Source organism: Ostrinia nubilalis, chromosome 6, assembly GCF_963855985.1.
Source record: "Ostrinia nubilalis chromosome 6, ilOstNubi1.1, whole genome shotgun sequence".
In the NCBI taxonomy this organism is placed as follows: Eukaryota; Metazoa; Arthropoda; class Insecta; order Lepidoptera; family Crambidae; genus Ostrinia; species Ostrinia nubilalis.
In genome coordinates, this window is record NC_087093.1 from 14,326,468 (window position 1) to 14,470,646 (window position 144,179).

General features: G+C 36.6%; 1 protein-coding gene across 1 annotated transcript; it reads left to right on the top strand.

Annotated features, from left to right (window-relative positions):
- Positions 1-11,830: 11,830 nt before the first annotated feature.
- LOC135072676 (hemicentin-1-like) lies at positions 11,831-79,631 on the top strand. Its single transcript, XM_063966685.1, has 7 exons — positions 11,831-12,034; positions 57,980-58,081; positions 69,522-69,721; positions 74,967-75,177; positions 75,837-75,964; positions 77,782-77,950; positions 78,876-79,631. The coding sequence occupies exons 2-7, from the start codon at positions 58,009-58,011 to the stop codon at positions 79,007-79,009; spliced, it is 915 nt and encodes a 304-aa protein (XP_063822755.1). The 5' UTR covers positions 11,831-12,034; positions 57,980-58,008; the 3' UTR covers positions 79,010-79,631.
- The last annotated feature ends 64,548 nt before the right edge of the window (positions 79,632-144,179 follow it).

Consider the following 144,179-nt stretch of genomic DNA (forward strand, 5'->3'; position numbering starts at 1 on the left):
ATCACATCAAGTTTTATGTACAGTCACGGAATGAAAAGGTTCGTCAGTTTTCAAATTGATTCCTTCAACGAATCGCGAGCACATATTACCTTTTGAAACTATGTTACAGAATAATCTCGAGTTAGAGAAAATAATCTTTGACTGTTCGTCAGTAAAGTTCAAAATTATTCAGATCAAAGTTGTTTGACGTTTTAACTTGTCAAGAAGATAATAATGATTGATAAACTAAAACCTTCTTGTTGGTTCAACCTGCCATTATCTATTAAATAAAAAAACTACATTTTGTAACATTGCACTGATGAGATAGAAAAATAAACAAGCAAAACCTTATTCGTTAGCAAACGTCATATTTATTTAAATGTTTGCAGCACTGTTTCTTGCACGGTTATGTTGGCAGGTTTGACTCTTACAGTACCTACTGCAAGCGAAAACCGACACTAAGGTGACGAACCTTTTCATTCCGCGACTGTACACAAACAAATCTTCTTAAAAACAAATCCTTAGTAAGAAGTGTTGGTGATATGAGATAAAGTTTTTTTTAAATTTGAATTTTAGACCCATTGACAGTTCTATTACTAATCGTAGAGATGTGTGTATAAGTCATCACGTGTATTTTTGTATTCTCAGAAGATATTCTGATCACGCCAAAATCTAATTCGTAATACCAAGTAATCTTATTTCAAACTAGCGGCCGCCCGCGACTTCGTACGCGTGGATCCCGTTTTACCCTCTTCATTTATCTTACGCGGTTTAGATTTTTTCATACAAATGTTTTTTCCCGCTAACTCCCGTTCCCGTGGGAATTTTTCAATATCCTGTTGTAATTAAGCTTTAAGTTTAGGTACTAAGGTACCTGCATGCCAAATTTCAAGCGACAGACAGACAGACAGACAAAAATTTATTGATTGCATTTTTGGCATCAGTATCGATCACTTATCACCCCCTGATAGTTATTTTGAAAATATATTTCATGTACAGAATTGACCTCTCTACAGATTTATTATAAGTATAGATTATGATTGTGTTCTGTCATGCAATGAAGTAAGAGTTCCATTAAACTTTCGCTTTGAAAATACTGAGCGTTACATTTTGATAGTGTTAGCACCTTCACGACGAGTATTTTAAACACAGTAACTTATACCACAATGTAAACAAGAACAGAAGAACTGTTTCATAGCTATGTAACTTGAAACATGAAACTAATTTTCTTTACTAAGCACATAGTCCAGTCATTTGGTACAAAATAATGGCTTTACCTGGAAAATTTTCCGGCAGTAATGAAAATTGGTATTTATATAGATTTCAATGTGCTCTTTACGAATTTTAACTTTGCGACCTCGAATGGTTGCCGCTCGCGCCGCCATGTTGGAAAAATGCTGCGTAGTAGCAGCTTTTTTAAATATTTCCTTTCGGATTAATTTTATGATAAAACATGCTTAGAGAAACTAAAACTACAGAAAAAAATCCTGTATTTGATGTCTCCATAACCTTTTTGTGAAATAATTTCTCTATCTGTCTACCTAAAATTAATGTAAATGAAAACCATTTACAGAATATTCTGCCTGTCTCCCTTATGGCGTCAACGAGTATTTTAAGCTCAGTCGCTGAAACTCATATAAGTTTCCCAAAACTTGTTTCGTGTACTTTAGTCTATATACAATTTTCTCTTAAGATGTTTCGGTGGTTACGTTGAATTTTACTGCGTCTTAAGTTGTGAATGTTTCGTTTACATAATGACAATAAATGTGTAGGTACTATTTGCTTGAAGTGTGAGGCGTGCGTGGTAGCATGTTTTATCTGATTGTTTTTGGAATTACATTTAAGGACGAAGCACACTTATTAACCCAGAAATGGATCGTAACCGTGTCAAATCGAGGCGGTCAGTATTTTTTGTATGAAACTCCGTACTGCAACGCAGACTTGTCCGCACCGTAACGTAAACGCCTCGCCTCGCGGTTGACAGCGCGAATGTTGATCCCTTTCTGGGTCGATAAATGTGATATGGCCTTTAGTCATCACTACGAACTGAAGTTCGCATAATTAACAACTTTAGTACCCTTTCCTGCGACACAGTTTCAATTTAAGTAGGTTTCGAAGTAAATATACGCAAATTGTCTAACTTCGGAGCCTTGAAAACTTTACTAACATATTTTTATTGTGTTACGAACACCAACCCTTATTCTCTTCAAGGTAAAACCTATTTTTACCTCTGCATAAATAGAGTGTCAATTTACCCTAAGTGACATCAAATCGAAACGCTGTGTGACGCAGTTTTTCATAAGCTCTACTTTAAGTTGTGACCCTTGTCTCTCAGAACAGATGGCTCGCAAAATAGAGGCATTGTCCGAAAAATTGGCGACAACACTGGAGCTCTAGACGAAGCTTGGGAAATTTTCGCACAAAGTGATATATTGGTTACCGAACGTGTCCAATCTGGTTGATTTACAGTGCCAATAATCTGTGCCGTCACGCGACACCCGTCAGGTGTCAGGCGAGAGCGCTATTGTCACGTAGAATGCGTTGGAAACATACTGATGTGTATTGCAGACGGCGGACGCTGCGTTTATAATTAAGGAGAAGAGAATATTTATCTGAATAATGATTTTGGCAGTTATTTGCATTAATTTGTTCTGTTTCTTAAGTGGCGAATATAGAACCATACAGCAACGGTGACATACAGTCAAACATAGAACCGCCTTCTTTTTTGAAGTCGGTTTAACTTAAAAATATATAATATGATTTAGTGGGTACGATTTAGCTAATTTTTATAGCTATAAATAAAGTAAATGGTTTTATCTACTTTCGCTACAATAAACAGGATTCCGGGTGAAGCTCGTTTCCACCTTCAGCCTGATCGTCACTTACCATCAGGTGAGATACAGGCCAAGAGCTTCCTCGTTGTGGATAAAAAAAAATTGTGTTAACAGATCGGATATTCTGATACGGACGCTTTCCGTAGCAATACTCATTCATAGTAAACGTACTACGGCAGTCGTAGCGTATCTACGATATTACTCGTAGCTACGATGTAGACGCTGTGAAATCGATTCACACTGCATAAACAGAAACGCATCTCAAACATTAAACTAAAAACTTTTTCAGTTAGCTAATTATAAATGTTTTCTATAAAGCCAATAATTCATAAGTCCCGGCGTTGCCGCTCCAAATGTAGCCCGTATGTTTCCAACTAACGCTGCAAGCGAGCAGCAAAAAATGGCGGATTAAGGTCAGACACACAATGGCTCGAGCGACTGCCGCATGACGCCTGTTTTTCTTGGGCTCTTCTCAAACACTGCATTTAGGAAATGAAATATTTTTAGGAATTTAAACGCTTAATGGGCTTCTTTAGGCGACATTAAACTTTCGCGGTGAAAAATGCACAAGTTTTACAAGCTTTGTGGCTGGCAGTATAAAGTATGTCGTCTATGTTGTTCAGTTAGTTGTTTTTGAGACTGTGTTTTGGGAATGTTCTGTTTCAAATCTTTTACAAGCAGTGTCAGACTTCGTAGTCTTCCATATGTATTTAACACGGCTAATGGTAATGTCAAGTAAAGTGTAAAAGAAAATAATTCTTCAACTTTAACAAACGTCAAAAGTTTGTCAAACTCCATACAAAAAACGCCGATTATCATCATAGTTACGGTTTAAGTTAGGTGGTGCAACTCAGCCTAAAACTCACAATAAGACAATATTATCTTGTAGTTACTTATTTTACAGTTATGTCTTATTGCACGAGCTTGTATCTTCACGTACGAGTTGAACGCAATTATAATTTGTACCTCTTTCGAAGCGTGTACGTTTATCCAATAAACGAAGCAGGTAGCCCAATACAGTATACATTGTTCAAAACTTATTCGCCTGAACCGAATTTGCATATTTCGGATTTAAGCCCGTTTCCTATGCATAGGTCTCGACAGCTGAGCGTTATTATTTTATGCATATTTTCAAGGATTACTTAACTCCGAGGTATTTCACGACTGAGATACGTTTGTGGGGAGCAATTTATGAACATGAGCGCGCAGCTGGAAAATGTTTATAAGGACTTAGCTTTCAATTGTGCTTGTGAGATGTAGATAATGTTTGTTTCAATATACGCCTTTGTTGTTATAGAAGTAAAGATGTTTTAGTGTTGAATAAAAAGAATATGATTCTGGAAAAAAATTACATGTTCTTTAAATCATCAATTATGAACATTTGTACAAGTAACAGATTCTTAATAATTCTTGTCTTCTTTTGATGAACACATTTTTTTTATTTTTTTTTCTATTTTGTTTTCTTAAAACAAACATAATTTACTAACGACAGCACTTCAAATTAAACACTTTCGTATGTTTCACAATCATCAAGTCATTTGGTCCCTACTATAATTAGAAGTGCACGACGTGCACGTGCACAGCACGTCCCTATCCAATTGACCAGAGGCAAGTGGAGAATATGGCCTACACTCCCCAAATTGGCCAAAGAAGGTTGATGTCTTTTTGCTGATTTTGTACATAATATTTGTCTATTAGTCCTGAATTTTATTTGTCCCCAACGGGATTTGTCCAGTGCTTGAAACACCAGGCTATTCCAATTTCAGAGGTGGAATTGTGTAAAACAATCGTTATCATTTGACAGTTCATAACGTACGATTATTCTGTCAAACGCTTTGTTTAACTGACTTTATCGTACGTTATGAACTGTCAAATGATTACGATTGCTTTACACAATTCCACCTCAGTCCTTTGACTTCTCAATTGCAGTTATTCCGTAGTTTCAAATCTTCTCATATTTAACATTGGCTTACGGAACCGTACTCTCAGCATTGCCGCAACCGCCATCTACCGGCTCCGTTCGGACGTTATAAACACAATAAACCATTAGTTAGGCTTATCCCCAAGCAATTTATCAAGTAAACTGCCTAAGCACAGCCAGTACCGCAAACCTAAGACAATTAGTACGGAAGATTGAATAAATGCCATGGTGTGTGAACTATTTAAATAATAAATGCTTATTCAGTGGGTTCATTATAAAGAAATCGTTTTTAAACAGATCACTGTTTAAGTACACACGAAGCGGCTTTTGGCATAATCTTACAAATGTTATTGATCGAGTTTAACATGTAGTTTGTCTAAAAGATTGTACACAATTATTTAGAGAAGTTACTGCGGACTCTGACACAGTTTTTTATTATAGTTACCTGTCTACGCACGGACATTGCCCGCGGGCGGCGTGACCGGAGGAAGCAGCGAGCGGGCGATGAGCGTTCGGCGAACGAACGAGCAATGTTCGGTTCGCGAGCGAACATCCACGAAGACAACCCTGACGCAGGCTCTTCAACGACTTTGCACTAAACGGTTGCTATTGTAAATTTATATCGAATAGATTCTAATTTTATACAGTCCACACGTTATTTTATTTATCAACTTGCACTACACATAACTATCGAAGTAACACTACCCTACGGAGACGCTATAATAGAATACTAAAGGTAGGTACTTACAATAATTTAAAAGTGTTATCTTAATAATAAATAATAACGAGATCACAAATTGGGGTGTTGAAGTGAGAACCAATAGAGAGAGAGTTTTTAAGAGAGTAAATTATTATCCTTCTGATTCTTTCTATACTGTGAAAGTACGCAGTTTCTAATAGTGAGTTGGTGCAGAACGCTTACTCATCATAATTTATCAAAGGTGGGCAAGGGCCCACATAAGTAGGTAAGATTTTAAACTAATCTTGCGCTTATGGTTATTGTTTGTAATGTGTAATCTGGAGCAAATGAAGACAGGGCAATAGTGCATAAATTGCACAACTCAAAAATTATAAATGTAATTTTAAAACACGAGAGCGAAATGACTTCCACCACTGGATAAAATCTTCCCCCAAGGATTTCTACAATGATCGGTCCTGCGTTGCCTATTTCCGGGCCTCCTGCGACCTTCATCAGATCGTCGGTCTACCTAGTAAAAGCCCTGGCCACACTAAATCTTTCGGTCCGTGGTCGCCACTCAAAAATTGTTGTATTTCTATTGATTGTGTAACACGTGGCTAAAATGAGACTCAATTAAAATAACAGGCATCTGTAACGAGAATTTGTTCGTTCTAGTTACAGCTTGATCAATACGAACTGGTGCCTATTTTAAGAAAATCATTTCGATTATTATTTTTCCTGGCTTATGCCGAAGAATTTTAATTACGATCGCTTGAAATAATATACTTTTTTGTGAAATCGGCCCCAGGATCCGGATAGATTAAACAGCCTAATTTAACTTCTAATTTCACGAATAAAATATTCATTTTAATTGACAAGGTTGAAGGGAAGGGACCATGTAATGGAAAATGTCTCAAAGTCAGGAAATTATACTTCCTTAAAGACATTTTATTTCGGAATGCTTTGATTATCAAATTCAGTTTAATAAACTCAGATTCCAGGTAATCGTTTGGTATTTTTGAAAATTTACATATTTGATTATTACGGTAAAAACGAGGGCTGACCTTTGACTTGGTAATATTAATTACGTAATTTACATAGCGGATAAATAACAGGAATTAATACATAGCCTCACATTTTTGAGTATTTCTTCTTTCCTTGGCGAATCTCTTTGGAGCATAAATAATTAAAATTCACAGTATCATTAGCAGACTTACTAAGGGCCTCGTAATTTAAATTTGTTTTTGCTTTAAACAATCAAATTGTGTCGCTCATGCCATTTCCCTACAGTCTACCTACTTAGTTTTTCGTCTTTTTACTTGATTCATCATAAAACTTGAAACCATTATCCAAGTACCTAAATCCTCACCTGTCTATTGATAAAGATACAAAAGTTTAAGCTACAACCATAGCCTCAGGTGATCGGTGATAACACCGTTAAAATCGCACGCTTGAATGTATTTCGTGACAGTGAGAGGTATACCCGCCTATGTACGCCTTCGTATAGCGGCTAGAAGTGGCCTAGGGGCTTTGAGCGTAGTTAAACGGTTTGAAACAGGACTTTAATTTTTTTTTATCACAAAATCAGAACATCCCATTCCTTATGGTCGTTGGACATTTATTAACCAGGAAAGGGATCGTCACCGTATCAAGCAACTCCATAATTGAAAGGTCCACTTATCCGTACCGTAACATAAACGCCTCAACCTCGCGGCAGAACGCGATACGATGTTGATCCCTTTCCGGGTTGATAGGTGTACAGTGTGAGCTGAGAGTAGCAGCAAGTCAGTAAGGGAGGGCGGTTGCTGTTTTAAATTATGCTCTTTAAGCTTTTTCGATCTCAACTGGATTTGGCAGAATCTCCCCATATAAGCTGAGAAAAGATGAGCATATTGCACTGATAGCCAAGCAGACACTTGAAAAACTCCCTTTGTGCACTTAGGAATTAGTTCCTAACTTTTTATTTCGCTAAAATAAAGTGCAGTGTCGTCCGCATAAATAAATTCCTGTCGCGAGAGAGCGGGATTTCTGGAAAGACTAAAAACAGTGACGGGTCAAGTATGCTGCCCTGGGGAACACCATGGAAAAATTTCAAAGAATTGCTTCTAACGCCTATCTTTTCCAGCTTTGTTAGCAAGATGGGGATAGAGACCATGTCTTAGCTATGTCCAGAAATAATGTGATGTTCTTCATCTTTTCATTTAGATTCGTAGCAAATAGCAAAAGCACAGTGCACTGCTTCATTAATAAATCTTCCAGGCCGAAAACCAAACTGTAACGCTGAAAGATTATTGTTGGATTCCAGGGAGTTCATCGACGCTTATACATACAGACGTTTAAGAATTTTGGACATCGAGGGAAGGTCTGTAATTATCTCTGTCCTTTCCACTTTTGTGAATGGGTTTGATGATAGCTCTTTAAATGCATGTTTTTAAACTTTACTACAAAAATCTAACAACGAGTACTAATTTATAGTCGAGTTAACTGCATACCTCGGTTCGCACTTATCTACACACTTCCGCGAGTTCGCCTCGTCCCGTACCAAAGCGTCGTTGTGACGTCACGGCTGCCAGGTGACGGTTAACTCAACCGGGTTGTAGGATTCTTGATAATTATATATTAATGTATAATTGAGTACCCATCAATTTTGGTCTGCCCATTAAAAAAAAAATTCCGTTTCCAGATTGTCCCACCCTCTCTACATCCTCGACTTGAGCATTTCATATCGGAGGCGCGCACGCGTTGGCATTTCCCGAACCTCGAGGGAGGCGGGCCTCTTACGTGACGGCTTCCACTGCTGAAATATTTGTACTATTCATCGCCGCGGGCTGTATTAAAATGCGCGCAATGCGACCTCTTTTTATCACACTTTATTTTAGAGGTTTTTGCCATTTATCAATCATATTAGAACTTTAAGACCTTGAGATAAGAGTTACAGGCAATGGAATAATTTGTTTACTTCTCGCATAATTACAATGTGCGCAGTGCTACTTTTTTATCACACTATTTTTAGTTATTTATCAGTGGTGAGCTACTGGCTGGAAATAAATGTAATGTTTTCTTTAATACTCGTATTTATCAACATAATTATGCCAGAACAAAAGTACTAATTCAATTTATTTTAGAACATAGTCGATCAATCACTAAAGCATGTCATAATAATTATTGTCGACTGAAATTGTTATTTTCGAAGTTTAAAACACCTGTAAGACCAGGTATGGATGTACACGTAACTGCATGTACTTGTAGTACACCTGTAATATTTAACAGGTTTGTCTGGCATCTGTAAATTAATTATTATCTAAATTCGGAAATATTTCTGTTGTTTCTAGCTTAGAACGTACCTATTATGAACCAATATTGAAATTACAATCCCTAATCGTCTAATGTAAGTCGGAATTTTATCGGAATAAGTTCAATTTTGACTAGATTTGCGGAGTCATTGCTCCGATCTTCTTGGAATCTCTTAGTTCAACCTGTCTGTCATTTGTAAGTTACAAAGGCAATCATTGTCCAATCTCTCATTCGGATAATACAGCTAGCAGACTATTTTCGATCGATAAATAGATAATAATAGAGCTATTGTTCTGTACCGTGAGTGGTAATAATTTAATAAAGCCAGTTTTTATGAATGAAATAATAATTTGTAATGTTTCTAAAATAAGGCCATCATTTTAAAGAAATACAGTACCATGGGAGTATTTTGGGGAGATGTTCTATGAATACAATATCATAACTTAAAATTATTATTATTATGAACAAAAAGTTGAAGTGTGATCTTGTGACCGGGGGAAACCTTTGTCCAGCAATGGACGTCATTTGGCTGGAACGAACTAACAGAAGAACGATCTTGTGAATGATTAAGCTAGAAAAATTCAAATAAAAATTTTACACGTGTACGTTCTACACGAGGCGGCCTTTGCGAGTACGCTACAATCGCTATTTTATTACTAGATCAGTTTTACTTGTTTGAATGTGAATACATTCATTAATTAAAACTTTACACGAGTTCCTTACACGTGCTTGAATCTATTCTCAGAAGTATAACACAGAGCACTATCTTCCGATGTCTATTAAAATTTATACCCTCAGAGAGCCTGTCTTTCTTCCTGCCATAAAGTTGCAACATTGTATTTTTTTAAACAACAGGGTGAAAAATGCCTTAAGGAAAATTTCTAACCGTACGTTCTCGCTTGCTTGAAATTGTGAAGACACTTTATGGAACCATGAACCGTGAAATTTGCTGTGTTATCAGTTATCATTTTAGAAAGGCGGGTCGATGATCTCTAGAGGGCACAGAGTATATTGATGTCAGCGACCTTTGTTTGTTTTCCAATCGAGATGGATGGAAGTTTGAAACCAATACCATTTCTGGAATAGATTAATTAATTAATAGGTACTCGTAGTTTACATTTGTTTATAGAAATTTTTAGACAAGATATTTACTAGATGCGAGTAGTTAGAATTTACTGTAAAACGTAACGTTCTGCAGTTATATTGCAGTATATTTTCTATCAGGATGAGTTTGGTATAATACAAAATTACAAACAGTCACGGCCTGGTATGAACAAATGAAATTAATAAATAGCTTCTTTGTAATTTTAAACTGATTTATCTAAAGCATAATTTCACTAGGATAGTAGTCAGTAATACTGTACATGTAAATTAACTAAAGATAATAATATTATTTTATAAGTACTAAAGTTTATATCAAAATAACAAACAAACAATTCTGAACTGTTCAACACCACCGCTTTATTTGCGTTTTTATGAAAGATGTTTCGGTAAGTCGTAACCTTTTGCGGTAATCATGGCAACAATAAAAATGTTTTGTTATTGCATCCATTTATTGTTCGTAAATCAAGCCTCTCAGAGTTTTGCTAAGCCTATAACAGTTTGACAGTAAACTTTGCAAGTATTTTGTGGACTGTTACCGTTTTATGAAATACTCGTAGATATAAGTCTTTTCACGTGGCGTCACGTTCGTCACCGGAAAACGCAGCGTGGGACGTCCACCCACAAGGTGGACCGACGACATCATAAAGGTAGCAGGAAAGTGCTGGACGCAGGCCGCTACCAACCGGATAACATGGAAAGCATTGAGGGAGGCCTATGTTCAGCAGTGGACGTCCTATGGCTGAGATGATGATGATGATGGTCACTTTCGTAATTTGTTTATCATTTTTTTCTAGTCAAAACGGGATTGTCTACTCACGGACATTGCCCGCGGGCGGCGTGACCGGAGGGAGCGGCGAGCGTTCGGCGAACGAACGAGCAATGTTCGGTTCGCGAGCGAACATCTAAGAAGACGATCCTGACGCACTCTCTTCAACGACTTTGCACAAAACGGTCTCGATAACATTGTAAATTTATACCGAATAGACAATTATTTTAATACAGTCCACTCTTTTCATTTATAACTTCCACTACACTCACTATCGAAGTAACAGGGATTGTTTTCAACTCTGGTCCTCGACGCTGAACGATTGGATCGACAGTCGACAGCAGTTTGCAAACAGCTTGACTGCCAATAAAAACCCAAATAGTGAAGGCGTAGGGGAAAGTTGAACTGTAATTTGAGTCAGTAAAGAATAAGAGTATTAATATGTCACATTCAGTAACTGTGAAGCTCTACAAGGTCAAAATTGTTTAAGAGAGTAGTTTAAAAATCATCGTAATAAAATAGTCATCATTTCAGCCAAAGGACTGCTGAACGGTCTACGTTCAGAAACTCAAGAATAAGCCTTCATATTTTACCAGGGAATTGTTTTTTTTTGATCCGCGAAAATATTGAATTTCTGCCTCCCTTGATAAAGTTTACCACGAGTATGTAGGGAACAGATAATGGTTTGCATTTTAGTTACTATTGTTACATGATTTAACCCCAGCGTTTTAGAATAAGCTTGAGTGAGTCTTACAGTGAGAAATTATTAAATACCAAAATAAACAAATAAAATTAGCTGCACCGAAGTTCTGAGCTTCTGTAGCCAGCATATTCAAATGAAGTCTAATTATCTGACTATAACACAATCCGCGCCGCGAACGAACAAACTACTAAATTATACAGTAATCTGCGCTCAACCTGAAATTAAATTTCCCGGCGCCGACTCTATGTTAATTCACCCGATTATAAGATTAAGCTAAGTGTGAATTACGGTAAATAAGAAAAAACCGTGGCTCGTTACACCGCCTTGTTGTTCTGAGGTGATTACAGCCGATCCCTCTATTCTCAGACCGGCGGTTTTGCAATTTAGTTAGGACGGACATTGAGAAAAATTTGCGGGAACAACACCAACCATTGAACTCTCAACCTTACCCAAACGATATACAGTCTATTGTAGCTACGCTTCGTTTTATAGTTTGACGCGTGCGCGTTCCGATTCGTAGCAGGAGACGGCACGATGCCGCAGTCACAAGTATCATCGTACGGCAGAACCCGTGTTGTGCACAGAGGTCCCCGCCTCCCGCATGTCAAAATAAGTAATTAGTTCAAACCAACATTGGCCAAGTTGCCAAAACATTTCCATGAAGGAGCAGTGTGTACGGAACTTTGTTTTGACTCAGGTTGCCAGTGGGGGACTAGTTTGTTTGGACTGAAGGAGTTTTCGTTGCGGTGTATAGGTACGTCTTAAGTTTAGATGTCACTTACGTGTTCTTTAGGATTGAGATGTTTCGTTTTGTCACTTATTTATTAATTAATACAATTTATTTAGTTTACAATTAGAATTTAGAAGGCCAATATTTGACTTTTGAAGATTGTTGCTTACAAAATACAAAACTAAATCAAATAAAGCGCAAAAAACTTTCAAGAATATTAACCCATTATAGACTGAGTTTTCTTAAAGTGTCAGATTTTTGTTTTTTTGAAATATGTTCATAATTATGGTCTACATAATGCTATACAAGCATTAAAAAAATGATCCGACCTGGAATCTAGAAAAAAAACGCTGGTACCATATGGTACCGCTAGCCTCTTACCGTGTCAGTCGGCTAAAACATAACTTTATCATGGACTTTATAAAAATAGGGTAAATTATATATTTTATTATTATTATTATATGTATTAATATACAAGCAAATAATAGAAGTGATATTAAATGTAAAAAAAACTGTATATTGGGTAAGGAATATTAATTTTTATCTTTGAATATTCAAAAATTTGGAATGGAGCTTGGCTTTGCACGCTGCACTTAGCCCCACGTAACATTTCCTATACTCTAATATTGTTCGAGAATTGCAATTATCTCGAGTTCGTTCTATAAATATCTGCTTCGTCTTGGGACCTTCATCGTCCTCCAAAACTGCCAATGTTTCGTGTAAGTTACATCTAAAATAAACAAAAACCCATGGTTTTGTAAAGTATAGGAAACTATTTTACTTTATCTTCCTGTATACCTTATATACCATTGAATATATCACATACTTCCCAATAACTACAGTAAAAACTAAAAATAATAAAATAATGAAAAAGACACGGTAAGCGGCTAGCGGTACCGTACGGTACCAGTAATTTTGACATACAATATTTCCAATTATTATTACCTATCGACGTAATTTTACACCATTTCATAATTAGAGCACTTATGGAGAATACAAGATTGTAACAAAATCAGTATTTCACTATCACACAAAAAAAATATGATCACTTGCTTGAATGGCGCGTCAATTTTTAAGAGAAAATTTTAATGCGCTCACTTCAATCATTTATTACACACAACTGAAAAGAATAACTGTCAATTTTTATTCCTAGAAGCATAGACCATATCTATTGACTACGACTTGTATCAATCAGAGCACTGCATCTTTTCACCTGTTAATGTATAGAGCCAAATTAAAACACACAAAAAAGTGGTACCATATGGGACCGCTAGTCTATAATGGGTTAAATTATTTTTGACCATTTTCTTCGTAGAGTTTTAATGTTAAATCTCTAAATATTAGACTTTAATATCTTCATATTAGATGAGGATAAAATTTCAAAGAATCGCTTCAACTTTGTCTGTAATTAAAGACTTTAATATCATTACTTTTAAATGAAAAAGGCTACGTTTATTAACTTTTTTGATAACGCTTTTTTACAATATCGCTGAATTTCATCGCACGATATTTAAAAAGAGGTGGAAAATTATGATAAGGGTTTTTTGTGTATCAATTTAAAATACCCGGAAGCATTTTTTTCCGGCTTTCCTTATTGCCAATATTTTTTTGAAACATGTTACTTTATCAACTTGTTGTTATAAAATTCTAAATAAATCTGTATTTTTAAGCTGAGTTGCACCACCCTTTGACCGTAACTATAATGATAACCGGTGATTTTTGTATGGAGTTTGACAGTTTTATGACGTTTTTTACAGTCAAAGTAAGATGGTGCAACCCAGCCTTAAAGTTTTACTTTACGAATGTACGGTCAATAGCTCGTTAAGTATAACCCTATAGCTTCCGCTATACCTATTGTATATCCTATATCTTTAGTAGGTGCCACTACCTTCTTTGCCTGACTAATATAGGTACAAATAATCATACCAGGCAGTTATACAAAAACATTGTACGTAAATACAAACATAGATCATCATCATCATCATCATTTCAGCCACAGGACGTCCACCGCAGAACATAGGCCTCCCCAATGACTCATAAATAGATACATAACACCACACAAAACAGGACAATATGGACAAAAGAGAAGGCCCAGTTAAGGTGGTCTTATCACTATGAAGCGATCTCTTACAGACAACTTTTGTTAAAAACCTGAAAAAGGTAAGGCAGTAATAGGGAATACTCTCCAACCTTTTAATGGTGCCCAGAAGACTGGTCTAACCTCTGATTTAATCGAATGGCCACTTATACCCTTACTTTGGCTATGTAAGCTGGTTTTGGACACTATACGGACTAGTAAGGGTTTTAAGCCTACTCCAGGGCAATTTTCAGTCCAAAATTTTTAAAAAAATAATGCAAAGCAATTAGTGCCTGAGGTATGGAAGCGGCATGGGAGGGTGTTTGTATTTATATGCTTTGTCATGTCATAAAAATGACAATGACAATCCTATAACTCAGGCACGGCGCTAGATCTATTAGCAACGACTAATTTTATTTTATTGAAACCATAATTATACTAAATGTTTTATCCCTAGCATGTCTGGGAGAGGTCGCTTTTTACCGATAAAACCGCCTAATTTATCCGTTTTATTTTGTTATATTCATCTTTCCTTTTCTTTTGTTTTGTGTAGTGTACAATTAAATAAAGTGTACCTATATCCTTTTATCACTACCATACACTTTTATTTACTTCCTTTTTATTAACAAATAGGTACTAAAGCAGAATTCGTTATTTATTCACGGTCAATCTTGTAACAGAAGGGCGGCCTATCTAGGATACACGGCATCATTAATCTTGCTGGACTATTTTTCACTTCACTTCAATTTGTTAGATAAGCGAAAATAAAGTTTGGATACTACAAGACATTTTCTGTTATGTGTCGTCGGACAAGCTATTTTTCTTGATTTACTATAAACTATACTCAACATCAAATAAACCGCACCTTCCGCGACGCGAACTTTAACGATTTTCTTTTGACACAATCATGGTGCCCCAACAATATTAGTGTTATTTGAAAGCCCAATAAATATCCTTAAAGAAAAACACATTTAATTTCTTAATAAATGATTAACATATACCATAAATGTGACTTGAAAAAAGACCTCACTTTGGGCTCACCTCTGGGATCAATTAGACCAAATTTTATGGTTATAAAACCAAATAATGATCACACGTGTCCTCTTTAACAGAAGGATAGCGATTAATCCCAACTTAACAGTTTTATAGCCATAAAAGTTGGCTCTAGCGTAACTACCTATTTTTTGAAGAAGTGACTCTGGATCCTTCTAAAGACACATTTTTGGGGTAAAAACCTTTCCTTTAATGAAATGAAGGTTAGAACTAGGCTTTCAAATGGTGCCAATATTGGTGGGAAGTGGGGAAGCATACGTTTGAAAATGCTTGTCGCGGGAGGTGCGATTTATTTGATGTCGAGTGTATATTGTGTCACATTATTAACAGATAAGCTCTTGTAGCTTAAATTGAGGCGTTTAAAGGATACTTGCAAAATGTATGACTTTTAACATCCGTTGATAACAATTAGCTTTGAATAAAAACTATGAAACAATCTAGATCTACAATAGAAAGACATAACGCGACGTTTATTAATGAGTTACATTTATGTACTGACGGCTTGACGTTTCAGCTGCTATGCTGCAGACCCGTGTCTTTCTAATTTAGTTGAAATGGAACGCGAAAGTTTAAAATCTAGATCTAATTTCTTATCAAAAGGTGTGTTTTTTATTATCCGGAGTGAAGCAGGGAAATGAAAACTAGTAATAAGTTTTATGAGTTTTTATGACGGTTTCATGGACCGACTTGTTTCTCAAGACATTTGCAAAACCAGTGTGAGCATTTGTTTATTCAAACATTTCTCCTCTCCTCTTTGATGGAAACCGGATATAAAGGTATTTTTACATTGCGGGGAGTACGACATTCGTACGACAAAGACCGGTGCATATCCGAGCCTGAGGCTGTCGTACACAAATATCACAGGCATTGCAAAGCCACAAGCTATTTGAATAACCTTTACCAAGACGTAGGGGAGACCGAGTAGAGTTGTAACATAGCGACGATGAAGTGTCAATAAATAATAACTGACATTTTGGCGATTTATTTTATTGATTCATGCTCAAAATGGGATTATGCACTTGCAATGTTTCATCAAAACATTGAATACCATAACCTACGGAACCCGCTTATAATACATTAAAAAACAATTGATCAAAATTATTAGAATTACGAAATGAAACCTTCTGTAAAATTGACTTTTTGTAGATATTATTTATTGATACTTCTGTACTTCACCGTCGATAGGTGAGTTGTGACAACGCCGATCTCTACACCTATGATAGTTGATAAGGTGATAATGTCACGCAAAATGTAGAGTCTTAGCGACTGCGCACACTAGGTGCTTGTCATCGCGATAGAGGCAGTCATCGCGACAGTTAAAATATGAAATTGACAAGAATAGGCTTCTAGTCGCCACGACTGTCACCGAGTGTGCGCCTACACTAAAGAGCAACGAATTTGCGAAGATGATAGCTCGATAAATTCAGAGTTGTTGAGTTTGTTACAACTGTCCTCGGTCTTCCCTACGTGGCATCTAGAATATATTGGTATATAATTTAATAAATAGATGATCCAGACGGCTAGACTGCTTTTACATAATTCAACTTGACATAAATCTTCTTTGATAGAATACGAGTACATTAATGTTATTACTATTCAGTAAGTTTCAGTCGGTTTTATTGAAAGCAAAAGTAAATGATTAAATAGGCCTAATAGTAAAAAGATAGACGAAATAAATGCCCTTAAATAGGTAACCTTTTTAGCTTTTAAGATTATTTATATAGGTATTTAGCTCAGATGTCGTCTTCAATGTCAAGAAAGCTAACCTCAAATCCTTTCCAAATATAAAGACGAAATATGAGCCAATGCAGACAAATACACTGTCCGAATTTATTTAGTACAGTTTACCAAACTATTTTTGTTGCAAACTTGTCTCTATCACAAGAGTATAAGAGCCAATGTTAGCTTGACCTGCTGTCGTACCTAGGTACTAAATTCGGGATATCCATTAGCTCGGTCGGTGATTCAGCAGGTCGAATAAAGGTCATACCGTTTACGATCTGTCCCAGTGTCACTTTAATATGACAGATTGCGCGCCTCGTCTCGGTGCTAAGATTTTATTGACTGTAAACAGAAGGCAGAGTTCACATATAAAGATTCCGGCGATTTTCCAACTTCTTTACATACAATTATAAAGCCTAGAAACCGAGTACTAAGTGCAAAAAAGTAGGCAAATCAAACTAAATCACAACTAACGCCCGTTTTCACAAACATTACTATGAGGTCTTACAGTGCGCGTGGACCACAGGGTAACAGACGAACCAATCACAGAGCTTTATTCAACGCTGTGCGTTCGATTTGCTGCTTCACTTAAGCAAGCATCGTTTGTGAATACGGATGTGAATTGGTATTTCCATACGTTCTGACTATTGACAGAGTAAAACACTAGTGAAAACGTAAGTATGTAAGATGACATCGGATAGCCTGCTTTTAAACGAAGCGCTCGTATGAAGACGTTATCTAGGCGTTGTTAATATTAATCTTAGGTTAATTAGACAGATATTTCATTTAGAATTTTAGCGCTAGACAGGTTTGAAATTTAAATTGACGCTTAAACCTTGAGCTCAAGTACCTATAGATATAAGTCAGCGATTACTTGAATTAAATATTCAGAACAATCAGAAGTTTGATCTACTCTTGAATTTCAATAGACTTTAATCTTTGTTTATTACCTTTCTTAGGCTAAACACTTGAGATTACTTCTAATAATACTAGTAAGAGCCTCAATAAGTAAGTATATTTACATCATTATTTTGTTCTTCGAAGACAATGAAGATAATTTATTTTGTTCAAAACACAACCTTTAAGTGGACACTTGATCATAATGTATACTTTAGTCCATGGTCCTTTATGAATTCACTAGCTTTCCGTCCGCGGCTTCGCCCGCGTGGAAATTTGTTTCTCACAGAAAAACTTTATCGCGCGCGTCCCTGTTTCAAAAACCGGGTTAAAAACTATTCTATGTCTTTTCCCGGGACTCGAACTATCTCTGTGCCAAATTTCATCAAAATCGGTTCTGTTGTTTAGGCGTGAAAGCAAGACAGAAAGACAGACAGAGTTGCTTTCGCATTGATAATATTAGTATAGATATCGTTCATGACAGCTTTTATGGTGTTGTAGTCATGTGCAGTCATAATAAAACCATGACACAGTGAGACTAAACTTGTATCATGATTATATGTAATCTGTGTATTCTGTTAGCTTTTATAATGTTTGAATTATAAATAAAAAAATTATCAGCCTCAGATACTGACGCAGTATTACTAAACTGTGTATTGTAACACATTGTTCTATTTTTGGATTTTATTCCACTATCAACTGCTGTAGCTGACGCAAACGTACATACTTGATTCGAGAATAAACGAATAAACCAACGCAAGCGCAAGCATGACAATAGGAAGGTCATGTGTCGTAGTAAATATCCGCTTACTACAAACTTACTTACTACCGAATATAAAACAAAATTTCATTGGTTTCATTTAAGCTTCAACCACACCAACGCGTGCAGATCACCATCGCCGGCGCGATCAAAGGCCAATGACAGGTCGCGCGACCCATGACAGTTCACGCGACCTGTCATTTCCCTTTGATCGCGCCGTGATCGCGCCGGCGGTGGCGATCTGCACGCGTTGGTGTGGTTGAAGAATTAGTTGGTAATATTGGTTATAGTTATTCCAAAACTTTAAAATTCCTTAGCATTTAGAGTTGCGACTTAAACTAAATTTTAAATAACTTGAAAAAATCGTTCGAATTTTCAAGAGTAGGTATGCTACTTGTTTTACACACTTTTACTTTATTGAAAGTCAACCTTATTAGAATATCCCTTAAGTCGCTAAAACATAGCTGTTCCTTAATTACACAAAGTACTCCAAATCCTGTAAAACATCTACCTCAGAACATCTTCAAACCACGAAGCTAAGTAGATACTAGATACTCTAAGGCCCAGAACAGACGGTGAAACGCAACTGCAACGAAACTGCAACTGCTAGTTACTTTTGAGTTCTATTCTGGGCCTAAGGCCTAAGGCCCAGAACAGACGGTGAAACGCAACTGCTACGAAACTGCAACTTTCTGATGATTCTGATGAATGAAACTGAAACTGAAAGTTTCAAACTGGTCGCGTCATGTGTGGTCTCTCAACGGACGTTATGTCAGAAACTTAGATGCAACTCAAAAGTAACTAGCAGTTGCAGTTTCGTTGCAGTTGCATTTCACCGTCTGTTCTGGGCCTAAGACAAACGTCTTGACTCGACCAGTAACCCTTTGAGTTAAACTCAGTTTGGAGTGGATCCAACACAAACATTCTCTTCCTTTACCATTCAAATGAGTCGCTACAAATACTTAAATCTTAGTTAAAGTTAATGTATTCGCAAACGATTTTACTGTTTGCTCTTTGGATTTTAAATGATGATCGATCTTGTAATCATAGTAAATAAAGATAGAGAAAGTATTACTTAAGAATTAATACATTGAATTTGATTTAAAATATTTTCTGTTATTCATTTTGATTCAAAAGCATAGGTTTATCAAAATAAAAAATATGAAAGAAAGAAATAAATAAAGTATTCATTTGGTACTAAAAATAGAATGATACAATATGACCATTCCTTAATTTTATTCTCATAAGTCTGCAAAACAAAAACTATATTTTTTGTAATAAAACTTTAAGCAACTTTAACAGCCTACGTTCGTAAATTTAATTGGATTTTTGTAAAGTTACTTTTTGTTAACTTTAGCAGTTTACCTTTGTTCCTAAGTTTCCAGCTTCGTTACTAACTCTTAAAAGCTGGTGGCAGAAAAGAAATAAGGCCTGGAAGAATATTTTCAAGTTGTATAAGGTACACGAATTTGGAATAGATACCGATCTTGCACATTAATGCACATACACAAAAGCTTCATAAAAGCACTTGTTCACGATTAGTTTTTTGCCATAAAACATTACTTTATTATTAACTAGCTTTTTCCCGTGGCTTCACCTGCGTGAAATTTAGTTTGTCACAGATCGTCATAAATTATAGTCTATATGTTATTCTGGGTTATAAACAATTATACTGTAAAGTTTCATCAAAATCCGTTCAGTAGTTTTTGCGTGAAAGAGTAACAAACATCCAGACATCTACACAAACTTTCGCATTTAAACAAATACAAGTAAGATACTTTATCATAACGGTAGGCTATTATTCATATTTTAGTTTTTACATCAACAAAAATTTTAATATAATATTCATACTCAAGTTGTTGCAATGCCACGCCTTTCTGATTCAAACGAATTGTCACTGTTTCTTCCATTAACAAAATTAAATTCCTTGCTAAATATCAAACTCATTTGGCGCGGCACAATTAGTCATTCTGTCTTCGTTAATAAACTTTACCTCGTGTTTAATTAATTGCTATTTAATTAAAACTGCGGTTTCGATCGCTTCTCAACTCGGTGGCATAATTAAGGGCATATTAGGTTTGAGTTAAGTGAACATTTAGAGGAATGCCACAATTGAATTGTTTTACGAAATTCAAATTACAAATTATTGTCTAATTTAAACGATAAATATTTTGTTATTAAACAAAAAATATCGATATACTTAATCTTTAACTGTATTTCCTCTCAAAGGATGTCTAGAAGAGATCGCATTCTAGCGATAAGACCCGCTAAATTGTGCCTTTTCGGTGTCTGTTTTAATACTATATTGGTTATCGTGAACAGCTCAACATCTGAAAAATATTGCTAGTTTTTATTTACGAAGTTTTTTACAATTACGCATAAGATGCCTATGTTCAAAGAAATAAAATAGATTGTAATGGTGACAGATTTTTCAAATAGGTCCAGTAGTCTCGTAGATTATTCAATACAAACATACAAAATTACAAATCTTTTGTTTATAATATTAGTGTAAGTACATGCCTACATGCTTTTGATGCACTCAATTTTATCGACACGCAAACTATCGACACATGGAAACCACTAGCTAATACGCTTTCACTCGACAAAAACGTCGTTTCATCCTCACTGTCGCATCAATCAAACAAATCTCAAGTATAAATTGATGAGGTTTCTGGGTTATCTGGAGTGTGAGCTACTGAGTACCATCGACCTTTCAGAGGGTTTGAGGGGCTAACGTTTTTCGCCAAGATTAGTTTTGAACTTGGTAATGAGATTTCTTGGATTGAAACGTTCCTTACACTATTTAGATTTAGGGACTTAATGATTTTCGGTTGGCAAAAGGTTTAGGCGAGATAGTATTTTTAATGGGACTTGTCTTATTTCTTCGTTATTTAGATCGGCTATCTTAAACTTATTTTTTTTTTCATTGGCAGTTTATTAATTAAATGTCGAAATATAAGTTAGGTACACACTTGGTAAATAACGTCTGTAAAATTAAATGTTCGGTTGGACTTGAAAAATATTTAATAAAATAAATACATAATCTTATACGAGTATCTTTAAAAGCGCAAGGTCACTGATTGACTCACTCACTCACTCATAACGAAATCTCAGAAACTTTAACACCTACAAACTTGAAATTTCCTTAGGAAGTAGGTTCCTTATAGGGTGTAGACATCCGCTAAGAACCGATTTTACGAAACTCCATCCTAAGGGGGTAAAACGGGATCCACGCGTAGGGCCGCTAGTATTAACATAAATGTAAACAAACCTACTCTTTCGTGCGTAGATTTGAGCTCAAATCTCTTACTTATAACGGACTAGCTTTCCGCCCGCAGCTTCGCCCACGTGGAATTTTGTCTGTCACAGAAAAACTTTATCGCGCGCGTCCCTGTTTCTATCCTATGTCCTTTCCCGGGACTTAAACTATCTCTATGCCAAATTTCATCAAAATCGGTTCAGTGGTTTTGGCGTGAAAGAGAGACAGACAGACAGACAGACAGAGTTATTTTCGCATTTATAATATTAGTATAGACTAAGTTTTTAATAAGCCCCTTAAGCCATAGAAGACCATCATCTAAAAAAGGCTTTCTTAAAAAACGGATTTAAACATTTTTGGTAATAAATATCTACAGAATATCCTAAATGCTCTACATTTTGTATAGCAAGAAGATTATTTTGCCTACATTTCCCCGGAATCATGACTTTTGCATTGATAATGCTACGTACGTACCTGCATACTAGAACGCGAAACGATTCCCCAGTCTGCAAGAGAGATTGCTAGCTTAGAAAACTTGACCTAGCATTTATTTTCCTGTGTCAGCCCTAACGAATGGTCTAGATTTTTCTTTCAGATGCAAATCTCGAATTTACATTTGTTTAGAATAGTTTATTTCTAGGTTTATAGGATTTATGTTACCTTTATAGTCGATTTGGGAAAAGGTCAAAAGAGCAAATTTGTAAATTTGGTTCAAAACATAAAGTTAATATTCCTAGCAGAATAGAGCAACGAAGAACTGAGCGAGCGAGATGTCACTAGCAGCACTGTGTGATAAAAAGAGACGCGTGATGCCGCCGCCGTCACGTCAAACAGAACCGTTTTTTGAAACTATTTGACAGTTCAGAAGCACTTAGTGACTGAGTTTCTTGCGCTGCTTCTTCTCAGCACTGGCCCATTTATTGTCCCGAAGCAGTGGTAGGGTTAATATTGGGACGTGTAAAAGCGCTTTTTTAAAGTCTATTTGCAAAAATAAATGAATTTTATGAATTTTATTTTTATGGCACGCTGAAAATTTGAAATTTGAGATATTTTCAGATTTTACGTGAGTGAAATCGTGGATATTTATGAGAAATAGTGCTTCAAAAACGTGGTGACTGGTTCAGTGATTGATTTATTGTACAAAATAGTGAAATAATCCTGACACTGACACACAATATGATATCCAGTGTCATCCAAAATCGGTTTCGTTTGACAGCTCGTGGTTATTGCTCTATTCCGAAGGAATATTAACTTTAATGGTTAAACCCACATTGTAAGTAACAATGGACCGGTGATTCCAATAGAAGCACTTGTATCGTTTTGTAACCTTAGGCAAAGTTATGATTGACGGCTATTGACAAGTGGTAATAAGTTTTGTTATGGCAACAGTTCAACCTCAATTGTTAGTTATTAGACACGTGTGTTGAGTAGCCATATTTAATTATGATAACAACATTAATTTATAAATGATTTATTTGGCTCATCATCATCATTATTTCAGCCATATGACGTCAACTGCTGAACATAGGCCACCCCCAAGGATTTCCACAATGGCAGGTTGGTGCTTGCTACCTTTATGAGGTCGTCGGTCCACCTTGTGGGTGGGCGTCCTACGCTGCGAATTCGTCCGTCACTTATCGGGCTCAATGTCAATAAATAAAATCTTTGACGTTTTCTTTCTGTGTTTGAGAGTCAATATTTTAACGGCCTTTTATTAATTTCCCAGAAGGCTACTGGAGATCATTCATTTTCTTTTAATAATCTTATTTGTTAACAGATTTCATTGGACTTTTTTGGCTTTGATAAATAATTCACTGTGGGGCTTAATGCGTACAGTTCAATAATTGTAAGATATTAGCATTTTGTGTCAATATTTTCTATTGGATATAACTCGTATGTCTCAAAAAATATTAATACCACAATCTTACTGTAATAAAACTGTTTGCGCCTACTAAATATTTAAATCTAAAAAGTTTTATATGAACGTGCATTAAGTATGTTCAGAAATTCATGAATCTTTTCGTATCAGAGAATTAGATAATGATTTGTGTGCCAGACGTATGGTGAATACAGAAACTGGTGAATGTGTAACATTTGGTACAGAATTCTTTCGCAAAAGCAGAACTTAACATAATTTGTCATAAATATCTTCATTAACATTAATTTATTGTGTTTCACGATGTGCCACACGTGGTCTTATGTTCAATTGTCAAATTGGTTTCTTGAAGAACGTGATTTTAATTTTTTTAACTGATCGACAATCATCCACGATGTTACACACTTTTATCTCTGAACAGCTTGTCCAGCAGCAGGTATACATAGAAGCCCTTGTTCTAATAGCAATTGACCACGGTAGGTAAAAGTTTGACTATTTTATAAGAAGTCAGTGTATGTGCACTGCCTACTCCGCTCGAGTTAAGGTTCAGCCAAACCAATCCTACGATCCTACTGATTTCTACTGATCGCCATCGCCATCGCGAACGCATTCTGCACGCGTTGTTTGGCCGAACTAAGGTTCGGTAAGGTTCCACCTAAGGGTGGGTAGAGCTGGCTCCAAATAAAAAATAACGATAACTCTTTTTTTTGTATCTTGGGATGAATCAGAAAATCTGCTCGTGATTCCGTAGATCCGTGTGTATAATAACACCATCGTCTATTGTGGGGGTGTTGATCGTCAATGACTTGAGCAGATACCATACATTTATTCACATGAGTGTTATGACATTCCTATGGGAATATGAGACGCGATCAATATGTTAAGTATGTATTTGGAGTTATGCCAGATTTTGACAAGGGACGCCAAAAAAAAAAACGATCGCTAACACTTTTGTAACAGTTTTGTGGCATTTTGACTTTATTGTATTGAAAGGCAGAGAAAATCCGTAATATGTCACTTCATTGGGCGGGGCACATAGCTCGTAGAGATGATTGCGGGGAGGCTCGTAGGACGGCCGTTGGGGCAGGAAAGTTCTCGAGTGGCGACCACGGGCTGGAAGACGTAGCGTGGGCAGGCCTCCTACTAGGTGGACCGAGGATCTGGTAAAGGTCACGGGAAGAGCCTGGATACGGGCAGCGCAGGACCGTTCATTATGGAAAACTTTGGGGGAGGCCTTTGTCTGGCTGACAGTGGATGTCATTTGGCTGAAACGATGTCACTTTGTTGTTTATCATTCGGGTTTTCGTTTATGTAAAATATTGACTTGCAGTTGGGTTTATTTTTAAATGTCTAATTATACGCTCAAGCCAGCTCAGGCATGAGGTCGGTGCGATCAGCGATTAACGTGTGTAGGACACTACAAAATACACTCGATATCGATTATGGGTAGACACTCTACTATAGCTCTATAAAAGTTGGCCATGTATGGTTGATTGACTAACTCGTATACTATTCATTTACTATGTTTTTGAAATGATCATCATCCTCACTATTAGTTTTTCCTACCGAATACAAAAAGAGATTTTCTTACGAGTACATGGGACTAGGAATGCTAGCAGTATTTCTCATGAACAGCTATAGAGTATAGTTCATATCAAAATGAAGGCCATTACGCTAGATGCTATGACGAAGCGAGCTTAGTCTCTATCACCGCCCGTTACACGGTCAAAAACTTCAATTACGTTTTCTTTGAACTCGTATGTTTAGGTGATAGTTACGTAGTAACGTTGTTAGCCGACAATTTTATTCCGCCAGGTGGCGTGACGAAGCGGCAATTTGCTCGCATTCAGCCTGACTGGTGACTGTTGTTAATAATAGATAAAATGGTAACGACTGACCCATATAGACAAGGATATTATTAGATTGTAATCTTTTTTTATACGGTGGGGGTAATTGGCTTGATGACAGGCTTTGTGAGCTAGCAAAAGGGGTTTGATAATTACTCGATCCTACTTGACGTTTTCAATTTAACTTGAATTTACAATAGAAATTAAAATACTGATTTCTTTCTGTGCCCTGAATTTCTAAGAAAAAGAAAAGAGGTTGCTTGCTTAATCTTTTAACCTCTTACCTACGGGAGGCACCTACTGTTGCCAAGTCAAAAGTCACTTCTCAATACGGGTGGCATCTATTGTTGTTTGGCAAAGCCAATACTAAATCACGGTTTACGACAAAAAACAATAATATTGCAAATAAGGTGTAAAATGCGCTTGTAATTATGAAACTACATTTGTTGCAGAATATAATATTTCAAATTTAAATACCGTAAGTCTCATATTTTTTAAAATATCTTGATGTAAAGTGGAGCAAACAATTTGACAGGTTAAAATACCCCGTATTGAGAGACGACTTTGGTTTCCAAAGGCCTATAGGTAAAGGGCTAATTTCTGGATTAAAGAGGTCAAATATAACTTTAAGGCCGAGTTGCACCACCTTATTTTAACCGTGACAATAACCATAACCGTTGTTTTTGTATGGAGTTTGACAGACTTTTGACGTTTGTTTAAGTAAGATGGTGCAACCCAGCCTAAGCTTTGTTTTATTCCAATAACACAAGGAGACTCATTATACATACTTAAGTAACTTCTATTTTATTAAACATACAACCCACACGGTTGGACCTATTAATACCTAAGGATATTATTCTATTTATAGGCGTTATTTATCCTCTTATGTCTACGGAAATCGTGACAAATTACGACTAACAATTAAGATACTAAATGTTTGCTTTTAATAGCAAAGGTGGGAGATTCAACGGTCATGACGTCATGCCTCTTAAGTAAATTGGTAGCACCTACGCAAATGTCCAGAAGAATCCAATATAATTAGGATTAATCGTATTTTTCCAAGATATAAATAGATTTATTTATTTTATTTTACCGTGCTTTTCCGGCAGATTTGAAAGAACTACTCCCACTCGTCATGTGGATATCTTTCAAAGACAAAATGCCAACGTTTAGCCCGCGTGGGCTGTGTAGGAAAAATCTTAGACTGAGTTACACCATATAATTTTATCCGTAACTATAACGATAACCGGTGTTTCTTGTATGGTATTTGACAGATTTTTGACGGTTGTTAAAGTTAAAGTAAGATGGTGCAACCCAGCCTTAAATCTACCTCTGGTAAATTAAAGAGGGTCGTGCTCCTGCAGTTTGCTAAATGACCTGATGTTGACCATGATCATGATGGACAAAACTTCCAGATTATTTTCTTTCAAAGTTGTAAGCGTAGAAAACAATGATGGATTTTAAATGACTAAAATTCATCGAAAGCGTTCCTCTTCTATTAAGCGGGTTGACATCGCCGCCATTTTTCTTCCTCGTTCGAAATTGGTGACGTCACAATGTAACCCTCAAACGAAGCGGCCAACAAATTCGTCTCGTTACCAACAAAGTAGGTACTATTGTCGGTCATTTGTGAAGGGTTAACGGTGTCCGCCTGACATTCATTCTTTACGGAGAAATGATACAATGGTGGGCTCGTTGAGGCAATCAGACCAATCTATTTCAGTGGCTAAATAGCGTAGGAATGGTTTTCGACCTTGTTGCATTGGAATAAAGTACTCGTATGGGTATGTTAAGTAGGTAATCCGATGAAAATAATTGATTTCTCTGTTTGTGTTTTTTAACATGTATCAAGTTTTTTTTTTTTAATTTTTTTAACGTTAAGAGTCGCATCTCAACCTAATTAAATTTGAATTCCCGCCTTAGGCAGTTCGATTTTTTCAAGTTATTTATAATTTTCAAAGTATCAAGTTTATTTCGTCATTGCAAACATCGATTTTAAATGGCCACTCATATAAATATACAGTTTATCTTTATAAGGCTGAGGCGCTAAAATGATTTCTTACTTTTAATTTTGAGCTAAAAATGTGGAATTTGAGACCAATTTAAAAAAAAAAAAATTATTTTTCCCATCGTCACTAATTTTATGTTGTCATAAATTACAACGAATTAGTATAGATTTAGATAATACTACATTGTATTTCTGTCTAACAACTTACTGCTGTGGCGACCTACTAGCGACGTCCATTAGCACACAAAATGCTGATAAAGAATATTTACGATGTGCTGACCCGCGCAAGCGGAGGATCACACCTACTCTGTATTACACGCAATCCGAATAAAATTAGTCCTTGTACAGTCGACAGCAAAAGTTGATGGTCAAAATCAATTAATTACTACAGATCAAGCGCATAACACTGAGTCCTTAAGGTAAGCGGCACGAAAGAGAGTTTTGTGACGGTCAAACGTCAGCGAGACTTCAGATATATGCTTTGTCACGTCATATAATACCTATGTCAATGCCATGTCGCTCCATGTTGGCAGTTAAGCGCTATGCCTATATACGACACTTCCCACTAGGTGGACCGACGATCTGGTAACGATCGCGGGAAGTACCTGGATGCGGGCAGCGCAGGACCGGTCGTTATGGAAATCCATGGGAGGCTTTTAAATAAATAAATAAAAAATGTATTTATTGCCTTTTGTCCAGCAGTGGACGTCATTGGACTGAAACGAACGAATGAAGTTCGCGACCGAATTGTGTGGCATCTAGTAGCTACTATTAGATAATTATTTTACTTTAATATAACTTCAATGCATCAAAGTTCATTATTGTATTGAACTTCTGATTTTGATCATCGACTTTTGTTGTTGACTGTACTAGTAAGAACATTTTAATTAATCAAATTAAATTAAATGTATTTATTCAATTTAGTAGATTAAACGTTGAATGGCTTAAAATTTCTACTTAATTAAGTAAAATAAAGTTTTCAAACAATCTTTGTTCTATAGTGAAATAAATAAACGTCGTCTTCTTGTGAGACCGCGTGCCGTGTGCCGGTCTTTTGAAGCCCTGGCGTGTATAAAGACGCATCAGCGACTGCAACAGTTTGTACCCCCTGCCTTAGCGGAGGGCGGAATAAAAAATACTGTACACTCGTACTTAAAGCCATAGAGCTTTTGCATATTTCAAGCTTACATAACCTACCTAAAGCCAAAGGATTTAAATTTAAATGGCTTAAAACCACAACCACATTAACCGCATCATTTAGCTGACTTTTATGTAGTAGCAACATTATTTTCCTTTCAATTTGTTCAAAAGTATTCTCATATTTCTCATACGAATCAGTTTCAAAGTTTAGTAAATTCTCAACACCTAAGCATTACAAATTTCCATTTATTATACCGAATGTGAAACGGTAGATTTCAGTAACTAACGTTTCTATATCGTCTCTACATTCATACATCGTACTAACTAACGGTGCTATATTTAGGTACAGTCGAGAGCAGGGATATAATGGATAACCGTAACCGTTACCGTAACCGATTGAAAAGTTTCGGATAGTTTCGGATGTAGACAGCTTAAATTATTTTTTGTATAGCATTATATGTAAAGGCATAACAGCCTGATTTACCTTTATAATGCCATCTAGTATACATTTTTATTACTTTTTATTCGATGTAAAGTGTGCGTGAGGCCATGAGTGAACCGTGTTGGACAACTATTGCATTCTAAAGCACAGATAAAAAATATCCGTAACCGTAATTGAAACCGGTATATTATTTCTATATCCGTAACCGTATCCATAACCGAAACTACATATCCATTAACATACCTAGTCGAGAGCACATCAGACTATACACTTCTGTGGCAAAATCGCTCCTATTAACCTTCGGAAGGCAACAGGGGTGACCAGTCACCCCACTAGTTCAAAAAAGTCTTCATACGCTTAGTTGCAGTTGTTGTGTCTTTCTGTCGTTTGGTCTATTCTCTAATTGGAGGGAGAGCTATCAGTCGCAAGTGTTGCCTTTTAAGTATACTTTATTTTTTCGTGTTGCTAAAGTAAATGGTTGGTTTTGGAGTAAAAATGGCTTTGTTTTCGGATGATCAAATCGAAAAATACTTTCATGGACTTGCTGATGTCAATTCCTATGATAAACGCTGCTCAGATGATAATAAGATTTCTAAAATTGAAGACAATAATCTCAGTTCAGTCGGAGGAGGAATACTTTATTTCCAATAGCGAAAATTGTTACGACGATGACGTTTTACTAGCACAATTCAAACAAAATTTGCTACTATGTAAGAACAGACATTGGTAAAAATTTAATAACGTTATCTGGCAACCCAGAAGCGTTGTATGCTCTATGGCCCCTCTCTATGGTCTCTTTTTCCTACCATTCAAGTGTGTGCACATGGTTGTAAATTATCTTCTCAATAAATAGAATATCACTGAAGTTAAGTGTCTTTTGTACCTGCCGCATCACTCTGTTCATGGTCCTTCAGAGCTGGATGCAGAGAATCTGTACTTGAAGCAGTTTTTTTTTCGTGTTGTGTGCTGCCGGCCGGGGGTGACGTTAACGCATTGCATACCACTTATTGCGTGCTTTCAAAATGCCCCTAACCGGCGAGGATACCAGCAGTGATTTTGCTCATCAAGACAAGCAAAAATTGATAAATGTGAGAAGATACATCAAAGGCCGCATATCACTTGTGGAAAATGAGCTGGGGGACATTTCTACCGTAAAATCCACCGCCATGTTGGATGTTGCCGCCGAACGAATTAGCAGTCTTTTTACGAGATTGGAGGACGTCAATCTCAATTTGGAATCGATGGATACTTCAGAGACCGCTGAGGGATCGAAAATCGAGTCAAGGTGTCAAAGAATACTAACTGACATTCGTGAACGTCGTAAGGCGCTGAAGCATCATTGTAACTCATCGGCGAGTGACTCCGGATCGACGCAAGAGCACCAGCATAAACCGAATCTTCCCAAGATATCGTTGCCCAAGTTCAGTGGAAGTTATGGAGACTGGCTGTCGTTCAAGGACTTATACGTCACTATGGTACACGGAAATGAAGATTTAAGTCCCGTGCAGAAGTTCTATTACTTGAAGTCGTGTTTGGTCGGCGAAGCTGCCTCTTTGGTTACGACTTTGGAATGTACGAACGAAAACTACGTGAAGGCATGGTCTGCGATTACATCAAGATATGACAATAAGGTTCTTATAGCTAATTATCATTTGCAACACATTTTGTCTTTACATAAAGTCAATGGTAAATCTTATACACTAAGGCAATTAACAAATGATTTTATGCAGTATTATAACTCACTATTATCATTGAATATTTCAAACTTGCAAGATATTATTCTCATACATATTTTGTCAACAAAAATTGATTACAGTTCTTTGCGTGATTTTGAATTGCAAAGAGATTCCAGTGGTTTCCCTAGTTTGCAACAATTTCTTAACTTTATACAGCAGCGCTGCCAAGCATTAGATATGCTATGCCGTGTTGAAGCAGTGAGCACTACAAAGGTCGTGCCTCCGGCAAAGAGCACTAGTCACATGACTGTTGGCAGCGGCAGAAGTGCAAATGGTAAGTTATTTTCTTGTTTGTATTGCAACAAAAATCACTCAACTTACAAGTGTTTTAAATTCATTAAATTGAGTCCCAATGACAGACAGACATTTGTTAACAAAACTAATTTGTGTGTTGTTTGTTTATCAGATAAACATTGTACTAGCAATTGCACATCCAATATTTTCTGTAAAAAGTGTTTACAAAAGCATCATCACTTATTACATCTTGATTCGCAGACATGTAATGAGACTTCTGCCCGTAGCTCTACTTCAAATGATTCTCACATCAATTCCCCGAGTAATGTTGTAATGACATCTTCAATAGTTACACAAAATAGTACCTCTGTATGTCAAGTGTCCCTTCTGCCCACTGCATTAGTGAATGTGTGTGACAGTGATGGTAAGCGATATGACTGCACTGTGCTTTTGGACATAGGTAGCCAAAAGAATTATATTAGTTCTGCGTTTGCTAATAAATTGGACTGTGTTAATTTTGAAGATGCTAGTCAAACTGTGGCCGGGGTGGGAGGTCATACTTGTAAAATAAAGCATAAAGTTGCACTATCAGTTTATTCTAACTGTTCTGATTTTAAATATTGTTCAGAATTCGGTGTGTTAGATTTTATTACTGATCCTTTACCAATGGTCAATGTGTCTAAAGAGGCACTGCCGTCTCTCATGCATTTGCATTTAGCTGACCCTAATTTCAATGTGTCTAAGGACATTGATATGATTCTTGGTGTTTCATGTTTTGCAAAATGTCTTCGAGAAGGCAAGATCGATCTAGGTCCAAATATGCCCACATTAATAAATACTGAATTTGGTTGGGTATTTTGTGGTGAATTGTCTGTGGTAGGTCAACATGTTTCAGGTTTAAAAAGCCAATGTCATTTGTCTGTCCTACATAACGACATTAAAAAATTTTGGCAATTAGAAGAAATGCCTAATGATAATATGTTGTCATTTCAGGAGAAAAGGTGCGAACAGAGCTACCTTGATTCTGTGTCCAGGGATGAAGAAGGAAGGTATCATGTCGATTTGCCAATAAACAAAGAACTTCTACCAAAACTAGGTAATTCTTACAATGTTGCTTTTCGTTGTCTTATGTCATTGGAGAAAAAATTCCAAAATAATTCTGACTTTTTTAAGGCCTATAAAGCATTTATTGAGGAATTTCTTAAACTTGGCCATGCTCACTTTGTTCATATAAATCCACACAAAAGTGATGAAATTGAATATTACATGCCTCATCATGCTGTCTTGAAGGAAAGTTCCTCTACTACCAAGCTTAGGATTGTATTCAATGGTTCTCAACCCACTTCTACGGGCTTGAGCTTAAATGATGTACTTCTTGTGGGTCCTGTTGTTCAACCTGACATGTTTACCATACTTCTGAGATTTCGTACCTATGTTTATGTTTTTGTGTCTGATATAACTAAAATGTACAGGCAAATTCGAGTGAAACCTCAGTATCAAGCACTTCAGCGCATCCTGTGGAGAGATGATCCATCACATGATATACAGTGTCTTCAGCTGGATACTGTTACATATGGAACAGCATCAGCCAGTTACCTTGCTACACGGACATTGGTGAAATTGGTTGAGGATGAAGGTGATAATTTTCCATCTGCTTCTAAGGCATTACTTCAAAGTACCTTCGTTGATGACATTTTGCATGGCGAGAATGATCTTTCTTCTGCATTAAATACCATAAATGAGTTGCAAGAGTTGTTAGCTAAAGGAAGGTTTGAATTGCACAAATGGTACTCTAATAGCTCAATGTTAATGTCCCATTTTCGTCCTGAAAAACTTGAAAAATGTCATTTTTCCTTTGACAATAAAGAAGGTTCTTGTATTAAAACGCTAGGTTTGAAGTGGGAGCCAAACTCAGATAAATTTCAGGTCGAGGTACCTAAATATACTTCCACTAGTCATACCAAAAGAAATATTTTGTCTGATATTGCTAAGGTCTATGATCCCTTGGGTTTTATTGCTCCAGTTACAGTCTATGCTAAGTTGATAATGCAAGATATCTGGAAGGCAAACGTTAACTGGGATTCTGAGGTGCCTGACGCTATTTTATCTAAATGGAATTTTTTTTGTGCCAATCTTGAATGCTTGAATGTCATTTCAGTGCCTCGTCTCATGGTTAATACTGACGCAGAGAGGGTTGAGCTTCATGGCTTCGCAGATAGCTCCACGAAGGCGTATGGCTGCGTCGTGTACATCCGCTGCAGTTGTCCTGAAAAAACTACAGTCCACTTAGTATGTGCGAAGACAAGAGTTGCTACTCTCAAACCTGTCACTCTGCCTAAGTTAGAACTTTGCGCTGCACTGTTGCTTGCTAAGCTTATGAGCACTGTTTCCAAGACTTTAAATATTAGTTCTGAGAACTCATTCTATTGGACTGACTCCATGATTACCCTGTGTTGGATACAGAGTGATCCCGCTAGACGAGATGTTTTTGTATCGAATAGAGTTGGCCAAATACAAAATTTGTCTCCTAAAGACAATTGGTTTCATGTAAAGTCTTCAGAGAACCCTGCTGACATGGCTTCACGTGGTTTGGAACCACAGGATCTTTCCAATTGCAAATTATGGTTTAATGGACCTAACTGGCTTTTTCAAAGTGACTCACCTTGGCTTCATTCACCTCAAGTGTTTTCTCAGGATGACTCAGTGGGTGTTGACACTTGTAATGACATGCCAAGTGTAGCACTACCTACCTTTGAGGAGACTAAAAACGATTTTCTTGAATTATTTGAGAGATATTCGTCTTGGAGTCGATTGGTTAGAGTCATGGCTTATGTACGTCGATTTATTAACAATATGAAAAATGCTAAATCTAAAATCACTGAATTTCTCACAAGTAAGGAGCTTAATCAAGCATCAAGTTGTATCATCAAATGCGTGCAGCATGCTCATTTTCAAAAAAATGCTAATGGTAATGTTTCCTCGGAACTTGGTTCAGGTTCTAAGTCTTTGAAGTTTTTAAACATATTTTCAGATGGCGAAGGAATGTTGCGCGTGGGTGGTCGCTTACGTTATGCTGATATCCCTGTTGATCAAAAATTTCCATTGCTACTGCCAGCACGTTGTCATGTCACTGACTTGTTGATTAGGTATGAGCATGAGAGGTTGTTGCATGCTGGAACGCAGACGACTTTGTCCAGTTTACGAAGATTTGTGTGGCCGCTAAACGCTCGAAATTCTGTGCGTCATTTCATACACAAGTGTGTACGTTGTTACAGGTTTAAGGCAGAAACTGCTTCACAAATAATGGCTGACCTACCCAAATGTCGTATTACTCCTTCTCGACCCTTTCTGTTCACAGGCATAGATTTTGCTGGACCGCTGTCTGTCAAAGTTGCTCGTATAAGGAAACCTATTATAACTAAAGGTTATATTTGCCTTTTTGTGTGCTTGAGTACTAAAGCTATTCATATCGAACTAGTGTCGAATCTCACTACTAAGGAATTTCTAAATGCATTGCGTAGATTCATTTCTAGACGAGGTAAATGTGCTAAAATATTCAGTGATAATGGTACTACTTTTCATGGGGTAAAAAATGAGCTTCATGAGTTATTCAACATGTTTAACACTAGAGTACACGCGCGGACTACTATAGTAGACCAGGGTAACATTTTACGCTATAACTTTTTAAAAACTTGCGCCAGAGAGCTGGCATTCCAGGAAAGCCTCGTTTACTAAATTTGTCAGTAAGCCAGTAAAGCTTGGGTCCCTAGAGTCTGCGCACTTTTCTAAAATTGGCCGTCAAAACTGCGGGTCTAGTCAAAAGCCCGAAATCACTCGACAAAAAAATTATAAAAGACTTGTAACAAATGGATTTACACCGTGTACCAGGCAGTAGAAAGTCATGAATACTATGACAGATAAAAAACTAATCATATTTATTCAGTCAATTTTTTTTTGTTAACATTGGTCTCAAAGTGCAATTTTGGTCCAAAAAATTTACAACTTTTAAATCTGTTTATAATGTTTGATCCCAAATAGTTATATTAAAAAACTTTGATTATAAAATAACTATAATAAACACTCTTATCATTTACATAGTAATTCTATTCATAAATTGCTTATAAACTGATTTACAGTGTTTTTAAATTGGCTTACCAGAGTAGGCCGCGCGTGTATTCGTGTAAAAAAAGGGGCGCGTGTACTGCAGTGTTAAGAACGATTTTGAACAAGTTTCAAATTATGTAATTTCAGAAGGTATTGAATGGCGGTTTATAATTCCTCATTCAGCTCATTGGGGCGGGTTATGGGAAAGCTCTGTAAAACTTGTAAAGCATCATTTAAAGAGAGTGTTAGGACACACTGTACTTTGTTATGAACATTTGTATACTCTCTTAACTCAAATTGAAGCTATTGTAAACAGTCGACCAATAACTCCATTGAGAGACTTGGATGGTGATGAGCAGTGTCTCACGCCAGCACATTTTTTAATTGGGAGCAGTCTGACTTCGTTTCCGGAGGGTGATTTTGCAGAATTTCCTGATAATAGATTGGATGTATATCAACAAATATGTAAGCTACGGCAAACCTTCTGGAAGCGTTGGAAGACTGACTATTTAAATGCATTACAAATGAGGTATAAATGGTACAAAGAAAACCCAGATTTAATGTTAAATACTATTGTTTTATTAAAGGATGATAATCAGCCACCAATGTCTTGGCCATTGGGTCGTGTAGTTGAATTATATAAAGGTAAAGATAATCATATTCGAGCTGTTGTTGTAAAAACTAAAACTGGTTTGTATTCTCGACCTATTACAAAAATTGTCCCATTGCCTATTGAGCAAAATAATTAACTTAAGAACTGATAAATGTAATTTTATAATTACTGTCTAAAATGTAAAAGTTAAAAGATTAATTATGTATTTGTTTAACTTTCATTATTAAAAACATAGTTTGATTTGTTTCTACACTATGAGTGTATACTATCTTGTGTATTAAACTAAATATTGTATACATAATTACATGTTATATTTAAAGGATTTACAATAAGTAAAACTTGTTTACTACTAGTATGTAACTGGTAGGCTATTATAGCTCGTAGGACACCTTATGGTTGTGTACTTATGTATGATGCCAAGAGCTTGTACTTATGTATGACGCCAAGAGCGCTTAGGTTTGTTGAACTTACTTACCTTAATTGATCTCTTTCTTGTTAAGTGCATTTCTGTAGGTGTATTTCATTGCTAAAGTATATTGCAAAATGTAAGTTGTAATGTTAATAACTTTAACTTCTTTGTTTGAAGATTGAAATGTAATTTCAATGGGGCGGGTGTATGGTAAAAATTTAATAACGTTATCTGGCAACCCAGAAGCGTTGTATGCTCTATGGCCCCTCTCTATGGTCTCTTTTTCCTACCATTCAAGTGTGTGCACATGGTTGTAAATTATCTTCTCAATAAATAGAATATCACTGAAGTTAAGTGTCTTTTGTACCTGCCGCATCACTCTGTTCAGACATGTTTGGTCTTCTTGGTTTCATCACCTTGGAGTCAAACACCTCGACGAAATATAGTAACTCTTGCGAGAGATGCGAGAATTATAGAGCAATTACACATGGCATTCTAAATATGAACTAGGGACCTCCTGAGGGTGCACCTTCAGCAAAGTTATAGAAGCAGGCAAGGTGAGTGCTGTGTCAAAGAAAACTGAACAAAAACAGTTATGACATCTCGTTTAAAATGTCAACAACCCTCATGCCCTGAAAATCGAAAAGACATTTGCTTTAACTGTGCTTTATGTTAAAAATTAATTTATTAAAAATATATAAACTGTTAAATGAAAGCATTTTTAGTTTTATAATGAAACAAAGTAATAGATCTAATCATTAATAAGTTTTATTTTTCATTACAAAGCTATTTTATTTCAAATTACATTTGTGGGGTGACTGGTCACCCCTGTTGCCTTTTGCGTATACAAAAAAAGTGTTGCCTGCCGAAGGTTAAGGGAGAGTCCGGTAATTTGGACCAGTTTTTTTCAATCCCATTTTACACATTAGTTTTCTTTTGTTTTTGCTAATGTTCATGGTATATAATTAAAGAGATATAGAGATGGTATATAATTAAATTCAACTTACTATTTCATAGGTATTTATCAACATAATTGTTGTATATTTAGAACAAATCAACAAAATACGAGTTCAGAGATTCGGTCCAATTTAGCCAACCGGTTCGATAATTTGTACCACAGGGTTACTAAATTGGATTTCAATAAATTTCAAGCCTATAAAAAACCATGGCAAAATATTATACGATACATTCTTAACAAATTAGGTAACGAAAAGGAACAGTAGTTAATAACATAGACAATCAATATTGTTTTACACGTGATCATGATTTTGAGTAAAAGTTTTGTAATTCCAATTATCGTAACGCACACTTGTACCTAATCTACTTTGCCAGTCTTTTGCTTTCATTTATTGTTAGTCAAACATAACTACGCTATTATAACTTCAAAATTAGATTTACTAAAAAAAAAATTCAAAATCCTTTGGTAAAGTTCCATACAACTTGATGTGGTACAATTTATCCGACTAGGTGATAGTGTTTTTAAAAAATCGGTAAAAAATATAGCTTATAAATACCGAAAAATGTTTCAAATAATTGTAATCCACACTAATTTACGCTTCTAAATAATATATTCGAAACACCCTGTGATTAAATTTAACAAAATTACAAACTAAACATGCATTGTCAAAAGTTACTTGAAAACAATGAAAAAATACCTTTCAAAATAAAACACACGTGTTCGTTGTCACGGCAAAAACCACATGGCCGATATTAATTGAATTTAGTTGTGTATCGCTGAGTGTTGCAATTACAGACATTCAATAAATACTTTACGAAATATGAGGGTGGTACAATTTACCCGGCGGTACAATATACCGAACTCTCCCCTACTACTATACAGAGTGGAGCACTTTCAGGATCAGCAACAAATTTTTCGATATCTTGTATAGTTTACAAATAATCCAGTGAGATCACTTATCGTTTCCACCCTGTATAAGATGCCTCAGTGTAGAGTTTAACGTGCCATAGACGTACCTGTTTCTACATTCACCCTTCAGGGTCTCATATATCGCTCTATGTACAAGTATATCCCCCGAGCGTGTAATCGCTCAAAATTGCGGGGGCTGTTTGCTTTCTTACCAGCTTACACAAAATCCGTGGCGTGACAGGTGTTAAACTTTAAGTAAGACTACGTAAGTAAGTGTACTTACTGTAAGTAACTTTTGGACTTCATTATTTTGAAAAATTGTTGATCTTCAAATTCTTTGCTATCCTAGATTTTTAATTACATAGTAGGTATAAAACAAAGTCACTCTCGCTACCTGTACCGCTTAGACCTTCTAAAACTACGCAGAGGATTTTAATGCAGTACCTAGAGACCTAGAGATCAAGAGGAAGATTTTTAAGTAAAACAAGTAGATACAGTATGTATGTATAGTTAGCACCTATGCGAAGCCGGGGTAGGTGGCTACTATTTAATATACTTATTACCTGTCAGCCAAGTGCCAAATGAGAATAACTAACAAAATTATGGTGTAATTTTTTCTTTAAAAATATAGTGTAAACTTGTTGTTTTAGGTTTTAATCCAACTGTCCATTACAATGTATTTTGCGACAGAAACCTAAAAAATAAACTAACAACACCGTAAAGCCGTCAGCCTAAACCTGATTTTTAATTGAAATACATTTTTATCGTAGGGAAATTACACAGCCGAACACAGGTTTATCGAAATTGCCTTGATTGATGCCTGAATTTTTTGTCAGTTATAATTTATTAAAATAAATATGAAAACATTGGTTTGCAAAGTATTAAAAGGAGAATTTGTGAAAATGTTCCAAGCCCTGAGCTAAACAATAAAGGTGAATTTAGAGCATTTTCTTGAACATCTCTACTTATGTATGTAATAAAATATACAACGTTTGTTTCGTGAAGGCGCTGAATGCAGGCTGCTACCAACCGTGCAATGTAGAAGTCATTGGGAGAGGCCTATGTAAAGCAGTGGACGTCCTGTGGCTGAAATGATGATGATGATGATGATGATGAGGTTTCGTGAAAGGAACACTTGAACACTATCATAGGGCGGCTCGTTATCCTGTAAATGCTATAATCTATACTCACTTACTTACCTTAACGGAAACTTTTCCCCAAAGTAGTTTGTACAGTTCTTCATCGTCGTCGAAGTTCGAACAAAGACGGATCGACGATAGGGTTAATAAATAATCACATCCGTCGGTGTTTGATTCTGTAGCTACGATATGTTCATGAATTTTGAAAAATAAGAATAAATGTTATAAAGGAGCTACTTTACAGTAATTTAATGCCCGAAAACATATTTTGACGGATTAAGACATGCGACGTTATTCGACGACGATGAGTTGGCTCTCAATAGCAATTTATTCTTCTTCTTTTCGTGTCGACAACAAACCTACACAGTGTCAGCCCAAAACTTCGCCACGAGAGTGGCGTTGTCTTGTCAGTAGCACTCATCAAATCCTCCTGAGTGCAGTTGCTTGGGCACTCAGGGCACGACATCTTCTTTATTGCAATTTATTGTTAATTTAACATTAATGATCTAATTAAATAAACCAAGGTTACTTGACCAAATTCTACTCAAGTCTTATTATCCATTCAATTATGCAAAGCGTATATTAAGTGGGGGAATCGATTTTAGTTACAAACTGGGCGACGGGCAGCTTAGCCTCCTCTATTTATAGTGCCCAAACTTGTACTGTAACTTTGATGTTAATCGCCCCGTCGATTTGGGGTGGCTTAAAAACATAATTATTGAGAACCGCTGGACTGTTTACATAGAATTTTGTAATAATTAGCAAGCTAACAGAGTATTCGATTCATTAGACATGAAACAAATATGCGACAGAGTACCATCAGCAACAGTGTTAACTATCCATTGCCTGTCATGTCGTCTCGTTCTATCGCAAAGATCTATTTGATAAGAGCGAGAGCAAAAACGGAAATGGATAGTTAACAGTGTGGCCGTGTGTACACTAACATTAAAAAGTAGAAAAATGTATTGTTAGTATTTAATTGGCTCCAAAAGTACTGGACCGATTTGAGAAAATATTTCACCATTTAAAACCATAGGTTTGCCATAGGTTTTTAACTGCCTCTGTGGTCTAGTAAGTGGTAAGACCACCTGCTTCAGACGCAGAGGTCCCGGGTTCGATTCCCAGTGGGGGCAGATTTTTCTGTTCGGTTTGGTTGGTGGTAGGGCTTGTTTTAAGTTCGCCTGGCTAGCTACCACCATCTTACCTAAGTCTGTCGCCATAACAACAATGTTAACAGCATTATTGTGTTCCGGCAGTTAAGAGGTAAGATACCCAGTTCCTCCGTGGTTGAGGATTCCGGGTGAAGCTCGCTTCCACCTTCGGCCTGATCGTCACTTACCATCAGGTGAGATACAGGCCAAGACCTTCCTCGTTGTGGATAAAAAAAAGGTGTTACGAAGTTTTCTCGGGTCATATAGTCTTTCATAAAAAATGTACCTACCTAATTCAATGTCAAAGTAACTTATATGCTTTATGTTTCACTTTTGCAAATAAATATGATTTTTGAAACACACCACCACGCGTTAAACAGCCTACAATATTACTCATAGAATCACAAAATTATATCTATGCACATAATTAATATCTTACCATTCTTAAAAGCGCTCCTGCATACGACGCCACGTTTATACGCGCCGCGTGAACACCGCTGCCGGCGAAATTATGCTTTGAGGGCGCGGCGGCGGCGCGGCGGCGGTTTTACTCGGTGCGTATGAACAGTGTAGAGGCGCGGCGACGGCGCGGCGGCGGCGCGGTGGCGGCGTCGTGTGCAGGAGCGCTTACTTACTGTTGAAGGAAAAAATACTGATTGAATTATTTCCCAACTGCAAATTGAAACAGATAATCCCGCCCTTGCGAGGTCAAACTACCAATTAGCTAAGTGTTCCAGGGATACAAAACTTTATTTTCTTTTCATTATACCCTGTAATGCGTTTGCGGGTCAGTAAGCTCAGAATTTAATTACCCTTTATGAAAACACTCCCAAAGCATTTTAATTACCTGTAGGTCTATTAAAAACACCAGTTTTCAATAAAAACCGTCGGTTAATCATATCATCATTAGAATCCTCTAACTTTAATGCCAATTGCAGACCAAGAGCTAAGTTGATACGATACAGTTTTCCATAGTTGTGTGCTGCCTGCAAACTATCCAAACACTATAGAAAACTGCTTCAGCTATGCGAGCTAAGCAAAATATTATTTTTACGTTAATTCTAACAACGCAACGCTATCATGTTTTTTTATGATATTTGAATTTTGTGCAAAATAGTACAAAAATAACAACTGTCACACGAAAACCAACTGTTAAAATGCTTTGACGCCAAAACGGTTACCGCGTTACAAAAGTCCCAAGAGCACTACTATGAGTGCCATAGCCCAAATAGATCAACCATAAAAAATCAACCAAAATGAAGTGCGTTAGTCCGAAAAATAAATACATAGTTTAAAGGACGATCTGAGTCAGACGCTAATGGCCGGTCATTAAGCCTGACCGGGATTGTAACTTTAATGTTTACAATCAAAAGCGGGCCAAACACTATCCGCAATAATGTATGGCATCAATATTACTGTCATTCCTCCCAGTAGTAACGACATTCTAACGTCCGTATTCACAAACATTACTATGAGGTCTCACAGTGCGCGTGGACGCAGAGGGTGACACAAGAACCAATCACAGAGCTCTATTCAACGCTGTGCGTTCGATTTTCTGCTTCACTTATGCAAGCATCGTTTGTGAATACAGGCGTAAATCTAACCTCATCAATAGAATAATATAACCGTCATTGTTTGATTCCAGCCGATTGATAAAATGTCATCATCATCATCATCTCAGCCATAGGACGTCCACTGCTGAACATAACTAGGCCTCCCCCAATGCTTTTCATGTTGCCCGGTTGGTAGCGGCCTGCGTCCAGCGCTTTCCTGCTACCTTTATGATGTCGTCAGTCCACCTTGTGGGTGATTGATAAAATGTAGTTGATATAGAAATAGATTATTAATTTGAAGGTATTAATGATCTGATAAGCCTGTTCTAATTCGGCTGTGATCATATCTCTCAACCCAGAGCGTTCCAGATCCGGCCCGGACACCGCGTCCGGTTCGCCCGTTTACGGCCAGTTTCGTGTCAATTTCGGTGCTCGCCATCGTGTTTGCTGGAAAACTTACGTTTCAACGCACCATTGAGTTTATCAGGATTTCAGAGTTCCACTTTCAGTGGCCGGAATTGGCTTTCGGTGATATGAACTCGAGTGTTTGTTTAAGTGCAGTATGTTACTGTTAGTTCATATACTAGTTAAAGCTGTTGAGAGATTTTAAACTTAAATGCAGCATTGCTTTGTTTATTTGAAGAGTAAGCAGTTATTCAGGTAAACTCGTGTATGTATTCTAGTGAATTCATTACAGTAGAGACTTACTTACGCCCGTATTCACAAACGATGCTTGCTTAAGTAAAGCAGCAAATGGAACGCACAGCGTTGAATACAGCTCTTTGATGGATTCGTGTCACCCCATGTGTCCACGCGCACTGTGAGACCTCATAGTAACGTTTGTGAATACGGGCGTTGTTAGCGATGAAAATAGCCCGCTGTTTTCTCTTCAGTAATAAAGGAATGTATTTAAAGGCAAAGAAGAAGAATATTATTGTTATAAACAAGACAAAGTTTGCTCATAAACGCTGCATATGAATCGATTGAGCCTTGTTTTAATACAAACAAACTTTTGTCGTATAAGCGGTTCGCGGAAGAAAAGTTTCGAAGGAACATGTAAGAAACAAAAATTAATGATCTCAGCTACCTGGCAAAGGGAAAGTTTAGACGGTCGAGATATTTTATTCAATATTGGCTGTTGCCCGCGGCTTTGCATGGGCTCGTATCTTTTTACCTTTACGTATAAAACTATGGATTTTGTTACAAACTTTGAGCCAGCAATTTATATAGGTATGTTTATCTTTATCTTATTCGTAGTCTTCGTGAGTCTTTTTCACGCTTTATATTCAACTATAGCTAGTTGGCTAGCGCCCGGCGAAGTTCGTACCGCATGAAGTGTCAATTGCGGAATATGGCGGGGTAAAATACCTAATTTATTTAAAAACTAGCGGCCGCCCGCTACTTCGTACACTTAGATTACATTTTCGAAGTTTCCAGACTTCTTTATTACTTTTTTGAAAATATTCTATCAGTATGTTGATCAGGCATAATGAAGGATTCTAATGGTGAAAGAATTTTTCCAATCGGTCCAGTAATTTTGAAGCCTATTCAATGCAAAAAAACATATTTATTCTGTAAATAAACTAATACCTACTTTATGCGTGCAAAGCCCAAGTCCGCGTCACAACATGTTGTCAACATCAAATAACAACGAGGTCTAAGATGAAACCCTCTGTACTAAGTAAATTCTTTTCTATCTGGATAAAGCTATTCCAAAGCTAGCAAGTATGATGTTATGAAAGTTATGAAACATTCACGCGTTTTCTCATGATGTTTTTGCCCAATCATGAGCGTTACCGCGGCCATTTTTCATTTCTGGCGACAAACATAGGACAATAAGGGATACCATAAATCAAGAGATTCGTCGTGCAGCATCTAGACGTTTTTCCCAGTTTTCCTTCTATCTTCCCAGCGGTGGCTTAGTCTGGATTTGTTTGGAATTCATTAACTGTTTTTGTGCGTTGAAAATATCTGCTGGATTTTGGGCTCCGTGTGCTTTAGACTTAAGTCGGTTTTGGGACGGCTGGAATAGAGAATGTGTTTTTGTTTTGTATTTTAAATTAAAAATTATAATAGATAGTGAGAAACCTACATAGCAAAATTACATTACATTACGTTACAATAGCCTACACGGCTGGGTTGCACCATCTTACTTTAACTGAGATAAACGTCATATATCTGTCAAACTCCATACAAAAAACACCGGTTATCGTCATAGTTACGGTCAATTAATTTGGGTGGTGCAACTCAGCCTTAGGCTGGGTTGCCCATTTTACTTTGACTGTAACAAACGTCAAAAATCTGTCAAACTCCATACAAAGTACACTGGTTATTGTTGTGAGAGAAATTGTATTACTTCCTTGTTTGTTTTTGACACATTGATGGTAAGGAATAATAGCTCATATAAGCGACATAAGAATACGATTTTTAATATAGATATACGAGTATTCGTTAGAGGAGCTTTTAATAATTACCATCAATGTGTCAAAAACAAAGGCAAATATTGTACCTGCCTGTGTAAACGTTTCCATCTTTTTCGGACAGCCGTTTAACAAATTGTCAGAATGTCGCTGTCATTTTTATTAATTACCCTGACCACTGGCACATTATGATGGATGGTGATTAATACCTACTGAGATTTATGTATTATGATTTAAAAACACATTCACAGTGCCTTTATTGGTTTCTCGATGAAGATTCAGGTTCTGATTTTATGTTTTTGACTTTTCTTTTTAACTTTCTTCGTTTAATTTTGTATTGTAGTTAAAACTCATGAAATGATTAAGTTTTTGGGACAAAAGCATAAGTTCTTATTTAAAATTTTATGCATTGTCAACTGTTTATGAGCTCAAAAAATAAAATACGCTGAAACAAGTTAATTTTGATAAACCTGCTTAATATGAGTCTTTTAGGTTCATCATCATCATTTCAGTCATATGACGTCCACTTCTGAACATAGGCCTCCCCCAATGATTTCGACAATGGCCGGTTGGTGGCGGCCTGCATCCAGCATTATTTTAGGTTAACAGTTAGGTACTTATTTAAACATACCAAATCGTTAAATATTTGGGTCAGTTAAGTTATAAAAGAACAGTGACGTCAGAAAATTATTTCTTCATACATATTTTAAAGAAAACAATACCTAGTGAAACAATGTTTCGTCTTGATTTGATATACTTATAATAAATGTAGGTATTATAATCGATTGGTAAAGATAACATACCTACTATAAAGAGAGGAGAAAGTGGGTCGGATTAATTAAACTCCATTTGTATTTAAACAACTGTTTGTCTGAAGATGTTAATTGTATAAGTTAATTAATTTCCTTGTTTGTATTTGTGCGTTAGGCTTAACTTAGAAGACGGCCAAGGACGATTGACACTCGGAAATCAATACAGGAACTAAGGGACTGTAGGGAATAGATTTTATTGAGTCTATTTACAAGATGCCGAAACGTTGAAACGGGTTTTCAAAGGTAACTACACAAGAACTTTTTATACAGCGTGGAATTTTGTAATGCCACCTGGAGGGTTGAAATTTTACTCAAGGAAAACATTCCTTTATTTTTTAAAAGAAACAGAACTGCATTCAAAACATTTCCAAAAATATGCTTGCCAGACTCGAGAATCCAGCCAACTTAAATCTGTTAAAAATTACACCCTGTATTTTTATTGCATCAATCGTTAGGGTTAAGTATAAGGATGAAATCTCTCCAATAAACTTGATAAATCAAAAGAAAGGAAAACCATGAAATCTTAAATAATTGTAATGATTTACAGAAAATGGTATGGTATGGTATGGTGGTAAACTTTCGAAAAATTTTCGGAAATCTTTGAATGCAGTGCATTAAGAGTACTTTCCCTCCAGGTGGCATTACAAAATTCCACCATGTATACGCAAAAAGGAAGCTCTTGGACTACATGTGACCTAATGGCATGATCAGGCCTTAGATGGAATCGAGCTTCAACCGGAATCCTTAACTGCAGAGGAACTGGCTTTAAGTATTGGTAATAACTGATAGATAAAATATTATGCTAGGCCATTGAAAGAAACTGTTTACCTACTCTTAATATAATATGACAATCATCATCATCATCATCTCAGCCATAGGACGTCCACTGCTGAACATAGGCCTCCCCCAATGCTTTCCATGTTACCGTTTCCGTGTACGTTAATACGACAATAAGCCTCTCTAACAACAGATTGGATTATTCATCACAACATACTTCTGTCACAATAATTTTCCGCTCTCAAAAGTTATAACCGAATCATCCCAAAAATACAAAATCAGAAATCAAATATTTCGTCGAAAAAAACGAAGGTCGAACTTCGTTCAATAACACGCGATTCTTTGCCGAATAGGCGAAGAAGTTTTCGTGTAAATTGACTTTTATTCAATAGGGCACCGCGGGTCTCCGCTAGTGCTGTCAGAGGTGACAGAATATTGGGACGAACGCTTGTGTGCGGTTTATTTATTAACAAACGTCAATGATTCGACTGAAGCTTGGTAGAGTTGAATAAAGTTTGAAGGCAATCGAAGGTATTTTAGAAAATGAGGATGATTTGATTACGAAGGATGAAGCTTTACCTATTCGCCCACTTATGTTTCAATCCATGCCTTCCTACAAGGTGTCACAAGTATGCCATTACGTTAGCAATAAAACAGTGTAACTTTAACTTCTCTCAAGAAGTTCGCGTAAATTATCAAGAAAGTGCCTTAACTTTACTGTAACTTTATGGAAGCCGGGAAATATCATTTAATATTCAACGAATATCTATTTACGAGAGCGAATCAGAAATGAGGAGATCCGTAAACGAACTAACGATGGATTAGCAAGCTGAAATTGCAATGGGCAGGGCACATAGTACGCAGAACTGACAGCCGAGCTACTAGAGTGAAGGCAGGAAAACGAGGCGTGGGACGTCCACTCAAGGTGTACCGACGACACCTTAAAGGTAGAAACCGTTGGATGCAGGCTGCTACCAACCGGTAAACATGGAAATCATTGGGGGAGGCCTATGTTCAGCAGGGCACGTCCTATGGCTGAAATGATGATGATGAATATCTATTACATTATGCTCGAATAAACAAGCCGGGACGCATCAAGTACTTTAACAGCACTAGTTCCAACGGATCCCGGGACATGCAAATTCGAAGCAAGTTGAGTCTGATAGACGAAGTCATTATAGTCCCCAACTTTATCTTAAAGATCCGCAGTTCTTGTCCATATTATATCAGGTTACTTTTTGTTCTCTTGCTATAGATCGAGTTGATAGCTAAGGTATTGATATTGGGTTCTGAGTTGGTAGTTAATACTTCTGCTTGGTTGTCAAGTTTAGTCTTCTTGTAGTCTTGATTTCCCTTTACCTTCGCAGTTAAAGTTAATGAAACTGAATTTAATAAACCTTAGAGATCTGAAATTAGATCTCTTTGAGCTTAACGTTTAAATGACCAGCAGAATGAAAATTTTTGACAACCAAACTGATAAAAAACTATACGACATTTAACGTAACGTGTTAAAGTGAGACTACCAACCCAGTCTGAAAATATTTTTATAGCGAAAATGGGTACCTACCCATTACTTAACTATATAATCATCAGTGGGTGTACCTACCTAGTTATACCTACTGATGATGACATAGTTAAGTGTAGGTTACCGATGTAAGTCAAAAAATTAAGCCGAGAACAAAGTGTCTCAGCAATCAGAATCACAATCCAAACTTGTGTAGTTCCAGACGTGATCTTTGTGACTTTTAGAAAACTTTGAGACAAAAAGCGTGTTGAAATAAAAACTTCATGTAAGACAATAAATAAGTAACAGAACACACGTAGCGTCAAGGGATTCGTACTTTTGTTTTCGACGTGTTTCATATTCAAGCTTTTATACCTATTAGAAAGTTATATCGTTAGGCCGTAAGTACGTAACAATAACGCTTAAAAATATATTTGAACTCTTCCTTTCAGGTAAATGATACCTTATTGATACACATAGGTACTAGTTTACTTTTAATACATAATTCAGGCTTTATTAAATAGTTTAACTACGATCATTATTGCAAAACATTCACTTTACGAATACCTTTTCAAGGCGAGAGTGAATAGGCATTTACGGTGCAGATATGTACCATCCTGGACTTCTTCTTCGTTTCAGCCAAATGACGTCCACTGCTGGACAAAGGCCTCCCCCAAGGTTTTCCACAATGAACGGTCCTGCGCTGCCCGCATCCAGGCTCTTCCCGCGACCTTTACCATCATACATACATACATCATACATACATACATCATACATACATCCTGGACTACACCCCATTTAACATCAGTTGCGATTGTGGTCAAATACCTGCCTTGTTATGCATAAAAAAATCTGTTAAAAATCACGTCAACTAATTCTAATAAAAAATTTTTGTTTGGCATGAAAACACGATACTAGAGACCATAAAACCCAAGCGTATCTTTGTCACAAAAATAAAGTGCAAAACATCGTAACCAACCACTCAATTTGTCAGCAGCTGATTTGCGACTTATCGAACACCAATGCCATTATCCGGCTAAACATGTCACCGCGAATAAAACCTCAGGGCTCCGCGATAAAAAAATAATTGAACAAAAAGGCACGACACAAAAGCGTATACATATTATACAGCGGCTATAAGACAAGCTGTATACTCGTAAGCTGACATTCTGCGTTATGGCCGACGTAAAACATAGGTCTCGTCATTGAATTTAACGCGTCTCCGTAGCCTTTTACGTAAATCGGTGCCACACACGAAGCGATGCTAATACATTCCTTTTCGCGATGAATTTCTTCTAGCAACTGACAAATGTCCGAAACGTGACGACATAAATGAAAAAGTGGTACGTGTCAAATTGGCTAGTGTTACAACTGTAACCGTTCAGAAGCGCTCTCGGTTCTTGCCTACTTGAATTAGTTCTTGCGAAGAAAGAGGCGAAGAAAGATAGAGCATTATGGGTATCTCGGAAAAAACAATACATCAAGGTAATCACATAAAAAAGTGAAAAAATACAATTATAACCAAGTCAGATATTCAGAAGTGCAGTCTATGTGTAATTGAAGACCTTATTTGGGATAAAAATAAATATTATGAAAATGAAAATGAAAGAACGATTGACGGCTATATTTAATTTTATTCTTTTAACCCTCACGAAACATACGCTCTTCCGTTTGCCAAGTGATGTTGGTGATCAGCGTAAATAGAATGACTGACAGGTTAAATCTACGCAGCTGAGTGATCCGATCACTCGTGGATCCTACCTAAGTTTGATTTATTCCAGGAAAAAAATCATGTTTCGGAATTATTTTATTCACGTGCCGGCACGAAATTGTTCTAGGAATGCTCGTTTGAAGTAGCCTCGACATATCAAGCACACATTAACCTAGAAAGAAGCCTTTCCATGCGCTCGAACGAGCTCGCTCAAAGAGACCGATTAAAAATATATGAATTTTCCGTTTGATTTTGTTTGCTGATGTTTACTCGTATATTTGTACATATTTACCCTAAAACAGAGCTTTTATTTCTTCAGTATTTTTCAATGATTTGATAAGATGTTTTACCTAAGTTTATTAAGTGCTTAAATTAGTTACGTACAATAATTTTACCAGTCATTAAAAATAATGTATGGCATCATACTTATGATCTTTTACTAGCTTAAAACGTATATAACTTTACCTACGTTGTAAGATATGTATATTAGTAAGTTAGAACCAATTTACACGCATTAACTGCATTATTACTCTGCCTTGGTCCTTCGAGCCGGATTAGCCGGACGATTCGACAACTAGTTTACGGGCTAGTTGATCGATTTCTACCCTCGTCTCCCTTACTCCTTGGGTGTCAATTCGCAACTGTATGGTGGAACGAACCAATCAAATCAAACGGTTTCTACTTCGCTTCGTTTCTATCGTAGACGTTTGTATTTTGTTTCATATCGGCATTTTTTTCGCTAGATAAGACGGAAGCGCTTTACTGGGTCGAGGTTTTTTGGAACATCGTTTTGATCCGATTTTTCAATCGCCAGAAAATTCTGACAAAACAAAAACTTGTATTTAGTTGTAAGTAAATAAATTTATTAGTATCTAAGTAGGTCATATCTCTAAACTAATATCATTCTTGATTGAAATGTTGACTGGCGATACAGAAATTGGCCTGTATAACTGTATAGTCTGGTTAACAAACCACTGATAGACTATTTATATTTAGGATTTGAAAAGTCCGTCTAAATAATGCATTTTTAAACCTCTTTTAACTGACAATAAAATAAATTAATAGTACAATTTTGAATTCCAGTTCGCTAAAAGTTAAATCTTTGCAAATCTGAATGCATGCAGAATATTCCGCGTAGTTACACCGCAGATCCCAAGTGCTTAATCTTGGTGTTAAAGTCAAAGATTCTTAACTAGTCAGCGAAATAAGTTCTACTGCATTTTGAGTTACGTCCACAATAGAGAGGATTATGCAAGAAATTCCTGGAATTATGTGCTTAATTTAAGTTTTTGCAAAGATAATAGTTATTATTTTATTATAACTCATAATTGATCCTAAGAAACGTTAAAGTTCAAGTGTATGAAACGGTTCACTTAACTTCCTGGTGACGTGAGACGCTCAAAGCAAAACTGTGAAAAGTTAAGTGTGTGAATATTTATTATCTACTGACTAACAACAGATAGTCACGACTAAAAATCTAATGGTCTTGTATTAGTTGTATTACCTTTACCTATTTGGATCAATACACGTCAATCCTTTTGCTTAAGTTTCACTATAATGTAAAAACATGTTCCTCTATTATTACCATTAAAAATAATACACCATAGTTGTACATACCATACAATTCTCTCAAGCGTCATAGTTTATTTTATTCCTCCAAGAAAACAGAGCCGGCTTCGTTTACAAGACGATTCGGTTTATAGCCGGTGTAATAAAAGAAATGTCTTCACCACAACCATGCATAATGGCTACAGTATACGATTCCAGCGTAATATGGGGACATGAGTCGGCAAATTGAAGCTGAAAAATTTGAATTAGACATTATGGGTAAGGCAGTGAGACTGCGCCGGGTGTTTTGACTCACATCTTTATAAATTATACAGCGTACCATAATATAGTTTTTTTTTACTGTTTTGACAAATGGCAGTTTTTCACTTTTTGTAATTTGATGGCATGAAAAGTAGAATCAGCAAAAAAGTGATTAGGAAACTTAACATGGACCTTTTTTGAACACTTCAACGAGAAAGCTCTTGACATGTTAAGTGTGATGATTATGCCGGAATCGATCTTCAACCATTAATAAAAGAACTAACCATCTTACCCCCAACTGCCCAATTTCCAGTTAACTCAATGAGTTAGTGCAGGAAGCTGCGTTGCGTTAACGCAAGACATTTTGCTGAGTTATCCATGCCTCGTTTGAACTGCATAGCAGAACTTTCAACGTTCACCGAATAGATTTGATGCAAGACAAAATGATAATTGCATAATTTCTGCCGCAATTGACTAAGATTGAACGTTACTTAAATATCGATTTTCATTTTACTTCAATAGAGTTATGAAGTTCATAAGGTTGATATTAGGGTGCATTAACTATTCAGTGGCGAGTTTTGTTTGTTATTTAGGGACTACACGGCTAACCCGGGATTTCCCATGGGCCACATCAAAATGAAGAACTTCTATACAAACTTTCATCCACTATCGAACCTCTATGGGAATATGTTTTTTTCAGAAATCCCTTTTTAACATAATACGAGGAATATGGAAGGCAAATCGATTTAGATTGCTCGACTACGTAAAATGCTCCAATTTTTGAAGTAACATAAATTAATGATGAAAAATATCTAAATATTTAATTTATGTACTTGGTATAAGCAATTTCCGATCTGTCAATCTATTTGGGTCAATTCTTGAAGTCTATAGAAATCTAGATATCTACCGAGACAACTTATTATACTTAGTAATATGCATACTATCATCATCATGATCATTTCAGCCACAGGACGGCCACTGCTGAACATAGGCCTCCCCTAATGACTTCCACATCGCACGGTTGGTAGCGGCCTGCATCCAGCGCCTTCCTGCTACCTTTATCACCTTGTGGGTGGACGTCCCACGCTGCGTTTTCCGGTACGCTGCCTCCATTCCAGAACCTTGCTGCCCCATCGGCCGTCAGTTCTGCGTACTATGTGCCCTGCCCACTCATCTGCCACTTCAGCTTGCTAATCCGTCGGGCTATGTCAACGACTTTAGCTCGTTTACGGATTTCCTCATTTCTGATTCGATCTCGTAATGAAACACCGAGCATTGCCCTCTCCATAGCACGCTGTGCAACTTTGAGCTTCTGTATAAGGCCTATAGTGAGTATATGCATACAAACCCATAATTAATTAATCATTGACTTCTCAAAGTTCCCTTACTTTTTGAACAACCTCTAACATGTGAAAGGTAGTCCCACGTCAACCTATTAAACCCAAATCAAAGACAAATCAAATTAACTCTTGATTCCAGTACCTAATTGGAATTCCAATCCATGTCGCGTATTGGCTTTCCTTTTGTTTGGCCTAAATTATTGAAGGGTACAGAAAATGGAATTTGGAGGGTGGATTGAGATACATGTTACTTGACGTGAAGCAAACAGCTTTTTTATTCCTTTCTCACATTCATTTTCAGTGCTGGAAAATTTGATAATACCTATAGTCAAAGTCAAAGTCAAAATTTCTTTATTTGTTTAGACTAATAAATAGTTCTTACAAATCGTCATATGCTCTTAAGGAGCCTCTACATGTCTCATAATCTTTTTACCCTACCAGCGCTTCGAGACCAACATTTGGCAAGTGCTGAGAAGAAGCGCCGCAACAAACTCAGTCACCACTGTCTGCCGGTTAATATAAATAAATAGAAATAGTAGTAGTAGGTACATTCGATTCAGGAGCAGTTCACTGAATTTACCATGCATTCTTGTATGGTGTATCATAAGAATGGGTATACAAGATTGCGTGGTATATTAAACAAGGTAGTGACGTGCTAATATCTAGACTTACATATTAAGGTACTAGTAGAAATGACTCGCATACATAAATTTGAATAACTTGGATTGACCAGTCCCCGAAAGCAGCGCCTGTTCACAGACATGACGAGTGAACCAGCCATCGCTTCACTCGACCATATTAGAGGGAATGTAACGACCCGCCTCACTACGCCACCACCCCAGAGACATTTTAGTGAGAATGACAATGCCAAGTTATCTCTTTAAAAAAAAAAAAAAAAAAACTAATAATAAAGCTAAGTAACAGTCCAGATTGAGAAGCATGACACTATAACATTTGAGAAATTATTATTAGTTTATACAATATTACTTTTCATTTTAATTCTTTTTAGTGCGAGCATGAGAGGACCATAATCCTACTCCCAGGATGACTTATCATTAAGAAAATCTCGAGTTGTATAATAGGCTTTTTTAAGCATGTGATCTTTAACTATACCTTTAAATTTATTATACGGTAGCTCTTTATATTTATCAGGGACTTTGTTATAAAAATGGATACCTTGTCCCATAAAAGTGGCAAACACTTTATTAAGTCTAAAAGCGGGTATAGCCAATTTATTTTTATTTCTAGTGTTAATTTGGTGAATATCACTTTTCTTTTTGAATTCGTTAATATTTTGTTGAATAAATAGAATACAGTTTAAGATGTATTGTGAAGCGGCCGTGAGAATGCCAATTTCTTTAAACAATTCTCTAAGGGACGCTCTTGCTTTCATTTTATACAAGTATCTTATCGCACGTTTTTGCAAAATAAATATTGTTTCAAAATCTGCAGCTTTGCCCCATAGCATGATTCCATATGACATTAGGCTATGAAAGTAGCTAAAGTAGACTAAGCGAGCTGTTGAAACATCGGTTAATGCCCGTATCCTTTTTATTGCAAAAGCCGCTGAGCTGAGCTTTCCCGCCAGAGTTTCTATATGGGGGCCCCACTGGAGTTTTGAATCCAGGGTAATTCCCAGAAATACAGTAGAGTCTACCAGATCGATTGCATTATTATTAAGTTCTATTTGGGTACTAACTGTTTTTACGTTAGGCAAAGAGAATTTTATACATTTTGTTTTCTTTGCATTGAGTTGTAAATTATTTGTAGTGAACCAACTTAAAACTCTTGTTAGTGCATTATTTACATCGTCAAAGTTATTTTTACTTCTATCAATATTAAAAATCAAAGATGTGTCATCAGCAAATAACACGATTTCGCAAGAGTCCTTAACAAAATATGGTAGATCATTAATGTATATAAGAAACAAGAATGGACCCAGAATGGACCCCTGCGGAACTCCCATTTTCACAGGTGACCCAGAAGACAAAACACCATTTATGTCAACTTTTTGAACTCTAAAGTTTAAATAGGATTGTATTAAATCCAAAGCCGAGTCCTTCACCCCATAATAGTGCAGTTTGCGAATTAGCGTTTGATGTTCTACGCAGTCAAAAGCTTTTGAGAGATCACAGAAGACCCCTAGTGCATTTTGAGAATTCACCCAAGCCTCGAAGATATGTTTAAGTAGTGCAACCCCGGCATCGGTGGTGGAACGACCCTTGGTAAAACCATATTGTTCACTATGAAATAGTTTATTAGAGCCAAAGTGAATCATAAGTTGCTCCTGTATGATTTTTTCAAAAATCTTGCTTAGAGCGGGCAAGATAGAAATGGGTCTATAATTGCCAGGGTCGGTTTTGCTACCAGACTTAAATAATGGCATTAGTCTACTATGTTTCATGAGGTCGGGGAAGATGCCCTTCTCTATGCAATTATTGAATATTATCGCTAACTGTGGGGAAATTATATCAATAATGTGTTTGACTATCTTGACAGAGATGCCCCAGATATCAGTTGTACTCTTTACATTTAAAAGATTAAAAGTTTTAGTGATATCTAATGGAGTAATATGTTTAAAAGAGAAGTGCGAGTCACAGGGTGTCACGTGGGTTTTCAATATTTCTTCAGCCTCGGAGGGAGATGACTTTAAGTTGGCAGTTGTTGCTGAAGCTATATTACCAAAAAATTTGTCAAAAGCTTCCGCTACATCTTTATCTGCAGATATCAAATTATCGTGAACTTTGAGAGAAAAGTCATTATCTCTTGGTTTTAGTTTACCAGTCTCTCGGTTGATAACATTCCAAGTTTCTTTTATTTTATTACTGGCGTTCCCTATCTTGTCCCGAATATAAAAAGACTTAGCCATGAAGCAAACTTTCTTAAAAATTTTTGAATACTTTTTTACATGCTCAAGAAAAGATACACTATTATTATACTTTTTCATGCCATAAAGTTCATATAACGTATTTCGACTTTTGTATATTCCCTTAGTAGCCCAGTCACTAAACTTACATTTGGTATTTGGTTTTAATGGCTTTACCGTAAAAACTTTGTCATGTTCGGTTTTAATACATTCGAAAAGGTTATTATAAAGAGCATCTGGGTCTCCCTGCAAATGTAAACTGTCACTTTCAGTGCTATAGGTGTACCAGAATCTCATGGCAAATAGGGAAAATAAACTTTGTTGAGAGCAATACTGGGGAAATTGGATTAAACGATCTTGATACTGTTTAATTTTTTACTTTTATGACTTTAATATTAATGAACATGAAGTACGAATATACATTTTAGGTATGTGTATGAAGAATGTTGTTATACATCGGGTTTTTAACATAAGAAAATGTCTTGAAAAATAAGTAAATCGTATATTACTTTATGTAACTATTTTTATTATGTATCATCATACTTATAACTTATCACTTCATTCAGAACTAGAAAACGATTCTAAAGAACTCCACTTGCATTTCTTGTTCTTCAATAGATGATCAAGATAAAGCGGTATTGTAAATAAATTGCTCTTCCAGCATTTCAATGGATAAGTTTCCTGATGTTGAAAATATTATATTTCTCTAAATGGGATTAAAATATGGACCAAAACTATAAGACGGTGAAGATTTTTTTGAAATCCATCAGGAAATGGCTAAGAAATTAATTATTTAAAGTACCTACATATTTTCGCGTGGAACTTAAACATAGGCGGTGCCGTTCTTTTTTTATATGGCCAGTTCTGGGATTATTTAAAAAAGTTATAAAATTTTACTAAGAAAGAATCTTGAGTGAAAAGCTAAAAAATTAAAAACTACTTGATTTAAAAAAAATGGATCTGTCAACAGCACTGGACCAGGGGGGTGATTTACTGATTGTACTCCGAATGACTGTCGTGACTACACCGATCAAAATGGCGCAAATATTTGTTATGCGCAACTTTAGGGCCCTGTAACTTCTTTATTTGTAGAGATATTTTCATGATTCTTTCACAATTATTATTAGTTTTACTTATATTTTCAAGATTTATTAAAAGAAAAAAATTGAAACTTCTCCATTATTCAATCTTGCTTGATGAAATCTTTTTCAATTTTCTTTACATGGTCATAACATTTTCACCATTCCTCTGCACCAATATGTGAGATACACCTGAAAATCCCGCAATCCAGCAGCTATTAAGTAAGAATAATATAAAAAAAACACAACCCTCTTTCTGACGCAGTTGGGTAATAAACTAAATGTATCAAAACATTTCAGTCCAACTTACTGTCAACTCGACGACGTGCTTTAAAATCAAAGATTGACTTTGAATTATACCTTATTTTACAATTCACATTGAAAACATTAAGACTTGCTTGAGCTTTATCGATTTTTTTACAAAAATAATAAATAGTCAAGAAGAGATTACAAAATTTCTGCAGCAGCTGACAGATTTCATAATTTTCTTTGACAGGTGACAATAAAGCCATAGACAAATGCCATATGAAAAACACACTTTTCCAATATTTTTGTTTGCCATGAGATACTGGTAGACCTATACCTACTCACTATCTAGATACGAGTTATCGCGTCCATCTCCCTCACTCATAGCAAGATGCTCATGCAAGCGATAGAGACAGAAAACCCAAAAAGAAGGGTTAGTAGTAGTTTCGCACGATTTTCCTTCGCACGAATGTGCGAAACGTCCCCTTTCAATAATAATGTTTTTTTAGTAGGCGTTTCGCCCGGATATATTAAAAGTATAAAATCGCGTGCGAATCGACTCTTTTTTGAACTAGTAGTATGCGATTACTAGTTCTCCAAGGGGTCGATTCGCACCCGTTTTTAATAGTTTTGATAAATCCGGGCGAAACGCCTACTAAAAAAAATATTATTGAAAGGGGACGTTTCGCACATTCGTGCGAAGGAAAATCGTGCGAAACTACTACTAACCCAAAAAGAAAGGCAGCGTTGGTTTGCCTGTTTCTTTACAGGGTCAAAATTTAGTTTCTTATATTTCGTACGTTTCTTGTGAGTCGGTTATGACTCTATGCCTAATTTAATTTTCAACGTGGCCTTAACTCATTGATCTATTTATCGTTAACAATATTACCATTAATACTCTTATTAAAACCCAGAACGCGACTGAAGTAAACAACCGCCACAATAAGAGAACTAATGGAAAGCTTACCAATTAAAATCGAACATTTCACATTCAGTATCGAGCGCTCGTAATTATATCGCCTGAATTCGTTTTCATTGACACTGGAAATGGGAAACGGTCTTATTAATTTACGTTCGTTCATGTGCGGTTACCAACTCGAGTTTTTGTTTTAATTGAGATACTTTTTGTGAGGGTCTGGGAGCGAATTAATAAACGTGTATTGTGTATCAATTAATTTCTTTTCTCAGAACACATTTTCACTCTTTTTCATATTTCTATCGGACCAACACTATGACAGTGTGGTGGTTGGAATGAAGAAATGACGTTATAGAGCGACAAGGGTACTTGTATATCTTCTTAAAATGTCATTACCGAAGGAAGGAATATTGATTTCAATAATACATCAATTTGTCTGGTCCGCTATGCTTCCGATAGAGAATGTCATATAAATTTGGTCCACAACGCCTGTATAATACGAGCATTAATTTGACCTCAATTGCTATCGTCTGACATCTACAAAGTTTTAATCAAAATATTTCTAAAAGGATAATATTCTAATTAAATGTTGTTTGTTTCAGATACCCGCCGGGAATGCGGAGTGCTCAATATGGATCTCTCAGCGAGTGGTGCCAAAGCAATCCTGTTTATAGCTCTCTTGCATGGCTGTCTGTTTCTCATTGGTAAGTTTCCTTGAAATTAAAATTTAATTAAATAATGTAATTCTTTATTTTATTTAACAGATGGTTCATATTATAATATTTCACTAACATAGATGACCCAGTAAAAGGCCTGGGTCAGTTTTTAGACGAAACTTAAATTCATGTATGTTAGGACTTTAAAAGAACAAACTAGAACGTAGGTTGACTTCGCGCATAATTTTTAAGACGTGCGTATTTTTATCGGCCAAAATAACCATTTATTACACTACTAACATGAAAAATATAGACTTCCCCAAACAAAGCAAAAGAGAAAAGGAAAGAAGAAAAGAAAACAATCGTAAAAAATTTATGCATTGTATCCTTATAAACACACATCTGATACAAACAAACGTTTCCATTTAGAATCAATATACTCCTTCGTAATGAATCCTCGATACATTCCAACATCTCGGTATCTCTTCTACACGGATGCCTTTTTCCGAGTAAGAGCTTTTAATCGAAGGATTACAATAAAGGATGAGTAACTTTCACCCATTCCTGTGTTATTAAATTTTTCTGTTTACTGTGTTTTTGTTTGCTGCCTTTGTACAGTTACTTATCTAGTTAGCTTTGTGAAATTAAAACTAATATAAACTCTGTGATAATTAGCTTTTTGAAAAAAGAAGAATTTTCCTTTTCAAATTTCCTTAGATTTTGTCTTCTAATAATCTGTCTGACGGCTGACTGGATTATCAAAGTACGCATGAAGCTCGATTCACACATATCAGTGAAGCCACAGTTCCGTCACAGTGTCCGCTCAGTTCAGTATCAGTGCTACAGTGTCGCGTCAGTGAAATATTTTGAATATTTTAAAATGTCAGAGAGTTGTTTCAATATTCTTGTTCAGAAATTATGAAGTAAGTTATTTTGTTTTTGATGACGGCGTCATCTGTGATCCGACAAAAAATATCGTCGTCAACGAATAGTCTGTGATTGCCGGTGTCGGCACTGACACTGAGAGCACTGTGTCGTCACTGACACTGACAAGTGGGGATGCGTTCATAGAAACTGTATGAAAGAATATTTCGCACTGTGCCGGTACTGAGCCTGAACTGTGACTTCACTTATATGTGTGAGTCGGCCTTTATGCTATCTTTTTTGTGGTTGGAAAAAAATTGGACTGAAAAAAGTGGATTGAAAAAAAAATCTGTTGGACTAGATTCATATTAACTACTACATAGGTAAGTATCACAATCATAATCATCTAAGTAAAAAAAACTTCAGTTATAGATCGTTTCATCCACGAAGACGCGCCCCACTATTTTTCTGTTGGAGTTTGAGTGTTATCGGTATACTAATGACGCTCGGATTGCTCGGATCAAACTCTCCGCACCCCGCGCTTCCCTCGACCAAAAATTGGTGGGGTGCGTCTTCGTGGATGAAACGATCTGTTTTCCATACATTCCATCCCCATCTGTTTGCCAAAACCTCGGTCGAATCACGTCACTTTAAGTATAAAGACTGTGTAAAGACTTAGCAAGCATTATGTCTATTTTTGGACTATAATTTGAAGTAAACCGCACAGCAATCAGATTACATGTCACATAAAGCGAGTCCTACGCATCTGAATTTTAGTGATTTTATTTGTCATAGTGAGAAGGGTAAGACGTAATATAATTACGGAACCATTGTAAGATAATGTCAGTGTGAGGGATAATAGACATTGGTCCTACTTGATGGGTCTAAAAGATTAGTGAGCACTAAAGTTATGAGGAGTAATTTGTCTGAAGACTACGTTGTTACGAGTGTCAAGATTGTTCAGTGGGCGTAGTGTGAGTTTACGTCAAACGAATTCGATATCGACTGCGTAAAAAAGTGACATTAAATGTGTGATGGATTGTACAGCGCCCCTAGCGGAAACTTTCAAGAACTAAAGTCTTAATATATTTTTTTAACGCGCTCACTAGTGACGACGTTTGATGTAAATACTCACTAAGCCCTCTGTTTCATTTAAGAATAATAGATGTAAAGAAAACCTATTTTGAGGTTGTCTTTGGTTTATTTTTTCTTTAAGAGTAAAATGTCATGTCACACGAGCATGTCATGTGTCATGGAGATGTATTTTATAAATTACCGATAAAATGTTAATATTGTTTTAAATCGGTTAATGAAACGGAATAAGAGCTTTGAATGTTAATTCTGTTATTTATTTTCAGAAACGCATAAATGCTTTTATTTCGAACAATATCATTATAAATTAACATTTGCTGCAACTATTTCAAGAAAAATGGAGACGTTGAGATTTGACTTTATGGTGAAGCCAACGGCAGATGGAAAGTCAAACACCATTTGGATTGTATCAAAAATTTCAAACTAATGCAAGATGAGGAATTAAACATCATACAGGGCAACAATCGAAAACAAAGAGATGTAACTTGTATTGAAGAGGACTTAAGTAACAAAGACTACCAGCATAATGTTTGTTTAAATTCACAAAATGTCAAGATTCCTGATGTACTAGGTGACAAAAATGAAGAAAATTTACAAACTGGGGTATTAAAACCAGAAAACAGTTATGTAAATAAATGTGAAATAAATTTTAATGAACACATTGATGCTGAAAGATTTCTGTCAAGATTCCTGATGTACTAGGTGACAAAAATGAAGAAAATTTACAAACTGGGGTATTAAAACCAGAAAACAGTTATGTAAATAAATGTGAAATAAATTTTAATGAACACATTAATGCTGAAAGATTTCTGTCAAGATTCCTGATGTACTAGGTGACAAAAATGAAGAAAATTTTGGTTTACAAACTGGAGTATTAAAACCAGAAAACAGTTATATAAATAAATGTGAAATAAATTTTAATGAACACATTGATGCTGAAAGATTTGAGATATTTGTAAATCATCTTGACTTATACCAACAATCAGAAATTGATAGGAAGATAGCTCTGGAAAACACAATAAAATCTCACAATTATAATAAGAAGATATTCGACCAGCGTAGAGAAGACTATAAATTGGAAGAGGGAGATAGAGTCGACGTAGAGAACGGAAATCGATTGAATAGGAAGAAGATGGATGAATTGAGAATTGGTCCATACAAAATTTTGAAGAAGATATCAAATACAATCTATGAAGTAGATACCGGCCACCAGAAATCGGAATCAAATTTCTATCACATTACAAAACTATACCCAATGCATAATGAATGAACAATTACTTAAAATAATTGTTCTCTCCTAGGGGGGGAGATGTAAAGAAAACCTATTTTGAGGTTGTCTTTGGTTTATTTTTTCTTTAAGAGTAAAATGTCATGTCACACGAGCATGTCATGTGTCATGGAGATGTATTTTATAAATTACCGATAAAATGTTAATATTGTTTTAAATCGGTTAATGAAACGGAATAAGAGCTTTGAATGTTAATTCTGTTATTTATTTTCAGAAACGCATAAATGCTTTTATTTCGAACAATATCATTATATAGATTTAAATAACTCGTATGATTTCATTGAGTTATAATGTACTACGTACTAGAGAAGACATGTCAACGAGATTGTTTCTGGCACGCAAACGGGTCCGTGGACCGATCTTCAATTAGTATGTGCCCAGCGGTTGCTGTGACAACACGCTTGGGTGCAGTTTTGTTTTTTGAAAATATACCATCCTATACACGAAAATACTGTTCAAATAACTCCAGAAACATATTAAGTAAAAATCAAGGAATGACTTTTTACCATTATGTTGTACATTTATGCACTTTAAAACACTAATTTAATTTTAATTTGTCAATTACAAGGCGTCACCGCGGCGGCAGCCATTTTACGAAAATTTCAAAGATTAAAAATCGCAGACTTGACACTGACTCATAAATTACTATACGAAAGGAAGGTTAAATAAAGCAATAAAAATATTTTTTAACTATTATTAGCAATTTGTATTGCACAAATTACTAATAGTCCCGTCCAGCCCCTCGTGTTAAGCTAAATAAGCTTGGGTTACGAGTTGGGCTCACACAATAGTCGTGCGGCATCATGGATCAAACTTGTTCGAATCTCACTGCTGTTGTTCGTATGCGACTGGTTAGTTAGTAAATCACCCTAATTATTGACACCTAGCTCACGAGATAGGCTAAAATTAGAATAATTATACAGTGTGTCTGGTCACCAGTGTCCGACCCGTTAGGGCGCAGTAATATAATCAATTTTATCGACAAATCTACTGATAAAACATTTTATCCCTATATATATTTATTTCTGAGTCCGGATGGATTCTTTTATTTAGCAAAATCTACCGATGTACACGACCTATAAATATAAAAGTGAATTCGTTCGACAGCTGAAAAAGTAAGCAATACGTTGCCATCAAAAAGTTTACCAAAAGCTCACATTTAAATTTCTTAGGAACACTTGAACGTTAAAAAAAAATGATACTTCTTTTTAGATTTTAATACTCAATATGTTTATTGCTTCCATAATAGTAATATAGGATTTTTCAATGTTACAAAAAAAATTAGAAAGTGAACTTACCTTTTTTCTATGTTTAGATGCACTAAGTCATTACCTAAAAACTGATATAATACCTTGGCTTTAAATCAACTAATCTAGGTGCTAGCTACACAGGAGATGCAGCGGGGGAAAGGAGAGGTGGGAATAGTCCCGTAACTTCTACCTCACTTTGTATAGAATTGAGGTACAGCTATTATACGAGTACTCAACCGCTGAGGAGCTCAATAGTTAACAATAGTGGCAATAAAATAACTGAACGTCAGAAAGGTTCCGGAGTGGAGGCGTGGGTCATCCCTAGCTTTGTCCCTACCGTGACGAGTGGGAATTTTTCTAAAATCTCAAGATGGACTGACTAAAGATAGCAGGAAGACGCTGTGTGCAGGCCACTATCAACTGGGCGACGTGAAAATCATTGGAGGAGGCCTTTGTTCAGAAGTGGACGTCCAGTAGCTAAAGTGATGATGACGATGATTCCTTACAGTATCCAATTCAATAGGCAGAAACTAAACGTAAACGAAGTGTCGCCTCTGTAATGGTATCATTATCTATAACTCATAATATTTCGTGTGCTGTTGGATGACAGTTTTAAACTAGAGATGGGTCATTTTTTTATCGAATTAGAAAATACCAGTTAACGATTCTCAAGGCGATTATCGATTACATTAGATTTTAATCGGGAAGAAAAATTATTAAAGGCTTAAGCATCAGTATGAAGCCCATACGCACTTGTAGCACAAGTAACACGATTAGCCACAATCCCCTCAGTTGTGAATTCGGAATCGCCAGTTGTAATTTTAAATTCGCATCACAGAGTGAAGTAACTAACACCAAAAAACGGCAGAGCGAAGTGATTTCGTTTCAACTGCCACGTTTTGTCACTTGTCTAGGAGGGCTAATATTAGTCTAAGGGAGGGGCGCTTAGATTACATTACAGGAAACGCACAATATAATAAAAGAAAATAATGTAAGTAGCTGAACATTTTTGCTATTGAGCACCATGAAAATTATAAATAACACAATTTAGTCGATTTGTTTATTTTCACAATCGATTCAAAATGTCTATGATGAGGCGACCGCAGGAACGTCACTATTCGCGCAATCCTAGCAATGAAGTACGACATTTTCTGATGCAGATTTTATCGCCATAAATTATGAAACTTGATAGTCATGGATTTGACTGACAGCTGTCCGTCAAATTCCCGCCCCGCACCCCGCACTGCACATATTTTGTTCGCGATGTCTGTTCTATACGTAGTAATATTATAGCCTGACCAGTGGGTCTAGACAAAACGCACTTTTTGATCGAATCGAAAATCGAATCCGTCAAAACTCCATACAAAAAAGGGGCTTTTCGACCACTTTTCGACTGGTTTGCGATTATAATTTGCACTTTGTCTAGACCCACAGGAACATAAAAACCCTGTGGGTCTAGACAAAGTGCAAATTATAATCGCAAACCAGTCGAAAAGTGGTCGAAAAGCCCCTTTTTTGTATGGAGATTTGACGGATTCGATTTTCGATTCGATCAAAAAGTGCGTTTTGTCTAGGGGGGCTGGCATAGAGGCGCGTCAATTGCATTTGATAGTGCAACACTGAGTACAGTCGTACCTGTGTTAAATTAATAGGCTCACTTTATGTATCAGGATTCAGGATTACGGGCTAATTTGATATTTTCATAAATTAACGAAAAAATATTATTATAGGTAACCTGATTTAAATAAATTAAATAAAACCATCAATCGAGCTAGTAGATTTATTTTATTATTCATCAATAATCAAATTCAGAACTTGAATATTCAACTGCAATGTCTGCTCATGAACGCTTCAAACTCGGTACTTCTTTCCCAATCCCATAAAATTCAACACTTAGAAAGTGACAAAATTTTTAAAATAGGTAGTTGAAACAAACCACAGCTAATTTTCATAGTGGACTGTACTATACGATAAACATGTCAGTCAATTTGACAACCTTTGTCGGAAACATTATTCAATGAAAATATTGTCCGAAACCTTAGTATTTCTCTTCGAAAAATACTTTAACACATTGTGAACCACTTTTCTTTCACGACTATAAAAATATTTTAGCAATTTAATTCATAAAACCAATTGCGCACATTTAAAATAAAGTTTGTTTACACTTTGACAGCAATAGACTGACATGCAAGGTGACATGTCAATGAAGTTTTCAGTTACTGTTGCCATTAAAAGAAATTAGTACCATTAGTTTTCCGCAACATGGCGAGGGTTTTTATGTTCCTGGTCAGGCTATACTTCAATGTATGATTTAAATTATGTGCGCAGCGATAAAATCTTATATCGCGTTAAGTCGATAAAATTCTCTGATAGAAGTTTATCATGGCGCGCATTCTTGGCCTACTGGTCAGTAAATATTAATTTATTTCATGAAGTATTAGCGAATACAAGAAAAAATCAACGACAAAATGTATCATACTCTGTGCAAGTACGTACGTAATTGTTTATTTCATGAAACTGTTGTTGATACACTCCTCATCAATAATCCACCATTTTATTCCCCATTAAATATTACCTTCATCAGCGTTAAAATTCACCTGTCCCATCATAACTTCAATGGCAAACCCATAAAAACCCTATTCACGAACCCTAACAGCGGTCCAATAAAGCAAACAGTTTTGTATCGTCTAAGAAAACTATAAACTAGTGATGCAACGAATACGAATACGAATATTCGTATTCGCCGAATAGTAGACATGTACCGAATATTCGTATTCGGTGAAATAATTACGAATACGAATACCTACTTTTTTAAATTTTGTCACACACGTAAGTGTCTCCGAACACTATAGCCACAACGACACGACGGGAAAACCCCGGTCAGTATGTAACAAAGTAGTAAGTAAGTTTTCTTCCGGAATTTGACAGTCAATAGCAGGTCGATTGTACAAGTATTATTTTGTTTTGATTAGTTACAAAGTTAAGTGATACAATAACAAAAAATGCCATTTGTAAATTTCATTTACTAAAACATTAATCATAATAAAAAAAGTTAAATTTATGAGTATTTCATGACTATGTAGAGATATTCGTATTCGTATTCGTATTCGCCGAATAGTAGATTTCATATTCGTATTCGTAAAAGTAGTATTCGTTGCATCACTACTATAAACATAACTCCGTCTCTAAAAGTTTCATTACAATACCGCAATAAAAGAGACCAAATAAGCATGGTTACAATTTGCCACAGAAGACTGACGTCCCTCCGTAAATCATAGATCGCGTGGCTCTTTGTATCTTCTCGTTGTGTTTATACAGGGTGTCCCAGAATGGGTGAATCAAACTGATAGGGGAGGTAGCTCTACTAATGTACTATCCCCAAAAAAAAATGAAAAAAATAAATAAATAAAGCGCATAAGGACACAAAAAAAAATTATTTGAAAAAGTGAAAGTAAATCAGCTTTGCCTAAGTATCTGTCTATAGTTGCTGCGTTTGAAATTTATTTGTACTTTTTTCTTACTAATATTAATTGTACATGATCGCTTCGTTTATCTGTAAACAAACTTTTGAAAATAATGACTAGATTTCGAGTTTAGAGCACATTATTTAAAAAACAAATCCGAACTCAATTTTTTTTCATATTTTTTAGGGACAGTACATTAGTAGAGCTACCTCCCCTATCAGTATGATTCACCCATTCTAGGACACCCTGTATTTATTCCTTTCGTTGTGTTTATATTTATTCCTTTCGGTTGGCCGAGTCTGAATAGGGAGGTTATAAGATGGTCGTATGAATGAGAATATCCCGCATTCCTTTTGTCTCTTAAAAGGGACAGGAAGCAAATTATAAACGCGGCTGAAATTTTAGAGAGTATTTCATGTGAAACCGAGGGTCTTGAAAGTGGAAAATCTGGCCTGTTAGATATTTATTTATTTCGATTTGTATCTCCATTAAATATGTAAAATACATAACGGAACCTCGACGTGTTTATTTTGTTTTCTTCTTTGTAATATTAATACTCTATTTTGATAAAATCCCCATACAACCTATTTTTAAGTAGGTAAATAGAAAATTCTATCTCTAAGGGCTGGTTTTTTAACCGTCAGTTATCTTTTAACTGAAAAATAACCTTTTTATTTTGACATAATATTTCCCATACTAAGGCTGAGTTGCACCACCTAACTTTGACGGTAATTATGACGATAACCGGTGTTTTTTGTATGGAATTTGACAGATTTTTGACGTTTGACAAAGTTAAAGTAAGATGATGCAATCCACCCTAAAACTGTCAATGTGACAAACATAATCTTCAGTTATAGGTTATCCGACGATTGAAAAATCAGCCCTAAAATGACTAATTCTTATTTGAAAAATTGACTTTTTGAGAAAATATTATATCAATAGTAGAGCTACTAAGCAGAGTTTAATAACATTAAATACCCAAATACGGGAAAATCCTACGGAACCTTCCGTGAATCGCGTCACGCACATTCGGCCAATTCTCATAATGTTCGCGACAGATTTTTAGAACGTAAATGGGTATGTAATTCCGGTAATGGATGTCGAAAGTAATTCCAGATTATTTCGACAGAGTTTCATTTGCGTAATGTTCGCGTTGTTGCACACAATGGAGGTTTATATGACAGTGGGTTTAATTGTCTATTTCCTTCTAAAACTATCACGATTTTACAGTAATCTTCATGGTAGAGGCTTTTTTCACCATCGTAATCATCACTGTCAATATCTAGTCTCCACTGCTCATGCATGACCTCTCTTATACAGGGTGACTTTTTAATCCCTACTATACAGGGTGTTAGGTAAATGGGTATATGAGCCGACACTAGCCCATGTTAACATGGGCATATAAATGGTATGGTGAAGTCAGAAAATTGATATCTTCATTTTAATTATTTTAATTTTCATACAAATCGGATTTTATAAAATTTGTTTTGTATGAAAATAAAAAAAAATAAAATGATGATTTCGAATTTCTGACTTCACCATACCATTTATATGCCCATGTTAACATGGGCTAGTGTCGGCTCATATACCCATTTACCTAACACCCTGTATATATATATATATCCCAATCCCAACTAATATTATAAATGCGAAAGTAACTCTGTCTGTCTGTCTGTCTGTCTGTCTGTCTGTCTGTCTGTCTGTTACGCTTTCCCGCTTAAACCTCGCAACCGATTTTGATGAAATTTGGCATAGAGATAGTTTGAGTCCCGGGAAAGAACATAGGATAGTTTTTATCCCGGTTTTTGAAACAGGGACGCGCGCGATAAAGTTTTTCTGTGACAGACAAAATTCCACGCGGGCGAAGCCGCGGGCGGAAAGCTAGTCATTATATAAATTTTTTGCGACTCAGAATCAGTAACTTAATCGATTCACGTAAAGAAAACATTTTTTTTTTCATATTTAATAATTTTCATCCGCTGCGCGCGGGTCAAAATTGGCTCACGTGGATAATTTGCTTCGTTCATGGAAAAATAAAGTTAACTGCAAAGCTTAATAGACATAATGGTACGCGAAAATAAACCATAACCTTAAAAAAACAGATACGGGCATCCGCAAATTAGATTCTCAATATTTTTTTTTTCACGAAAAATACCACGATTAAAAATAAGACAAAGTTGTATTAGACATTGTTCTATAGAGCTTTAAAAAACTTTTGGATATTGCGATTACAAAATCAACCTGTATATCAGAGGCAAATGGAAGACTTGGTGTTCCATTAGCCAGATAGGTTGGGGTGGCCTGAAGTCTGTCGCCATAACAACAATGTTAACAGCATTGTTGTGTTCTGGCAGTTAGAGGTAAGATAGCCAGTTCTTCCGTGGTTGAGGATTCCGGGTAAAGTTCGCTTCCACATTCGGCCTGATCATCACTTGCCATCAGGTGAGATACAGGCCAATAGCGTCCTAGTTGTGGATAAAAAAAAGTTCCCTTAGTTCCCACGTCATTATTAAATGGCGTGTAGTGTTTGAGAATTGTAAATATTGATGTTAAAACTATCACCTAGTTAGTTTATTTACAAAGCATTGATAGAATGAATGATATCCGTATTAAATAGGTACATGTTCACGCACTGCAAAAACGATTCAATTTAAGTACGTAAGCGTCTTACAGCCGAGCCTGCTAAATCTACGTAAACTTTGATACAAAGAAGCATCGCTGTAATTTTAAGTCGGCTTTGTATTTGTTAAATGCTGATACATGTTTTCACAAATTTCAAGAGAATGCGAGCTGTCTAAAATTAGAAAAGGTTATGTTACGGCAACCAGCGTACCTAGTCTAACTAAAATAACATTGTTTTAGCTTATTACAACTTCAAAATGGGATTTTGGAACGAGTGATTCAGACCGAAATGAGAGTCGCCCAATCCTCTTTTTAAAATGGGCCTTATAAATCATGGTTTGAATTGGCCGGAAAAAAAATAGGAAATCGAGTTCTTATTGAAAGAAGATTAAGCTGTACACCGCGGTTCGATTTAATTACAAATACCTAATTCCTAGAGCAATTTCCACCACGAACAAAATACCTCGAAGTACGGACTAGACAATACGATTGATCAAGTCAAGTATCAATAGCCGAACAGTGAAGTGACTGGCTGACTCGTGATCTAAAGAACGCGCTTTCGCGGGTTCAAACCCCGCCGCTTGACTGTTGTGGTGAAATCACTCGTACCACAAGCAAAAAAAACTTACCCATGTATTGTATTGGACAATACAACTGTAAGTACTGTTACCAAATTCATAAAATTATAAAATGCTAGCGGCCTTCCGCAACTTCGTACGCGTGGATTCCGTTTTACCCTCTTAGGGCAGAGTTTCGTAAAATCCGTTCCTAGTTAGCAACTACGTTCTAAAAGAACCCCCTTGCAAAATTTGAGACTCCTGTCACTTGCTGTTTCTGAGATTTCGAGATGAGTGAGAGAGTAAATCAGTGACCTTTCGCTTTTACAAATATAGATATTTTTGTTCTAGCTGGCTCCGGCACCGAAGATCCTCTAGACAGTTCCACCATGGACATCTCGTCTCGGCGCTTCAGAGCTGAGTTCCTCCAGGAATACCAAATGTCTGCGGATGCTCCTTACTTCGATGGCAGCACTCCAAGGAACATTACTGGCCTGGTCGGGCATCCAGTACGGCTCCTTTGCAGGGTTAAGAATCTGCAGAATAGAACGGTGAGTTGACTTAAGAATACCTAATAGTTAAGTACTACATTGATTCATTTGAGCGCAGCGTAGGGCATCATAAAAGTAGCGGGAAGGCGCTGGATGCAGGCCGCCACCAACCGGCCATTGTGAAAATCTTTGGGGGAGGCCTATGTTCAACTGTGGACGTCCTATGGCTGAAATTGATTCATTTAGGCTAAGTTGCACCACCTAACTTTAACCGTGACTACAACGATAACCTGTGTATTTTGTATGGAGTTTGACAGACTTTTGACGTTTGTTAAAGTCAAAGTAAGATGGTGCAACTCAGCCTTAGTAAATGCATTGATAGACGACGTAGACGATAATTTTTACAATGTAAAAGATAAGAACTTACGTATTTCGAATAATAATGATAGATACAGGTGTTGGATTGGATTTTCTAGTATCACAAGGACAGCGTTCCTAGAGTGGAGCACGCATTTTTTAACTTTATAAAAAATCGTTACTTAAAATATATCTAACTCGAAATAATCTAAGGCCATGTAATGATATCCAAATACGACTCAATAAAAATAGTTAAAAAATACGAATGCTTCACTCATTGAAATACAACTAATTACAGACTTGAATCTATATGTCTTGAGTTAAACATTGTGAGTTTTTAGCGTCAATAAAATTCATAAAACTCAGTCTCTTAGTTCACACTGTCCTCATACTTACACGAGTTCCAAAAAATAAACACTTCGAATCGCTTTCTCATGTCAAGTAGAAATTAAATTCGCATTAACGTCAAGATCGTTCTGTCTTACCCATACCCGTGTAAGGTAAAATTCTGAAGTACAAAATATATCTCGTTAACGATAAACAACAAAATAAGAAGCGATGTAGGTAATCAGATATCGGAAAAACCCAAGAGAAAACTTTCCCAAAGAAATCCTACTAATATCCTACTAATATTATAAATGCGAAAGTTTGTATGGATGTCTGGATGTTTGTTACTCTTTCACGCAAAAACTACTGAACGGATTTTGTTGTAACTTTACAGTATTATTGTTTATAACCCAGATTAATTTATAGGCTATAATTTATGACGATATGTGACAAACTAAATTTTAATAAATAAATAAGACGTGGGTAAAAAGCGCCATCTATCTTCATTGATTAAAATCTACAGCTGAAAAAATTTGACGTTCGTAAATATTCCAACATCATTTAGTAATTAAACGAGGTCCACGCGTACGAAGTCGCGGGCGGTCGCTAGTAGGTAAAAAATATTAATTGCTAAAGCAAGCGTTAAGGTTGTATGGGACTGATCGCTGCGGACAGGCTTTGGCTAGACTTGAGAGAAATAGCGAAAAACTAGACTATGAGTAAGACCTGAAAATATATTGTTTCACGACTGAAATGATACTTTGGACCTTGGGTTGGGTTTCATATCTCATGTTTTTATAATATAAAGAGAATACATTTACTTTTAGTATTTATTTCGTTTGTTTGTTTTATGGCAAAATGAGAAACTTAATAGTCGTAAATAACTAAACTAGCAGAATATTATTCTAGTTACATTTCTTGCCAAATATTATTATGACATACGTAAATAAAATTACAAGAACGAGGTGAAGAAAATGGTTATTTATAAATTATAGAAAGTATAAAACTCCGACTTTGCTATACATACTTACTTATTATTATTATTTGGAAAAATAAAGATAAAAAATATGTGAATCCCACTAAATGCCTAATTAATTACCTACTTTTTTAATTTCCTTTGCCTCCGGTCGCATAAAAAATATCTGTAAGGGTTATCTAAACAAATTATTTTTACCAACATTATGTATAAATTATTTGCATTTTAGTGTACCTACTGTATTCCTAACCTTTCAACTACTATCAACTTCTGATTAATTTCGTTGCGGGCGAGGCAGTTTAGCTATCCCCTGGGACTGTCCAACTTTCCCTGTTTTGGTTTGATTAGCGGTCAAGCTGTAATACGTAGACTATGAAGAATTGCAGGAACGAATGGAAGGAATAATAGGAGCTTGGCTAAAAGGCTGAGCAAATGTTGAGACTTTTTGTTTCAAACAAGGGAGTCCATCATAGGCAACTAAGTAGTTTGTCTGGTGGAGGAAGAGTTGCAGAATAAATAAGGAGAATAATAGGAACATGGTTAAAAGGCTGCACTTTTTATTGAGGATACGGGTTACCATCACAGGCAACGGAGTCTTTGTGACTGGTAACGCCAACCATACGGCACATCGAATTGCTGTGTCAGTTAGCAGCATACTGCTTTGCGAATTGCAGTACAATTTTTACCGTGGACAAGTAGGTATGTGGCAAGTGCTTAAGTCTAAGCAACAGGACACAAAAAATGTCTACGTCTAGGTGGGAGAGTGGCTAATTTACAAATTATAGAAATAAATTAGACGGCGCAGCGAAAAATAAGCAAAGTTAGTTTTGACCTCTGACAATAAGAATCTTCCCTTAAGTATGCTCTGTTTTCTGTTACAAATTGATTACATGAAAATTATTTCCACTGTTGGTTTTATGTGACACAAAAGAGTCTCTAAATGTTCCTTTCTTTTAAAATCTTGTCGAATTCACCTGTGAGATTTTCACAGCTTAACAGATTAAGGCGGTTCGAAGACATTAATCCTTCAATGTCAATACCTCGGTGGGGATCATTAGTCTTACCATCTTTAGTGTCATGTTCTGGTTTCAGAGGCTTGCACTATTGTTTTTCATGATCTTGTTGGAGATTTATCTCAATTAAAAGTGTTTTGTTGTTGTGTAGTCTTGAGCATTTCTATAAATAAAATACAAAGTGTTTGCAAAGTGAGTTGAGTGGAAATCTAAATAATATAACTCAAAGGTGACTGACTGACTGACTGCCTGACTGACTGACATAGTGATCTATCAACGCACAGCCCAAACCACTGGACGGATCGGGCTGAAATTTGGCATGCAGGTAGATGTTATGACGTAGCAAAGGCATCCGCTAAGAAAGGATTTTACGAAACTCTACCCCTAAGGGGATAAAATAAAAAGTCGCGGGCGGCCGCTAGTCAATAATAAAGAATTAATTACCTAACGATATTTTGATACGGATGTTTATTTTAGTAACTCATTAAGTTCAAAATAGGTGACTCATAATTAGTGTATTTATTTGCCATTACTCAAAGTTTGATAGTTATGGATATTGGGAGGCCTTAGTCCAACAGTGGACGTCATTTGGCTAAAATGAACGAAATGATGAATGAACTCAAAGTAAACCGACCGAGTTAATAAAGTCGCCTAAATCCATTATAGTCGACAGCACGCAAAGTCAAAGTCAAAGTCAAAATTTCTTTATTTGTTTAGACTTTAGACTAATAAATATGTAGTTCTTACAAATCGCAGTTCGCAGAGATTTTAAACGTTTTTCTTATATAGTTTTCAAACAGATTTTTTCTATTTAACGTTTTATTTTATGTCAAATTACGCACCAATTTCCTGCCATGAGATGTCTTCACTCATTCCATACCTACCTACAAGAGTTCCCGCAGCTGTAACACAGTTTCACACTTTACTTTTATCGGGGAATGTTCATGGAGTTTCCCATTCTCCATCATTCTGTTATACAGGGTGTTTGATTTTTCCCCCTAAAAGATAACCTTACTTTATGAATCTGCTAAAATCTATGAAATGAATAGGTAACTCGGCAACTACGAAAATCAAGATGGGAACAAGATACTTTATCTCGTTTTTTGCAGTTTTTCAGTTAATTAATATAACTCAAAAGCTGCAAAAATCGAGATTCGAATGGGGTGGATTAGTTCTCGACACCAAAATAGATGTTTTTGTTTTGGACGTCATTAAACTTCTGACAGCCACCCTGTATAAATTCTAAATGATTATTAGAGATGAACATAAAATTGTACGGGGTTACGGCCAACGCGAGCTTATATTTATGATTAGCTTCCCTGATAGCTATCGTTCCACCTTCAAAGTGCGCACTTAAGCGTTCCATTGATAACACATACCCCAATAAAATGCCTCGACACGATCCATTATGGAGAATTCTAAACGAAACCTAAGGGTGAATCGGACGTATTTTTCTTTTTTACATCCTTTCATGGCCCTTTGCCAGGGTTCTGTATGATCTTTCACATTTTTCAACGTAATTTTAGTCTATTTTTTATGTGTAGTGCGTCGTATCGTTTTGGAGAACAGAATATTTTCTAGTAACCGGAGAACTTTATTGTTCAGCAAAAGGTCGTTTAGTAACCTGAGAACTTTTTTCTATTAGACTTATTTTGTTAGCTATTTATAATAATGCTTTGATATGGTAATGTGTAAAAATATTTAAGTACCTATCTCATTTGGTATTATGTTTTTGCCAAAGTTTTATGAAATAGTTTTTTTTTATCATTCTGGAAAGAAAAATAATGACTTTGTTAGTTTCTTTTTCTTTTGAATATCCTAATTTATGAAATGAATTACTTCACTGCTCTTCTTCGATTTTTGCGCCTTTCGTGTGGAGTCACTTTTTAACTCATTAGTCCAAGTCTAACATTGCAAAAGTACCTAGCTACTCCAGAACGAACTGAATAGTAGCAATGGGAAATAAATTACGGAACCCCAAAATAAAAGGTTTGTTTGTCCCTTCTAAAATATTCTTTGAAAACCTTTTACAGTATCTCCGAAACTGTTAGGAGAACACCACATCTTGCGGGACCGTTCTTGGAAGGACAAGTTTTAAGGTTTTTTCCACAAAATCAAAATGGGAGCAGATACAGCAAGATTTTCTTCGATAAACTTCTAGTGGGATATAGGGCTGTCGTAATAAGTACTCGGTTATTGACTGTCAAGTACTATTTACGTTATTTTATTCAGAATGACGACATTTCTTTTGGAAACATTTAGACAGTTATTGCTTGTTCGATAAATTAAAATTGTATTAAAACCTTCATTCATTCACTTTAAAATAAGGGGATTATTCCCACCTCTCGTGTGTTCACTAAATGAAACTACTGTGTTAGATTAAGCTTATGTATCTATGTAGTGTATGTCGTTTCGCGAACAATGAATGTAAATTAGTCGCATGCAGTGACGCAGTCACGCAGTTCGGGCGCTGTGCTAATAAACACATACCTAGCACAGTACATATACCTAGTAAAGTACTATTATTACCTACAACTCTCTTGTTTACGGCTGGAAGACATTCTGACGTGACTATAACAATTATGGTCGATTCTTCCCAGGGGCGTTACGAAACTGTCTTCTTATTTACCAGGTATCATGGGTCCGGCACCGGGACATCCACCTGCTGACGGTGGGGCGCTACACGTACACGTCGGACCAGCGCTTCGAGGCGCAGCACAAGCCGCGCTCCGAGGAGTGGGCGCTGCGCATCCGCAGCCCGCAGCGGCGCGACTCCGGCCAGTACGAGTGCCAGATCTCCACCACGCCGCCCATCGGCCACGCCGTGTTCCTCAACATAGTAGGTACGGCACACACAGAGCGACTAGCGAGCGTCACTCACTGGTACGGCAGTACAGTACGAGTGCCAGATCTCCATCTGTGTGCCTACCATGAGTTTACGTTAGGTGTGCTCGCTAGCGACTGCGTAAAAAAATTACATTTAAATGTATGACATATTGTGCAGCGCCCCTAGCGGCTACTTTCAAGAAATAAAATCTTCATATAATTTTTTGACGTATTCGCTAGCGAGCTCACCTAACGTAAACTCATGGTAGGCACACTGATTATATTAGGATATTACATAAAAGGCAATAAAAATCAGATCATTTTAGTTTTGCAATCCAATTTTCTCTGATAAAATTCTGTGGCTTTTTTTTCTAGTCAAGAGAACGAATATAGGTATCTCAAATACATAGATCCAGTTGATTCCGTAATCTTTTGTTGATATCGTTTAATAAAATTGTGAAGCACTTTCAGGATCAGTAACTAGTTTTTCGATATCTGTAAAGCTTAGAAATAATTGAGTGAGATCACTTATCCTCTCCATCCTGTATAACCTTTTAAAAGTAATTGATTAGCCCTCTGCTCCCGAACATACGGACTAATCCCAGCCAAATTGCCTCTACATATTTAACTGCGTGAACAAACGACTGTCTAACAAAACAAATGACGTTATTTTTAGAACCAGAGACAACGATATCGAGTGGTCCAGAGCTATTCATTCAGGCGGGGTCCACTATCAATCTGACGTGCACAGTCCGCCACACGCCCGAGCCGCCCTCATCAATAACCTGGACGCATGGTGAACAGGTAAATAATGGGATTATAGACATAATGACGGAGAAATACACTCCCACTCTGAAAGACACTGGCAAGCAAGAATATACACCACATACAACGAAAAAAGTTGGTTTTCAAAATATGAATCTAATATTTTTAAACACAACCATAATTTAGTTATGTACCTATACAACATTTTATTAATAGGGCTTTTGATTTTTTTTTATCCACAACGAGGAAGCTCTTGGCCTGTATCTTATCTGATGGTAAGTGACGATCACGCCGAAGGTGGAAGCGAGCTTCACCCGGAATCCTCAACCACGAAGGGACTGGCTATCTTACCTCTAACTGCCGGAACACAACAATGCTGCGCATTGTCGTTATGGCGACAGACTTAGGCAAGATGGTGGTAGCTAGCCAGGCGGACTTAGAACAAGCCTTACCACCATTGAATCTCGCATACTTTGTTAATTACTAACCTAAAATATTTTTAAGATAATAATTTATTTGAGAAAAAACACATGTGACAGATTTTTAAAATGGTTTTAGCTTTTGAGCCAAAGAAATCTTCGTAATGCTATAATCTGGATAGATATTATATCTCGCCTCTATCCGCTTTTTTAATATCGTGATGCGTGAGATATACGATAATACGAGTAGAGCTTATATTTTATAACCAACCATTTTGTGTAGTACCCATTCGCATACTTATCCCAGTCGTGCTACTTTATCATAACATCTTATCTCTTTTACGGAGAAAATTATTTCAACGATATGAAAAACCCTTATCGACACGCTAAGAACAAGGAAAAGGTTCTTCTAAACATAAAATGTTAATAAGATTTTGAATTGTTCTTTTTGGATTTACATTTGCTTGATAATAAACCAGTTCCAAATTCTCTCAAGTCCGCTGCAAACTCTCCCAAACTTTAACTGCAATGCTAATTTTCAATTTCAAATTTAAATCCCCGAGGAATAAGAGTTTCATTAAATTTAACATTACAAGCGGAATCCCTAATCTAATTGAGCCTCCCAAATAAGTTGCGAACAAAAATACTTAATCTGCTTTCAAATGACAAATCTTGCCGACTCGGAATTTGCATTCGATCAATTAGCTGAATTTACCTAATCGCAAGAAACGAGAAGTCTGGCGAATCGGATTATGGACATTAAATCCTGGAAGCCCTACCTTCCCGATTCAGTAATCGATTCGAGGTGTGAAGGACGGTAAATCGAGTTCCCATCCTGTTAATATTCAATCGATTGTCCGTTAAACCCGTCGTTGTTGCGGTCGCTTAGTTTCTCAGTTCTATTGGCGATTTGATTGCTTATTGGTTGGGGGCAGGTAAATTGGTAAGCTTCGTAGTACGAGTAGTTAACTAATCATTGGGGTAATAACTTATTCTATTTGCTATTCCTAGAATGCTGACCTAGGGTGTTCTAGGAATTGGAAATGTTATATTCTGCAGTACACTAACAAAGCATGTTAACTTAATAATACAATTATAGAGTAAATAATGTTAACTTTACCCCACTTATTACAATAAACTTAAACGCTAGTTTTAGTATTGAAATGTCATTTTAAAAGCAGGGCTCATCCCAGTTTTGATTTTTTTGTAATAAGGCCCCACAGGTTTAATAAATAAACCCTTTTTCATTTTTCTGTGATTTTCTAAAACTTTTTTAACTGATAGGTATTTTGCTGTTTGCCTTTTATTACACACACACGTACACAACCTTATTGACCCTCTTCGATATTATTATATTTAAAACACTATTTTGTTAGTAATGAAGTCTCTAATTCATTGACAATGAATCTACATTCGAGATCATTCTTCTGAAACCAGGTGATAAACTTCGACTCAGCTCGTGGTGGGATATCGCTGGTGACGGAGAAAGGCCTGAAGAGTACCAGCCGACTGCTGGTGCAGCGGGCAAGAGGCGCTGACGCGGGCTTGTACACCTGTGGGCCCAATAACGCTCCTCCTTCGTCCACTAGGGTGCATGTGCTATCAGGTGAGGATAAACTAAGACGAAATATGGAAGTCATGATAAATCAGGTGATATACTTCGACTCAGCTCGTGGTGGGATATCGCTGACTGAGAAAGGCCTGAAGAACACCAGCCGACTGCTGGTGCAGCGGGCAAGAGGCGCTGACGCAGGCTTGTACACATGTGGGCCCAACAACGCACCTCCTTCGTCCACCAGGGTGCATGTGCTATCAGGTAAGGATAAACTAAGAAGAAATATGGAAGTCATGGTAAATCAAGTGATAAACTTCGACTCATCTCGTGGTGGGATATCGCTGACTGAGAAAGGCCTGAAGAGCACTAGCCGACTGCTGTGGGCCCAATAACGCCCCTCCTTTGTCACTAGGGTGCATGTAAGAAGAAATATGGAAGACATGGTTGTTAGTTCTGCAGCGCAATCGAATATCGCACTAAGACTCATGATTGGGCCATTGTACCTACGCGATTTGTGGTTTATCTTCCTACTCCAACTACCCCAGATCCCCCAGAAAGCAAGCAGGCTATCTAGACCGCTACGGGCCTCCTACAGCGACGCTGGTGATTGGTGGAAGTCATGGTAATAAAAGCTCATAATTAAAATGTTAAGGAGTACACTTTTTTGTACAAAATAGACATTATATTTGTATCAACTCTAGAAAAGTGAATTTTTGCATCCGCTAAATTAGTTTTAGCCTTAAGAATCATTGGAACCATTTATTTTTTCATTATCCTTTGTGTCTTCAATCTTTTTTTCACGTGATTAAAACGATATACAATTTTCAAAGTCATTTCTGCAAATGAAGCTTTTAAAGTTTTAACCGTACGAACCGTAATTTTTAAAGGTTTTACCTATTAATTTTTCATTGAAAAATTTTTGTCGTGGCTAGGACTATCATTTAAATACAAAATAAAACTAATATTTATTTTTCAGGTGAGCACCCAGCTGCAATGCAGCAAGGCTGCGCAAAATCTTCCCTGGACAGAATAACATCGATATCATGTTGCTTACTAAGTGTATACCTATTGAGAAAACCATCTTTCAGCAATTTGCATTTCGGTACCTGAATAAAGATTGTACACAATGTGTACGAGCGAGATTTTTTACACAACTTTTGAAAGTTTTAAAAATAAGGTTTAGAATTGGATAGCGGAATAAATTTTAATCATTAAAAGTCAAAGACTCTATAAAACTCTTTCTAGATAACGATAGAAATATTATATTCTCGCACTTAAAGAGGTTCAATTATTTACTTGGATATTCTCAAAAACCTATCTATGTTGTGAATAATAATTAATTTTCATAAAATGTCTTAATTATCACTCATTTTTATTTAATTATATATTTTTTAATTCTATTGCACAAAAACAAACAGAAGTACAATATTATAAAATTTAGGGTAGAGTTACTCGTACTATTATTGTAAATAAAATATTAAAGTCTATGAAATGTTGTAAATATTAAGAATTTATGTAAATAAACCATAAAATTAAATATAATATGGATATTATATCATAAATGAAGTTTAAAATCAGTTGAATATCCGTTAATGTTAATTATAACATTTGATAATTTTTTAGGTATTGCTGTAAATAATTTACATTTAGTTGTATTCCAGTAAAATATTTAGACACGAATATTATTGTTATTTTAAGCAATTTGAGTCCAATAAAGTAACATTAAATGTAATTATTATATAAAATCATGTGGTCAAGATATTTGTAATTAAAACGAAGTCAACGAATAAACTTTGTTTATACAACAGTGTGTTTTTATTTTTATAGCTACATCTAATACTTAAAAATCCAAGAACCGCTCCCATTTGATAACGAATGCAAAACCAACACATTGCAACTTAATGCAAGACTTTGAATATAGACTGAACATCTAAAAACAATAATAAAATTTTATTATGCATGTGAGAGAGAGAGAGAGAAATTTTAAGAAGATACAAGATGGAGAAGAAAGAATTTGGTGGTTTTATTATTTGCTCTTTGTGTGGGTGTGTGTATGAGAGTGTAATAATATGTGCGCGAGAACGCGTAAATCTTAATTTAATTTTAAGTGGTTGTGCTCTCTTGGAGTTGGCACAGTAAAAGTGCGCATAGTAGGTAATAATTAGTGTGCAGCAATTGAAAGTAAAGTAATAAAAAGTCAACTGGTCCTTATTTAATCACAATTTAGCTAAATACTAGAGAGAGAGAGAGAGAGCAAATGCAACACTGTTTCAATCCGATTGTTATTAAGTAAATAATTAGTTTTGGAAGGACCAAAAGTTTTTGACGTTGTATTACTGTTACACTATTTTGTAACGCATCATTTAATTTTGCACATACAATATTTCTAAAAGCAAGAGCTGGTAAAACCAATGTTCAATTAGTTCTTGAACGGAGACTATTCGAAAGGCACACGCAGCTTGAAACACCTCATTATTGCGAGTTTTATTAAGGTTATTTTTAACTTTCATTATGATACTCGGAATCATTTGTCTGGAATAGACTTACCACATTAATTTATACTATGACACTAGGGCGTTGCTTCTTAAATTTTCAAATGCTATTAATTACGCACAGTTACGGCACAGAACGCCCGTTAATGAGGTCGTAGAATAATTTATTTTACAACGCAATTTGTGTGTATTGCTCGCCCTGTTCGGGATGCTGACGGCCATACTTTTGCATCTTTACAGCCTCGCAAAGATAAACGTCAGAACGTTGTTAATGGGTTGAACACTGGAACAATGGTTTTGTTACCTTATCAAGTTTCTGAAAACCAATTTGGAATTTTCCAGCCATTGTATAAATAATAGGGGATATAAATTAGATATTAAATTGTCCATACATTCGTTCATTAAGCGTGTGTGGGCACCTACTCGTTTCAAGTCAAGGGAAATCTTCCTTTCAGGGAATTTCAGGAATACTGTAGGAACATCTATAAAAATAGCTAAGAAGATATTTACTTAGTTATGGGTAGCAAAATAGGATAAAGAAAAAGCTTATTAGTTAGATATTTATGACTTTCGTAATGGCCTTTCATACTTATGTTAATCACAATAGTATCCACTGTGTGCTTATTATTAGTTGTATTTATTGACTGTCATAACTGAATGAATATGTATCAAAATTATGTACGAGTATTCCAAACAAATTATCCACAAATAAATTGATCGATTTCAATCTAACCCCGTACAGGAAACCGACTAAAGTTAAATGGATTTATAAAGATATCCTCTTACCAGATTCCAATATAAATATTGGAGCAATAGCTTCCAAATCCGGATGATCTTAATTAAAACAGATCAGGGGTACCCAAATAAATCGGACGAAACAAACGTAATGAAAAGTAACGGCATTGCCGATGGGCAATTCATTGAGACCAGCAAACCCTTTTGGGCTATCCAGCCACACATTAATTGTGCTAAGAGCTTGATGAAATTAATACAACCACAGTTGGGGCAAAACAGCTACATCTGTACTTTGTTTGGGAATTCATCGCTAGCACAGACATTTATTCAACCACCACAAGGTGGACACTGGACAGTCGTCCTCATAGAGGTAGCAGGAAGGCGCTGGATGCAGGCCGCTACCAACCGGTCAATATGGAAATGTATGGGGATGTCCTTTGGCTGATGATGATGATGTAGAGTTTACTCATTGACAATTAAGGGAGGTCTATAGCATACATTTTAATAGCATGCTTAGTTTTCGAAGATAACACGGATGATTTGAAATGTACTAAAAAGCGTGAATAACGCACTCGAAAAAACGTAGGTATCGTTATGCATGACTTTGATCTACGATGAATTTGAATGTGTAATTTTATCTTATTGCTTATTCATAAAAAATAAGAAGTAATTTTCACAGAACAGTACCCAAATGGATCACATTTTTGCAGCGTCTTTTCACAGATATCACAAATGTAAACTTATCTATTATTGCTTCACTCGTCATACTTATATAGGTACATCTTTGTGCAGATTAAAGAGTCTGATCTTGTCGATCTGTGCAACTTATCGGAGTGCAGTGAATCGTCTAGAAACGTTCTCAATTTAATTATGGCGAATATTTGAGTTGGCCAACTTTGTGTCGATCCTATGGTAATCACCGAGCAGTATTATAGATCTTACTAATTGGTCAGCTCCAATTGATTTTAGGGTCGGAACCTCACTTAACGTCAATGCTGAAGGCCGATACGAAGAATGTGAAAATTAAAAACGCCCATAATTCTGGCCTGATCTCAGCGATATTTCGACTGGAGTAATTAATTCGTCTTTTTAATTAAAGATTCCTGACGATTTGCATGATTTATTTGACTTATTAGAATATACATGAAGAATCGCTTCATCAATTCAAATTTAGTCGTTGAGTTTATTTACATAAAGTAACGAGTAAATTATCTGACGATGTCGTATTATCATGAGCTATTTTTTTATAGAGCGACTGTTTTACATTGTGATAAATAGGTCAAAATGGCACAGAATATTACATGTTAGCTTGATGTGCTATCGACGATCGTTGTTGTATGATTTATTACGAACAAAGGAAACAAGAAACGATCAACATGAGCGAGTGCTTGTCGCTTTCCTGAAAAAAAAAAAACAGTCTGTGCGCAACAGAATCGCTGCATCTAAATCTGCCGCCAATATAAATCGGAAGCCGTTTCGAAACTTTGACAAAGTGGACGGTGTAAATCGCCCTTGCACGTTTCCAGCCAATAGGCCAGAAATAGACGATTAACACGTTGGACGCCACGCTCATCTTTGAGCTTCGAAAAATATTTTGTTATGCATAACATGGCATTTAATTTTTTCCGCTATCGTACCTAGTCTTAACTGAGATGCAGTCTAGGATGGTACATATCTGCCCTGTTAATGCTTATTCACTCCTTCGTCTCAGCAGTCAACGACTTAATAAATGTAGCCGCACACCGTGCCACAATTTATTGTGGTTTATGTAACCAAATGGTCATAAAAACCACCACTGAAGTCTACCACGAAAAGGTGTCACTAAACGTGGGCATAACTGAAGTCTCCACAAAATGTAGCCATATGGTTGCTACTACGAGCTTAACAATTAAATAGTAATAATCATTCGAGCTGGAAAAGTAAGGTCATAATAAATAGGTGTACAAATTCTATAGTTAAAAAAATTGTTACCTAAGTACATTAAGAGCTAGCCCACAGGTACATTTTTTTTTTTCAAATACAATTTGTCCTGCCAGTATATCGCTTCTGGTAAGATGAGTCATCGTAAGACATCTAACTAAGTCTAGCTCCGTCATAAAATGAAGAAAAGACAATAGTCAAAGTATAACAAGTATAACGATTAGTTTTAGTCAGCACCAAAAAAATAAAGTTTAACGTTCTGGCTTAGTGTACGGTAGCTCTTAAGGCGTTATACAAATGAGAAAGCTAATTAATTTAACACATGTGTGGGAAAAAGACAAATAGTGCCACTAACCTCTACCCTTGTCGCGAGGAAGGGTTAAACTTAATGCTGTGTTAGTTTACTTGTAGTATTCAGATCGTTCATGAATTTCATTCATTGTTTTACACGAACTATCCGAATAGAATACGTAGAATGAAAAGGAATATTATCTTAGTTGAAGCTACAGTAATGTTAGCTACGAGTATATGGTTGATTTTTACATAAACATTCGATAAAAATAATTTGCATATAGGCAATAATTATAATGTATGTTGAATACGCTTCAATAATTTAGTAATATTACTTAATTGATTTAACACACTAAGACTGGGTTGCACCGTCTTACTTTAACTTTAACAAACGTCAAAAATACAAAATACACCGGTTATCGTTACGGTCAAAGTTAGGTAGTGCAACTCAACCTAAATTTACAAAAAGTAGATAAGAATAGGAACCACCACCTCTTCACCCACAGGACGACATACTGACTGATGTCCTTCCCAACGCATGAGGAATTTAGGCTACGTCCTCCTTATCCTTTGGTAAATTAGACAGGATCGTGCTCCAGAAGTGGAAACTAAATGACCTGATGATGTACATGAAAAAACATTTCCCGTAGAGCTGATACCAAAAATCTGGATTCTTAATGCGTAAAAACTATTTTTAGCTTGGGAAAACAAGGAAAACGAAAATATATTTTTTCCGGTGGAGCTAGCCTCATTGAACTGCGGATCACGTAGGTTCACTGTTGCTAGCAAGTTTTTTTGGTCGGCAGAATTAATTCAAGTCATCTAAACTCTAATGGACTTCAATTACTTGGAATAATTGGAGGTAATTTTGGCATAATTTTAGAATTGTCTACTGTTATGCTAATGAAATGAAAACATTTCTACTAATCAGACGCCTAAGCTTATAGCTTGTTATTTCAGCTAGCTCATTAAAATTGGATTGAGCAAATACTTGTATCACGCACTAAAAGGTTTTAAATTCTGTACTTAAACCCTAAATATTTTAAAAACTTGGTTACTGTGCCCTTACTTTGAATTAACGAATTAATTATGAAATGTTAACGCTAAAAAATGTTGAAAAATATTAAGAAATCTTTATTAGCTCTCCTCTTGTTCCCTAACTACAATTTTGCCGCGTAATCCAAAACTTATCCTTGTCTGACAAACTCCAAAAGACAAAAGTGGGTAAAAACTTGAGATTGCCACTTAATTATTTCGGCTGAAGCATTTTAGGGCCATCCCGAACAAAGTGCGGTAATAAAGAAATCTTCGCGAATATTCTGCGAAATATCATCTTGAAGTAAAATGTAGCTTTCAAGTGGATTACTTAGAGCAAGGCAGGTTGGAAGTTAAGTTGGCCTAACTCAATTTACGATACGAATTTCAACGCCACCATCACGCCCCACGTCTACCTCAAAAATCTCGTTAAAACTTCCAACCAACAAAACCATCGGCTTTGAAGCCGGCTAATCGGGATGTATAACAAATAAACAGGTGGTCGATACCACCCAATATTGATCGAGCAACTTTGTAAATATCCACATTGTTTTTGGAGAACAATGGGACTGCGATTTGAGTTAGAATTTAATTTACAGCTTCAACTGAAGACCTTGAAATAGAATCGCTACTCATTCACAAAGTTCATCGCGTAAATATTTTTAAAACAAAAAAAAAAGAATGCGATTTTTATTATGTCATTGCATTATGTATATGTTATATATATGTCAGTTTGGGGCTAGCGGCGCAGTGTAAAATGCAGGGTTCGAAAATATCCGATATCCGATAAATATTATTATTTTTTAAATCAAATTGTTAAGCCTCTGTCTCGAACGGCTGTTGTTATGATGACGTCACGTCGAACTCACGCCTGTCTTTGACAGAGGACAGAGTCCAAGTACCTACCTTATTTAAACGTCGATACTCGATATTATGGCAAGGAACTGAAGCAATGTTTTATGTAAATTATATTCCTAATCATAATTAAAAATAACATTAGGAGGTTTTCTTTAACCTGCCAATCTCAACATTGGTATCAGAATTAAGTAGAGATTAAGGAGGCTTCAAACTTTAGCTAAGGTTCAAAATAAACCTCAGTTTACAAAAGCGGCAGTTAAACTTCACGAGACATCACAGTGTCGTTACCCTACTTCGCACTCAGAGCAAAGTTTTAATCACTTTTCGATGATAATAGACTATTAACGCCACTCCTTGCCACCAAGGACGTTTCTTGTTTGTTTCCCAATATTCCACTTTCATAAAAGGTACATTCTTCTTTATTCCGTCACGCTACACGACTTTGACTCTTATTGACATCGACTGACGGAGAGACGAAGAATGTTGTTGACTGTCACTGGAATTTATTCGCATATAAAAATTGTGGTCGTGCGATGGACTATGTTATTTTATGAAGAAACTTTGTTGGGACACAATTTTGACAAAACAAAGGATAGGTAGGTAAGATAGGCATATTAATTCCGTTCCTCACAACAACCGCATCATTTGTTATGATGAAAAAAAGTTATTTAAATGAGACCCAGAATCAGAGTAAATACAAATGAGTAGGTCATCTTCATAGGAACGCACGGGCGCGGTTTGTATGTGAGCGCGCCAACACGTATGCGGCGCCCACGCACACACTGACAAAATTTAGCGGTGATTAGCGGTGAGGTGCGCCGAATTTTGTCAGTGTGTGCGTGCGCGCCGCATACCTATATTGACGCGCTCACATACAAACCGCGCTCGGTGCGTTTCTATGAAGATGACCTACTCATTTGTATTTACTCTGCCAGAATCTTAGCTCTACTACTATGGCCCGAATCGACAAAACTTTTATCCGAGAATAACTCCTGGTATAACTGGCACATTGACAGTTTCAGTATAGGAAATATGTCAAAACTGTCGATTTATTCTGAGATTAACATTTACTCTTGTTTGGTCGAACCCACCCTAAAATGGTTACTAAAATAAAATTGGTTAGTCCACTGCTATTGCCATTTTTATTCTTAACCGTACTTTTCTTCAAATATTCTGTTAAGAAGGAGTTTTTACTTGACCTGAATTTAAACGAAGAAGTAGATACAATCACGGGATTCTAATTTATATCCTGAAAAGATAAATAAATCGCAAGCCTTCAGATGCGAAGGGCAAGGGTCATTGGCGACCGCAGCATCGGCTGTCGGCAGTTAGTTAGGCAACTGTATCGCGAGTCGCGCCACTCGGTAGATTTATTGCTTTGTACATCGGCGATAGTGATGCGATATCGCAATAGATTGTCGATGAGATGGATAAACGGACGCGGAGCTAAGTAAAGTTATATTGGAGAGCGTAGTGCTGGAGACCTTTTAGTGATGTAGGGCGGTCCATAAATACCTACTTTCAGCAAGGATCTTATCATCATCATCATCATTTCAGCCTTAAGAATTCTATTGCTGAACATAGGCCTCCCACAATGGCCGGTTGGTAGCGGCCTGCATCCAGCGCCTTTCTGCTACCTTTATGAGGTTGTCGGTCCACCAAGAATCATAATACATATACATTAATTCAACAGGAGGTGTTTTGGATTCCCAAAATCTTCCTCCACTGTATTTGCACAAAGTGTAAATAGACACATTGAAAAAATAATAGGGGTATTTCCAGAATTTTTATCTGTAAATACAATTTATTCCCGGCGATTTCACATAAAGGTTTTATTTTTAATCATCGCTTTTCAACGAGGAAGGCTATAAATAGTATGCATACAAACAATCCAGATACGAGAATGGATGGAATACTTATTTTCGTCCTAATTGGCATTGTTCGAATTGCTACCTGATACTGGAAATATTACTTTGGGTTGGTAGCCTTTTGTACAATTTCGTAATTGTGTCAAGTCTTTTATATTAATTTGGGAAAGCTGGAAATAAGAGCCCATTTCAAAACAATATGTATCTACCTATCATATTTACCATGAATCAAAAGTCCAAGCCTTTTTAGGGTTCGGAACGGTTTATATTTATACCTAGTGATTTCACTAAACTAGACTATGATATCATGTGATGATGACCGTGATGCAAGTACTTAAATACTGAAAGACAATTTTCACAATCGTGCTCATCTTCTACTGAACTATGAACTTTTCTACTTAAGTATAAACTTTTTAAACATTAAAGTCATTAGAAAAACTATCGATACTTTTCTGATAACAACACTATTTTTCATCCTGCGACCGCCTTTGATCGGTGAAACGGAAGTCCAGAATTGAAAACTAGAGAAAAAGTAAAACCTTTATTCGCTGAATTTGTTAATAGAGAGATTTTTCCTTGACTTCAGTAGTTTGTTGATTCTTAGGAGAAATAGTTTTACTCATCATAATAACGATTATTATAATAATGGAACATGTAACATTACTGGGAATTAATCCTCGGTTTAGTTTATGGAATTAACCAACGCCCGTATTCACAAACATTACTATGAGGTCTCACAGTGCGCGTGGACGCACAGTGTGACACACGAACCAATCACAGAGCTCTATTCAACTCTGTGCGTTCGATTTGCTGCTTCACTTAAGCAAGCATCGTTTGTGAATACGGGCGTAACTTCTTCAGATAGTTTGGCTAGAAACTGTATTAAAATCAATCTTGCAATCAAAGGCGGTGAAGTCTTTTAAGTTTTCAACCGACTTCAAAAAAGGAGGAGGTTCTCAATTCGACCCGTATGTTTTTTTTTTTCTATGTTTGTTACGCGATAACTCCGCCAATTATGAACCGATTTGAACAAATCTTTTTTCTGCGTATAGGTAATACCTCAAGGGTGGTCCCATTTAAATTTAATAATAGAAAAAACAATCCCCAAGGGTGGAAAATTGGGGATGAACTTTTTTATACGCAATATCTCCGCCGATTATAAATCAATTTGAACGATTATTTTTTTGTTGAATAGGTATTATCAAAAGGGTGGTTTCATGCGAATTTGAAGAAAATATTTCACCCCCAAGGGTGGAAAATTGGGGATGAACTTTTTTATACGCAATATTTTCAATTTTTAGTTTTTTTTTGTGTTCACGCATTTGAAGTCGGTTTTATTTTTTTTAAAAGTTAATTATTATATTGTACTCAATCTTGTAGTAGGTATTAGTACGATAAGGTGGGTGACGTAAGCAGGGAATCCTACGCACTACCTGTGCTCATTTTAAAAGTGAAAAAGTCTACTAAATTCCGCAACATTAGTTCTTGATAGGTGTGAAGATACAAAATTGTGACGTTATTTCTACACCACATAATACGACAATATAGTTAGCGTGTTGCAACAAAATTTAAAAGCAAAGTTTGTTTGCAAATGTTTTTAAATCCAAAGATGTTTTCACGGGCTAACCTACTTTCAAAACAAAAGAAGTATATTAAAAATTCAAAGTCTTTAAACATCTAAGGTAGGCTTCCATTAGAAACTTTCCAAGGATAGAAGGAGAAGCAATCTATGGATATAAATACTGTTTTTAAAATATTTTTCTTGGATAAAGGCTTTTGATCGTGGCCAGTGAACCAAAAAAGGGTTAGGTAACGGGAAATTTTACCAGAAGTATGAAATTACCTTCCTGTTATTACTCGATTTCTATGAAAATGGTTTTCCGTATACAAGGGTATATCGATCTATTATTGCACGGAAACTGAGCCGATCCTTTCCATGTATATTATTAAAGATGTACTGCATTTAGGACATTTTAAGGGAAGGAACATCTTAAAGCAAAGGCCTATAAAATAGTTAAAGACTAGTAAAACTAAATTTGAGGAATTTAAGTGTGAAGCATGATTTAAAATAGTGGAACTGTGCAATGGCAGTAAGACCCTACTGAACTTAAAGTTATAAGCCCCCAATAACTAAGGTTAAAACAGTGCATATAGTCACCATATTTAATTTTATCAAACCATGCACACCTCCTCTTGCTACTAGATACATAACGCATAGCATAGCATCACATTATAGGACATCTGCATTTGCCAAGTCACGGTTCTCACTTAGCCTTTTATCAGTGGCTGAATTTACCACCATATTTACAGAAGAATAAAGTTCAAAATGTTTTTTTCTCTATCCAGGTCAAAGGGTTAGGAACACGTACGAGTATACCACGTTTCACGGCAAATGTGAAGCTCAATGCCATTCAGTTGGCTGATATCCTTTGGGTATTATAGATTTGCTAACTTTTGTTGTCTGTCTGACAACTTAGTATTAGTTCGATAGTAATTTAAGTAGACCTCTATAGGCAGCGAGTTAAAATCTATATACCTAGTAATTAATTACTTACTCTGAGGGCCTGAACTATATTGGCTTTAAAGATAAATATTGTTTTCTCCTCTGATGGATTTGATGCAATATTTGATTGTCCGAATTACTGTTTGAGATCATAATTTAAATTGGTCCGATTCCCAGTCCTGATCACAAGATTAATAAATTGAAAAATAAACACAATTAAAAAAAGGCTTAGTATTGCCATTCAGCGAGGAAATGCAGCCAGCATCCTCGCCTCTTTGCCTCACGGACACACTTTTATTTTTGAGTAAAATAAGTTATATTTTTATTTTGTTTAGAGTTAAGTTTGCCTTAGTTTAAAAAAAAATCTGTTTATTGTAAATAAAGATTCTATCAATTAAAAAAATCTTCTCATGTAAATACAAGAATTAATAACTTTGGAAATTCTTCAGTAATGTTAATTTCCTAAATACCTATCGTCAGTGGAAAGGAAAAAACGCTAAAGCGCCATTTTGTCCAAAATGAGTTATATACATTGTTGGATAGGATTTTTTTTTCTGCGTCGATCTATCTAGGTTTCTACTCAATCCGATGACTTTTTTGGCGCTTTAGCACTTTGAAAATTTTAAGTATTCCTAAAATCACCGCCCTTGTCGCTGCTAAAACGACGTGTTTTCAGGGTTTTTCAAACAAGTGTCGCGTAAGGTTTTTTTTGCTGGCAAAATATTTTTGCTTTCACAACATTAAGTATTTTTTTGTTATTTAAGAAGTCGATTGACCTGTTACTTTAGCAATTCGAGCTTTTTGAGTTTTATAGTTCATTGGTATATTAGTAGTTATTCATGGTTGTAGTTCAAAATAATATTTGGCGTGTAAGCATAAGTAAGTGAACAAGATTCGATTAATTTTGGCGCTCTAGCAAAAAGTAGTTTTTTTTTAATAAGCTTTAAAGTATTTTAGCGAAAATGAGAGCATTAATCAAAGCAAAAACTATAGTAGTTAAGTATTATTAACAAAGACATCTCAAACACACTTGTGACTATAAGCACACACTACGCACTCGGGTCACTCACAAGTACCTGCAAAGATGTAAGAATATTGCAACTATCCAAATAAATAATTTTCTCCCTGGGCATACATTTATGCCGGTGCCGCGGTGGATTCAATGCACTCAGTCATTGAAAAAAGTGTTCGTTCGTTTCAGCCCGAACGATATCCACTGCTGGATCCCCCAAGGCCAGGCCTCCCCCAAGGATTTTCACAAAGACCGGGCCTGCGCCGTTCGCATCCAGGCACCTCCTGCAACCACCACCTCCAGATCGTCGGTCCACCTAGTGGGAGGCCTGCCCACACCACGTCTTCCGGCTCGTGGTAGCCACTCTTTTTCCAGAAATTTTCTACCCCAGCAGCCATCAGCTCTGCAAGCTATGTGCCCCGCCCACTGTCACTAGATTTTAGCGATTCTGCGGGCTATGTCAGTCACTTAAGTTCCCCTGCGGATCTCCTCATTTCTGATTCGATTACGCAGGGAAACTCCGAGCATAGCACGCTCCATCGCCCTTTGGGTGACCTTGAGCCTTCTTATGAGGCCTATATAAGCGACCACGTCTCAGATCCACAAGCCAAGAAAAAAGGGTAACAAACACTATTGTATGGGCGCTGCGCCGGCTAATTGGCCTGCCTGCAGTATATGCTCTATCAAGAAAAGTTCCCAAACTAGTGGCAAGATAAGTCTTTCCCTGGCTTCTTGAAGATGAAGTGAGCCGTCTTCCATTGTTTGGGGAAATACGCTATAGATAGGCATTTGTTTGCAATTTCCATTAATATCTCCCTTTCGCTACGAATAGCTCTAGTACATCAATATCGGCGGGAAACCATCCGGTCCCGGGGCTTTCTTTGGGTTTTGCACGTTAAGCACGGCCTCCACTCCTGCCTCGGTAAAAGGGGGATCGTTTGCTGTTTGCTCTTCTAAAGTTTCGCTCTCTATCAGTTGGTGTGGTTTATCTACTGTCACGGAATCATCTGGATAGAAGGTCTTGGCTAGAAGGTCAGCCGATTGTTCTGGGCGCTCTGCCCAGTCTTGCCGTTAAAACCATTCAGGAGCATGTTCTCTTGTCGTCCTGGAGCTTTCCCGATGACTCCATAGATTCCATCCCACATGTTTTCTCTCTCGTGTGTCGAGCAGAACTCATTCCAACTCTTTGTTTGCACCTCGCTGGTCTTCTGTGCGTATTCTTGTTGCCGCACCCAGACAGAGAGAATAGGTTATGGCGTTGTGGTCTGAAGTGACTAGCGTTCTGTCCACTTTCTCTTTAATCCTACCCAGTAGTGGCTTACTGCACGCTGACACATCCATTATGCTTGTGCGCAATCTGCCCTGTCAATATTTTTTGAAAGAAGGAACTGTAAGCTTCACCTAAGCTTTCGGAAACGCTGCCCCACCATTGGTTCTAGGCGTTTACGTCTCCCCCTATAATGATGTTTTGGGTGTTTAGCTTTTTGCATACCGCTTTGTGCGTTATATCTAAACCTCAATTGGATTGTCTCCCTCATAATACACGGACACAATTCCTAGTTTTAGCCTGCCTGCCTCCAGTGTTACCGCGGCCTCCGTCTCCGTGACCAGTTGGGGGTCGTGAATGACTCAATCGGTCACCGAAGAACATAATTGCGGCTTTGACTGGTTTCTGCCGATTGAGGGTGCACTGAATGACTTTTGTGCCAGGTAATTGCTTAACCCTTCCACTGGATCCCATGTAGGGTTCTTACACGAGTGCTATGGTTATGTCCTTGTCCTCGGCTGCTTGCAGCAGTTCGGCAGTGGCTTGATTGGAGCGTCTCAGGTTAGCTTAGATGATGTTGAGCTTTCACAAATCAAATCAAATCTCCCAAAAGACCGTGTCCGTGGTCTTTTGGGAGATTTGATTTGATTTGAGATTTGAACTCTGCATGTTTAGGATGCTCTTAGCAGTATGCTGTTCTGGAAAGCGCTAAGTAGTCCTACTTTTGTTTTTCTGGGCATTCATCACTTTATCACTGAATGCCATGTGGTGGTGGATGTTGGATGTGTCAGTTCTCGCCCTCGCATTTTTTCCACGATAGTGGTGTGCCTTATTTTCAGGCTGGACAATTTAGCCATGAGTGAGTTCCTCCGCAGTTCCTCTTCCTCTTTGCATAGCGCTTTTGTATGTCCAAAACAGAGGCATTTGGCGCATTTCACTAATGGGGTCTTCTACCGGTCTTATCTCCAGACCTATGTGGACTGCCCTCGCCTCGAACAAGCGTTTGTAGAGAATGGGCAACACTTCCATCTATAGCATTGTAGCGGCACGTTCCTGGCCTGTAAGCCCCTCGAAGAGTTTCTTATTTTGGGCCTTTAGATTGTCATCCTTTTCCACCTTTAGACCTTTGATTTTGAAGTCAAAAGTGGTTTTGACGGTCTTATGACATTGTCGCCGGTTATGCTCGAGTCCGTCGATGAGACTATCAGTGTGTGGTTTGGCTTTTTTGGTGGGATGGACATGGTGGTGGCCGCGTAAGTCACCACCCACCATGTCCATCCCACCAGTCGTTAGTGGTGGAAGTGAAATTAAATTAAAATTGTTAAGTGTCCCTACGTTTGTTCACTATAATTCAAAATAAATTAATTACCTACCACTCCCGTACCCGGTTAAAAGTAATGACAATCAATTAATTATGTATGATGTTAGGATAAATTAAGCATTTTTTGTCATGAAACATAATACCCATTCAATCTCTAAGCATTACTATTGCTTAAAACGTTTAATGTAGTTAGAGTTTAGTAACATTTGCTTATATTCGTTCTATAGGGTCTGCGTAAGTAAGCAAAAATTCTGTAGGCTCCATGGATAATATCGCTTCTTACGCATTTTTTCGCTGGCGCATACGACTATCTTATTTTGTAGTTTAGTAATTTATCTTCGACTCACTTATTAAGCTGTATCTCACTAAGTATTTTTTCTCTTTTCAACCGACTTCAAAAAAGGAGGAGGTTCTCAATTCGACCCGTATGTTTTTTTTTTTTTTTTTTTTTTTTTTTTTTTTCTATGTTTGTTACGCGATAACTCCGCCAATTATGAACCGATTTGAACAAATCTTTTTTCGGCGTATAGGTAATACCTCAAGGGTGGTCCCATTTAAATTTAATAATAAAAAAAACAACCCCCAAGGGTGGAAAATTGGGGATGAACTTTTTTATACGCAATATCTCCGCCGATTATAAACCAATTTGAACGATTATTTTTTTGTTGAATAGGTATTATCAAAAGGGTGGTTTCATGCGAATTTGAAGAAAATATTTCACCCCCAAGGGTGGAAAATTGGGGATGAACTTTTTTATACGCAATATCTCCGCCGATTATGAACCAATTTTTTTTGGTCTCAGTGTACTGCCTACCTTCAGTAGTAACATCAAGGTAATAATTAGTTAACTAAAAAGCAAGAAATAAGTAAAATTTTATAAAAAAAAATAAAACCGACTCCAAAAAACCTACACTAAAACGTAGAAAAATAATTACTAATTACCTACTTATTTATTAGGACGAATCATTAATATTTATGTAGGTATACCATGATTGATACTTTTGGAGTCGGTGCAGGCAAACTTTACATGTTTCATAATCTTGGCACCGACTCCAGAAGTATCAATCATGGTATACCTACATAAATATTAATGATTCGTCCTAATAAATAAGTAGGTAATTAGTAATTATTTTTCTACGTTTTAGTGTAGGTTTTTTGGAGTCGGTTTTATTTTTTTTTTATATCAAAAAGGTTGTTTAAACTATTTAGCACTTATTGGTTGCTGGATATTTGATTATAAATGGAGGTTAGCAGTTTTACCCTGACTAACATTTAATGAATTTTCATAATTCTTTTTCTAAAGCGACACCTATTTTACGATCTAAAAGAGCGACAAACCTGGTGTTTTCATTAAAATAAAGGCAAAAAATCAAGAACACGATTGCATTTTAAAAGAAGTGTTTAACATTAATATCAAAGGAGATACGAATTTTTTTCGTAAAAAAAAAACTTTGATCCTCATTTCCCACAAGTACGGTTTTGGCGCTTTAGTCTTTTTTCCTTTCCACTGACGCTATACATTTATTTCGAAAAATAGACTTCGGCACTGAATAAAGTCTCAGCTTAGTAACGAAAACATAACTTGCCAATTTTAAGGGCACCACTTCACAACAAAGCCAGCTAATTTGCCACCATTAAAAGGGCGTCCTCATCAGGAAAGCCCTTAAGTATTGCCAAAGAATGTTTTGTTACAAGAAAACTGAACGAAAGATTATTTGCGAGCGCTATAAATTTCTCAAAGCCCGCGGAGTAGTAAGTGCGCTTTTCTGAGATCCCTTTTTAAATTGCCTTTTTTACTTTTACGGACAATTAAGTCGGAGGCTTCCTACTCGAATGGAGTGTACTGGTATTACGTATCTACATAATGGAAAGATGTGAGTGAGAGGATTGGATTGACGCACGAATGGGTACGGATTGAGATTTCGGAGGCTAATGCTGAATGACAGCGCCCGGATTGAAATTTAGAAGTAAAACAGCATTGTTCTTGGATGTGTTTAAGTTTTTCTCTATCTTATTAGAATTTGTTTTATTGTGATACTTTGATATTTCTACAGTTGGTTAATTAGTTCTGGTGAATTTCGCGGGAAGTACCTGGATGCGGGCAGCACAAGACCGGTCGTTATGGAAGTCCTTGGGGGAGGCCTTTATCCAGCGAGTGAGCGTTGTTTTAATAAAACGAAGGAACCTTGATTTTTTAGTCGGCACTTACATTAGTAATAAGCTATTGCATATTTAACGGTTGTTGTCTCTACATACATAGGTACACTCGTATGCTAATAAGATCGCAAAAATAGTGTTGTGTAGTAAGTATTATCAATTTTAAAAAAAGCCATAATAAAGTGATTTTAAAATGACTAGATCGATTAATTGTCAACTAATAAAAATCTCTAAATCAGTCAAACTCAAGCAAAGTATTCGTTTTCATTACATTGGAAATCTCTCTTTCAACCATCAAAATACATCCAGACATGGAGACTCTTCAAATGGGATTACCCGTCAACGGAAGATGTATGGAAAATATTACCGATACGAATGTGTTCCTGCGGTTCCGTTTGCGTTCCGTTGCGTTCCGTTGCGTTCCAGCCCGAGGCAGGAGTTGCAAATTACACAATTTATCATGTCGAGTGAGTTTGTGGTGCTGAATAACATTTCCTTGTGAAAAAATTGGCCGGTCAAAACAACGATCTGTCATGGTTAGGGAAATGATTTTATGGGAAATACGAATAGATCGTGGTTTTACTAGCACCAGTACATAAGTAAAGTACCTATAAATGAACGCACATAAAGGAAGACTGAGTGGCATACTATTTAGTTGTGATAGATGTTACAGAAAGTATAGTCTGATGTGATGTTAACTTCAAAATTGACAATTGTATGATAATAGAGAAAGGCCTAGAGTTAACTGAGCATAAGCTCTTGTTACAAGTGCGTTTACTATAATAGTCTAGCGGTAACCTTGATACAAAAGTAAGTAGTAAATAAAAATAAAATAAATAAAATAAAATATGTTTATTTCGAACCAGGGTCCATATAGTGTTAGTAACAATGTAAGCTTAAAACTATGTTAGTATTAATTAATTAAATAATAGAAATTATTATTAATTATTATAATTAAAGACATTATTATTATTATTATTAAAATTATTATAATTAATTTTAGTGTCTTTGACGAGATGGACGCGAGTCCAGTGTTGCATAATAGCACTGTCTGCGTCCAGTCTCGCCGCGACCGCCATCAGGAGGCTGTTGGCGCTGCCCCGTACTCGCTGCAGTAGGGACGCGATGCGCTTTCTAATGATGGCCGAGAGGCTATCTACTTGCGCCGGTGCTAGCATCCCGGATGCGCTGCAGTGTCTTGGCAGTCCCCTCAGCCCCCTGAATGCATTATTGTATTGGGTGCGCAGGACACCGTAAGCTCTTTGGGTATAATTCGTCCACAGGCTGCAAGTGTAAAGTGAGTGGCAATAAGCTTTAAATAGCGTTATTTTAACATTGTTGGTGCAACTGGTGCAACGTGCAAACCTGCGGGACAGCATATTAGCCCTAATGCACAGCGCCCTACGCTCTCTCTCTATATCAAGGTCGTCTTTAAGCGACTCGGTGACCCAATGTCCCAGGTACTTGAAGCTCTGTACTTGTTTTAACGGGGTGCCATTAAGTTTCAGCGTCGGCACGTTATACGTCTTATTCTTAGCCCTAAAAACCAGCAATTCACTTTTAGCCACATTGTACCTGAGCCCATGTGCCTCCAAATGGATATCAGTTTCTTGAGAGCACTGATCGATGGGCACAGCAGCACCATGTCGTCAGCGTAGCTTATGTTATTAATTAATGTGCCATCAATAGAACAGCCGACTCCAGCGCTACTGAGCTCACCGATCAGCTCGTCCATGTACAGATTGAAAAGGGTCGTTGAGCTCACTCCGCCCTGCCTCACTCCACATTGCAATCCATACATGTCCGAGTGCTCTCCTGCCCATTTTACATAATTACGCTGATTCATATACCAGTATTTTAAAATGTATAATTATTAATCATGGGGCATATTAGTTTTTTCAAGAAGCTTCTCCCAAAGAACATCGTACTGAACCAAGTCAAAGGCTTTACTTAAATCTAGAAATAGAGCATAAACAGGTGTACTTCTGCAAGTGTAGTACTGGACAGTCTGCTTGAGGCATAGAATTGCAGTTTCGGTAGAAAGGCCTGGTCTAAAGCCAAATTGTGCATCATGAAGCTTAATATGCTTGCGCAGTAAAGCAAACCCTAGTATGTAAGTAGTGATGTGACAAAGTGGTCTTTTGTCTACCTACCTATTACCAGGCCTGTTCATCTCCGCGAGTGTACATCGAAAACAAAACACGCACGATGGCCCACCTACAGGATACTATTCGACAAGGCCTCACAGTCATACGAGCGAACATTGACTCACGCACGCGTATTCTTGTGTATGATGGAAGAAAATAAAGAAAATGGTGTACTAAATACTGTGCAGTATTGAACTGCCTAAGAGCTCTCACACACGAACAGCATTTTGCTGTCGACGCATGTAACTGCAGTCGACGTCAGAAGGCGACGGCTAGCTGTCGACATGCTGCCGACGAGCTGTCGACGCGTTCGCGGCTGCCGCCGGCAGGTGGCGACAGCTAGCCGCCTCCGCCATTTTGAAGGTCAACTGTCAGTAGTCCAGGAGCTTACACGCACACCTAATGAGTTCCGAACAAATTGTTTCGGAATTGCTAAAAAATTTGTGCTGTCAAAAACAATGAAATAATATGGAACTCGAATTTAGAAGGCTACCATAATAAAACATTAAAAAATAGAGCATGGGCGTCGGTGTGTGTAGTCTCGTCGACGACGACGGAGTAAATGCAACAACAGTGTTTCTTCAATGAAATCCATTTTCAACTGGCTGGCTCCTGTACAAAGACGTACGCCGACACGGTCGTAGCAGCAAGCTGTCGACTCGTCGACGGCAGACGTCGACGTGTCGACAGCTTGCTGCGGGCACGTCGACGGCTAGCTGCCGACAAGTGACGGCGACTGCGGTCGCCTTTGCTGTCGTCAATGTGCTGCTCGTGTGTAAGAGCTCTTAATATTAATAAAAACACAGAATGTACTTTTTTAAGTTGCCTCAAGAAACTGAGAGGTAAATAAGTAATCATAATAATAATAAATACTCTTTATTGCACACCACATTGTAAAAAGAAACAGAAAGAAAAGGAACACATAAGGTACAATTAGGCGGTCTTATCGCTATGAAGCGATCTCTTCCAGACAACCTATAGAGAGGACAGTTACTTAAAACAGATGAAGGGGAAGGCGGTGTCGACACTAATGAAATAAATAATAATAAACAAAAGTGTAAAATTTAACCCAAAATAATACATACAAATAACATAAAATATATTAATATATACATACATATACATATAACATATAATATATACATACACATACAATTCTTGATACGAACCAAAGATAGAACTAGATAGCCAACAGAAAATAGATAGGAATTTTAAGAAGCTAAAAGGAATAGAGATGTAGGGAAATTAAGGTAGCAACGTGAGGAAGTGAGACTTGAGTCTTTTCTTAAAAATAGGAAGTGACTCAGATTGCCGAATGGACATCGGCAAGGCGTTCCATAGACGGATAGCTTGAACTGTGAAAGATCGCGTATAGGAATGTGAGGTGTGAGAAGGAAAATTAAGATGGAGTTTTTTTGACGACCGCATTTCGTGACCCAGAGCCGACTGCATAAATTGAAAACGCTCCTTCAAGTATGGTGGAGACTTTGAGTTAAAGAGGATAGAGAAAAGAAGGGATAGGATGTGACAGTCACGCCGACGTCTGATCGGTAACCATTTTAGCTGGGCTCGGTACTCAGAAACATGGTCATACTTTCGCAGGCCGTAGATTATACGAATGCAAAAATTTTGGAGGCGCTCGAGCTTAGCCAAATGGGTTTCGTTAAGGTCAGGATAGCAACAGTCGGCGTAGTCGAGAATAGGAAAGAGTAAAGCTTGAACAAGAGCAATTTTGGTGGGTATGGGTAAAAAGTTTCGCAACCTATTTATTGACGCCGCAGCCGCAAACACCTTCCTGCTGACCTCCCCAATCTGGGTTGTCCATGTGAGAGCACTATCGATGTGAATGCCGAGGTTCTTCACGACTTTGCTAAAAGGTATCTGGACACCGTCAAACATGATGGGTGGAAGGGCACTCCAGTTAATCTGGGAAATCTGCCTGGAACCACCCAACACGATAACCTGCGTTTTGGTGGGGTTGACCTTAAGCCCATGAGCCCTGCTCCAGTCCAGGATTATTTCGAGATCGCTGTTCACGACTTCCACAGCACTCGAAAGGTCTCCAAGGCCCGCCTGTGAATAAATCTGGAGATCGTCTGCATACAAGTGGAAAGAGGATCTAAGGTTGATGGAAATGGAGTTAATGAAGACTGCGAATAGGAGAGGAGACAGCACACCACCTTGCGGCACACCGGCACTGATGTCACACCACGCTGAGAGACAGTCCCCCGCGCGAATGCGTTGTCGGCGACCGTGCAGGTAACTGTAAAACCAGCCCAGAACTGTCGGAGATATGTTAAGAGAACGGAGTATCCCAATTAGTATGTCAAAATCGACTGTATTAAAAGCATTGCTAAAATCTAGCAACGCTAGCACAGTAAGTTGCTTCGAGTCCATGCCGAGTCTAATGTCGTCCATGATTTTAACCAATGCAGTAGTCGTACTATGCCCAGGTCTGAAACCAGACTGGAAAGGGTTAAGGAGTTGGTTTCCGACCAAGAAAGTACTGAGCTGGTAATGAACGATTCGTTCCATTACTTTAGATATAAAAGGAAGTATGGATATAGGACGGTAGTCGGTGTAAGATGTAGGATTTGACTTTTTAGGGAGAGGAGTCACTTGAGCATCTTTCCATATTGCAGGAAAGATACTTGTGGAGAGAGAATGGTTCAGGATATGGGTAATAATAGGGGAAAGGATGTCAAGCAATGGAACGATCATGTTCCGGCTTATGTTATCATTTCCGACGGCATTCGAAGCAATGGACAATACGTTCTTCTTAACATCACAATCAGATACTGGGCTAAAAGTAAAAGCTGAATAGTCTGGAGTTGGAAGCACTGAAAGTTGATTTAGGGTTTTATTTTTAACTGTGTCATCAAGAGCACCAGATGTTGAGAAGTGTTTATTCAAAAGGTCGAAGTTAATGTCTTTGGGAGTACTATCGTTACGTATTTTTCCAATTCCAATAGACTTTAAGAATTTCCAGACTTTAGCTGGATCTCCATTTTCTACAGACTTGTGGATATGGCGTCTTTGAGCGTCTCTACACATAGTATTGCAGCGATTTCGCAGATTTTTATATTTTTCGCGGTTAATATCGGACGGGTCCAGTTTAAACCTTAATTTAGCAGCGTTTTTCTTGTTGCGGAAGGATTTTAATTCATCCGTTAACCAAGGTGCAGGAACATGTTTAATTCTGACAGGTCGAATAGGAGCGTGCTTATCATATAATTCAAGTAGAATCTGATTAAAAAGAGAGACCTTTTCGTTCACGTCCTCGGTATCCCCAATTTTATACCATTCAGCATTCACAGCATCGAGTTTAAGTGCATCCATGTCTATGCCACCAAAATTGCGTTGCAAGAGGAATTTAGTCTTGGGTTTAGGAGGACGGAGTTTGTATGAGAGATACACAAGGTCGTGAAATGAAAAGGCGTCGGCACTGCACTGACCATGCTTGGCTACATGATCAAGAGAGGTGACAATCATTAGGTCAAGCAATGATGGGGCACAATTGGGAAAGAAGTGAGTAGCGTTAAGAGGGAGAATGTTCAGATTGCATGAGTCTATAATGGACCTAAGACGATGGGCACGGGAGTCGGATTTGATGAGACACGTGTTAAAGTCTCCCATTAGTATTGTGTGAGAGTATAGAGGAGTCAGGTCTTCCAAGATTTTCTCAAGAGCAGAAAAGTAGTCTACTCTTAAGGAAGGACTATAGAAGACACCGAGAAGAAATTTTGTATGGGACAAGTTTATTTCAAGGAAAAGGTGTTGTGCTAGTTCAGAAGATGAGGAGGGAGATGACGCGTCAATGATCGAGTATGAGAGATGTGAACGAATATAAATGGCAATGCCGCCCCCAGTTCTGCGAATACGGTCGTTCCGGACTAGTTGGAAACCAGGAAGTGAGTAGGAAGTAGAAGGAAGATTTGGTTTTAACCATGTCTCCGAGACAAGAACTGCGTGCAAATGTTTCGTATCAAAAGCAGCCAGCATATCAGGGTAGTGTGCTGGAATGCTTTGTGCATTAATGTGGACAACATTAAAATTTTTTGGCACATCCGAAAACGCAGTGTGGAGTACATCAGAGAGAGGCAGTAAAGTAGAGTGGAAGCTGTCATCATTCACTGAACAAGAGGAGAAAGAGTGAAAGTGATCAGATTGTTGGCTATCATTCGCATCGATTGCATTCATATTAGGTACAAATTAAAAAAAAAACAAAAAAGTAAAAAAAAAAAAAAATTAAATTTGTAAAATAATACGTAAGGTTAACCACAAGTTAGTGCTTGAAACACACCAACCTGTACCTCAACCCACCAGCAGTCTGAAAGAGATGCCTTTACAAAGAAGAATGAGTATGAAAGAGAAAAAGAGAGAAAAAAAAAATACAATAAAAATTAAATATTTTTGACACATTAGAGTGTGAAACGGAACGTTATTACATTGACAGTGACAATCGATCGTTCAAATAATAGTCGTCAGTCAGCTGTCAAGCTGTCATACATACGTCGTACAAAAGACCGGTTTTTAGTTTATAATTCAACCAGAAAAGTGACATTTATATTTAAAGCAAAGAAGTGAGGTAAAAAACGTAAAGTACAAAGCCGTTACAAAAATTAGTCTAATCAAAATTGGATATTAATATGAGGGTAAAAATCGTACATAAAAACAAACAACAGCGAAGTATGTGGACAATGAACCAAAGAAAAAAAAACACATGCAAGCAAACCTAGGCATGGGACATTATGATTGGTCCTGGCGTTGGCTGCATCCCGGGCCTGCGTCGCGCCGGCGAGCACCCCTGTGCTCGGGGCCTGGGGGGCTGTTGATGCGGACGCCGGGATAACCCTGTCCAACTCCCCCAGCGTCGTAATGCGGTGCTGTGCGCCATCCGCTGCCACGATGACAATGGTGCCGCTCCGGGTCCAACACTTTGAGATACCGACACGCTTCCGGGCCTCCATGTATCGTGTCGCGACTTGGTCAGGAACTCTGAGATTGTGATCCCGGTGCCCTTCAGAGCTGTCTTGGCAAACCATACCCTGTCCCTGTCGGCCACATCCCGAAATCTGACCAGGATGGGCCTGGTCTTGTTCTTGGACATCTTGCCCATGCGACGACAGCCACTCATGGCGTTGTTAGGTAGCGTAAGATGTAAGCGCTCACCGACAAGTTTTGCCACCAATGCTGAAGGCTCCTCACCCTGCACCTCAGGAACCCCATGCAGCAACAAAATCTTGCGCCGACCACACATCTCCAATCTATCACACTCCCGCTGGATGAGGTCGGTCTGTTGCTGCAGATTGGATAGTGAAGCCAGAGTGAATTTCTTGAACGCCGTAAACTCCGCTGCCAGGGCTGCCACCGTGGTTGATGGAGTAGCCTGCTGCAGGCTCTTCTGGAAGTCTGCCATCTGAGTTACAAATGAAGTTTGCATGTCGACAATAGCCTGTTGCAGTGACTCCATAGTTACAGTGTTGTTAGTGGTCTTGTGTACTCAGGAACTGAAGGATTTATCAACGTGGATTTGCTGGTAGGTATATTCGGTTGTATCAACACATATAGACTGTATTTACTTTATAAATAAAATAAATATTAATTAATTTGAACAGAGCCAAAAATTTACGTCTTTTCGGTTTCGCGCCTACCCGTGAATGTAAGTAGTTAATATTATTCATGATAATTCATGCTAAATCATGTATTTCCTCCGCCATTTTCCGCAATGGCACCTCACGTCACATCATTTTACCGAAGTCAGCCCTATAGCTTCGGCGCAGTGCCGATGACTGACGTTTGTCAACAAAATGGTGCTTGACTCTTGAGACAAGCTAAATTACACCATATTGTTAATGACATTGAGCATACATTTTTTTAAATACCTTCGCGAAGTAAAAGTTCTGTACGTAGTACTTATTATTATTCTGTGCTAATACTTACTCGTATAGTATAGTTGACTCTGGGGAGCGACTAAACAAACGAGAGATTACATTAAAACAATCTAAGGCTGTCCTAAAAGAACATTCTAGTCGGATTTGGTGTGAAAATAACAGACTTTGTGTCTTAATGGGAAAACTATTTGTCCTTTTCTAATCTACTGCTTTCGAGTGAGACAGTAAGATCTCTATCTGAAACTTACGTAAACGATCTGTCGTCACCTGATAAGAATCGAAGTAGCTTAGTAAACTAAAACGGAATAAATAATTCGGACTTCTCTGGCATTTTTCCAAGTTAGGGTGGTCCCTCAATTGTTATAATATAACAGTACCATTTATGGTGATAGTTAGCACCTTGTAAAATATATTTGACATCTGGCTGTCTCATTTCAATGGGTCGTTCATTATTTTCATTCTTTGCTATTATTTAAAACTTCTTTTTTTAACTACAAACGTAAATCATATTACATTTATTTACAGATCCTGAGAAGTATTTCTAGAGAGTTAATTTCTGCTGTCAATACGCCTACTCTTAAGGTAAAATTATGTAGTACTGATCCGAAAATTATGTAGACCGAAAATATTTATTAAATAGATGAAATTAAAATAGACAGGTACGAGTATAAAAATAGGTTAGATAGACAGTAAAGGTTCGGCCAAACCAACGCGATCAGCCTGCGTCGGCGATGGCGTACATAGGCCAACACCAGGATTGACGACCAATGACAGGACGCGCGTTCTTGGCCTATGCACGGGCAGTGATCGCCATCGTCGACGCGGTCTGCACGCGATGGTTTGGCCGAACCTTTAGGCCCAGAACACACGGTGAAACGCAATTTCAAACCAGTTTCAAACTGGTCGCGTCATGTGTGGTCTCTCAACGGAATCTATGGCAGAAACTTAGATGCAACTCAAAAGTAAGAAGTTGCAGTTTCGTTGCAATTGCGTTTCACCGTGTATTGTGGGCCTTAAGGGTTATGAAGGTATGTTAATCGAACAGCAATATTGCCAATTTGAAATTAGAATGCCGCATTATAACCTTATCGTTACACATTTTATTACTGGCCATAAAACCGATGAGTGCCGAAACTGCTGGGTTCACACCAGGGAGTAACGTAGTGAGCTATAAACAATGACCTTTGGTAGGGTAGACCAGGGTAAGTTGTAACAGAGGTGAGTTGTATTGTAACAAAGACGATTTCTCTGCACCTATGATAGATATTATAGAAGAAAGAAAAACATGTTTTTTTGGTTCAAACATAAAATAAAATTACAAAGTTCAAGGTACCTAGGTTAGAACCAAATATGACAACCACTCAGCATGTTTTACGCTCTGAGGTAGTGAACCCAGAACATAACGTTGGTAAGTGGTATTCTGCGAAAGCTGTTGTTGGAGAAAGCGACAATTTGATAGTTGATAGTTAGCGAGCCTACCATTTCACGCAAACTGTCGAGTGTCGCATTCGAATTCGTTAAGTTGTTAGCTCGATAAACTGTCATAGGTTCAGGGAACTGGTAAAACAGCTCAGTACTATTACAAGTACAACTCTCCCCGGTATCCCCTACATACGGGTAGGTACCTTTTCCTTACAAAGGCGAACATGAATGTTATGGCTTGATCTATGGTGGTGGATGGGCTTTATGAAGGCTCGGACGTGGTTAGTTTTATCTACGAGGAGTAAAAAAATATTTTTATCTTGGCCATGTTCCAAATATAGAACAAGGATTTATTTTGGACAGAACTAACTCTGAATAGCAGCTGCTTTAATTTTGCAATATTGATAGTTGTATTGCTTGTGTTACAAATAGGTTCACCATTATAAGTCCAGCAGCGGGGCTCGAACCCGCAGTCCTCGGATCTCGGTTCGGCCAATCCAACACCGACACCATCGGACTATCGTTGCTTTTATTTAATTATTATTTAAGATGAAACTAATTCTTTAGGGAAACTGCTTTAAACCTCTAAGTGACAGCGCACACTGGGCAACAATCGCGGCGACTAAATGCCGAGACTTGTCAATTAGACTAAGCGCACACCGTTGATTTTTCGTCGGCCGATAGTTTAGTCGGGCAGTTGATCAGTATGGGCATGTATGGGAGTGCGCACACTACGCCGATTCGATTTGGCCGATTCTTCACACAATTTAAAATCGGGCACAACTATCGGCCAACTAAAAATCAACGGTGTGCGCGCCTACTTACTTAACTTGTATCTGGGGGCACGGTAGTGCCCCCACCAAGTCGAGCAAAAAAGCGGCACGGCCGTACCATCCTTTTCTCGAAGCAATTCAGGCCATTTTCGACCGCCTGTAACTTCGTTGTGGATAAAACTAGAAGGCTGAATTTTCATTAGCTATGCAGGCATTGTAAAGACACGGTATATTTAAAATTTCATTCAATTTGAACCAGTAGTTTAAGAATTATAACGGGTCAAAGTTACTTAATTTTGTCACTCACTGACTCACTGACTCACTGACTCACCGATCATCAAAATTCTAAGGCACTTCTAGCAGACCTAGAAGCTTCAAATTTGGAATATAAGTAGTGTTTGGTGTATGAATCAAGGAAAAACTAAAATATTTGGGGGCACGGTAGTGCAACCGCCAAGTCGAGTAAAATTTTTCAATTTTGGTCCAGTTTTCTAGATACATAACTGCTGTCTACAAAATACAAAAAGAAATGAGATCCCATCAAAAACAATACTTGTCAAAAAAACCAAGTCTCGCAACTCAGTTGTTCTACGGTAAAAAGTTGTGAGATCCATGTAATACCAAGTCCAGGCCAGGAAATCTTTAACGTTTTACATAAATATATTGACTTGGCCATCGCATGAAAACACGTGTAAATTAAATTATTTAGTGCGATGGCCAAGTCAATAATTTATGTAAAACGTTAAAGATTTCCTGGCCTGGACTTGGTATTACATGGATCTCACAACTTTTTACCGTAGAACAACTGAGTTGCGAGACTTGGTTTTTTTGACAAGTATTGTTTTTGATGGGATGAAATTGACAAGCCGCGACTTCTAGATGCGGCGATTGTCGCCCAGTGTGCGCTGTCGCTAACAGTCTATAGGTTTATGCCACAGATAACAACATGGTTTATGCAAAGCAAACAATATTCGGTTCAAATAAATATTGAGTCGGTAAAGTGGGTTTCTAGAAATACGTGTAAACTGGATTCCCAGAAACCGCTTCCATGTACTCGGTAATAAGTATCTGCTCATAATTCCAAATAAGTCTACCTAACTCGTGTCTAAACAATTGGTACCAAATGAAAGTTATGAAACTCATACGGCGAGTATAGCGATATGTTGGCAAAAAGTTCAACATAACGATCAGTTATTAATATTTTTCCAAGAAACATTTTGTACTTACTGCTAAAGTGCTATTGTGCACGAATGATTTACAGTGCTTGAGTAAAGAATTCAAACGTAATATGTATTATAATTACTTATATAAAATTAGTACAGTTTATGTTTTTGAGATGAAGTATTGTTACAAAACTGGAAATACATTTTTATTTTATTTAGCTGTGAAGAAAACTACAAAACACTCAAACATTTACCTTATTCAAAAACAATTATTCAGTTTTAACTACATCACTATAAAATCTGACATAACACACTTAACACGTTCACAGTAAACACGTTTCTAAATGTTGTACGTCCCCGTAACTCTGGCCGACGTAATGAAGCCCCCACTTGCAGCAACCACATTTGTAGTTTACATTCGCTGTAAAATGTACAGCGTGATAAAGTTACGGGGTTACGGGGCAACATAGTATGTATGGAGAAAATTGTTAGATGATGCAGTACATTATAGTAAAAGAAAAATATTAAAATATTACATTACAATGTTCACGTACATTCATAAAGAAGGCAGATAAAAAGACAGTATGCATGACACTCAAAGAAAATGTGCATGTACATTTACACTCACAAGTATACGGGACTATTCCCACCTGTCGTTCCCGCCTGCAACTCCTGTGTAACCAGAACATGCAGCTTGACCGCCAATAAAACCCAACCATTGAAGGTCAAGTTCGTCCCGGGGGAAAGTTAAGCTGTCATTGGACAGATCAGAGGAACATAGAAGGAGTTCGAAGCTACAAGTATAGCTCATCCGTTTTCGTAAGATAAACATATGTACTTATGTTTTGTTCTAGTCTTACCTACTATTCGTTAACTATTCACAGTAGAGCTTAAAACAAAGAGGTTCTCTAAGAAACTAAACACTTTCCCTCTTTGTTACCTCATTACCAATTCGTTCCTCCCGGGCCAAATTTATCAGCAATCAGTATTCAGGTGTAACAATCTATCTTGTTTACACTTCAACCCCGTTTGAACCCCATAAAAGTGTTAGTTCTCCTGTAATAAAGTTTAGGGTGATCCAATTCGAGTTTCTTATGTTGGCAAAATTAGATCAATTTCACACAGCGCCATCTAGCCCCAAAGTAAGCAACTAATATGCTTGTGTATGGGAGCTTGCTTAACGGATATAATACTCATATACTTTTTAAATACATACATAATATGATACATAGTATAGTCATACTCTGATCCGTCACAGAAATTAAAATTGATCATTTCAATTTCTGCCCGGCGGGGGATCTAACCCGGGACCTCTCGGCATAGTAGTCCGTTTCGAACCACTTGCACTACATCAAACGGCCGATCATATTAATAAAAAAATATTTCAGAAATTAATATAAGTCTACTTTTTCTCCCTAATCAGTGTCTCTGTGTTCTCTAATAAATCTAAGAAAGGTATAGGTAGGTAGATACCTAATATAAAGAAAATGTGATTGGCAACCAGAACAAAGACAATTTTTAGGAAATACAAATTAAAGGAAACCATTAAAAACACAAACCACTTGAAGTGATTACGGCAGGCATAGCCTTAACCTAAATGCCTATTTGATTTAGAAAATACCGAGTCTATTATATTTGTTTGTGTATTTGAGGAAGCCCTAATAGGATCGGCCATTTCATTAACGTTTTGAAGATAGACTTCCAGGAAATAGAGTTTAAGAGTAGACGCACACCGTTGATTTTTCGTCGGCCGATAGTTTAGTCGGGCAGTTGATCAGTATCACAGATATGGATTAGAGTAGATACAGCAAGTTGCTAGTCAAAGCGTGCCATTCCGATATGTCCAAATGGACATACATGGTCGAGTGATGTTCATGTAATCCGATTACAACAATCGGATACGATGATTTTACGAGGACAGTAGTACGAACACGGTAGAGAGAAGAAATTATTTACGGATTGAGAATTGTAATTAACAGCAACGAGTAACAAATATAGTAATTAATTAGAATAAAGTAGCAGAAGAAGAATTATAAAACAAGTTAGATCAGTGATCGCGGAAGACAGAGTGCACTGTATAACGTCAAAATATACAAATCAAGAAGTTAGGTCAGTGATCGCAGTATACACTATTATTACTACTATGTATACGACGCCCGAGATTTTGTCGTTTAGAAATATCTTCAAAACTAGGTACCTGACTTAGCTTTATGAAAAAAAAACGTATTGGCAAAACTACGCATTTTTACATTTATTAAAAATAAAAAGCTTGAGTAAAATAGTCTTTATTTTATGAAAGTAGGTCATTTACTTACTAGGATATTTAAAAGTATGGAATTAAGTATGAATTACTAGTAATAACGATCATTACTTTCATAAACATTAGGCACAACAAAAATATTATTTGCAAATTAATAATGTAGAATTGTAGAATAACGTCTACCGCTACATAATTATTTTAACCACAGTCAGACTAGCTATAAATTTAACAAAATATCAGTTTTATCGGAATTAATTAATTTTTGAATCGAGTCACACGATATCATTCGATGGCTTTGCGAATGCAGTACGATGATACGATTACTTTTACGTTGCGGCAATCACTAAAATTCGCTAAAATGACACTAATGACGTTTAAAAAGTGGCACGCTCGGCTTCATACAAATTTTGACACATGCTGCATCTATCCTTATCTGTGATCAGTATGGACATGTATGGGAGTGCGCACACTACGCCGATTCGATTTGGCCGATTCTTCATACAATTTAATATCGGGCACAACTATCGGCCAACTAAAAATCAACGGTGTGCGCCTACTCTAAGTATTAAGAGCACAGATAGTGGACGACAAAGTCGTACCTGAAAATGGGTAAATTCGATAAAAGAAGTCGGGGTAAGGCTTTTAAGTTACCCTAAAGCCTAATATAAAAGTCTTAGAAAGGATAAGATGAATTTTTGATTATAGGATTAATATTTTAATTGTTTAATTTGCTCAGGCACGTGTAAGTCAAGTAATTGTTTACAGATTCAGATTCAGAACAACAAATTATATTTATTTAATCGATTGTTCGTTTAGTAGATTTTGCGTAAAATAGTAACAAATTACATTCATTCATTCATTTTTGCAAACTTTTACATTTATAAAGTAGAATAGTCACTAAAGAATGTCTAGGAATTTTTAAAAGTAACAAAGCACTGAAACAAAAGTGTTCAGTTCAGTTGTGGCTACAGTTTTGAAATTTTAATTTATCACTTTTTCTCAGAAATGTTTAGGGTTTCGTCGACAAACAAAAAACCATTTGGATTCAGAGATATTTCCATGAACGCATCCCCCACACAGTCACAGTTCAGGCTCAGTACCGACACAGTGCGAAATATTCTTTCATACAGTTTCTATGAACGCATCCACTTGTCAGTGTCAGTGACGACACAGTGCTCTCAGTGTCAGTGCCGACACCGGCAATCACGGACGTAGGTATTCGTTGACGACGATATTTTTTGTCGGATCACGGACGCCGCCGCGGCATCAAAAACAAAATAACTTACTTCATAGTTTCTGAACAAGAATATTGAAACAGCTCTCTGACATTTTAAAATATTCAAAATATTACACGTAGGTACGCAACACTGTAGCACTGATACTGAACTGAGCGGACACTGTGACGGAACTGTGGCTTCACTGATATACAATGTGTGAATCGAGCTTTAAGTTCTACTCTTGGCTTCGCCTGTGTATTTCTGTTGAAGAAAGAACTTATTTATTTCGCTTCTAAATCAAAGGCAATGTTTTAATAACATTATAAAAAGTAAAATCGATAAAATTTAGCGATAACAGCTTATCGTGGTGCGCATCCTAGGCCTACTGGAAAACATAGAGTGGGCGTGTTTTCATCCAACCATTACCTACCTACCACTGGTCCATAAACAGACTATGATTGGTAAGACGTGGTCATTCGAGAATCTTTCAACGGCTATGCATTTTTTGAAGATAATTTTCTGTTTGATACGTATATATCACAATAAAAAACGTTACTGAACCCTACTGTAAAGTTTTGTGTTTCTACCTAGTTTTTGCTAACATCTCCTCGAGGTAGTGCAGGCAACTTTCCAAGTTTCAATTGTTATAAGCGTTCCGCGTTGAAATAGAAAAACCGAGGAACGTCAAAAGTTTGTTGATAGTTTATCATCTTAATCCAGAGACCGTTTTGGAAGAGATTAACGCTCGTATTTACAAACACTACTATGAGATCTCACAGTGCGCGTGGACGCACAGGGTGACACATGAACCAATCACAGAGCTCTATTCAACGCTGCATGTGCGTTCGATTTGCTGCGTCACATAAGTAAGAATCGTTTGTGAATACGGGCGTAAGTTCCTTTTTGTTTTTTTTTTTTTTTACTACGGATGTTCTAAGTTATCCACCCACCATGAGGTACCCATTATCAGTATTTTAAGGAAAAAAACGTCTTGGAAATCGCCAACAAAACTTTAAAGCTTTTAATATATTGTATAAAGGTATCAGATGGTATTTGTAAAATATTTTAACAGTGAAAAGTTTTTAAAAATTTGAATCCACATCCACGCACCTAAACTTTTCTGTGGAGCCCTTTTTTTGTACTATGAATGATGAACTTTGTACGAATTTCTACGTTTCAAACACCAATATATAAAACATTTTACTTTTATTAAAAGCTAAAATACAAATGTATCTACATTTTAGCAAATTCCTTTATGCATAGTTAACAGTCCATGTAGTGTGGTCGCAATAAACTTGATGACGTAATTAAAGCTCGTTTACATAAAATGGGCTTTGAAAGGCCTTTGAAGTGCTTTTAGAGAATATTTAAAGAAAATAATTTAGTGATTAATATTAATTAAGGGCGACGCCAATCGAGACATTTTAAGTGGATTTTTAAGAGCAATATAAATGTTAGTCTTTTGCTGTCATTACTTGAATTTTGTCTTTATTTGTTGCATATTCTTACTTATACTTTAGTGAAAAATGAAAATATTCCATTCCATAACTCGCATCCAACCTCTACCTATAAAACTCGATTTAATGTAGCCAGGTAGATCATTTATAACATTTTAATATACCTACATTATTTTACTCTTTTAGTAAGTTGGTTCAGGATCAGACCATAAAGTATAAAACTCTTGCTGAATAATCATAAACCACAAAGCCAGCGTTCATTTTGGAGAGCGACCACAGCCCGATGCAGCAGCGTGTTATAGGGTCGACGTCCAGGAGTCAAATCTATATAATATAAAAATGTATTTATTACATCGATATAGGTACAATGTACGAAGCATAGATTTCGCAATCCGAGCACTCGCTAAATTAGATGGCTTTTACATTGCTATATTGATAAATTTTCTCTTTGCTCTACGACTAGACTGAGCGCGTACTCATATTTTTAAAATGACGCCCCGTTAGGTACTAAACAAACTGTACAGCTTGGAGTAGAGAATACGTCACTAGGGCACGGACGGAGCGAACGAGGCCACTATTGTCCTAAGTCACAACTTAGATAGGGCTATATTATATGAAGTAATCGTGTGGTTGCAAAAGAGTATCCTATGTCACTAATCAGTTTTTGTAGTCTAATTGAAAAAAAAACTTAATTATTCAACTGACCGCCAAGCCTCAACCACAGTGTACTCACGCCACAAACTGCAAGCGTCCTGTAGGGCCGTACAAGTAATTGCGCGGTCGCGTCAGGGCTCTCAATCGCGCGAAGTGGAGGATACGCCACTGGGACACGGGGTGACGGGGCCACTTGTATCCTAAATCATAATTTACGTAACAGAGCAAAAATACCTAAAAATACTCTATGTAGCCTATTATAAAGTGTTTTTTCAACTGAACGTCAAGCCTAAACCACGCAGGAAGCTGCAAGCGTCCTGTAGGGCTGTACAAGTAATTGCACGGTCGCGTCAGGGCTCTCAATCGCGCGAAGTGGAGGATATACTGGGGCACAGGGTGACGGGGCCACTTGTGTCCTAAATCATAATTTACGTAACAGATCAACAATACCTAAAAAATACTCAATGTAGCCTATTATAAAGTGTTTTTTCAACTGAACGTCAAGCCTAAACCACGCAGCAAGCTGCAAGCGTCCTGTAGGGCTGTACAAGTAATTGCGCGGTCGCGTCAGGGCTCTCAATCGCGCGAAGTGGAGGATACGCCACTGGGGCACAGGGCCACTTGTGTCCTTTGCGACAGAGTTAGTTAAAAAGTTTTTGTCTGAGCAATGTAGCGGTACAGTACCTTTTAAGTGTGGATTTACGTTTTTGGATTTAGTTTTTTTTAATGGCAATAACTTGATAATGATAATTAGTGTGTTTTACACTGTTTCGTTCCAGCACTAATGAACTGTAAAGTAAATTTAATAAATACTTTACCTTCTGAAGGCCTACATACTACGCATTAGCAGTTTACGTATTGACTCAGCAGATGCTTAATATGTTATTTAGGGCTGATTTTTCAATCGTCGGATAACTTTTAACTGAATACCTAACAAGTTTGGCACATTGACAGTTATGGGAAATGTGTCAAAATGACAAGTTTATTCTTCAGTTAAAAGGTATCTGATGATTGAAAAATCACCCCTCAATGTGATGATATTATATTGCTCTTAAAGTTGCGTTAACATAATTTTTCCATATTTTTAGTAAGTATAATAATCTGCCATCAAACCTATTTTCGACCGCAGACTAACTTTATCTAAGTCTAAATGTCGTTTGCGACTTATATTAGCATTATTTTAATATGAACACAAAATTATATTTTGATATCGCACTGTTAGTTTTAATGAATAACATTGGCTTCTAACTCGCAAAGTTACAACGGTTTTTGTGGCTAACGAAACAAGGGCTATTATTCACTGCGGAATAAATTGTTACCATTTAGTAGAATGTAGGACAGGATATGCACATTTTCTTTATGACTCTAGGAATAGGGTTGAAAATGTTGAAAATGTCAGGGCACGTCCAGAATCATAATTTAGATACATTATACCTAATCTACGTGATTATGTGCGTGATAGGATAACTAAGCATAATTATTATTGGTCGTGATTTGGTTACACGTCACTATTATGCGATGCAGGCAATTATGCAGTACCTACTTACCTACCTAGTGTTGTACTAACGGAATTGGAAATCTGTGGTTTCAATAGGCTAGTGGAAAAACTTAAATTATTTATCCATCATACAAAATATTGGACACGTATTTTTACATTTCTGTCTGACGGACTAAATACAATTTCAATTTCATTAGGTACCCAGTCCACATCCCTATTGTTTAAGCCTACCTAATGAATATCCAAATCATAAAACAAATAAATAAATAACTGTGTAATAATTAATTATCACATAATTGGATTAGTAAACAAAACGTTTGTTTTCAATGTAGGTAATTAAAATGGAATTAATAATGTAAACAAACACCAATTTGATTTGGTCATACTGTGGTAAATATTAATGTAAGCCTTATAGGTATTGAACCGCGTTCGACACAATAAACTGAAAATCACCTCTAGTTTAAACTACAGTCGCAATACTCATAGACCAGGTAACAAAAGCTGTTGAGTTTCTAAATAAATAAACACGATTTAAGAATATGAAAAAAAAATCGGTGCGCATATTTTGGTAACTTATGTATGTATACTCGTATTATAAATTATCAATGTCTACTTATATCGGTACTTTCAAATGAAATCCACGAAATCACGTTTCCACGAAACTTCACAATACATAATACGCAAAATCGCTTAACCTATTCAGTACACAAAATGATCATTCACCCATTCACAAAAATCGTATCAGACGAGAAAGAAAAAAGACGTCAGATCATAAAAAGTTAAATTTCGGTATAAATGATCCCGGTAAATCTGCACATTATCCTTTAGCAGGTAAAGCCCGGGGTTGAATTGTCACGTCATTTCCCAGGCTATCGCAATCAGAACAGTGACGGGAGGGCTTTGGAGTGACATGAACGAAACGTGTAGTGTCGGTATTACCTCTGTAAAGAATATAGGGATGGAACAGTTCCTTGAAACGATGTAGATCCTGAGTTCGGGGAATGTAGGAAATGGATTGTGCGAATGAAAACGAAAACAAGGAAAAATATACCAGAGAATCGCAGTTGAAAATTTATTTACGCAATTTATTTGTCAATATTTTTATTATTTTAACAAATATTTTTAAAATAACTTAAAAAAAAAACAAACTGCCTAAGGTGCACATTTATTCTTGTACTCTAAAACATACAACTACTGTTCCTGTATTAAAAGATGAAAACAAAAACCCAGAAATTGAATTTTCTGTTAGTACCTAGTTATTGAAAAGGAGTATGGATTAGGTAAAAGTCGGTAAAAAGTCATACTCTATTTAAGTTTAATAAGACTTTATCTTCTCTTCTCATCAGGTCAAGTATAGGTCAACCTCTAGCTAGCAAATTACACAAATGTTTTTTCTTCCAAACATTCACTTTCGTCATCAAATATTCCTTAACCCCAAAACTTGGAGCAATTTAACTTGCATTAGCAAACACGCATACACGACCAGATCCAGATGTACACTCGTTCCTTCAAAGACTGCCTACTAATTGGACTCCCAATTTCGCCGCATGCGACGCTGCAACACACCCCTTAATTTGTCACCTATTGAATGTGAACTCGTTAGTGAAAGCTTCATCTTAGTCGTATTTTATGAACAGACTTAACCAAGTTTGACGTTCCAAATTTGTTTTTTTGATATTAAATTATGTAGCAGTGAGTGTAGCTGGCCAGTAGGATTTCCTTATTTTTTCAAAACTTGGAAATATATTAAAAAGATAGGTAGGGATCTAAACTGAAATGTTTATCAAAACAGTGTTAATGATGTTCTTTTGTCGAGAAAAGTAATGCACTTTTCTGTTCAGTTATGACTTCGTCGTGCGGTTTCCACAATAATATAGCCAGTGTCAAGTATTTAAAACACTTGTCTTCTCTTCGATATAATAAAATAGTTCTTGCCTTACCGCGTACTCGTATTTTATAGCGCTCTGACTGAACGTGAATTCCAGGCCTACGAACTAATTCTATAGAGCACACATAGAGCTCTATCTCCATTATTTTTAGGTCGTCAGTCCATAGACTCGGGCGCCCTACATCACGTTTGCCGAGAAGTGGTCACAAGAACCCAGTCACTTTCCCTTTCATCAGTTTTTCCACATAATAATTATGTCGCGGGCCCACTAAGCTTGCTAAATTTTTGGACAATTCCCACCTTCCTCCTGAACACTATAAACACAATTCTTCGTGTAGCTTTTGAAAATTCACAATTCAATATTCACGAGGACTAGCCAAATGTTTATGTTGAGTTCCGTGGAAACCATTGTTGACCAAGGATAGGATTCGGTTTGGGGGAGCGGTGAAATGTTACGTTTACGGAATGTCGGTTCTATTTGTGGGTACACATGGAAATTGGTTATCTTTATTGGGGGGATGTAAATAGAAGTTTTTGTGTAGAGTGGTTATTTCGTAATGTATTTTGGTAACTAGCGGCCGCCCGCGACTTCGTACGCGTGGATCCCGTTTTATCCCCTTAGAGGTGGAGTTTCGTAAAATTCTTTCTTAGCGGATGCCTACGTCATAACATCTACCTGCATGCCAAATTTCAGCCCGATCCGTCCAGTGGTTTGGGCTGTGCGTTGATAGATCACTATGTCAGTCAGTCAGTCAGTCAGTCACCTTAGAGTTATACATACATGCATACATGATTTTGAGACTAATGAACAAATTTTACAATAACAGTGATATCGTTTATTTTTTTAAGCTAAACACATTATTATAAAAATAAACGGCTTCCAAAGAAATAAGTTTTTGTTAACACACTTACCATCAGGTGATCCGTCTGCTCGTTTGCCTCCTGTCACATAAAAAAAAAACACACACACACTTACTACTACTTAAACTACACAGTCGTTTACACATTAATAAATAGTAAACTTATTTGTTTACACTCGTTTATTACTAAGTACAATCTCTTCCGAGCAAAAAATCCGTTACATTGTCTCTAAAAGGCATTTACTATCTTGGCATTCGAACAAAGTAAATTTTGGGAATTCCAACCCCAGTATCCTGTTCGAATTTTAACGCTTGCCTAAGCCTATTTTCTTAAAAAATACATTTGGGTAAAATATCTTAGGAAGCTCTTACTCTGCGGACCCTCGTGGCGGGTTTTTAAAACTTATTGGCCCATTATTTTTGGACCAAATGCGTTTCGCTTTTAAAAACGGGGCTTGAAAATGTATTTTTGTGCTGAAATTTTTTTTAGGTTGGAAACTATGAAGTTATTTTTAATGTCCTTGTGGTGTAAGAAGAAGCCAATATTGAAGATTTAGGAAATTGGAAAAGGACAATGACCAAAAATGTATGGAGTGTGGTCCAAATGTCCACCACTAACGAGACCTATGTAGTAAAATAGTCTACTAAATACTGATTCATTATAAGCAAACCACGTTTCAGTAAAAAGTTATGACTGAATGAAAATTGAAAAGTCATGTTTTTTACCTTTTCATCCAAAAAATATTCTTGATATCATTCTATCCATCGCACATTTTGAACTAATCTATGCATGTTATGTCATGTCGCTTAGTGTGCCGTGTTAGGTTTTCGCTAAAAGAAAAAATAATAAACTCAGAAGAAAGACAACAATATTGGAATACCTACTTTCAAATCGTTTCACCCTGTTCCGCCCCTATTGATTGTAGGGTGATGTTACATAGCCTAAAACCATCCTTGATAAATGGGCTATCCATAACAAAAAGATTTTTTCAAATCGGACCAGTAGTTCCTGAGATTCGCGCGTAAACTACTACAATTTTTCATACAGTCATAACTTTGTACGGTGTTTTTTGTACGGAGTTTGACAGATTTTTGACGTTTGTCAAAATGAAAGTAAGATGGTGCAACCCAGCCTTACATTAACGTTGTTTGTTTCTTTCAAAGAGCTAATTAAGCTTTTCGATTTTAATCCGTAATAAAACCGTCATAAACAAAATTAAGTCATCCAAATTCAAATGCTGGCTCTTATAAATGGCCGTTTAGATAAAATTCAAAAATGTATTAATGCAAATTATTATGGCCCATTACACCTTCTAAGAATTTACGATCTCTCATTGTGACATAACGGCCAATAAACAAAGTCGCCAAGTCGTCATAAAATGAATTATTTGTTTATTACACTCGAGGGAAATAGGTATTTATGCTTTAGGGTGTGAGCTTACTCGGCAATGAGCGTATGTTTTATGTGGCTTTGAATTATTGATGAAAAAAACCAACATATTTAACAAATGGTATTACTAAAGGGCTCTGTCAGCGACTTTAGTTCGTTTACGGATCTCCTCATTTCTCCTCATCAGCTCGATCTCGTAAAGCAAGATTAGAAGAAGACGGCATGCTGAAGTGGCAATGGGCATGGGCAGAGCACATAGTAGGTACGCAGAACTGATGGCCGATGGGGCAGCAAGGTTCTGGAGTGGAGGCCACGTATCGGAAAGCGCAGTGTAAGACGTCCACTCACAAGGTGGACCGACGACCTATGTTCCTACCTATGGGAGGCCTATGTTCAGTAGTGGATGTCCTATGGCTGAGATGATGATGATGATGATTGCTAAAGGGGCGACCCCAAAGACCAGAGCACGTAGTGCAGGCAGGCTTCCCACTTGGTGGTTAGAGAACCTAGTGAAGGTCGAGAGAAGCACTTGTATGTGGGCAGCGCAGGACCACGGCCATAGTGGAAATCCTTGGGGGTGACCTTGTCCAGTGAAACGAATGAACGCTTAACTGAAGATTTTTAATACTCATTTTAAAAGATCTTCATTAATTTGAGATGTTAATTTAATCCACCGTATATTTCTTTCTGCTGCTTATTATACTGAATTTAATTTTGTCGCAATAAGGAAAATCTTCCGTGTTTTAAGTGTTTTTGCGAAAAATTGCTAACAGCTCAAGTGATAGATAGGTCCCCAATCCCCATAGTAAAAGCTTATTATTCGTGGTGTAATTTTTTCCTTAAAAGCCATTTATACCTTTGTTTATCATTTTTATCCAAGGTTGCCAACCTTTTTTTTTCAGCATTTGTCATCAGTTTTGTATTGGAGGTAAGTTGTATTATTAAAATTTCTTTTATTTTTTTTAGTTCTGAATAAGTTCCTTGCGGACTCAATGGACAGTTGTAGGTACCTACTTTACCAATATTTACATTCACCAATTGGGTTTTTATCGGTGGTCAAGCTGTAGATCCTAGCTGCACAGAACTTGCAGAAGTAGAAAGGAGAGGTGGAAATTCAAATTCAGATATTTTATTCAGTACATAGGCCCTTTCCAGGACACTTATGCACGTCCCAAATACAGTGTGAGTCACGTTAAAGTGTACATATGAAAATAGATGAAACTAGAGCTATTTTTATCGACAAAAAAGAGGTCAAAAAATTTTAGAGATTTTTTTTTTAAATTTTTATATAATTTTTTTTCTTCCAATTACTTATTGTAAAGAAAACGTAATAACTTTTAAACTAAGCGGTATATCCTGATAAAATAAAAGCAGTAATAATGCTAAATAACAGGCGATACTAAAAAATACATAAAATACACAAAAAAAGGCCAACAAATAATAAAAAAATATACTTTTTGAAAAAAATCTGCTTTAAAATTCGTGTTTTTTTGGTTATTTGATAAATTTCTCCAAAAAATGCTCCTATAACCGGGGGTTTTTATTACTTTGTATTCTTCTCTATCGTATTACCTTCGTAAAACCAAAAATCGCATGTCTTTATCCCTATCACAACGTTTGCAATGATCGTTTGAACTAAGCCTCTCCGGGCGCGCCATTCAACGCTTCGTTAACAACGAAACTGAAAATGACTCTAGATTTGTAATTTTGACAAAGACAAGTTAGATTTCAAATAAAAACAAAAGATTTCGAAGTAAAATAAGCATTTTAGTTACAATTAAAATTGTCTCTACCTGTAGCGGAGAATAATTTTGTGGTAGGCCTGTGTTCAAACGATCATAGCAAATGTTGTGATAGGGATAGAGACATGCGATTTTTGGTTTTACAAAGATAATACGATAGAGAATAATACAAAGTAATAAAAACCACCTGTTATATGGGCATTTTTTTGAGAAATTTATCAAATAACCAAAAAAATACGAATTTTTAAGCAGATTTTTTTCAAAAAGTATCATTTTTTATTATTTGTTGGCATTTTCTGGGTATTTTATGTATTTTTTCAGCATCGTCTGTTATTTAGCATTATTACTGTTTTTATTTTATCAGGATATACCGCTTAGTTTAAAATTTATTACGTTTTTTTTACAATAAGTAAGTGGACGAAAAAAAATTGTATAAAAAATTTAAAAAAAATCTCAAAAATTTTTTGACCTCTTTTTTGTCGATAAAAATAGGTCTAGTTTCATCTATTTTCATATGTACACTTTAACGTGACTCACACTGTATATATGTATAGCTTGCCCTACCACCACTTCGGGACAACATACATATGGGCTGGTGCTGAGAAGAAGTGGCGGAAGAAACTCAGTCATCTTAGTCAGCCTCTTTTGCAATAAAATACAGTAATTTATAGTTTACATCATAGGTAGCTAGTTTCACATCCTCTGATTTTACTTGCACCTCTAATAAGCATTGATTAATATGAATCTGATAAAGATTGAAAGAAAAGAAGTTATATCACTTAAAACAATGAATAAATTGTTTTATCTTCCGAGAAGTTGAATAAGTTATGTACCTAACCCACGTTTGAACGTGAAAGTTAACAGATGTTCACCGACACAGACATACGAAGTCCCAATTACTAAAGTAAAAACAGACAGAAGGACCGTTAAGCTCTCCATACACAAGTTTACGTCAGATCATTTGACTCGTGTGATTTTGGCACAGTGAATAAACATGAGGGTAATCCTTGGAAAGACGACATCGTAAAGGTAGCAGGGAAGCGCTGGATGCAGGCCGCTACCAATCTATCAACGTGGAAAGCATTAGGGGAGGCCTATGTTCAGCAGTGGACGTCCTATGGCTGAAATGATGATGATTATGATGAATCCTAGCTACTACTCTTTTCCACAAGAAGTCTGTATGTCTCGACAACCCCGTATGGTCAACAAGGGAAATGTATCGTTCATTTCATCCTCTGGTATTAAAGAGGGTCGTGTTCCGCCAGTGGAGACTAAAGAACATAATGATGATGATGATGATGATGATACCAGATTTCCCTCACTAGAATCTACATTACATGTTGATTTTGGTACGCACGCAATTGACTGCAATCGCACCTGATGTTAACAGATGCAGTCTAGGACATATTATACCTACCATCCTAGACTGCAATGTATACTTGCCCTGTAAGTGCATATTCACTCTCGCCTTGAAACGACTCGGATTATAGTGTTCTGGAAAGAGGACAGCAGGCAGCGAATTACCCTGATTAATATTCTGAACTGAAAAAGGAATACAATTCTTTCTTCAGTTGATTGATACCTAGATCCCACTGCGTTAGTCCAAGCTCCATTATGTTGCCAGGGAATTCTACCGATTACTTTACCAAATGAGGCGAACATTTTAAATGAAGACAAAGTATCTATTACTACAATGGCTGTGATAGTTCCTCCATCGATTGCTAGTCCTCATTAAAGTTTACAGCGTGTTGTCGCAAAGTTGTTTGTTGTTTTTCGTTTCAGGATAGTTTTGTAAGAGTGAGTAAATTTGTTCGCACTAGCAGTGTTTTGGTAGATAAAAAATACATACAGTCGAACATAGAACCTCCTCCTTTTTTGGAGTCGGTTAAATACTCAGGTTTGATCTCAAATGCTTACTTACTTATTATAGAATATGAGTATAGTTGTTTTCCATTAAAGAGTCAAATATATTGTCAACAGCATTATTATGTTCCGGCAGTTGGAGAAAGGATAGTTAGTTTCTTTGTGATTTAGGATTTTGGGTGAAGCTCGCTTCCAACTTCGGCCTGGTCATCACTTTCTATTAGGTTAGATACAGTCCTAGAGCTTCCTCGTTAAGGATAAAAATAGATTTGTGAAAAATCTAGGGGATATAACTTTCTCAGTCAAGGTTGCTGATGAAATCAGAAATTTAATTTTAAGCGAAAATTATACTGAAAAATGTTAACCTAAAACAGGGTCACACACGAACCAACGCTGTGCGTTCGATTTGCTGCTTCACTTAAGCAAGCACCGTTTGTGAATACGGGTGTCACGCACACTGTGAGACCTCATAGTAATGTTTGTGAATACGGGTGTGTTTCGCACAAGTAAATACATTTTTATAAACACAAGTAGGTCTAGTAGGTATTACTATTTATTAGTGAATACCTTTACCCAATAGTTTTTGATCCCAATCCAAATGTGTTCCGTTCCATTTGCATGATCGACAGTTTGCGAGTTAACGAGTTCATAGCACACAATAACAAACCATGAACAAATTTTATGAGCTCCATGAATATTAATGCAAAGCAATCAGATCGGAACGTTATAGCTGTCCTATTTGCAAAATTTTAACCATAATATTAACTCATGTGGTTTAGTTTGAACTAGCTGTGCCCGCGACTTTGTACGCGTGAAAATACCTAGTTTGAATAATTTTCCCGTTTTTGCATCATTTTTCATTGCTGATCTAATCCGTCTATTAGTCGTGGCGTAATAGTATACATACAGCCAATAGTTTTCTTCAATAAATGGGCTATCAAACACAAAAATAATTTTACAAAATTCTGACCAGTACTTCCTTAAATAAGTGCGTTCAAACAAATAAACTCTTCAGCTTTATAATATGACTAGCGGCCGCCCGCGACTTCGTACGCGTGGATCCCGTTTTACCCCCTTCATCTATCTTTCGCGGTTTAGATTTTTTCATACAAATGTTTTTTCCCGCTAACTCCCGTTCCCGTAGGAATTTTGCAATATCCTGTTGTAACTAAGCTTTACGTTTACTAAGGTACCTGCATGCCAAATTTCAAGCGTCTAACTTAAGCGGTTTAGATTTTTCATACAAAAGGATTTTCCCGCTAATTCCCGTTCCCGTGGGAATTCCTAAGTATACTATAACCTGCCCAGGAGTATGAAGAATAATTGTACCAAGTTTCGTTAAAATCCGTCAAGTAGTTTTTGTTTCTATAAGGAACATACAGACAGACAGACAGACAGACGGACAGACAGACAGACAGACAGACAAAAATTTTACTGATTGCATTTTTGGCATCAGTATCGATCACTAATCACCCCCTGATAGTTATTTTGAAAATATATTTCATGTACAGAATTGACCTCTCTACAGATTTATTATAAGTATATAGATATAGAGTCTATAGTCTAGATTTAAACGAAGGTCTCTTGAAACAAAAAAGGGTTAGGAGTTGATCGTCAGTCAGTTTTTATTGGTGAGGGGAATGTTATAATCATGTAGCTCTATCAAAAGCTGTTTTTTGCTTCTATTCCTAAAACTCATAAACTAAATCTGCTTCCCAAATGCCTAAAGTAATGACGCGTTATTTTTGTTTAGTAATTCATTTTTTCTACTCTTATTATGCTTCTTTGTATCATTTAATCATTCAATTATTCGCTATTTATGTATTTTCCATAATACAAAGTATTTCTATTATTTGAGCAATTCACTAACTATTAGGCAATAAGTATTATTGTTATTTTACTACGAATTTCTTTACTCACTCACCTAAATACATAATGAACTTCAATTCGGACAACTCGAAGTCTTCTGACAATATTAATATTACTCATCATAGGACTCTATTTACTTACGCATCTTAATGCAAAATCGAACGGCTGTGCAATTCGTAGTCCAACAAAAGTGAATTATCAAAAGATCGTTCGAGGACTCGCACTTTCCCACGTAAAATGGTATATTCTGCTAATTTTCCGCCGTAATAACTCGAAATTATTCCGACCACTGCGTCTGTAAGAAACACCGCCATATTGTTACGGCCCTAACCCTATTTTCACGGAAACACGACTGGAAAAATGTCTTAAGGAAAATTCTTGCTTGGGACTGCTGTTTTTTAACAGCCCTAAAGAAGGTTAAGGTTAGAAAGTATTAAACAAATAAATACGGGTTGAGTACAGTCACGAGCGCTAACATAGGTAATGACGTAATTTAATTTTATTCTCATCTAGGTAATAAAGTTTATATCCTAATGAAAATGTGTTGAATCTATGGACGCATAAGAGACACGTCTTACTAAATGTCTATGGGCACTCTCGTCCTTGTCGCGTTTTGACAGATTGTTCTCATATTCTGCATCATTTATTTGGACGGCACTATAAATAAATTCAGTACAAACACAAGTATGAGCATTGACAGAATTTTTAGAAAAACAATAATCTTAGATTATTTTAGCCAGACCTTTCTTTTAACTTTATGAAGTGTTTCACATTTCCCAGCGGTTAACAAAATAAATGACACTTCTGCGCGTTGCACAACGACATTTTAAACTTAAAACACCCCATTTCCCTTCGAAGGCCGTAAAAAATGCGAACCTTCTCATTTTTCCGGTGAATGTCTTTATCACTTACCCACGACCCGTCTAAAGCCCGAAGAATAATACGAATAGGGCCACCTAAACGAGGTCATCACTCCCGACCGGCTTGTCCGGCACCCTGATTATCTACAGGCATGACTTAGGAATGTATTTTAACCCCTGTTTCAGAATTGAGGTTTTTAGAAACCGGGTCTATGTGCCGCCTACTTATACAGGGTGTCCCAGAATGGATGAATCAAACTGATAGGGAAGGTAGCTCTACAAATGTACTATCCCAAAAAAATATGAAAAAAAAAATTTGAGTTCGGATTTTTTTTAAAATAAAGTGCTCTAAACTCGAAATCTAGTCATTATTTTCAAAAGTTTGTTTACAGATAAACGAAGCGATCATATACAATTAATATTAGTAAGAAAAGAGTATGCAAACTGCAAACGCAGCAGTTATAGCCAGATACTTAGGCAAAACTGATCTATTTACACTTTTTCAAAAAAAATTTTTTTTGTTTCCTTTTGCGCTTTATTTTTTTCATATTTTTTTGGGATAGTACATTAATTAGTAGAGCTACCTCCCCTATCAGTTTGATTCACCCATTCCGTGACATCCTGTATGTATATTTTTATCCGGCTGCACGACGCCGCGACGTAAAGAAGAATAAGTAAGTAGAAAATATTTATTAGCATAAATTATGCATGTATTTATGACATCGAAAGCGTGAATTGATTTTGATGATTATAAACGTCGATTTAGACCCAGAGTAGGTACTTTTGTAACGATGTCATCCCGATTCCCGACCGGCTTGTCCGTCACCCTGATTATTTACAGGCATGACTTAGGAATGTGTTGTATGTCTACTTATAGCTTTTTATTCGGCTGCATGATGTAAAAATCGTAAGTAAGATTTTGTAATCGGCCGTTTACATTACGGCTAGCCATTAACAAAAACAGCGTTGTTTAGTAAAAAAGCGTAAGTAAATGTATAGTAAAAGTACTGTTCTGTATTCTGAGTTAAGTTCCTTTGTTGCGTACCAGAAATCCGGAAGACGTAAGGTGGGCAGACCTCCCATTAGGTAAACCGACGATCTGGTGAAGGTCGCGGGAGGTGCCTGGAATAGGGCGGTGCAGGACCGGTCTTTGTGGAAATTCTTAAGGGAGGCCTTTGTCACGTTCGGCTGAAACGAACGAACAAAACGTCAATGTTTACCCAGATCAAGTACAATAGTGCGTTTATTTGATTTTGAATGTTTGATTCCTTATAACAAGGTTGTCATTTCTGACCGGCTTGTCCGGCACCCTGATTATCTACCTACAGGCTTGGGAATATACTTACTTACTTCTATCTTTTTACCCAGTTGCACGACGTAGAGTAACCAATAAAAACTACTACCTACCTACCTACTGGTACTGGTACTGGTCCTTTGTAGTATCCTAGAGATTTAATCATAAAATTTTACCAACAAATCTTCACGAAATATATAATTTTAGCGATAAGATTATTTCAGTACTTACTTGAAGGTTATGTTTTAAAGTACCAGCAATTAATAATTATTACAATCCATTTTGTATAGAAAGTGGATAAAATAAAGATGATTTATTACAAATTTTTAGCCGAATACTTGAGAAGGGTTAAAACGTGGAGATGTTTGTCTGAAATAAATTATTTTAACAAAAAGATAATTCAAATTTTATACCTTAAAATCCAGGGATTATTTTTCTTCCATGTTACCTAGTAATTTACTATTGAAAAATGCTTTTTGCGTATTTTCTGTATACGATCCGTAATCGTTTGAATGTAAACAACGTTTTTGAACAGAATCACTACAAACGATGTCATTGCTGAATTACAAGGGGATTTATTTATTTATCAAGCTATATTTGGGAGGTGTATAAGCCCTATGTACTGAATAAACTATTTGAATTTGAATTAGTATGTAACATCAAGTAGAGTAGTCCACCCACAAGGTAGACCAATGACCTCATAAAAGTAGCAGGAAGGCACTAGATGCAGGCCGCTACCAACCGGGCGATGTGGAAATCATTGGGGGAGGCCTATGTTCAGCAGTGGACGTCCTGTGGCTGAAATGATGATGATGATGATGATGATAAAGTATACTCTATAGAGGAGAGCGGCATAAACAATTAAACATTGTATTCTTGTAATTCTATCCATGCCAAGTTTTCATATAAACTGCAGGTGCTGTCATCGCCTGCAACGTAGAATTTTGCAAACAAGTTTTCAGTGGGGGCGTTGTAAGTAATTAGACGCAGCCGATTGCAGGCGGGTATCCGTGTACTAAGTATTACAATGTAGATAGATGGAGTAGGGTTAGTTTAACTGAATTTGGTAGTTGAAGGTTTGACGGAATCCCATAGTCTCTCTTATAGAGACCAGTGACGGAATACGGGGGTTTTAATGCCCTGTCCTTCTGATGAGCCCTACACTACATAATCTGCCCATATATTTTTCCGTTAAAAAGGTCAACTCAATTGTAGAGTGGCTTATAGTGACCCATTACATCATCATCATCATCATCATTTCAGCCACAGGACGTCCACTGCTGAACATAGGCCTCCCCCAATGACTTCCACATCGCACGGTTGGTAGCGGCCTGCATCCAGCGCCTTCCCGCTACCTTTATCAGGTCGTCGGTCCACCTTGTGGGTGGACGTCCCACGCTGCGTTTTCCGGTACGTGGCCTCCATTCCAGAACCTTGCTGTCCCATCGGCCGTCAGTTCTGCGTACTATGTGCCCTGCCCACTGCCACTTCAGCTTGCTGACCCATTACAGCTAAATAAAAAAGTTGAAAAAGAACATGGACTCTCCCGCACGTCTTAGTGTAATAATGACGTCATATTTTACAATCTTCTTGTTACAAATAAAGATTGATTTAACTAAGGCTAAGTTAGATTGATAATACATACTCATCTCTCTTTGGTTCAAAAACCTACTTCGAAAATTGTGATGTATGGTTTTCAACAAAAAGTTTTTTTTTTTTATCCACATCGAGGAGGCTGTTGGCCTGTATCTCACCTGATGGTAAGTGATGATCAGGCCGTTTACTTTATCATGAGCTATTTTTCGAGCAGAACCTACTGCATCAAGTGCCCTTATAACTATGTAACTACAGACATTTGGCACGAAGCAAGTAGAGTTCCAGCTGCAGACATTATCGTAACTAAATACCTCAGTAAACGTTAACGAGCAACCGATGTTACAACCAAAGGTAGATGCATCGCCTCAGTGAAATTAGAGTGAAATAGAGAGCTTGTCACTTATAAAAATACTGTGTATAGTAAGCGTAAAGCACTCAAGTGCAATAGGCATTTTGAAAATTATTGTTTATGAAAACAATAATTTTTAAAATGCCTATTAAAGGACGCAGCACACTTATCAACCCGGAAAGGTATAAAAGATCGTAACTGTATGTATAAACTCGAAACGGTCAGAATTATTTGTATGAAATTCTATAATACTGCAACGCACACTTACCCGCACCGTAACGTAAACGTAACGCCTCGAGGTTGACAGCGAGCGAACGGCGATACGATGTTAATTCCTTTCCGAGTTTATAAGTGTGGTACGTTTCTTCTCATTTCGCTGTAGCTGTGTTAAATCGCCGATTGTTTTTCCGAATAAGCATATTAGAGTAGGCGCACACCGTTGATTTTTAGTTGGCCGATAGTTGTGCCCGATTTTAATTTGTATGAAGAATCGGCCAAATCGAATCGGCGTAGTATGCGCACTCCCATACATGCCCATACTGATCAACTGCCCGACTAAACTATCGGCCGACGAAAAATCAACGGTGTGCGCCTACTCTTACATAGACAACTTAATCAGTCGAGGCACCTTCATTCAATGCATTATAAGCTCATGCATCTGCCCTGTCAGCTACGATTTACTAAAATTAAATAAGGAAAATTTATTTAATATAATGGCAACATATAACAGAATGTTTAATATGCTTTAACGAAGAAAAGTTTGGCTGAATACATGAACTTTTTGTTCAATCATTGAAATTTTTATGCGAACTATTTATAATAAGAGCGATTTCGTAATAAAAACCAAATTAAAAGTACTTATTTATTTATTTTGCTGAGCTCTCAATCACAGTTTTTTACAATAAAAAATTCGAGTTCCATTTTCAAATAATAAAAACAACTTATTAAAAAGTCTTACAACAGCAGATCACGTTTTAAACACACCCAAAACGTTAAAAAAATGATAATGAAAGTCATTACAAAGTTTTGCTGAAAAAAGGTAACCAAACTGGCAAATAGCCAAATTAAGTCCTGATAAAAAATTGCGTGTTGGGCGGGGTTGCAATTACAGCCGATAAGATTAAAGGTCGCAGTTGGTATGTGCACCAACCGCAATATAAAAAAATATTGTAAAAAAAACTCTGTCTGTAAGGTAAACTAGTTGGGATATTTAATAATTATCATTTGCTAGTTACTCTAGTTTTGTTGCGAGTTAATAGCTCGAGTTTAAAAGAATTTTTTTTTAAACGACACGACTACACGAGGTGGGTAGTCCTCTTGAAATCGTCCGGGCCTTTACAAGGCGAAAGTGAATAGGCACTTACATAATTATGAACCATCCTAGACTGCATCTCACTTAACATCAGGTGCGATTGCGGTCAAATACCTGCCTTGTCTTGGATAAAAAAATAGAATCACTATTATTATTATTCATAGCACTAAATAATATATTCCATAAGGTAGAGACAACATTATTCGATTTTAAAATCGATGTTGAAACAACAAGAACTGTTGGTAAACTTGGGTTTGAGTCAAAAGCGTTTAACGCTGCCAAACTTACGTAAATGAACAGCAATCTTTACACCATTTTAGACAGCTCCGAGTATAATTTGCATGAATTAATTTAGGTCGACATAGCGAAAAAGTAGAGGCTCAGACGTGATGTGCAAGCGAATCATGAATCTTGGGGTCCAAAATAATTATGATTTCGAATCAGCTGATAAAATTGGTTTAAATGTTTTCAGTTGTTTTAGAAAGTGTTTTAAAATTATCCAAGAAAATGTATTTTAAAATCATAGTGCATGCAATAGTTTTTTGTAACAAATAACATTGACAAACTAAAATATCTTGCGATTTGAAGAAACGTAACTTTTATTACAAACTTATATTAAATATCTAAAAGAGTCGATTTTAATTAAACTTCTACAGTATCAATCGGGAACAAAAACCACTAGTTTATGGAGCAAATGAAAGCAGAATCTATTAATAGAAGATGACACTTTATAATCTTTAGTATATTTTTATAGTCCCTAGCGGATTATCTCTGTCTCTAGATACCAAAGAAAGATACCTGTAAAAAGATCTGAATGATTAATGAGTTTTCGTAAATAAATAGGTACTTAGTTATTTTTTTCGTTCGTTTCAGCCGAAAGACGTCCACTGCTGGACAAAGGCCTCCCCCAAGGATTTCCACAAAGACGGGTCCTGCGCCGCTCGCATCCAGTGATTATTTTATTGGATGAAATTAACCACTAATATTTTTGGAGTGGAGAGGATAAAAATAAATTTCCCTATTTATTTTCCTTATTTGCACCGTTTTGATCTGACGCGTTGCCCCATTCATGCTCTCTTTACTTTTTGACTATGCGACTAATGCTCACATATTTAGAGACGAAAAGCTTTGCGTATGTTTCTTGGAAGAAAGAATTACCAAAGAAAACCGGTAAATTGAACTAATGCCTTCTAAGAGAATCTGAGAAGGCAATTTGTATTTAGTAAAAGAAATTGATTTTAATATAGAAAAAACATTTGTAAGAAAACGAAACGGAGGTGATTCAAATTGCTCGCGAGGCGTCTTTTAACTACATGATCACGATTTTTTTTTGCATCTGATACATAAATGATTTTTTTTGTCATACTTTTTGTAACAAAACTCCTCCGAAATCTTGACCGATTCTTATGAAATTTTGTGTGAATAGAATAGAATAACTAGGACGTAATCTGAGTGAGGATCATTACGATGGGCATCGCTGTTGCTACAGGGTGGTACTGCTCGGTTCACTTTCTCTAACATTGTTATGTTTTGTGTGTTACCTCTGTCTTTTTTTTTATTTAACTTTTTGTCTCTGTGTGATGTCCATAGCAATATTTCTTTCTTTCTTTCTAACCATTTTTTACAAAGTCGAAGGCAACGTGGCCACTAAAACGACGAAAAAAAAAAGAATTCGAAATTCAATACAAAATTTTCATAAAAAAATGCAACATCATAATTCTTCTAAAGAAAAATGCAATAAATTCTACTAAAACTGCCAGTTATCACATTATCACATTTCAAGGAAAAAGTATTTACTCTCGACCGAATACTACAGTCTCGTATTCCGTAGTTTGAAAAGTGGATATACTCGTATGAGCCAGCAGGGGCTCACAGTGTAATGATGAAACTTCGATATCAGAAAATTAGGGATTAAGTACATTGAAACTCATTGGTGAATGCTCGCCGAACTCCAATGGACCGTGTGTGATAGAAATTGGTATCTTGTTTGAAGACGAGTACTGAGTAGTGAGAGTAAATATTGATTAAAAGTAGTTGTAAGATTTAAAAGTAATCATTTACGTTATCCCACAGAATGCAGACTTTTTGTCGGCTGATAGTTTGGTCGGGATGTTAATCAGCATGGACTATGAACTTGATACCTATGAAAGTGCGCTGCGCACACTACACCGATTTGCTATCGTTCGATTCTTCATGTAAATTTGAAGGCAACCCAATTATTATCAGCCGACTAAAAGTCTATAGTCTTTTGTTTTTGTGGTCATCATTTATTTCTTAATACCTAGTCCTAATTAAATTAAATGTTTTATATTTACTTTGAACATAATAAAAGGCATTTATAAGCACTCGAAAAGTCCATATTTAAGGACCTTTTTGCTACATTAACCATTGTATTCTGTTAATTGCCAATTTATTTTGCTAATTAAATAGCATCTTGATCTTCAAACAAAATCTCATTAAGAAACTTAAACCTCTTCTTTTAGTACCTAAAATGTTTTAGTGAGTCTATTTAAAAACATGTTTTCTTTTAAATACACTCAATTCAATATCTATGTCCTCATTAGTTACACACATTGGATGCGAGTTATACTAGTGACGCACAGTAAACGCTGGGCCCGACTAACGAATATTTAACTAACTTTTGATTTGAAGAATGTCTTTTTTACTTTCGCTGTTTTGACTGATATACGGCTGATTCTCGGCCCATAAATATTATTATGTAATTCCAAAGCAACATCCCATATTCCAGAACAAATAACTTGCAAACTTGATTTCGTAGGAAGCCTGTTCAAACACACCATTATAGCATGTTTGCCCAAAGTTGCACTATAAACAACTGAGCCTAGTATAATTGCTGGAACTTGTTTATGTTTTCGTTGTTAATTAATTCAAGGTTTAATTAGTCTGTCTTGCGAAATTATTTCCCTTTAAATTATCTTGTTTAAGACAAACGAGGGCTGGTGCGTAATTTGGGACCGTTGGCAGCTTAAAATAAAATATGCTATGGTCTAATGAAAACCCTCCAATGATTAACCTAGGCGCTTTGATCTTGTTACGTAAATTTAGATTTTATTTGAACTAATGGTAAGGTGATAAATACTGAAGCAAAGCTTAAATTAACTTAAATATTAGTTAAATATCAAGACAGAAGAAACTCATTAGCTCAGACAGATGGAACGTAAATTAAACTGGGACTTTAGTGATATGATAAATAAATAAAACTATGTAATAAACGTTAATTAAGTGCTTTATGTGAATCTGAGGTTATTACGATAAGCGAATTATAATAATAATGTTGATGTACGAGTGATTCTTGATTTTCATAATGGTGACGAAAAATTGAACTTCATCTAGAGACGGCTGACGTTATTTTTTCTTAGCGAATAGAGGCTTCTTAAACTAAATTTTCGTCGTCGTGGGTTCGAGACCCGCCTTAGGCAGTTCGATTTTTTCAAGTTGTTTATTTAAATTTAGAGATTTATTACATTTGTGCATTAAGTGACAAAAGATAATATAAATTAATTAACACTTTAGGGATATTCCATGTTCTAATAAAATAAACCTATGTTCGTTCAATCAAAAAACCTTAAATGAAAATAATGTATCTCCTCCCAAACCTCTTTGTCCATGTCCAAGCAGTGGGTCCTGCTCTGGCAGTAGATACTTTAATGTCTTAATAATGGTGTTTATGATCATCATCACAAAATATTGAAGAATGACTATACGTGGGAGAATGACTATGCAAGAGAATTCATGTAGCAATAAAAAAAGAAAAAAAAACATTAATTTGTGCGTCCCTTTTCAGCTAATTCTTTTTTTTTTAAATATCCACAATTTCTGTACAAAAATTCAAGATTACCATTCCCACGTGTTTCGTAATGAATGTGGCGTTTAAATTAATAGATTACGAGCGTGCTCATTACAGTTTCGGGCTGGACCCCGAATCTGCGGGTACACCCTAATAAATTATAGTGGCGTTGTGAAACACAGAATATTCTTTGCTAAGATAATTGTGACCTTGACTTACGGTGTATAAATCACCCCTAACTTTTGGGTAGCGTTACCAGAATTAACCGCTTTGAACCGCTTTGAATTGGTTCTGTATTTACTTGGAGCGGTTTTTTGGATGACGTCAAATGTTTCATTTGTTTTTGTTGACGGTAGTCGCCCACGGGGCTCGGTAATGCGATTCTCGTGTTGCCAGTATGCGGTATAATTAAAATAATAAATCGTATTTTTTCACGGACGGAGGACGGATTGATTTTCAGTTGTTTCTTTATTCTGCTTTTCCATATTATTTTTTTATGATAAAAAAGGTTAACCTTTTGTTCGTTTACATACTTTGAAGTGCTTCTAGTACAATTGCATCTATGTATGAATAGTAATGCTCGTAAATTCTATAAAAAAAATACAAAAAAACGTAACAGATTAATGTCCGCTAACGAAAACTGTTTTAAAGTGTATTTCAATTAATGAAATATAGGCGATTTATTTTAATTCAGATTTCACTGCAAAGGTTTATTTGCGACGTCGCTTCTGTTGCAAATATAAAATTGCGTTGTTACAAATTGATAGACTTGTGGCCAAATTCTATCTGAAACTTTTAGCTACAGTAAGACATAAACACTACAGTTTGCTATAAAGCTGTAAAGGTGCTATTTTTCAACAACTGACGTTTCTATATTCGCGCCAAACCGACCGAAACCTCTAAAAAATTGAGAATAATATGAGGAATGCACGTCAAATCGGGATAGTTGTGTCAACGCCCCACTTCCATTCGACGCGAACTCCGCGCTTTTGTAGAAACGCGAACTCTTTCAAACTATCTAAATGCTATTTCTATAGCGACGCTAATGTGACTTGAAAGACCTTTGGAAAATCTTTGGGTTACGTAAAGATTCAGTAATGTCTCCTTAGGAAAATGTTCCAGTAAATTACCTACCGAAAAATTAAATAACATGAGATCAAAAATTACATTTGGCACCCATTGAGAATAAACACGAAAATCGGGTAGTACCTACTTATGTAAGTTTGAAAACTTTTATTTAATTTGAAGATTTAGCTTTAAGATTTCACATTACTAGAGTTGTTGGTTTTTTAGTTTAATCATAAAATTTACGGAGCAAGACTTGAGGCAGTTTTTAAGAAAAATTTCGCTTTACGATTCTTTTTTTCTGTCAATTCATCCTACTAACAAACATCGATGAAAAATATAATATGACGCAATAAAACCCAAAAAGGTGTCTCCTTTTTTGGCAGTAGCACCCAAATCTCTTGTAAACATTTACACCTACTAACTTGTCAATATCGAGTGATATATTGCCAACAAACTGTAAGAAGTGCACGTCAAATCGGCATACTTATTTGTGTCAACGCGCCCTACTTCCATCCGACCCAGTCTGTGGTTTTGTAGAAAAAGGCGCTCTCTTATGGTCGATTCACACATTCAGTGAAGCTCTGTGGCTTAGCCGTTTACTTTCAGTGCTACAGTGCTGCATCAGTGATAAATTCAGACACAATCAATTCACAGAGCTTCAGCGATTACGATGTAGGCACTGACACTAATGCCCGTATTCACAAACGACGCTTGCTTAAGTGAAGCAGAAAATCTAACGCACAGCGTTAAATAGAGCTCTGTGATTGGTGAGACTTCATAGTAATGTTTGTGAATACGGACGTAAGAGCACTGACATTAAAAAGTGGGGATGCGTTCATAGAGAATGTCATCATCATTAATTCAGCAATATGACGTCCACTGCTGAACATAGGCCTCCCCCAATGATTTCCGTACTGACCGCGTCTTCCTGCTACCTTCATGAGTATGAAGAATAGAGAATATTACCTATATGAAATAATATTTCGCACTGTGGCATCAATACATACCTATTTTAGAAGCCACGATCGCCGAACGGTTAAGGGGTCGGACTGGCCGACTCGTGATCCGGGGAGCACGGGTTCGGTCCCCGCCGCTGTTCGACTATTGTAGTGAGCTCACTCGTGACACAAGCATATTTAGCTTAGTTCGAGGGGCTAACGGGAGTATTAGTAATTTGTGTAATAACAAAAAATTGATTCAGAAAAAACATCTGAATCGACCTTTAGGCTATCTAAAAGCTGTTTCTATAGGGTAGTGAGGTTAATGTGACTTGAAAGATGTTTACAAAGTAAGACCCTTGGAAAATCGTTAGGTTACATAAAAGCAGTTTAAGTTGGATTTGTTTTTCTACTTTAGCTGGGATTAAATTTCCAATAGAACTGAGCTAAAGCTGTTAGTGCATTAGCCAATTAGTAATTTTTTTCACTACATTTTATTAATAACTTTAAGAGGTGTACAATATTCTAGCATAAGAATTTTTAGGGTAGCTCCCCTACATGTAAAGTGGGAATGATTTTTTTTCATCTTCTACCCCATCGTGTGGGGTATCGTTGGATAGGTCTTTTAAAATGGATTAGGGGTTTTTAAGACTATTTTTCCATTTAGGGATCTGTTTGCAAATTATTAAAGTTTAATATACCATGTTTTGTTCGAGTAGGGCAGCCGTTCTAATACTCGTAGGCTAGGTGCTATTTTGCAATTGCAACAAAAAATAATAGTTAATTGTGCCGACTGAACATTCAGCACTTGTTAAAACACCGAGTTTTCACCTTTCCACGAATGAATTTGAGTATTCGTTTTAAAACATACAGCATACATTTTTATCATGTCTATTTTTAAAATGGATCACAATTTATTCTAAAAACACAAACCTTTATGCGTAGTTCCAAAAAAATTCAGGCTCTATTAGATTTTTATTTCAAAGACACAAGCAAAAAAATAATAACACAACTTTTCCGTAAATATTGGAGGGTTAAAGATTGTAATGCCGGGTTTACACTGATAACGCGTGTCGTATTACGAATATTACGATGCATGAGAAACAGAATAAGTGTCAATATTATGCATGAAGGCGAGCACGGCACTCTGACGTAATGCTTTCTGACAATAGTGTGCACGCTCCTTAACAAAATATTTTCTGTGTTGCCCCAAAATATACTATCGGGATTCGGTGTTACCCTTTTGAAAAATATCCAAACGCCTGTATTCACAAACATTACTATGAGGTCTCATAGTGCGCGTGGACGCACAGGGTGACACATGAACCAATCACAGAGCTTCACTTAAGCAAGCATCGTTTGTGAATACTGGCGTATTCAGTGTCCATATTATGCAACAAAATCTTTAATTCAATCTAACTAAAGTAAAATTATGAATGTATTATTTAAATTGTTTATTCTAGCAATTAAATGTCTATAATAAAGCAGTCACAAAAGATGATAAGTATAAAGCAGCTACCAATTTATTTATAATGGCACTTGAAAGATGATTTAATTGTGTTTCATTTTGTATTTGATATTTCATCTGTAAATCATTCACAAAATACCTGGTAACTAAAACAATGCCAATAAATGTTAACTTAGTTTTAGCTAGAATCGATGAAAATGTATTAATCTAAATGATAAAATTATTGCGCTGTAGCTATTGTGAAGAAAATAATATCTGTAGTTATCGTTAATTAATAAAGCATTTATTTTAGAAACTTCATTAAACAATATTAACCCTCATTATTGTAGATTTTACTAAATATTTTTTTTTGCAAAATAATATGATTTAAGTGAAGAAGTGACTACAATGATATTTATGAGTAAAAGGCCGTCATTTATTTCCCTTATAAGTTTAACGAGCATTTATTTCATAACAAGCTTCAATATTCGTTGTTTAATAAACCAAAATGATTTATTTTCTTCTTCATTTCAAATTATAAGAAACGAATGCTCATAATATTTTCGAAATGTTTCATAGACGTGGAATTATTTCATTGCCATATTTTCCAAGGAATTCCCTCTTCGTTTTCCCTTAAAGATCAGAACACAGAAATTGCTTGTCGAATTCCGCATTTTTGTCCCTTTTCTTGTTTTGATTTGATTGATCGTAATCTGAAAACAATAACTCAAGTGTGTGCCCGACGGACCGGCAATAATAACAGAGTAAAACGGCGATTCAGTCAACATTTCAAGTGTTGCTGTGTAAAGTCAGCTTATCTTACCTACTGTGCTGTAATTGATTTATTGGTCTGTGGTAAGTTTGACAGATGACACTGACTTTTGCTTTCGCGCCACTCTTGGCGACTTGCGGCCGCTTGGAGGAGCACCTTGGATGCTTCAAGATCGTTACTCCAAACTTATGCCAGTGTTTTACCACCTACCTTAGGTACTACTTTTAAGAAATCTGGGTATTAGTCAGGAAAAAGTTATGTACATTATAAATTTTTTCGGTCGGATAAATAAAATTTTTGCACTCAAAAGTGATTTTGACTAACGCCCTTGGTCAAAACTACTTTAGACTGGAAAAATCAGTCAAGTGATATTGACCAAGAGCATCAGTCAAAACCACTTTTGTCCGATTTTTGCAGTCAAAAGTGGTTTTGACTGATTATGAGTTTTGAATGTAACATAGTACAGAAATATTGTTAATGTAAAATAATAGCATTTATGACGGCCTCTAACTTAATGCCCTGATCAGCTCTATTATCTGAAGAATATAATAAAAAAATTAGTTAAATTTCGCATTTAATACGTAACGCAATTTGTGATAAGTAACATTCCTGGAAATATTAAAAATTCATCTCAATTTCATATCAAAAAGATTGGGACACATTTAAACCCTTTGAGTTGTGGAACAAAGTAACTTAATTTCCATACTAAAGGCCCATGTGTTGATTATGTTACGGGCGGTAGGTAACTTGTAACGTAAGCGGAGTGAATTGAAAATTATTCAGTACTGACCCGTTTTTGAACTTGTACTGCTTTTGCTAGGTTCTGAAATGAACGTATGTTACTGTAGGTAATATTCTTCGGATTAATTTATGTTTGAATAGATGTAGATTTTAGAGATGAGACGTATTTACTAGAACAGATCCACACACTAGGTATTTTACAGTACTAGGCGGCACCTATTCCAATTTTTAAAATACTTGATCCACCTAGTATTTTATAAATTACACGATTTCCGACCCTACCATCAAAGTAATAGAGGTTATTATTGCGTAATCCGTAGTCGTGTATTACGCGCACCGAGTATTTCTCGCTAAGCTTATGTGCGAACGTAGAGATTCACTCCGTCTCTGTCTGACCAAACAAATTTGAGAGCGACGAAGCAAATGCACACAAACGTAGTCAAACCATTTATATTTTTATGAAATTGATATTTTTTAAATACGCCAACTAAGCCTGTTGAAGTATGAAGGGAGGATATCAATCAATCAACAGCCAGCAAAACATTATTATTCAATTTCAAATTGCATTATTCATACTACGGTTGTATCTTTTCAAAGAAAATTGTATTTTAAAGTCATACTTGACGCGACTAGTGCGGACTAATCCACGTAATAATATTACGTGGATTAGTCGCGTCAAGTATGCTAAATTACTACGTACTAGGTGGAATAGGTATTTGGATCGAGTATTAATAAATACTAGGAATAGGTGCACCTAGTATCAAATTTACCTAGTATAACCCATCTCTAGTAGATTTGTATGAGAGAATCCCACTAGATGGACTAAAGATTTGGCGCGGGATATACTCGTACATTGTATTGAAATTAATTGTTTTGTGTAGGCAGGTACCACTAGATGGTAAATTTGGTGAAGGCAGCATAGGATCGGTCGTTCTGGAAATCCTTGGAAAGCCTTTTTCCAGCAGTAGACGTTATTTGGCTGAAACGAACGAATAAATGTACGTATTATTATCTTCTATCTTTGTCTTTTTACATTATTACGAGTACATGCAGATTGGCTTCAAATCGTAATAAGTAGGTATTAGCTAAGACACGCGCTAAATCATAAATCTTATCACCATTTAGGTACCTACTGGACTTTACATAAAAATAGATTTAAAATATCGTTCTTGAACTACCTATTTGACGTAAACTCCGTTATAATAGCTATTTCAAGGTGTTGTAACAAGTAAAAACTCTGTACGTATCCAAAATTATCATCCCATTTCAATCAGCTGGAACTAGACCATAACCATAATGTTAAACAACTATAGTTCACTCAAACTCAAGACATAAAACTATTTACACTCAAACTCATCCACTCAAAAGTGAACTGTGCATCATGAGAAGTTAAAAAGATGAAAAACTAAAGCCATTCCTACCGCTACTAAATGAGAGTCTTCTCAAAACAATACTGTCTTTCACCGGGCGCCTTTGAACACGCTCAAAGCCCGAACTGGGGCCGGGTTTTTCGCATATTGTCCGCAACGCGGATGAAACATGCATTTTACATGTACCTATCTACTTTCTGTAGTTGTGCTAGAATGACTTGATTATGTAGAATAATTAGAGCTTATACTGAAAGATGAAATTATTATCAAGCAATATAGATGGTATTATTATGATGGTACCCTAGCAAGTTAGGTGTGAAAAAAAAGGAAAACATTTATTGAAAAAAGAATAATTACAACAACATTTAAATATTGTAGTTCAGTTCAATTTCAATTTTTCGGGTGGAACCACTTTCCCAAACGCGACCAAGTTGAAATGTTTCAATCACGGTGTCATTCGTTAAATTTAATTGAACTGTCTTTTTCAATTTCTTTCTTTCATTAACTTAAAGTTAAAATCCAAAGATCTTAGCTCTTTGGTAAATGGAATCCCGAATTGTTGACCTTTAGTCAAAATATTCACTTAAACTCAATTTAGGACAACAAAAGCAACAGCTGTTGATACATTGAAATGAAGCGGCGAAATAAAAGGAATCTCAGAAAGTGTAGCATTTGCATCGAGTCGAGTTTATTTTTCCAAATCGCGCTGTGTAAAAGTTTTAACCCAGTTTCAAATAACGCGTTTTATGTTCCCTACATGCTGGTTGCTTAACGAATGCAATACGTATCGCAGAAGCCATAAGATTTTAAGATAAAGCCATTAAAACTGACGCACTTTCCCATAGTGTTAGCATAGTTAGTAACTTATAAGCACCTCCTAATTTGTGGCAATAGTTAGCAGTTTGAACACATCAATAGAAAATTGCGTCTGCGAGCTAAGCAAGAGAAACTTAGCTTGTATATTGGTCTATTGCCCGTGATTATGAATGTATAAGCTGAAAATAGCATTATGAAGTTGAATTGATAAATTATTTCTTTGGCACACAATTAGATACAGTAGGTGAAAACGTAATAGGTAAACTAAATAGTCAGTATTATGTAAATAGTAGTCCGCGCCACAAACACACAACACGTTAGTATTATTCACAAAATATTGTTTCACTCTGGATTGCCCAAGCCATCACTTCCAAGTGTAAGATAATTTATATTTCAGATGCAAATTGCCAAATTGAAAAGCTTTCTCGACTTTCCCAAACTTGAGTGCCGAAAGCCTACCATGATTCAACATAAAACACCAATCCGAACAAGTTGGGTTGCGGACCAAATCGTCTGTGAGCACGTACGCAATGATTTAGTCAGAGAAAAGTGTCTGCCGGTGAAATGTGGGCAAACTTGAGCATTCGCCGGGAATACAAACGCCCATGTAAATGTTGTTTTTGATATTTACACGGCTAACTTTCAGCACACCATAAACGGAGAACATGAGCCAGACCAAACGTGTCATAATAGCCATTTAACACCATGAATTGATGATTTATGTACAATTTCCTGAGGCGTTTTGCGATGTGCGCACATTTTCAAGCGCACCTATTGAATCCAACCTATATTCCTCTTTGAGACGCACTTTTTAGGTTCTTAACGAAACACACATAGATATGAAATGATTTAGTCAGAGAAAAGTGTCTGCCGGTGAAATGTGGGCAAACTTGAGCATTCGCCGGGAATACTAATGCCTATGTAAATGTTGTCTTTGATATTTACACGGCTAACTTTCAGCACACCATAAACGGGGGATGTAAGCCAGAACAATCCGTGTCATGATACCAAATTTACACCACACCATATTTTTTATACAATTTTCTGAGGTATTTCTCGTAGCGCACCTAATACAAAAGCACCTACAAATGCATCCAAAGAAGCGCACTTAAATTATTCCTTGAAGTGCACTTTTGTGTTGCTAGTACCTTAAAATGCGTTTCATTCAGAGCACTTGAAGATAGGTGGTGATCGGTTGGGAGAATACCTCAATTTTAATAACTCAATTAGCAATAAACGTGAATTTATTGCACTCTTTTAGCACCAAGATCGTTAAGAAATAATATAGAGAGGATTGTTTATAGATTATCACTTTACTAGTATTAGCTGATAATAAAATTACCTACCTACTTTATCCAATTTTTTATTTCCATATTTATTTCTTTTCGCTAACTGTGGTTATAAAATTACCTAGGTTTTACTTGGCAGAATTATTTTACTTTTATCGTTGATCTTAAAAGCACACAATCGTCCGCCATCAAGTAATGTCATCAACTCTATGCTACTTCAGTTAGTTCTTATTGACTTTATGTACCAAAGATTTTTCTCACGTCCATCAAGTTCCATTTACTACGGTACTTTCCAAAACTAGGTTTAGAAACTTTAAAAATTCCACTTATTTTGTCTTTGGGCTTCTTGAGTAGCGACCACAGACTGAGAGACGTGTGAAGGTTGCGGGAAGCACCTGAATGAGGGTAGAGCAGAATCGCGTTGTGGAGATCCTTGCAGCAGAGCTAAACTGCTCAATTTCTTGCCGTTTAGTAATAATGAAATGATATTCAACAGCCCTTTACAGTCAACTGCTGGACTATGAGCCTCCTCCACTATAGTGCAGGTTTTTCCATAATCCCCACGCTTGGCAGTCGGGTTGGAGATCACAGTTTAAAACATTGATGTTTTTCAGAGAGTGCTGCTGCCCGTTCTCTGTTTGATGTGTAGTCCCTAAGTCGCCTCTTACGACACCCGTGGGAAGAGTAGGGGTTGGTGACAAATATATTCTACTTTGCCGTCACCACACGGCTTGAAATTGCTTTTGATTTGAAATTGACAATGAAATGACATATAATGGCATTAAAAATAAAAAAATATCTTCTAAAACATGGCTGTTCTTTTCGCACTTTACTAGGGCGAGGGTCGAGTTAGCAGCACGCGCGTTGGTCCTAAGTCACCTAAATCATATACCTGCGAAGTTTTTCTGTTACCCTAAGGGGCGATATTGAACGTGCCTAAGGTGCGCACTGTCTCATTACCAGAGTATAAGTTTTGATTGATACGCCATCTTGCTTTTGGTGCGTACATGTTAATATGAAAGTCCGCCCATTTGCTAGAACAATGAGGTAAGTTTGTAGTCTGCAATACATATTTTATTATCTGTTTAAGATATCTTACCTACCTACTTTACAACCTCCATGGCTTCGATAACTGGCGAGAGGTGGTGTAGAACAGTCCTTTGAACATTCTTATGATCAAAGGCTAACGCCCGTTTTCGCCATCAATACCTAATTTTTAAGTGACCCCTAGACCCCTATGGTAACACATAACAGGATTTTTGCTTTCATAGGGGTTCCATCTAGTTAGTTAGGATATCTTCAAGATTTTTTAACACATACTAGGTTCTGTCCGCGGCTTCGTGCACGTGATATTTAGTTTGTCACAGAAAGACACATAACTCTTATCATTAAATCGTTATAAATTAAGCCTTTATTTTATTCTGGTGGACAATTAATATTTTACAAGCATCTCTAATAGAAAATCATTCTCTATCCATCCAGCCTCACAAATATTCACACTTTGGAGTAATAAATCTTATGAAACTTTTGGAATAATACGATAGAGTTTGATATTTTAAAGTTTAACTAAATTTTGAAGCACTGAACTGAACTGGTCAGTAAGTAATTGAATTAAAACAACTTCGGATTCAATAAATACTTATGTTAGAAGATTTGGAATTTAAACGGTTCACAAAAGTGTTAGTGATTCAGTTTAGTTTTTGGAGCATGAATTTTGTATAAGCTACAAGCACTGGCACCAGATGTTTTAAAGGTTTCATGTTAGCTAATGTAGGATGTGAAATGGGTTACGCTGAAGGTGCCATACTGCAGTAATATTAGCCAATTATGTAGCGCCATTCAATATTAGGAATCCTAACGATTTTCAAGATCGTTTATTTAAATGTTTTTTAGAGTTGTGAAATAACAAGCATACGTTTGATTTGAACTCTTTTCTAATTAAAACCACGTGTGAACTTCATGAATGGACTAAAGACCTAGATATTCTTTTGTTTTCAAGGTTCAGTTTTTCTTACAAAATAATGAGAACGCTTATTTTGGTTTGGTCAAAGTTTATAAGGAACTAGCGGCCGCCCGCAACTTCGTAAGCGTGGATCCCGTTTTACCTCCTTAGGGGTAAAGTTTCGTAAAATCCTTTCTTAGCGGATGCCTACGTCATAACATCTACCTGCATGCCGAATTTCAGCCCGATCCGTCCAGTGGTTTGGGCTGTGCGTTAATAGATCACTATGTCAGTCAGTCAGTCAACTTTGAGTCATATATTTAGATAAAAGATGAAAATGTGGAGTTCAAAAGATTTCTTTAAAGAATTTGGGATAAATTGATGTACCTAGGTATAATTTAATTGATTTTGATAGTCGTATATTTTTTTGTTCAATTTTACGTCCGTCAATAATGTGCACAAATAAAGCAGTTTAATTCTAACATTACAATAAAGTATTGCCAGCCACAAAAACAAAATATTTAAGCGCCGAGGTGAGTGCAAACAAAGGTACCACAAATTAGGGTAAACAATTTCCAAATTGAATTTGATTGAAACAACACCAAATTCCAAAATGTCTTCATCAGAGAATTCTCAGTCGTTATACTGGAGTTTTAAAAGCTACTAGATAAACTGATTGCGAACTTTGTTTTCTGAGGAGTTTGCTGAAATTCGTCGTCTATAAAGTTTGGTCCAAATATTTTATTTAAATTTTTTAGCTGGCAACTTTGTTGAACGAAATAAGTTAGTTTATTTATTGTACTGTGATTGGCGAACCTTTTACGTTGTTTATAGTTAATTTTAAAGATTAAACTCAAAGTTAGTTCGTTTACAATTCAATAAATCGGTGTGCACTTTAAATCTACGAGTAGTTGGCTCAAGTATAATTGAACATTAATTTTAATTAAAATTAATTATGACATCAACCCCTTGTAAAATATTATGATTTAAATCGTTTGCTCTAAAGATGAGTTAAAGAGCAAGTAGGTAAAAGATAATCTTACTAATTTAATATTTATTTGAAACTTAACTACATGAATGAGTTCATGGTAAATACACATAATTATACTGTAAAACTGAACC

What these genes read in the sequence shown, in the direction of transcription:
- LOC135072676 (XM_063966685.1), top strand. Translation starts at nt 58,009, where the DNA reads ATGGATCTCTCAGCGAGTGGTGCCAAAGCAATCCTGTTTATAGCTCTC. An exon ending in CCTGGACGCATGGTGAACAG is followed by an intron (nt 75,965 to 77,781) that starts GTAAATAATGGG and finishes TTCTGAAACCAG; the next exon opens with GTGATAAACTTCGACTCAGC. An exon ending in TAGGGTGCATGTGCTATCAG is followed by an intron (nt 77,951 to 78,875) that starts GTGAGGATAAAC and finishes TTTATTTTTCAG; the next exon opens with GTGAGCACCCAGCTGCAATG.